At 43.5% G+C, this 144,179-nt stretch overlaps 5 protein-coding genes, 1 long non-coding RNA gene and 1 pseudogene across 10 annotated transcripts; 6 read left to right on the plus strand and 1 right to left on the minus strand.

Annotated features, from left to right (window-relative positions):
* The first annotated feature begins 1,823 nt into the window (after window positions 1-1,823).
* Window positions 1,824-5,438, plus strand: LOC110526792 (GDP-fucose transporter 1). Of its 3 annotated transcripts, none has more exons than XM_036981441.1 (3): window positions 1,824-2,067; window positions 2,548-3,056; window positions 3,339-5,438. In XM_036981441.1, exons 2-3 carry the CDS (start codon window positions 2,579-2,581, stop codon window positions 3,908-3,910), a joined length of 1,050 nt encoding a protein of 349 aa, XP_036837336.1. In that variant the 5' UTR covers window positions 1,824-2,067; window positions 2,548-2,578; the 3' UTR covers window positions 3,911-5,438. The 3 variants fall into 3 exon arrangements, with proteins under 3 accessions (XP_036837336.1, XP_036837335.1, XP_036837334.1); XM_036981440.1 differs by lacking the exon at window positions 1,824-2,067 and having other exon boundaries at window positions 2,079-3,056; window positions 3,339-3,936; window positions 4,145-5,438; XM_036981439.1 differs by lacking the exon at window positions 1,824-2,067 and having other exon boundaries at window positions 2,079-3,056.
* Window positions 5,439-14,464: 9,026 nt separating this feature from the next.
* Window positions 14,465-17,315, plus strand: LOC118965089. Of its 2 annotated transcripts, none has more exons than XR_005052423.1 (3): window positions 14,465-14,641; window positions 16,193-16,374; window positions 17,212-17,315. It is a non-coding gene; the product is annotated as an uncharacterized LOC118965089 (long non-coding RNA). The 2 variants fall into 2 exon arrangements; XR_005052424.1 differs by having other exon boundaries at window positions 14,631-14,766.
* Window positions 17,316-20,051: 2,736 nt separating this feature from the next.
* On the plus strand, window positions 20,052-29,907 carry LOC118965053 (annotated as a pseudogene).
* A 2,792-nt stretch (window positions 29,908-32,699) lies between these two features.
* LOC110513766 (inactive serine protease PAMR1) lies at window positions 32,700-51,237 on the plus strand. Its single transcript, XM_036981795.1, has 12 exons — window positions 32,700-33,251; window positions 37,529-37,708; window positions 38,668-38,793; window positions 43,428-43,542; window positions 43,785-44,002; window positions 44,223-44,330; window positions 44,866-45,066; window positions 45,350-45,577; window positions 46,018-46,084; window positions 47,582-47,844; window positions 48,436-48,752; window positions 50,355-51,237. Exons 1-12 carry the CDS (start codon window positions 33,032-33,034, stop codon window positions 50,925-50,927), a joined length of 2,616 nt encoding a protein of 871 aa, XP_036837690.1. The 5' UTR covers window positions 32,700-33,031; the 3' UTR covers window positions 50,928-51,237.
* Window positions 51,238-70,602: 19,365 nt separating this feature from the next.
* On the plus strand, window positions 70,603-87,996 carry LOC110527005 (excitatory amino acid transporter 2). Its single transcript, XM_036981442.1, has 9 exons — window positions 70,603-70,735; window positions 72,548-72,700; window positions 82,967-83,326; window positions 83,429-83,555; window positions 83,793-84,026; window positions 84,703-84,897; window positions 85,465-85,599; window positions 85,801-86,011; window positions 87,603-87,996. Exons 1-9 carry the CDS (start codon window positions 70,606-70,608, stop codon window positions 87,693-87,695), a joined length of 1,638 nt encoding a protein of 545 aa, XP_036837337.1. The 5' UTR covers window positions 70,603-70,605; the 3' UTR covers window positions 87,696-87,996.
* Window positions 87,997-95,294: 7,298 nt separating this feature from the next.
* On the minus strand, window positions 95,295-102,769 carry LOC110526793 (cell surface glycoprotein 1-like). The gene is made up of 5 exons (XM_036981443.1): window positions 102,545-102,769; window positions 97,885-99,333; window positions 96,048-96,110; window positions 95,789-95,867; window positions 95,295-95,678 (listed from the first exon to the last, which is right to left on the minus strand). The coding sequence occupies exons 1-5, from the start codon at window positions 102,630-102,632 to the stop codon at window positions 95,498-95,500; spliced, it is 1,860 nt and encodes a 619-aa protein (XP_036837338.1). The 5' UTR covers window positions 102,633-102,769; the 3' UTR covers window positions 95,295-95,497.
* Window positions 102,770-110,987: 8,218 nt separating this feature from the next.
* Window positions 110,988-119,058, plus strand: LOC118936341 (methylthioribulose-1-phosphate dehydratase). Of its 2 annotated transcripts, none has more exons than XM_036981444.1 (8): window positions 110,988-111,070; window positions 111,562-111,794; window positions 112,212-112,312; window positions 112,450-112,498; window positions 113,015-113,132; window positions 113,343-113,478; window positions 117,817-117,984; window positions 118,187-119,058. In XM_036981444.1, exons 2-8 carry the CDS (start codon window positions 111,729-111,731, stop codon window positions 118,302-118,304), a joined length of 756 nt encoding a protein of 251 aa, XP_036837339.1. In that variant the 5' UTR covers window positions 110,988-111,070; window positions 111,562-111,728; the 3' UTR covers window positions 118,305-119,058. The 2 variants fall into 2 exon arrangements, with proteins under 2 accessions (XP_036837339.1, XP_036837340.1); XM_036981445.1 differs by lacking the exon at window positions 110,988-111,070 and adding an exon at window positions 111,078-111,476.
* The last annotated feature ends 25,121 nt before the right edge of the window (window positions 119,059-144,179 follow it).

The raw sequence follows: 144,179 nt of genomic DNA on the forward strand, positions 1-144,179 counted from the left end.
CATAGAGTCTGTTTGTGTGTGAGATATCACCTATTCTAACTGCCATTGGTATTAGAACAGTGACTATGTGTGTATGTGTTCACAGAAACATGCATGGAGCCAGGACATGGAGACTTGCACGATGATGTGATGTTGTCCAGACTGACAGATGGGCTTGATACTGATGTCAAATCTTTAATTGTATTTGTTATTATTAAACGTAATGGTATCAGTCAATATGGGGAGGGGGAAACACTGTGTATTCTGCACCAGGACCAGAGACTTCCTGTTTAATACAGGAAACCACACAGGAAGGTATGACCTCTCTGACATGTTTACCAAGGTAGCCTCATTACCACCTGACAAAATGCAGATAGACACAGTATCTGTATCAGACGGGAAAGACGATGAAAGATGAAAGGCACACATTGTTCTATTGGCAGAACACTTCTTCTATGGTATTATGTAAAGAGTTGTTTATTCCTCATGGACCTGTTACTACATTTAAAAGTTGTCAAAACACTTAGTTTAGAACATCAAAAAATATATATCAGAAATTGTATTCTTCTCATATTACTCTGCTACTGACCGATTGAAAGCTTCCTCCAGCATCTCACCATATGTTAGTTTAGTTAGCGACTTCCTTAAAACTACACGCAGATATATTAAAATGGTCTCCGCTAGTTCATCTGATAATGGACCTCTTCGCCAGATAGCGAAAATCACATATTTCACATGCTAAATAATGGTTATGTAATAATTTATGTGATACTTTACTGTACATAAAGCAATACCTAGCGACTTCATCAAGATGTTCAGATCTCTTGGCATAGCGGCTAAGGTGTTGAGTTGACAGTTGCAGTAGCCTGGTTTGAGGCTCTGTACCCCTGAATTCTCTACATCGGTCTCAGAAGTAGGATGGCGCCCACGAGTTGATCGGGATACTTGAGAGACTTGGTATAGAGAAGCGAGTGGACACGCTCGTTCTCCCGAAGGAAGGGGGTAGGGTAAGGACTTTCTAGTCCTAGGTAGTTGTTGTGGAATTGTTCGATTACATGTTAGATATTGCTTCACAGTCGGAACTAGCAGCACAAGCATTTCGCTACACTCGCATTAACATGTACTAACCATGTGTATGTGACCAATTCAATTTGATTTGATTAAACCTCTTAGAGGTTTGGATCTCCTGACGGAGGGCTGGGGCTACACCCCATTGTGTTATAATTAGGATTAAACAGTTTTATTAACACCATTATTTAATATCAACGGGTAATATTTCATTAGGCTTTTTTAAAACTGGAAATATTGTGGTTTTAGCGTTTCCGTCAAGCAAGCACCAACATATTTTTTTATAACTGTAATGGGCAATCATTTGATAAATTATTTTCCTGTATTTGATTTACTGTAGATATGGATTGATACCATATTTAGTAATGAAGTAGTTTTTTACTTGTTAGTCTGTAATAATCTGTTGTAACTAATTACTGATGTTCTACCTTATCACGTCTCCCAGGGTTGAATGTTATGGTTAAAGTTGATACCAGACTGGATTCGAGGACACGCTGATAATGTATCCGTGAGTCTGTGACACTGTGTGATTCCGTAGCAGGTGATGTTGTGACTTCAAGCTCCCTTACAAGCCTCTCGGGCTGGTGTTTACAGAACATTCGGTGCTATTGTGAAGAGGCATAGACATTTTCTCTGGTTCTGTTCTGGAGGCGTCTCCCTGAATTGTTGCATTAGATCGACTTTATCTGTTAACCTGGAATTCCCGTAACAATAGCCTGCTGGGCTTATGTGTGTTGATGAAGTGAATGACCATAGGGCGAGGCATGAATGACACAGAGAATTGGGTGAGTGAGCTCCCCATACCTGGACTAGGCTGTAGTATAGAGACACAGGTGTCTCTGTCACACTGGTGGAAAATCAGGAAAAGCAAGAAAGGGGTGTTTCAACCCGGACCTGTGGGAGGAGTAAACTAGACGAGAAATATTGTATGATTCGTTTACTTCCTCGTTCCTCGTGCTATAGTGGCAAAAGTCACGTCTCCAGCTGGTGAACATTTTAAAGATATTGACGGCAACTAAGGTAAGGCATTATTGAGATGGGAATCGTAATATTGTAGAGACAAATATAGAGAAATCAGTAACTCATCATTATTTAAAAGGTGTCTGAACGTGATCTAGGAATGTGGGCCTATTGATATTGATGGGCTGCTACATGTGTCCTAGGAGTGTCATGTGGCATAAACATATCCGGTCATTCTGATAGTATTGTTCAGTCGATATTAGGCTACACTCTGTCTGACTGAACTCACATGTGCATATTGCGTTCGGGCTTCAAGTTGAATTGTTTCTCATTGCAGGATTAATGTAGCACTGTCTCTTTAAAAAAAAAAATGTACCTCATATTGTCCAGGAAGTTGTCACGTAATCGGAGGACGGCGTTCATTGTTTGTATCCGATAGGTCGAAGGTAATAGGTATACTGTTACTTTGTAGCAGAGTGTTGCAATTATCTTACTTTAACCTATTCTATATCCTTCCTCCATGATTTCAATCATGAACAGGGTGCATTTGAAACGCTCGAACATCTTGAGAATGGCTCTAGCAGGCTCGGACTCCATGGAAGAAGGAAAAGGCGAGACGTTTCTACTTAAAGCCATCAAAATAGGTGGTGTGGTCGTACTTTATTGGTTCATTTCAATAACCATGGTGTTCTTAAATAACTACTTGCTAGACAGTAAAGATTTGGACGCGCCGCTATTTGTGACATTTTACCAGTGCCTCGTGACTGTCGGACTGTGCTATGGCATGCACTTGCTATCCCACTTATGTCCGGGTGTCATCGACTTCCCCTCCGTCAAGTTTGACCTAAAGGTATGCCGGGAGGTTCTACCCCTGTCCATCGTGTTCATTGGAATGATAACCTTCAACAACTTGTGCCTGAAGCATGTAGGGGTGGCCTTCTACACTGTCGGCAGATCACTCAGCACAGTCTTCAACGTTCTACTCTCCTACGTGATCCTCAAGCAGACCACGTCCTTCTACGCCATCCTGTGTTGTGGAATTATTCTAGGTAGGTGGTAATAATAACTAACCTATATCTGGCCTAATTCAAGTACTTTGACTTTCTAGAAAGTTCTCATGTCTAAGGCATATACCCAAGCCAGGCTGGTTAGACAACGTCCTTCCTCCCAGGTAACCTATAATAAGTAACCTCACGCTTCTCTATAATTGCACCACAGGTTAATACATTACTACATGGGCCACACCTGTATTGGCCATATATTGAACATAAGGTCAATTGCTGCTAAAGGACCATGTTAATGCTTCTTTCTTTGTCTGTCCCTCCCATCAGGTGGATTCTGGTTGGGTGTGGACCAGGAAGGTGTGGCGGGCTCCCTGTCGTGGACGGGTGTGTTTTTCGGTGTGCTGGCCAGTGCCTGCGTCTCCCTCAACGCCATCTTCACCAAGCGGGTCATGCCGGCGGTAGACGGAAACATCTGGAAGCTCTCCTTCTACAACAACATCAACGCCTGCGTCCTCTTCCTCCCACTCATCCTCGTCTTCGGTGAGGTCGGCCACCTCGTTCATTTCAGCCGCCTGGGTGACCCTACGTTCTGGGGCATGATGACGCTGGGCGGCGTGTTCGGTTTCGCCATCGGCTACGTGACGGGCCTCCAAATCAAGTTCACGAGCCCGCTGACGCACAACGTGTCGGGGACGGCCAAGGCCTGCGCTCAGACGGTCATCGCTGTGGTCTATAACCAGTCCAGTAAAAGTTTCCTGTGGTGGACTAGTAACCTGATGGTCCTTGGTGGGTCTTCTGCCTACACCTGGGTCAAAGGCATGGAGATGAAGAAGGTCCATATTCCCCAGGAGGAGTCCAAAGTGAAACTGCTAGGGGAGAAGAGTGATGCCGGGGTATAGTGGGACTAGGATGACCTTCTGCCATGGTGGTGACCCGGGGGTATAGCGGGATGAGGATGACCTTCTGCCGTGGTGGTGGTGGCGACCCGGGGGTATAGCGGGATGAGGATGACCTTCTGCCATGGTGGTGGTGGTGACCCGGGGGTATAGCGGGATAAGGATGACCTTCTGCCATGGTGGTGGTGGTGACCCGGGGGTATAGCGGGATGAGGATGACCTTCTGCCATGGTGGTGGTGGTGGTGACGGTGACCCGCTGGTGACAGAAGACAATGTAAACACTAAGGCCTAACCACGGAGTTGTTTCTACAGCGATGTTCTGTTGGAACAGTTGGGCTGTGTGCTGTCAATATAAATGAATGTTACTATAGTAACACAAACAGAGGTGTAGGAAGGCTACGGGGTAATTTTGTTACTCAGTGGGACCTTATTGTTTTATCATTTCCTTAAAGGTCATTTTGTCCAATTCTGTTAATTATTCAGTGTGTGGGGGGGGGGGGGGTCATGAATTATAACCTAAATCATTACTGTCTCTTCTTTCAGAACATTATTCATATGTCTGTAGGATAGTATCTAAATCAAGTGACTTTCCTGTTAGTCTGTATGTGTCATCAGTAATGTGACGCAAAACTGCAATATGACAGTTTTCTGGCAAGTGGGGCTCTTATGTTGGGAATACAGTTTGCATATGGAGGGTGGAGACCGATTGTAAGGCTACAATAGCTCACCTTAGTTAATAAGTGATTAAGCCAGTGCTGGTTTTATGGACCGCTTTACGTTATATCTTTGAAGCAGTGACACTGTAGGTGATAAAAGTGAAAACCGTCAAAGAGATGGTTGATTCTCTCTGGCTTCAGTAGGGGCACTACATTTTGAATAATTGACGACAAAGGATGTAATCTGAACTGTTTATGTCCTGAGATGGAGATTTTCTATGGCTGTTTATTTTGTGTGTTTTGTCTTCAAAGTAACGGATTATAGAAGGAATGTTAAAGATCATGTCTGTGTTGATGTATTGTCTGTGTCATAAAACTTCAATCATGAAGGAAGACTGTTGGGTAACCGGCCAGGTGGCCTGCGGGAGCATCATCATTATGATGTCATAACTCAGTGCTGGGTTGAGATCCTGCACTCTAAAACACCCTCCTTTCCTAAAGTCCTCTCTGCTTGTCCTCTTCTGTCGTGTCATCATTTCAGACCAATGAGAATAAGGAAATGGGACACGAGAAAAGGAATTTACATAGAAAGACTCAAGGCTGGTGATCTGAGAGATCCTAAAATGTGGGTCTCTCAGATTTCAGGTTTTGCTTCGGCGTCCACTTGATACAAAGTCTGTTTTTCTTCTACATATTTTTTGCTCAGGGTTTGTAGTGCGTTGGAAGATACCGTACATGGGATTTCAAAGCTGGTTAGCCTACGGGTATTCTCCAGATTACGTTTTTAAGAAAAGATACAGATTTATTTTATAAAATATATAGTTATTCAGTGAATGTGACTTATGTGTACTTCAGAAAAATAAATGGACATTCTGTTAATCATAACGTGTTACTCGCCTCTTGTAAATGTGTTATTTTATCTGTATTCATGATCAAGCATAAATCTTCCTTTTTTTAAATTATTTTTTTTACACAGAACAATACTTCACTTGCTTAGGCCTGAGCAGAAACCTTAGCATAAATCACCTCTTCTAGGGGTTTGGTCAACTGAGAAGAGCTGAGGTAGTTAATGGTGTCAGACCTACGCAGTTAAACCGATTGGAATCGGTTAGTGAAGACTTGGTCCAGAAGCTACTAAACACAAAGCTAACACTAGATGGCACCAGTGTGAAGGAATGAGTACCTCTGTCAGTCCCTCACACTGGTATGGTCAGAGGGTGCCATCTGGCTGTAGTTAGTTGCCTAAGCAGCATTAGTCCCTCACACTAGTAGTGTCCAAGTACCAGCTGGCTGAAGTTGCTTTCTCACGGTCATCCCAACACCCAAGGTTATTTTGGAATGTTGATGGTGGTAGACCTGTCTCTCAATCCCAACACCCAAGGTTATTTTGGAATGTTGATGGTGGTGTGTCTGTCTCTCAATCCCAACACCCAAGGTTATTTTGGAATGTTGATGGTGGTGTGTCTGTCTCTCAATCCCAACACCCAAGGTTATTTTGGAATGTTGATGGTGGTGTGTCTGTCTCTCAATCCCAACACCCAAGGTTATTTTGGAATGTTGATGGTGGTAGACCTGTCTCTCAATCCCAACACCCAAGGTTATTTTGGAATGTTGATGGTGGTGTGCCTGTCTCTCAATCCCAACACCCAAGGTTGTTTTGGAATGTTGATGGTGGTGTGCCTGTCTCTCAATCCCAACACCCAAGGTTATTTTGGAATGTTGATGGTGGTAGACCTGTCTCTCAATCCCAACACCCAAGGTTATTTTGGAATGTTGATGGTGGTAGACCTGTCTCTCAATCCCAACACCCAAGGTTATTTTGGAATGTTGATGGTGGTGTGCCTGTCTCTCAATCCCAACACCCAAGGTTATTTTGGAATGTTGATGGTGGTGTGTCTGTCTCTCAATCCCAACACCCAAGGTTATTTTGGAATGTTGATGGTGGTGTGTCTGTCTCTCAATCCCAACACCCAAGGTTGTTTTGGAAAGTTGATGGTGGTGTGCCTGTCTCTCAATCCCAACACCCAAGGTTGTTTTGGAAAGTTGATGGTGGTGTGCCTGTCTCTCAATCCCAACACCCAAGGTTATTTTGGAATGTTGATGGTGGTAGACCTGTCTCTCAATCCCAACACCCAAGGTTATTTTGGAATGTTGATGGTGGTGTGCCTGTCTCTCAATCCCAACACCCAAGGTTGTTTTGGAAAGTTGATGGTGGTGTGCCTGTCTCTCAATCCCAACACCCAAGGTTATTTTGGAATGTTGATGGTGGTAGACCTGTCTCTCAATCCCAACACCCAAGGTTATTTTGGAATGTTGATGGTGGTGTGTCTGTCTCTCAATCCCAACACCCAAGGTTATTTTGGAATGTTGATGGTGGTGTGTCTGTCTCTCAATCCCAACACCCAAGGTTATTTTGGAATGTTGATGGTGGTAGACCTGTCTCTCAATCCCAACACCCAAGGTTATTTTGGAATGTTGATGGTGGTGTGTCTGTCTCTCAATCCCAACACCCAAGGTTATTTTGGAATGTTGATGGTGGTAGACCTGTCTCTCAATCCCAACACCCAAGGTTATTTTGGAATGTTGATGGTGGTGTGTCTGTCTCTCAATCCCAACACCCAAGGTTATTTTGGAATGTTGATGGTGGTGTGTCTGTCTCTCAATCCCAACACCCAAGGTTATTTTGGAATGTTGATGGTGGTGTGTCTGTCTCTCAATCCCAACACCCAAGGTTATTTTGGAATGTTGATGGTGGTAGACCTGTCTCTCAATCCCAACACCCAAGGTTATTTTGGAATGTTGATGGTGGTGTGTCTGTCTCTCAATCCCAACACCCAAGGTTATTTTGGAATGTTGATGGTGGTAGACCTGTCTCTCAATCCCAACACCCAAGGTTATTTTGGAATGTTGATGGTGGTAGACCTGTCTCTCAATCCCAACACCCAAGGTTATTTTGGAATGTTGATGGTGGTAGACCTGTCTCTCAATCGCAACAGCTGTGGTTATTTTGGAATGTTGATGGTGGTAGACCTGTCTCTCAATCCCAACACCCAAGGTTATTTTGGAATGTTGATGGTGGTGTGTCTGTCTCTCAATCCCAACACCCAAGGTTATTTTGGAATGTTGATGGTGGTAGACCTGTCTCTCAATCCCAACACCCAAGGTTATTTTGGAATGTTGATGGTGGTAGACCTGTCTCTCAATCCCAACACCCAAGGTTATTTTGGAATGTTGATGGTGGTAGACCTGTCTCTCAATCCCAACACCCAAGGTTATTTTGGAATGTTGATGGTGGTGTGTCTGTCTCTCAATCCCAACACCCAAGGTTATTTTGGAATGTTGATGGTGGTGTGTCTGTCTCTCAATCCCAACACCCAAGGTTATTTTGGAATGTTGATGGTGGTAGACCTGTCTCTCAATCCCAACACCCAAGGTTATTTTGGAATGTTGATGGTGGTGTGTCTGTCTCTCAATCCCAACACCCAAGGTTATTTTGGAATGTTGATGGTGGTAGACCTGTCTCTCAATCCCAACACCCAAGGTTATTTTGGAATGTTGATGGTGGTGTGTCTGTCTCTCAATCCCAACACCCAAGGTTATTTTGGAATGTTGATGGTGGTGTGTCTGTCTCTCAATCCCAACACCCAAGGTTATTTTGGAATGTTGATGGTGGTGTGTCTGTCTCTCAATCCCAACACCCAAGGTTATTTTGGAATGTTGATGGTGGTAGACCTGTCTCTCAATCCCAACACCCAAGGTTATTTTGGAATGTTGATGGTGGTGTGTCTGTCTCTCAATCCCAACACCCAAGGTTATTTTGGAATGTTGATGGTGGTAGACCTGTCTCTCAATCCCAACACCCAAGGTTATTTTGGAATGTTGATGGTGGTAGACCTGTCTCTCAATCCCAACACCCAAGGTTATTTTGGAATGTTGATGGTGGTAGACCTGTCTCTCAATCGCAACAGCTGTGGTTATTTTGGAATGTTGATGGTGGTAGACCTGTCTCTCAATCCCAACACCCAAGGTTATTTTGGAATGTTGATGGTGGTGTGTCTGTCTCTCAATCCCAACACCCAAGGTTATTTTGGAATGTTGATGGTGGTAGACCTGTCTCTCAATCCCAACACCCAAGGTTATTTTGGAATGTTGATGGTGGTAGACCTGTCTCTCAATCCCAACACCCAAGGTTATTTTGGAATGTTGATGGTGGTAGACCTGTCTCTCAATCCCAACACCCAAGGTTATTTTGGAATGTTGATGGTGGTAGACCTGTCTCTCAATCCCAACACCCAAGGTTATTTTGGAATGTTGATGGTGGTAGACCTGTCTCTCAATCCCAACACCCAAGGTTATTTTGGAATGTTGATGGTGGTAGACCTGTCTCTCAATCCCAACACCCAAGGTTATTTTGGAATGTTGATGGTGGTGTGTCTGTCTCTCAATCCCAACACCCAAGGTTATTTTGGAATGTTGATGGTGGTAGACCTGTCTCTCAATCCCAACACCCAAGGTTATTTTGGAATGTTGATGGTGGTAGACCTGTCTCTCAATGCCAACACCCAAGGTTATTTTGGAATGTTGATGGTGGTAGACCTGTCTCTCAATCCCAACACCCAAGGTTATTTTGGAATGTTGATGGTGGTAGACCTGTCTCTCAATCCTAACAGCCGTGGTTATTTTGGAATGTTGATGGTGGTGAGTCTGTCTCTCAATCCTAACAGCCGTGGTTATTTTGGAATGTTTATGGTGGTGTGTCTGTGTCTCTCAATCCTAACAGCCATGGTTATTTTGGAATGTTTATGGTGGTGTGCCTATCTCTCAACATATAATGTTTACTTGTAGTATTATCTGCCCTTCTACCCTTCGTGTGTAAGCAGATAATAAATGACTCATGATAACAAAATGGACAGTGTGGACTGCACCCACGCAGAGGAGATGACATTCCAAAAACTCATTCTGTGAAAGATTGATGAATAGTTCCAATATATTGTGTAAAGGAGACAACCATGTACTCAATGCCTCCTATACTGTTCAGTAAAAGTTGAACACTAAAGCCTGCAGATATATTATAACTTCTTGTAAGCATGAGCCTTCAATGTGTTGTAGTAACATTTCAGTTGACCAATTCTTACAATGTGTTCTGCAACATAATGCATTATACCTGTGCAGTATAGGGCTCTGAATAAAAACATATGGAAATATAGCCAGCAGGTAAATTATGGGCTTAAAATACAACAGTTAAGTTCAATATATATATTTATATTGAACAGCTTGCAACAATTTTATTCATGTCCATCTTTTGGGCTACAATTGTATGGAGAGCTTTTACCCCCAAGCCATAAGACTCCTGAACAGCTAATCAAATGGCAACCCAGATGATTTGCATTGTCCACCACCACCCCCTCTTTTACGCTGTTGCTACTCTCGAATTCTATTATCTATGCATAGTCACTTTAATGATGGGGCTCCTGAGTGGCGCAGCGGTCTAAGGCACTGCATCTCAGTGCTAGAGGTGTCACTACAGACAACCTGGTTCAAATCTAGGCTGTATCACAACCCAGCCTGTGATTGGGAGTCCCATAGGGTGGTGGGTAATTGGCCCAGCGTCATCCAGTTTTGGCTCGAGGCCATCATTGTACATAAGAATTTGTTATTAACTGACTTGCCAAGTTAAATAAAGGTTACATTTTTAAAAAACAATGAAATGATTTTACTATTGAATCATTAGGTCTATATCAGAGTCAGCTTAACTCTTTATTATGGAGATAATCCATAATGTAATTTATCCTCAGCAGTAATTGGCTTTACCCCTCGTTGGTAATTGGCTTTACCCCTCGTTGGTAATTGGTTTTACCCCTCGTTGGTAATTGGTTTTATCCCTCGTTGTTAATTGGTTTTACTCCTTGTTGGTAATTGGTTTTACCCATCGTTGGTAATTGGTTTTACCCCTCGTTGAGTCATTGTTCCAGATTTGTGCGACATGGTAAATAATTTACATAAAACAATGATGCGTTTGCTCCCTTATATAAAGATCCGGTGGCGGGTGATACACACGGCACAAAACAGGCTGAGAGACTATTTATGCTCGATCTGAAAATGTGGTCGGAGTCACCATATGGATGGTGTGATCAATTGCGGAGCCTCTGGAAGCATGCAGAGGCCAAATTGAGCTTCATACACACATTCATGTGCCTCTCAAATGTTTTACCTACAGTAGGCGCTGCATGGCCAATAGATGTCTGCCGTGCAGCGGTGATATGGCCTCTGCAGAAGTCAGGCCATTTATACTTCTTGCGCTTCTCTGAGCAGAGCTGTTGTGAAGGAAGTTGTCAAAGAAGTGAGTTTGTGTTTATACAGGAACTCCCACACCCACCTGCCCTCAACCAATCATGACAATGCGGAGCTAAACAGGAGCCCTCCGGCACCCAATGAAGACATCGGATTGACCATGCAGCATCTATAAATTGGCTTTAGTGCACTGCAGGCTTGAGTAGGAGTCAGTGAAAGCTAATTTTCTCTCACTGTGATAGAATGTATCTCTTGAATGTGATATGAAACATCTAAACAAATGTACCGTAGTTATAGAGAATGTGTGAGAGTAGTTTTGAAAACACCCCACGGAAGTGACGGGGTGGAGACAACGATGTATATAAACCCTGGATTGCTGATGCTATGTATTGGCCATTGAGAGGTTTTGACGCCGCCTGTCGGTCATATTGTCACTCCCCAGCAAGCACAGTCCTCCATAGGAATGGATGGAATTATACAGTATTTCACTTAAATGTTTCAAGGACAAAATGACATGTATTTAAGGTTTTTGTTTTAGTAGTGGGGACAGTAACATAAGTTATTAACAACAAACCAATACAGGAAGTACATGTGGGAACACAATTATATATAAATAATATACAAATGACAATTGGGCTAGGGGGTACAATATCACATTACACAAGGACCTTAAGGGACATACATACACTTAGAATTCTAACCGCTTTTTTTGTTAGTAGAGTATTAGAGTATTGTAGTAGAGTATTCCTTCCTCCCTCGCCCCTTTTGAAATTTTAATTCTTTCATTTTTTTATTCATAATGCAAAAATCAACTTACATTGCTACATCCAACATGTCTAACAAAACAAAACACAGGTATTAACAGGAAAATACTCAAACATACAAAAAATATCAATCAAATAATACAAAAAATAAACAATTTTAGTGCAATTGTATTCACTCTGAAAATATATTAATATAATGATTCAGGAAGATGTTATTCTTGTGGTTATTCACTGGGGTTAATGTTTTAATAAGATAATTCAATTCAATTCAATGAGAAAAATTGGACTAGTAACCTGATTGTCAATGAGACGGGTCTTTATCGGGCTTCGGAATCAGTGAAATAAGGCCCTGTTTCATAGTGGAGACCGTTTCCCCATTTTTAATGCGATCTTGGAACATATTGAAAATCAGGTCTTCTAGTAACTCCCAAAACGGTCTATAGAATTCAACTGACAGGCCATCAGGGCCAGGTGATTTCCTTTTTTCATTGAATTCAGAGCCTCTCTAATTTCTTCTTTCCTAAATATATTCAAGTGCATATATAAACCATTGGGTGGAGACGTAAATCTAATGGTGGTGACTACACGTGTTGAACAACCAATGAACCAACGACATCCTGCTAATTCTAATACTACTGCACATGCCGTTTAGACTTGATTTGGCAGGGCTGACAAGCCTTGCAAGAAGATAGCCAGGCAATAACTGTTACTCGCCTTGTTGTCATCGTTTTTTGAACAGTTACTGTTAGTTAGTTAACTAACACGACATCAACACACAGTTCTAATAGGCAATGACACAGCTAACTCGTTGGCTTAAATTCCTACAGAAAATCTATCTCAAACTAAAACATCTGTCTGTCAATGTGAACATGTGATCTCACGTTTGATGTTGGAAACATGCTGGCACATAAGAACACTATCTTAGTATCTTTCCACCAAAGTGTTAATGATATTCAGCTTACATAAAATGTTTGTTAATTTGTCAAATATAATGCAATAGCGACAGATACAACATGAGATTGAATCACAAACCTTGTCAAACATGGCTGCCTGGAACGTTATCTGGCCCCCCACTAAGCTTTGAAGGACCCACTTGACTTCCACTTCACTTGCCAGTGATCCTGTAGCTAACTGCATAATTTTCTATTCAGCGTGGCTAACGTTACATTGTAGCATGGCAAGGGTATGTTGTTTCCAAGCTAAATTGACTTACCTTACCTAATTAATGTTTAGGGGGTATATCACCTTTAATATTGCATATTTTTTATTTTACCTTTATTTAACTAGGCAAGTCAGTTAAGAACAAATTCTTATTTACAATGACAGCCTAGGAACAGTGGGTTAAATGCCTTGTTCAGGGGCAGAATGACAGATTTTTAGCTCAGGATTTGATCTTGCAACCTTTCTGTTACTAGTCCAACGCTCTAACCACTAGGCTACCTGCCGATAACATTCCATCAATGTAATTGTCTGCATAATTTTCAATCCCAATAATTTTTCTGTAAAGATATACAGTACCAGTCAAACGTTTGGACACACCTACTCATTCAAGGATTTTTCTTTATTTTTACTATTTTCCACATTGTAGAATGATAGTAGCCATGCTGGTTAAGTGTGCCATGAATTCTAAATAAATCTGACGATGTCACCAGCAAAGCACCATCACACTTCCTCCTCCATGCTTCACGGTAGGAACCACACATGCAGAGATAGATCACCTGCTCTGTGACAGAGGTTGGAACCAAAAATCTCAAATTTGGACAAGGACAGATTTCCACCGGTCTAATGTCCATTGCTCATGTCTCTTGGCCCAAGCAAGTCTTCTTATTATTGGTGTCCTTTAGTAGTGGTTTATTTGAAGCATTTCGAAACTACGAAATAGTTGGAATCATGTAGTAACCAAAACAGTGTGAAACAAATCTAAATATATTTGAGATTCTTCAAAGTAGCCACCATTTTCCTTGAGAGCTTTGCACACTCTTGGCATTATCTGCCAGTGTTTTCTGGACAGAAGTAATAAAGTGTTGTATCTGCAAAAATTCACTTCACCTCCGTCAGACTGGTCTTCCCTGGCTGCCTGACTCTGCTGAGATCCCTGTCACCATCTGATCCTCCTAAAACGAGTCATGACAAAGAATTACCTTGGTGTGCATTTATACATTATATTATCCCAGAATAGAATCACTGGTGCAATAATTGAAATTACTGTTATTCCAAGATCCCTGACTGTAGCTTTAAGCTTAACCTGCTGTCCTGTACCTACTGTAAGTCTACCCATCAATTCAAGATGGAACTATGAATTATTCACTGAATATACTGCAAAATTCACTGAGCTCTTCCCTGGCTGTTTGACCCTGCTGGGACCCCTGTCATCATCTGATCCTGCCAAAACATGATGAGCACTAGAAGGCTCAATTCCTGCGGGATGTCTGCGGTCGCGACAGAGATCATTGCGGTACTGTCAGCATTTTTCATGCTGCAGGCGGGAGCGGGCTGTCAGACAGACGATTTTGGGATGAAAATATTTTTCTTGTCCCACAGATTATTTTGAAAGGGTCCTCTCTGCTTTGTATGCGTTAGCCTACATATTGTATTAAAATCACAGTATTCGCATTTTTCACTCAGAATTCGCTGCTTCAACTTCAGTAACCTACCTCTCCAAGTTTGGCATAAGAGTTCAAGTGCGCCTTTTCATTTTCAATACGTATGGATTACCCATTTATTTGCCTGTAAATCGTCCTCCTAACGGGTAGGCTGTATCCTATAGGACTCTGCAAAACGTAACAGGTGTCGCTGTCCTCGTTCTCGCTGCCTCCAGTTCAGTAGCCATACCTGCCAGATCAGGTGCACATGTGGGCTCAATTAAATAGAGTAGGCTGGACGGAGAAGCACTGGACAGTTATCTTTACAAGAAAATGTACTTCCTAAATAGGCCTATGATTAGGTTATAGTTTACTACATTACCTAGAAATAGCCCTAAATATTGATCACCCATATTTCTCCGTCTTCCCACTGTTAAAAGGTAGGCTATAAAAATAGCTCAACAGAAAGTGCAAGTATCTGCGTCTCTGCTCTCTTCAATCTACATCTAGTATATTGGCTGTAATAGCCCAGTAATACAATGTAAGGGCCATGTGAGAATCTCTGGTAAGTTAACCTATTTCTTAAGTTATTTTGGCGCATTTTGATATGACCTATATAGGGTGCAAAATTGCTGGGACCGTGACTGGCAAGTGAACTGCGTCACATACGCTTAAAATAACATTATGGGACTGCGGTTTGGTTTGGGACCAGTTCTAGCGGTAGCGGCTGGGAGTTGGACAGAGAACCAGCGGGATTCTTCACTCAGACCTCTACTGTGCACCATGACAGTGAAGCCTGTAACGTCAGAAGCTGTTTTATTACTGTGTCCGTGTGGGAATAGTAGGGAATTAGCTAGGGAAACTGACAGATCAATACGTTACTTTGACATACTGACTAATACAACTCACATTGCACTGAAAATATCAACGTCAGAATATCAATCTTCAATCGATTGGCCGATGGTTTCATCGTTTGATTCAGATCTAGTTTGATTGAGGCAAAAAAATAATAGATCATTTAAGCCAACTTTTGGCCAGCTCTCTCTGAATAAACACTAGTTTAGGTTATTTTCTGTTTAAGTTAAACAGCAGTTACCATGTCAGCTATATCACACAACTAAAGTAGACAGTTTCTATTCATTTTAAAACTCGGTGAAAGAGCACAACGCGTACACTGCACTATGCTCGTCTCTACGGTGCTGTCCCAGCTGTCCTTCACACAGCCTGTCAGCCGCTCTGTGGAGTCCAGTCTCTCCAAACAGCCCACCCGACCACTCAGAGACGTCAGCATGGTCCTAAAGCACTCTGTTGGCCTTAATTGGTTCACATTCCAATTATAAAACTGTGCTGGGGGGGTGAAAGTTGTGCCCTTGGGAAATATCCATTCTCTCCAAGCCAGTAATGGTTAATGATTTGAGCACTGTAGTTGATTAGACTAAATTATATTGTGAGATTCCCTACTTGTTCATAAGAATGAAGTCATTACTAGAACGGCTGTGAACTAGAACGGCTGTGAACTATCAGGCCTGTATGATTATCCATTATCATTAAAGCAAGTTAAACGAGAACCGGTACTACTTTTCATTTACATTTTTCACACCAAATACAAACATAGGAACAAGAATTTACAGACACACCCAAACAACGACTACATCTCTGCTCACGCCCCCGTCCCTAGTGCCCCCGTCCCTAGTGCCCCCGTCCCTAGAGCCCCCGTCCCTAGTGCCCCCGTCCCTAGTGCCCCCGTCCCTAGAGCCCCCGTCCCTAGAGCCCCCGTCCCTAGTGCCCCCGTCCCTAGAGCCCCCGTCCCTAGAGCCCCCGTCCCTAGAGCCCCCGTCCCTAGTGCCCCCGTCCCTAGAGCCCCCGTCCCTAGAGCCCCCGTCCCTAGAGCCCCCGTCCCTAGTGCCCCCGTCCCTAGTGCCTGCGTTATTGTTTGCCACATGGCCTTAAATTGTACCGGTTTGTTTTCTCGGTCGTCCACGCATGTCAAGATGAGAAGAGACCCAACTGGCTGGATGATTATCTCACTACACTCCCACATGTCAAGATGAGAAGAGACCCAACTGGCTGGATGATTATCTCACTACACTCCCACATGTCAAGATGAGAAGAGACCCAACTGGCTGGATGATAATCTCACTACACTCCCACATGTCTTGAAATATGCAGACAGGTGGATGAAACATCACTTTACATTGTAATAATTCTGACAGACAATGTTGTAGCTCCGCCCATAATTCTTGGACTATAGCATTCCCAGAACGCATGGATTATTGAATCACTGTTAGTTTTAAGGCATGACACTGCCTTTGTTTATACTGGATGAAGCGTACATTTTTGTTACATTTTGTTTAACTAGTTATGCTTCAACTTTCCCTCCATCTTGTGCCAACATCAGTTGTTTTTAAATCTTGGTTCCAATAGTTTATATTTTTTTCTAAGAGATAGTCAGTTGGATCTGCTCTCTGTAAGGCTTACCTATTATATGAACATCCTATTCTGACTCAAATAAGATTTCCCCAAGCTTGCTCTGATCGAATCAACATTTCGTGATATGTAAGTTGCATGTATTTGAAACTACCTGTATTGGTCAGTCCAAAATTACTTTTGAATTCCCTCATGGAAATACATGCATTTCCTGTTACCAAGTTATGTTTTCTATGCCTTTAGTTTTCCATGTGGACCAACCAAGAGTTGTTCCATATGGTTGTGTTTTTAGGAAGTGATACTGGTTCATGTAGAATATGTTTCCTTCTCTTCTATATTATTATAGTGTTCTTAACTAAGAAGTTGATCACGTTCACAGCTTTATCCTTTGAAAATAGACACGAGTTAGCAGAGTTAGCCCATGTCATGTTAGGTCATTCTTCTACATGTTGCTTAACATTCTAACTGGTACAGAAGAACATAACATAAACATGTCCGTTGGTAAGGAGGAAACAAACTCTCGTACTGATAAGAACTACACTTCTGTTAAGGTCACATCTGTCACCTGATCCTTCTCATGCAGATTTCTACTGGAAGCTTTGGAGGACCTCGACACAAGCCTGCGGACACTAAATTCGAGGCTATTCGTAGTACGAGGCCAGCACACAGATGTCTTTCCAATACTTTTTAAGGTGAGGAAAGGTCAAATGAATGACCAAATCAGCTAGGATGACACATGTGGTATGTGTAGATAGGCTGAAAAGCACTCAGACAGACACATACACAGATCTCCACATCGCCCGTTTGTCTCATTCGCAGCGCTGCACTTGCTCGCTGAGCTATAGCCTCTCTAACTGCTTTGGCAATGAGTTCACACACCACTTCAATATGTCAGATTGCTTATGATACCCAGATGCAATGGTATTAAACTCTAAATGAAAGGCGGCGCAGGCTGCCTGCTGTAAGTCATGTACACTTTCTAGCCCTCACTGTGCACCTAGGCAACGCCATTAGTGTTCATATGATACACAACCATGTCAGTCCAAATGAGTTGAATTACAAGGCAGTTGTGTTTGTGCATGTCTTCTGTGAACCGCTACCTGGTAACACCCAGACAGACACCACTGTTGCAGTAGTCCGGATCGGGGTTCTGACTCAATAGTTAATGGATAAATGTTGGTGATGCTCCTCCTAGTCTAGGTGGGGATTTTTCAGCATTTTATTCAGACGCATATTTGCATAAAATATTCCGGTACGATCATTGACCTGTTTTTGAAAGGGCATGAATTATGCAAGAGCAGTAACTGGGTGCCTCGGTCGTGTACAGAGCACACACACACACACACACACACACACACACACACACACACACACACACTACACTTCATTACAGTTGTGTGCGGGTACATCAAAGCTGGGACTGAGAGACTGTTTAACAGCTTATAGCTCCAGGCCATCAAACTCTTAAAACAGTCACCACTAGTCTTAGTTACTGTTCTAGCAAACCTGATGGCCGAATGTTAAAGAACGTCTAGAAGCTCGAGAGCACCCATACCTGCTGATCTATAAGTGATGTCTCCGTAATCTAGCATGGGTAGGATGGTCATCCGAATCAGGGTTAGTTTGGCAGCTGGGGTGAAAGGGGAGTGAATTCGATAGAGGGACAAAAGTATATATTTAACTTTAGCCTGCAGCATTGATATGTGCTGAGAGAAGGACAGTGCACCGTCAAGCCATACGCTGAAAGTACTTGTATGAGGTGACTACCTGCTCTAAACCCTCAGAGGTAGTAATAACACCTGTGGGAAGAGGGGCATTCTTCTTACCACACCACATGACCTTTGTTTTGGAGGTGTTCAGAACAAGGTTAAGGGAAGAGAAAGCTTGTTGGACACTAAGAAAGCTTTGTTGTAGAGCACTTAGCACAACATCTGGGGAGGGGCCAGCTGAGTATAAGACTGTATCATCTGCATATAAATGGATGAGAGAGCTTCCTACTGCCTGAGCTATGTTGTTGATGTAAATTGAGAAGAGCGTGGGGCCTAGGATTGAGGCTTGGGGTACTCCCTTGATGACAGACAGTGGCTGAGACAGCCGATTTTCTGACTTTATACACTGCACTCTTTGAGAGAGGTAGTTAGAAGGTAGTTAGAAAACCAGGCCAAAGACCCATCAGAGACACCAATTCTCCTTAGCCTGCCCACAAGAATGGAATCAAAAGCTTTGGCCAAGTCAATAAAAATAGCAGTACAATATTGCTTAGTATAAAGGGCAATGTTGACATCATTGAGGACCTTTAAGTTTGCAGTGACACATCCATAACCTGAGTCGAAACCAGATTGCATACCTGAGAGAATACCATAGACATCAAGAAAGCCAGTCAGTTGATTATTGACAAGTTTTTCCAACACTTTTGTTGAACAGGGCATAATAGAAATAGGCCTATAACAGTTAGGATCAGCTTGATCTCCCCCTTTAAATAAAGGACGAACTGTGGCTGCCTTCCAAGCAATGGGAACCTCCCCAGAAAGGAGAGATAGGCTTGGTGATGATAGGGGCAGCAACCCTAAAGAAGAAAGGGTCTAAACCATCTGACCCAGATGTTTTTTTGGGGTCAAGTTTAAGGAGCTCCTTTAGCACCTCGGACTCAGTGACTGCCTGCAGGGGGAAAGTTTGTAGCGGGGCAGGGGAAAAAGAGGGAAAAGCATCGGTGATAGTCGCATTAGAAGGTGTGGGAGATGAGGAAATGTTATACGGGCAAGGAGGCATGGCTGAGTCAAATAGGAATCCTGACTTAATGAAGTGGTGATTAAAGAGCTCAGCCATGTGCTTCTTGTCAGTAACAACCACATCATCAACATTAAGGGACATGGGCAGCTGTGATGAGGAGGGTTTATTCTCCAGGTCTTTAACCATTTTCCAGAACTTCTTGGGGTTGGACCCACAGAGAGAGAACTGCTCCTTAAAGTAACTAACTTTGGCCTTCTGGATAGCTTGAATGCACTAATTTCTAGTTTGCCTGAACGAGAGCCAGTCAGCCTGAGTATGTGTGTGCCGAGCCTTTTGCAAAATGCAATTCTTGAGGTGGAGTAACTCTGCAAGATCACGGTCGAACCAGAAGCTGAAACCTGTTTTTAACTCATTTTCTTCATGGGGGCGTGTCTGTTATCAGTACCACTGAAAATATCAAAAAAGAAGGTCCAAGCGTCTTCAACAAAGGGTATCCGGCTGATTCTATACCAGTTGACGGAGGCCAGTTCATGAAGGAAGGCTTGCTCATTAGTTTTTTAGCAAGCGTCTATGACAAATCAGGACAGGTCTTTTCACTGAGCAGCCATTACGAACACAGGCTGTAAAACAGTGATCACAAAGGTCATTACAGAAAACACCTGATCTAAGACCACTCTCTACCCCACCACCAAAATGACCCCCGCTTTCCCCTTCCAGGAGTGGAATGTCACCTGGCTGACCTTCGAGTACGACTCAGAGCCAGCCCTATGGGACGGAGCGCGACGCCACCATCCTGAAGATGGCACAGGAGTTTGGTGTGGAGACCCACGTCAGAAATTCCCACACACTCTACAAACTGGCCAGGTCAGAGTTAATTTTATCTCCTCATGACACCACTTAGCACCGCACCACCAGCTTAGTGGCAAAGCTCTGGTTTGAAGTTCCCAATTAGACACAGATCTAGGATCAGCTTACCATCCCCACAACTTAACTGTAACCATTTGGAGGGGAATGCTAGACTGACCTCAGATCAGTGTTTAGGAGCAACTTAATCCACCCGTGCTGTCTGAGGGGCTGCTCTCATTTGATATTAGTTGACTGTTTGTCTGTAGTGGAGCTTTGCACACCTGTATTGGTGGGGCTGGTGATGAGAGGAGATTCAGGCTGATAGTGTGTCTGGTGATGAGGGGAGATTCAGGCTGATAGTGGGTCTGGTGATGAGGGGAGATTCAGGCTGATAGTGGGTCTGGTGGAGAGAAGGAAGTGCGAGGGAGAGAAGGAAGTGCGAGGAGGAAGAGTACTATAGGAAATAGTGATGGGGAAGAAATCGATAGTTACAGTGCATTGGGAAAGCATTCAGACCCCTTGACTTTTTCCACATTTTGTTGTGTTACAGTCTTATTCTAAAATAGATCACATCTTTTTTTCCCTCATCAATCTACAGACAATACCCCATAATGACAAAGCAAAAACAGGTTTTAGAAACGGAAATATCACATTTACATAAGTATTCAGACCCTTTACTCAGTACTTTGTTGAAGCACCTTTGGCAGTGATTACAGCATCGAGTCTTCTTGGGTATGATACTACAAGCTTGGCAGACCTGTATTCTGGGAGTTTCTCCCATTCTTCTCTGCAGATCCTCTCAATCTCTGTCAGATTGGATGGGGAGCGTTCCTGCACAGCTATTTTCAGGTCTCTCGAGATGTTAGATAGGCTTCAAGTCCGGGCTCTGACTTGGCCACTCAAGGACATTCAGAGACTTGTCCCAAAGCCACTCCTGGGTTGTCTTGGATGTGTGCTTAGGGTAGTTGTCCTGTTGGAAGGTGAACCTTCGCCCCAGTCTGAGGTTCTGAGCAGTCTAGAGCAGGTTTTCGTTAAGGAGCTCTCTGTACTTTTCTCCATTCATCTTTGCCTCGATCCTGACTCGTCTCCCCAAAGCATGGTGCTACCACCACCATGCTTCACTGTAGGGATGGTGCCAAGTTTCCTCCAGACGTTATGATTCAGGCCAAATAGTTCAATCTTGGTTTCATCAGACCAGAGAATCTTGTTTCTCATGGTCTGAGAGTCTTTAGGTACCTTTTGGCAAACTCCAAGTGGGCCGTCATGTGCCTTTGATTGGTGCAGTGCTGCATAGATGGTTGTCCTTCTGGAAGGTTTCCTATCTCCACAGAGGAACTCTAGAGCTCTGTCAGAGTGACCATCGGGTTCTTGGTCACCTCCCTGACGAAGGCCCTTCTCCTCCAATTGCTCAGTAGGGCCGGGCGGCCAGCTCTAGGAAGAGTCTTCGTTCCAAATTTCTTCCATTTAAGAATAATGGAGGCTACTGTGTTCTTGCTGACCTTCAATGCTGCAGACATGTTTTGGTAGCCTTTCTCAGATCTGTGCCTCGACACAATCCTGTCTTGGAGCTCTACGGATAATTCCTTCGACCTCATGGTGTGGTTTTTGCTCTGACATGCACTGTCAACTGTATGACCTTGTATAGACAGGTATGTGCCTTTCCAAATCATGTCCAATCAATTGAATTTTCCACAGGTGAACTCCAATCAAGTTGTAGAAACATCTCCAAGGATGATCAATGGAAACAGAATGCACCTGGCTCAATTTCGAGTCTCATTGCAAAGGGTCTGAATACTTATGTCAATAAGGTATTTCTGTATTTACAATTTAATTACATTATTTTTTTTTACTATTTTCTACATTGTAGAATAATAGTGAAGAAATCAAAACTATGAAATAACACATATGGAATCATGTAGTAACCATTTTTGTTTTAAACAAATCCAAATATATTGTAGATTTCCGATTCTTCAAAGTAGCCACCCTTGCATGGCTGAGAGAAAGCCAAGTGTGTGCAAAGCTGTCATCAAGGCTACTTTGAAGAATCTCAAATATAAAATATATTTGGATTTGTATAAAAAAATAAAATAAAAAAATGTGTTACTACATGATTCCATATGTGTTATTTCATAGTTGTGATATCTCCACTATTATTCTGCAATGTAGAAAACAATAAAGAAAAACCCTGGAATGAGTAGCTGTCCAAACTGTTGACTGGAGCGGAATATATTAAAACAATGTTTTCTTTGCTACTGTAGGTAGCAGTAGCTAGCGTTGGTCAGCGGTACATTAGCTAGCGTTGGTCAGCGGTACCTGTGCCAAAACTCTGGTGTTTATAATCCTACCGCTTGTTTCCCATCTTAATTGGTAAGCCAGTTTTGTTTCATCGTGCTCTCTCTCGTCTCTCTGCAGCAGACATACAGTGAGCAACATGTTTGGAACATCAAATCTTAGTATTCGAATCGTAATACATATAGAATCGTGAGAATAGCAATACATATCATAACAGCACTTAAATATCGTGATAGTATCGTGATAATATCGTGAGATCCCTTGGCAATTCCCAGTCCTAATGGGAAAGGCTAGGTTAGATGAGAGAAGATGTAGGGAGAGGGGAAGTTGTACTTCTCTTGTTGACGTGAAGGGAGACCCTGCCCACTGCAACAACGACGACAACAAAGTCAACCCTCGCGTGACGTCTTTTCTCTTCCCCTGTTGATCCAGAACAAGGGCACACACACACTGTCAATTACACAGTCTCATACCCAGCCTGATAATCTCCCCTTACTGGTTGTGAGAGAGGATGACACACTACACAACATGTGCTGAGAGGAGCTCTGCAGCAGTCAGCCATGGTGGACAGCATGTGCTGAGGGGAGCTCTGCAGCAGTCAGCCATGGTGGACAGCATGTGCTGAGGGGAGCTCTGCAGCAGTCAGCCATGGTGACAGCATGTGCTGAGGGGAGCTCTGCAGCAGTCAGCCATGGTGGACAGCGTGTGCTGAGGGGAGCTCTGCAGCAGTCAGCCATGGTGGACAACATGTGCTGAGGGGAGCTCTGCAGCAGTCAGCCATGGTGGACAGCGTGTGCTGAGGGGAGCTCTGCAGCAGTCAGCCATGGTGACAGCATGTGCTGAGGGGAGCTCTGCAGCAGTCAGCCATGGTGGACAGCATGTGCTGAGGGGAGCTCTGCAGCAGTCAGCCATGGTGGACAGCATGTGCTGAGGGGAGCTCTGCAGCAGTCAGCCATGGTGGACAGCATGTGCTGAGGGGAGCTCTGCAGCAGTCAGCCATGGTGACAGCATGTGCTGAGGGGAGCTCTGCAGCAGTCAGCCATGGTGGACAGCATGTGCTGAGGGGAGCTCTGCAGCAGTCAGCCATGGTGGACAACATGTGCTGAGGGGAGCTCTGCAGCAGTCAGCCATGGTGGACAGCATGTGCCTGCCTAGCGCCAGACAAGGCGTCTCTGTCCTGTTAGAGTGATGCCCGGTGTTCCTGCTCTATCTGTCTACAGCATAATATATTTCAGTCTGTTTTTCTTACTGCAGTAGGACTTCTGAAAAAGATTGGTTTAGTCTGAGCTATTCTCTGATCTGTATATCTGATGACTTCCATTGCTCTCCCTTTCTCATTCTCTGCATTTGAGTCTTTCGCTCTCTCTCTCTTCAGATCCAGCATAAATTGGCTCTTAAGAACTCCAAAGCTTCTCATTTATAGACTGTGTTTAATATAATGGAGAAGGGATGGGTAGAGCCAGTCTGCATTACTGATACTGTTGTATAAGGGCTGAGGCAGTAAAGGTTGACCCTCCCTCCTCCATTATATTAAACACAGTCTATAACCGTTATAAAGGACAAGGTTTGGAGTTCTTAAGAGCCAATTTATGCTCGATCTGAAAATGTGGTCAGAGGCGCCGTACTATGGATCGTTTGACGCAATGGTGGAGCCTCCGGAGGCATGAAAAGGCCCAATCTAGTTCCATACCACATGCCGTACACCTCCCAAATGTTGTAACAATGTAGAGAGCTCCTGTATAGCTCCGCATTGACATGATTGGTTGACGGTAGGCGAGGGTGGCAGGTCCTGTTTTAACACAAACTCACTTCCTTGACAACATCCTTCACGACAGCTCTGCGCTGCTCAGCAATGCCCAAGAAGTATGAATGCCCTGACTTCTGCAGAGGCCATATCACAGTAAATGCTGCACAGCCATTGAAGACTGTCGTTTTTCAAAAGTGTTTTTTCCTGTTGGCGTCCCAGAACATCAGTCATTCATCACGTATCTTGCAGAAAACCTACAAGCCATCTGAGTCCCCCCAAAACACCTACAATAGTTTACCAGGATTACATTTCCTTGGTAAGCTTTTTCGATGTCCCAGGCACAGCTATTAGTAATCTGAATGTCCTGAATTATGTTGACTTGTAAATGCTGCTACTGTAGCCGTGCCGCTGGGCTAATTAAAAAACTGTGACCTTCAGTGATGCAGACTTGGGTATTAACTGTGATTACACACTGGCACAGCACATGCTGCATCTGTTGTACTGAGGTAAACAACAAATTGGTTCAAAACGTTTCCCTCTCCTGTGTGTGTGTGTGTGTCTGTGTGCACGCTTGATTCCCTTCCCCAAACTTCCTGTCCTCAGAACAGGACTGTCTGTTTACAAAAGGTTCCCTCTGTGTTTCATTATAACCCTTGGCTGCCATTGTGGCTCTGTGAAGGAATGGAGACGTTTCCAGGGGCTGAGATGCCAGATGCCAGGAAATACTCTTAAAATGACTGTTTATCTACTGTACCAGTCAAAAGTATGGGCACACCTACTCATTCCAGGGTTTTCCTTTATTTTTTACTATTTTCTACATTGTAGAATAATTGTGTAGACATCCAAGCTATGAAATAACACATGGAATCATGTAGTAACCAGAAAAGTGTTAAACAAATCAACATTTATTTTTGATTTGAGATTCTTCCAAGTAACCACCCTTTGCCTTGATGACAGCTTTGCACACTCTTGGAATCCTGTCAACCAGCTCAACGAGGGCTTTGCTTTGAAAAAGTTATATCAGCAGTTCAGAGCAATGAAGCAGTACCCCCCATTAATATTCATTATAGCACACTCTTAATAATATATTTTGGTTTGTTTAACACTTTCTTTGGGTACAATGTAGAAAATAGTAAAAATAAAGAATGCCCGAATGAGTAGGTGTCCAGACCTTTGACTGGTACTGTACATTTTGGGGAAGACTGGAACAGACTCTGGTCTGTCCCCCTCCTTACAGGAACATACTCTGGTCTGTCCCCCTCCTTACAGGAACAGACTCTGGTCTGTCCCCCTCCTTACAGGAACAGTCTCTGGTCTGTCCCCCTCCTTACAGGAACAGACTCTGGTCTGTCCCCCTCCTTACAGGAACAGACTCTGGTCTGTCCCCTTCCTTACAGGAACAGACTCTGGTCTGTCCCCCTCCTTACAGGAACAGACTCTGGTCTGTCCCCCTCCTTATGAATCCAGGATGTGGCCTTTTGTTAAAAAATCTTAGAGGCAAAAACGGATCGGAAAAAAATCTAATTCAGACGAGGGCTTTGCTTTGAAAAAGTTATATCAGCAGTTCAGAGCAATGAAGCAGTACCTCCCATTAATATTCATTATAGCACACTGTAGTAAAACTTCTGCAACGAAAAGTTCAGGTAGTCCCTCCCTGTTTCAGTCCATTTTCTTCCATTTGGTACAGTAACTAATGAATACAACCTGGTTAGTGAACACCTGTGGTTTCTCTGTTCTAGGATCACTGAGATGAACAACGACATGCCCCCGCTGACCTTCAAGTGCTTTCAGGCCATCGTCCACCGGCTGGAGCTGCCCAAGAAGCCCCTCCCCACTGTTACCCGACAACAGATGGACTGCTGCCAGACAGGTATCGCGGCCAATCATGATGAGCGTTACGGAGTGCCCTCCCTCGATGAACTAGGTGAGGGACGTGTGTGTGTGTGTGTGTGTGTGTGTGTGTGTGTGTGTGTGTGTGTGTGTGTGTGTGTGTGTGTGTGTGTGTGTGTGTGTGTGTTTTGGTATCTCTCATCATCGTCTGCTAGTGATGATAAATCGGTTTGATTTTTAATGGAATTTGACAACAACAAAAAATTATCGGGCAGGTTTTAAGACTCACTGCTTTGGTCCTGCTGCGTGGAGGGGCGGGGAGACTGAGGCACTGGAGAGACTGAACAATCATATGGACAAAAAGGTGAGTCACCTGATCTGGGTGTATCCAGGCCTGGCATAGTGACCAGTCGGCCAAGGCTCCCTGGCCACCTCGATCACAAACACTGAAGATAAAGTTGGTGTGGATGCTTCTTCATGTATTTTTCCTTATTATCAACCTACAGTATGTTTTTGTAGACACACATAGAGACAAGGTAGAAACCTTCTCCTGGAGAGGTGTGTTTTCTGCTCTTGGTCCAATCTAACACCTGATTCTACTAATCAGCTTCTCATGGTGACCTTGATGATGATGATGATGATGATTAGCTGTGTGTTAGAGCAGGGCTGCAGCAAAGACCTGCACAACCAAAGACTCCCAGAGGAGGGTTAGTTTTCACCACCTAACCAGACCCTCATCTGAGAGTCTATCTCTCTCTATCTGCTCATTACTGGGGTATCTTCAGTAGGAACCAAACAGAACCAAACGGGGAGGGACCTACCTGAATTTGTCCAATACAAACTAGTTCTCATTTTCTATTATTTTTTTTGCCAAAAAAGAGGATTGGTGACCACTTTGTTATTGTTTCAGTTAAGTACTCTAACTGTAATAATGTTGTATCTCTATTTGTTACATGTGTTGAAGAGGGGTTTGTTTGTCTGTGTGTCTGTGTCTGTGTGTGTGTCTGTGTGTGAGCTTTTTTGTGTTTGAGCATTGGTTTAGTCCTAGGTGACTTGGTCATATCTAGATGGGGTACAGCTTTTGTCAAATTGACGTCAAAAGTTTAAATGTTTTGCATTTTAGCTAACCCTTACCCTTTTCCTAACCTTAACCTAATTCTCCTAACCTTAACCTAATTCTCCTAACCTTAACCTAATTCCCCTAACCTTAACCTAATTCTCCTAACCTTAACCTAATTCTCCTAACCTTAACCTAATTCTCCTAACCTTAACCTAATTCTCCTATCCTTAACCTAATTCCCCTAACCTTAACCTAATTCTCCTAACCTTAACCTAATTCTCCTAACCTTAACCTAATTCTCCTATCCTTAACCTAATTCCCCTAACCTTAACCTAATTCTCCTAACCGTAACCTAATTCCCCTAACCTTAACCTAATTCTCCTAACCTTAACCTAATTCTCCTTACCTGCTAGGAAGAGTCAATTTTGACAAAAGCTGTATCCCTTCTGGACAAGCAGGTGTCTGTTAAACCAGGAGCTGGTTTATTAGCGTTATATTTCTATATGTGATGTATTGCAGGTGTTTGAGGAGCTGCTCCTGGATGCAGACTGGAGTGTGAACGCAGGCAGCTGGATGTGGGCTCTCCTGCAGCTCCTTCTTCCAGCAGTTCTTCCACTGCTACTGTCCTGTAGACTTCGGCCGGAGGTCTGACCCCAGCGGAGACTACATTAGGTACACACAGAGCGCACACACAGGCTGTTCAATCCCCACAAGCCCCTCTACAGTAGTGTACTTGACAGATTCTCTCGTTGAACACCCGAGCAGAGCTGCCAGGACGTCAGTCAGATTCACCTGGTTGGGAAACTATTTGACGGCTAGATGTTTTTCTATCGGTCGACTGACAGATTGATATGAATTGCTCTGTGTTGCATTGCTCTCCCCTTGAGCTAGTTTATGGTTGTGTAACGTCATGCAATTACATGGCTGGTAGCGTAACAGTCAGCCTTATCCCTCATGCAACATCTAACATCAATGTGTGTGTGTGTCAAGACCCACTTCTCTGATTCAGCCATGTTTTATGTTATTACCAAGGATCTATTCTAAACATAACTCTGGCAGTAACATTATTTTATGTTATTACCAAGGATCTATTCTAAATGTAACTCTGGCAGTAACATTGTTTTATGTTATTACCAAGGATCTATTCTAAAAGTAACTCTGGCAGTAACATTGTTTTATGTTATTACCAAGGATCTATTCTAAAAGTAACTCATTTCATATCTGAACCCAGCCCACTAAACTGTAACTGACCTGCAGTCATTTCACATATGAACCCAGCCCACTAAACTGTAACTAACCTGCAGTCATTTCACATATGAACCCAGCCCACTAAACTGTAACTAACCTGCAGTCAATTTCATTTCTGAACCCAGGCCACTAAACTGTAACTAACCTGCAGTCATTTCATTTCTGAACCTAGGCCACTAAACTGTAACTGACCTGCAGTCATTTCATATCTGAACCCAGGCTACTAAACTGTAACTAACCTGCAGTCATTTCATATCTGAACCCAGGCCACTAAACTGTAACTGACCTGCAGTCATTTCATATCTGAACCCAGGCCACTAAACTGTAACTGACCTGGCTGAGTGTGTTGCATGCTACATCCTAGCCAGCTAACCCAGCGGAGAGCCTTGTGGGTAAAGTGTGTTGCATGGTGCATCCTAGCCAGCTAACCCAGCAGAGAGCCTGTGGGTAAAGTGTGATTTATTTAAACCGGACCTGACAGAATGCCCATTAGAACTTAATGTTACGATTCCAAGGGGGGTCATTTGATCTAGTGCTAAAGTGATTGCAGGTTGGTAGAAACCAGAGATTTACCAGATACTCTGTTGAAAAGTGATGCAGTTTAGAAAATGGGAGGCATAATAAGATTGGAGTGTTGACTGTGAATTGCATCAGGAAACCTGTTTTGTATTCAGCTACACATCTTTTTTTCCCCCAGACTGTTGATGCACCTGGACTCAACGCTGATTGGAGGGAGAGCCCTCCACACACAGCCCTGCGTCATTCCCCGTTTCTCCTCATCCGCGGGTTCATCGACTGTCAGTAGCCGCCATCAAAACCTGCAGAAACAACCCAGGCAGCGAAACAAACCTCAGTTGGTAGTTAGATCTGCAGTAATGGTAGAACGATGCCCACCACCAATACCATATGAACCTGTCAACAAGGCTTCAGTGCTATATAGGCTGTTGATCAAGCTGTTTCCCTCAGTACTGCTGACATTTTCCTGCTGTGTTTTATTTAGACAATCAGTAACCATTTTTATATTGATAAGTGTGATCAGTTCAGTCTCCAAGGTGTGTGTGTGTGTGTGTGTGTGTGTGTGTGCGTGTGCGTGTGTGTGTGTGTGTGTGTGTGTGTGTGTGTGTGTGTGTGTGTGGTTATATTCTGTACTGGTGTGGTTTGGGGCTAGGGGAAGCCTCACCCTGCAGCTGTGTATCTTTGACAAAGCATATGAAGGGAATCCTAATGGGTAATATGTGACACCCCTGTCGCGTGCCTCAGTTTGCACTTAGAGTATTTGACTCACTTCCTTGTTTGTCAAAATAACATCTCACAAAGTTATATTTTGGCGGTGAACTGTCACTTTCAGTCTGCATAAAGCACTTTATTACGTGTTCCATCACCACTACTTGTTGAAAACAGACTTGTTGGTGTGAGTATCTGTGGCAGGGTGTGGGTATCTGTGGCAGGGTGTGAGTATCTGTGGCAGGGTGTGAGTATCTGTGGCAGGGTGTGAGTATCTGTGGCAGGGTGTGGGTATCTGTGGCAGGGTGTGAGTATCTGTGGCAGGGTGTGAGTATCTGTGGCAGGGTGTGAGTATCTGTGGCAGGGTGTGGGTATCTGTGGCAGGGTGTGGGTATCTGTGGCAGGGTGTGAGTATCTGTGGCAGGGTGTGAGTATCTGTGGCAGGGTGTGAGTATCTGTGGCAGGGTGTGAGTATCTGTGGCAGGGTGTGGGTATCTGTGGCAGGGTGTGGGTATCTGTGGCAGGGTGTGAGTATCTGTGGCAGGGTGTGAGTATCTGTGGCAGGGTGTGAGTATCTGTGGCAGGGTGTGAGTATCTGTGGCAGGGTGTGGGTATCTGTGGCAGGGTGTGAGTATCTGTGGCAGGGTGTGGGTATCTGTGGCAGGGTGTGGGTATCTGTGGCAGGGTGTGAGTATCTGTGGCAGGGTGTGAGTATCTGTGGCAGGGTGTGGGTATCTGTGGCAGGGTGTGAGTATCTGTGGCAGGGTGTGGGTATCTGTGGCAGGGTGTGGGTATCTGTGGCAGGGTGTGAGTATCTGTGGCAGGGTGTGAGTATCTGTGGCAGGGTGTGAGTATCTGTGGCAGGGTGTGAGTATCTGTGGCAGGGTGTGAGTATCTGTGGCAGGGTGTGAGTATCTGTGGCAGGGTGTGAGTATCTGTGGCAGGGTGTGAGTATCTGTGGCAGGGTGTGGGTATCTGTGGCAGGGTGCGAGTATCTGTGGCAGGGTGCGAGTATCTGTGGCAGGGTGTGAGTATCTGTGGCAGGGTGTGAGTATCTGTGGCAGGGTGTGAGTATCTGTGGCAGGGTGTGAGTATCTGTGGCAGGGTGTGAGTATCTGTGGCAGGGTGTGAGTATCTGTGGCAGGGTGTGAGTATCTGTGGCAGGGTGTGAGTATCTGTGGCAGGGTGTGAGTATCTGTGGCAGGGTGTGAGTATCTGTGGCAGGGTGTGAGTATCTGTGGCAGGGTGTGAGTATCTGTGGCAGGGTGTGAGTATCTGTGGCAGGGTGTGAGTATCTGTGGCAGGGTGTGAGTATCTGTGGCAGGGTGTGAGTATCTGTGGCAGGGTGTGAGTATCTGTGGCAGGGTGTGGGTATCTGTGGCAGGGTGTGGGTATCTGTGGCAGGGTGTGGGTATCTGTGGCAGGGTGTGGGTATCTGTGGCAGGGTGTGGGTATCTGTGGCAGGGTGTGAGTATCTGTGGCAGGGTGTGAGTATCTGTGGCAGGGTGTGGGTATCTGTGGCAGGGTGTGAGTATCTGTGGCAGGGTGTGAGTATCTGTGGCAGGGTGTGAGTATCTGTGCTGACTCAGCACAGAGTTTTTTGTTCACCATGAAGCAGTGTGAACCAGTAACAAACACCTTTTTAACACTATCGTACCGACCCAAACTGCTGGCTCTGAGCACATTGTCCTTTTCAGCATGGTGCCATCAAATATGGTGTGTTCATGACCAGGCCAGCTCAGTACAGCTTGGTTGGTCTCGGCCCAGTTCGGGTCAGTAGTGTGAAAAGCCTGTAACAGTGCTGTTGTTCCCAGTCCCATATAGAGGTAATCTGCTATTGTGCCTGCAGTATAAATGAAGGAAAGGGTCAAATATAAACCATATTAATTCATCTGTGTTTTACTAACTACGCAGTTAAATTGATCTACAAGTTCTATCAATGAGTTCTGATGTGAAATGATTTGTTTATTGATCTGTCAAATAGCACAAGGGATTGTGCCGAGTATAGCAATTAATTGTTGAATCATATCAATGGATCTTCACAGAGACACGTATAGAGTTTATTATATATATGTTCTATAAAAAACTACCTTTAGATATGTCTCTGGTTCCATCATTGCTTCAACGCTAAAGAGTCACTGTGTTCGAGACATGAGTCAAAACTAATGTCATGAGTCTGTTTCAGCAGTCTGTGCTGGACCCGTCAATGTGTTGTCGTCCGATGTAACCTCAAGTCACTCTGTCATATATTTACCTTTCTTCTCCTACCCCTCATGGCTAGTCATTTTATCTTTCTTTTTTTTAATGGATGTACTCTAAATCAATTTGTGCTTTGACTTAAATTTGTAAAAGTGTAAAATGTGTTTTTCCTAATTAGATGCTGTTTCTATACGTAACCACCAGGTGTCTCTTGTCTTCTGAAAGGGAATGTTAAGCCATTACCATATTGCTTAAAGGGATGGTCCACTCAAAATAAAATATACGTGATTTTTCCATTTACCTCGGCTGTAGTCGATTCCCGAAGACTGTTTTTGGATAAGGCATTTGAAAAGTCTGTATTCCTCAGATGTACACAAGGGTGGAAGAGTTACTGGCTAGGGTTTGTAATTTATAGTACATCAAGTATAGGGGGGGTTTCTTTGGTTTCTTTTCAACCTTCACTGGAACTAGGAGGCAAAATGTCCATTAAACCTAATGGTTCTGGTCCCTATGGTCAGTTAAAATCTTAACTCCCAGTCCCATCTGGATGCAATGCCTGGAAAAAGAGTTTCTCTTGTTACATGGGAACTGTATTCAAGCCAGGTAATGAAAAACAAACAGTGATTTGCAATGAGCTGTGCAGTGCCTGTCCGCCCCATCGCCTGGGGCCCTTTTGTAGAGAATACACTGTCATCCTGTATAGAAGCTTTGCCCAGGTTCGCTCCTATAGACAACTATGAACAGGAACAGGAATGACATTATTTCTGCTTATCACTGTTTGTTGGCATGGCCTCCCCGCAGATCTCGCAGGCCAGAGCCAGTACAATGACGTCCTGATTCAGGCTTCCCTGAATTCCCCTGCCATACACAGACGGAAAACATCTTTCCCTGGAGTATCATCAACTCGCCATCTCTGTTCTCTCCATTAAAAGTGACAGTGTTTTTCCCTGCAACACTCTCGACATGCCAATATGCAGCCACTCCCCTTTTCCTTTGGACTTCCAGAACTCCACATGGCACGTCTGTAAAAACAGAAGCTGGAGAGTTCAGATGCATGGTGAGTATGCATGGAGCTTGTCCGTCATCACAGAGAGAGAGAGAGTGCAGAATGCCAGTGCCACTCCTGGTGAAAAGAAAGGGTTAAATCTCTCTTTTAGTGTGGTGAGTGTGTGTTCTCAACAGCTGCTTTGCATCTAGAGCCCAGAGAAAGAGAGGATAGTGGGATTGATGTGGAGCGTTCTGAACAGGAACACTTTAGATTCCGGACTCCTGTCACTCCTCAGTGACATCATGTGTGTTCTGGTTCCTAGCTCTATGGTCCTTGTGTGCCAGAGGGTGCAGCCCACTAGGAGAACGACAATGCCCCCGCATCTGCAACCCAGACACCTCCTGCCTCTTCTTCTCCATGTCATTCTACTCTGCCTTCATGCAACTGCCTGGCCCCACGGTAAGAGCTAGAGCGATGATTTCATCATATACTGATGATAACACATTTAATTCAGATGTATGACTCTACGAAGCCTGCTGTAACTTGTATTAGCCTCCCTATTCTGAACTGTTCACACAACTTCCATTGTTAGAGTTTTTCTTTTGCACTTGCTGAGTAATTTATTTCCTCTCTGAGTCATATGGGCATACCTAGTCATGTCTGAGTTAACTTCTATAGTCACATACCTAGTCATGTCTGAGTTAACTTCTCTAGTCACTGACCTAGTCAAGTCTGAGTTAACTTCTCTAGTCACTGACCTAGTCAAGTCTGAGTTAACTTCTCTAGTCACTGACCTAGTCAAGTCTGAGTTAACTTCTATTGTCACATACCTAGTCATGTCTGGGTTATAACTTCTCTAGTCACTGACCTAGTCAAGTCTGAGTTAACTTCTCTAGTCACTGACCTAGTCAAGTCTGAGTTAACTTCTATTGTCACATACCTAGTCATGTCTGGGTTATAACTTCTCTAGTCACTGACCTAGTCAAGTCTGAGTTATAACTTCTCTAGTCACATACCTAGTCATGTCTGAGTTGTAACTTCTCTAGTCACATACCTAGTCAAGTCTGGGTTATAACTTCTATAGTCACATACCTAGTCATGTCTGAGTTTTAACTTCTCTAGTCACATACCTAGTCAAGTCTGGGTTATAACTTCTCTAGTCACATACCTAGTCAAGTCTGAGTTCTAACTTCTCTAGTCACATACCTAGTCAAGTCTGGGTTATAACTTCTATAGTCACATACCTAGTCATGTCTGAGTTTTAACTTCTATAGTCACATACCTAGTCATGTCTGAGTTTTAACTTCTCTAGTCACTGACCTAGTCATGTCTGGGTTATAACTTCTCTAGTCACTGACCTAGTCAAGTCTGGATTCTAAGTTTCCTGCTGTTAAAAAGCTGGGGATATTGTCTATGTATTGCCACACTCATTTTGACCAGACTGTAATGAGAATATGTATGACTGTAGGACTCTATTAAACCCCCTAGAAATCGAATTAGCATAACAAAATAATCCCTGTAAAAAGACGTCAGTTTAAACTAGAGATATCTGTTCGCCTAGATACATTTCAATCCGCCAATGTTGCACTTCCGAATCTGCGGTGAAAGGTGAAACGTGAAAGGTGAAGGGTGACAGAGCTAGATATTTGTCAGACCATGAGACATCTCGAAAATTGGTCTTCTCACAAAATTGTCTGTAGCATCCGAAGAGTTTGACCCCTCTATGGAAAGATGAGACTAACGAACACGGTGGTGTTCTCCGTTTTGCTCTACAACCCCCACAAAACGTATTAGAACTCGTCTGAAGTCGATACAGACGATCTGCCGACTTCTGTCTGTAGCATCCGAAGAGTTTGACCTGACCCCTCTATGGAAAGATGAGACTCTAACGAACACGGTGGTGTTCTCCGTTTTGCTCTACAACCCCCACAAAACGTATTAGAACTCGTCTGAAGTCGGTACAGACGATCTGCCGACTTCTGTCTGTAGCATCCGAAGAGTTTGACCTGACCCCTCTATGGAAAGATGAGACTAACGAACACGGTGGTGTTCTCTGTTTTGCTCTACAACCCCCACAAAACGTATTAGAACTCGTCTGAAGTCGGTACAGACGATCTGCCGACTTCTGTCTGTAGCATCCGAAGAGTTTGACCTGACCCCTCTATGGAAAGATGAGACTAACGAACACGGTGGTGTTCTCCGTTTTGCTCTACAACCCCCACAAAACGTATTAGAACTCGTCTGAAGTCGGTGCAGACAATCTGCCGACTTCTGTCTGTAGCGTCCGAAGAGTTTGACCTGACCCCTCTATGGAAAGATGAGACTAACGAACACGGTGGTGTTCTCCGTTTTGCTCTACAACCCCCACAAAACGTATTAGAACTCGTCTGAAGTCGGTACAGACGATCTGCCGACTTCTGTCTGTAGCGTCCGAAGAGTTTGACCTGACCCCTCTATGGAAAGATGAGGCTCTAACGAACACGGTGGTGTTCTCCGTTTTGCTCTACAACCCCCACAAAACGTATCAGAACTCGTCTGAAGTCGGTACAGACGATCTGCCGACTTCTGTCTGTAGCATCCGAAGAGTTTGACCCCTCTATGGAAAGATGAGACTAACGAACACGGTGGTGTTCTCCGTTTTGCTCTACAACCCCCACAAAACGTATCAGAACTCGTCTGAAGTCGGTACAGACGATCTGCCGACTTCTGTCTGTAGCGTCCCAACAGTTTGGGCTACACACTAATAGGATGTGAGACTCTCATGAACACGTACATGTGGTTGTTATGCTCTAGGACGCCCACAGGCCTCACAAGACGTGCCTGAAGGTCCCCCGGTAACAGTTGAAAAATGAATGGAAGTATATATGGAGACTTAATGCTGAAACAACAACAAATGTTTCTCTCAGATATAGGACAGACACTTCAGAACAAACTTCCTTTATATTTTTTTGGGGGGGGGTGGACCATCTGTTGTTCCATGTAGTGAATCTGTTATTCGATGTGTTTGTATGAGCAGTTTGGCCAAATACATTTTTTCATCAACTGTTTGTTTTTATATTGTATTTTATAGTTCAAGGAGTCTTAAAATGTCATATCAAATAGGTAACTGACCCTTGGTGTGACCTTCTTAAAACAATTCCATATAGATAGTAGAACCCCAGATTAGACAGGGTTTAGTCCCTAGAGGGTTAAAGACATGTCTTTGGAACCATCACGAGACAGGGTCAGATTGGGTTTGGGGGGTTTCTTGCTATTGTAATGACCCCTGGGGGAGCACGATGTGAACTGTGAAACATGAATTTACGATTCAAGCACATTAGCCTTGTTCCAATAGGATTAACCCACTCAGCAGAGTTAGTCACCAGAGAACTGTAGAATCACAGCATAGAATCACGTAGAACTTGCCACAAGGCACCTGGAAGTTGATGAGAGGTATCTAACCAATTATAGTCTCACAGAGGATTGCTACCCTATACCCTCCTCCAGTGTACACATGCTATACTTAAGCAATAAGGCCCGAGGAGTTGTTATATCTTGGCCAATATACCACACCTAAAGTCTGTTCTTACGACACAGCCCTTAGCAGTGATACATTGGCTATATACCACAAACCCCTCATATTGCCATTATAAACTGTTTACCAACATAAATACGACTGCAAATTAGTTTAGCATCATACCCGTGGCATATTGTCTGTTATACACACTGCTAGAAGGCTGTTTCAGCATCCAGGACCCAAACTACTAATGTAGCTATGGCTGCGTTTACACAGAGAGCACAATTCTGATATTTTGTCCAAATCATTGGCAAAAGAGCTGATCTGATTGGTCAAAAGACCAATTAGTGAAAAATATATATTATAATTGGTCTGCCAGGTTAAACGCAGCGTTATAGAGCCCTAGTCAAACGAATATGATAACCAGATCTCTGAGATAGCAGAAGTAAGCTTCATACAAATGACTTTATCCCCCAAAAAAACATTCTTCCAGTACAGAGAGGAAACATTAAAATATATGTACAGACGAGGTGTCCTTGTTTTGTGTTGCTTTCAAACTGTAGCTAAATATTATTTTGGCAAGTACATGTCATGAATGCAGACATGCATTCATGTAGACTATAGAGCATGTTATTTTACAGAAGCAGTAATCATAGACAAATGAATGCCATGCCTCGTGACATGTTTTTTTTATTTAACTTGGCAAGTCAGTTAATAACAAATTCTTATTTTCAATGACGGCCTACCGGGGAACAGTGGGGTAACTGCCTTGTTCAGGGGCAGAACGACAGATTTTTACCTTGTCAGCTCGGGGATTCGATCTTGCAACCTTTCGGTTACAAGTCCAACACTCTAACCACTAGGATACCTTGACTCACAACATGCCAGTCTCTTTATGTGAAACTCACTTGATACGACATAGCTTGTTGTTTTGAGTTTAGTCTGGGTATCATGTGTTGTGCAGGTATGTGTTAATACATGTGTGAATTGGAAATGTGTTTATTTTTGTATATCCCAACTCTCCCTGAGACACCCTCAGGGGTCACGACCAGGGTCAGCCATTGTCAACAGTGACCCTGGAGCAATTAGGGTTCAGTGCCTTGCTCAAGGGCACATTCTTCAACTTGCTGGGCTCGGGGATTCGATCTAGCAACCTTTCGGTTATTGACCCAATGCTCTAACCGTTAGGTTACTTGCCACGCTAAAATGTGCTTTATGAAATACATTTGATTGATTTTAGATTCCAGAGGTGTGGTGGATGACAAGTGTCCCAGCTCAGAGTGGAACCACATGTGTAGGGACTGTTGTGAGTACCAGCTGATCCAGTGTAGATGTCCTTCCCAGGGGGCACGGGTGGGCTACTCCGTCCCCTGCTGCCGCAACCAACTGGACCAGTGTGACCCCTGCATCATCCACCCTGGTAAACAACCTATCAGACCTCTACCAAAGATACTGGTAACTAACCCCCAAAATATCTCATCGTTGTCATTTCCAGTGGGAGCAAATTAAGCATATTGGGCAGAACAGGCATGGAGGTGGGCAGAACAGGCATGGAGGTGGGCAGAACAGGCATGGAGGTGGGCAGAACAGGCATGGAGGTGGGCAGAACAGGCATGGAGGTGGGCAGAACAGGCATGGAGGTGGGCAGAACAGGCATGGAGGTGGGCAGAACAGGCATGGAGGTGGGCAGAACAGGCATGGAGGTGGGCAGAACAGGCATGGAGGTGGGCAGAACCAAGCACGACCTAGCGAGATCCTGTTGTCATGTTTTAGCATATATTTGCATATTTCTGCTAGGTAACACCTTCTTTGTGAAGTGTTCATGTGCAATAATTAAATTCGCCGTTGCCTTCCTTGTAAACAAAACCATTTTTGGGAACTTTGGTAAAGGGTCAAGTATACAAAACTTAGTCCACTCTGTTCATAACAGATTGTAATTTGGGAAGAGAACTGTATTGACACCAAGTTTAATTTAACTCAATTTTCTCCCACGTTCCGCCCCTGGACTTCCTCCCATCACCAAATTTGGTGGTGAGAAGAAGCTCTAAACGGACACTTCAGATTTCTACATCCTGTGAGACATCTGTCTCCTTCTATTTAATCTGTGCCCTATACTGCTTCCCTCTTACTCCCTTCCAGCTTTCTTACCCAATACAACTGTTTGTACACTGACTTTTGTCTTCTTATTCTTCACATGTTGATAACGCTTTAACGTTAAGATGTAATTACAAGGATTCACTTTTTCTTACAGATTTATAAACGTTTAAATTAACCAAAACATTGAACGTGATAAAACATTGGTTGAAATTGCATGTCATTTAGCTGCTTGCAGAACACTGACCTGATCTCCTGGCTCCCCTGTTTCTCCTCTTCCCTCAGGCTGCAGTCTGTTTGAGAACTGTAAAACCTGTCACAATGGGACGTGGGAGGCCAAGGATGATTTCTTCATCCGAGGGAGATTCTGTACGGACTGTCGTCAGGGCTGGGCAGGTGGAGACTGCAAGAGTGAGTCAGCTGTTTCAGGGGTAGAGCATTTTCTAAATTACAGTCCTTGGGAGTTTTTCACTTGTTTCATTGGCAGTGTTGGGGAGTAGTGAACTACATTGAAATGTTGGTAACATTTCAGTAGTTAATTACTTTTTAGCCATTTAACGTTAGTGGTGTATCTAACTACTGGAACGACACACTACTTTTTAGCCATATAGTGGTGTAGCTAACTACTGGAACTACACACTACTTTTTAGCTATATAGTGGTGTAGCTAACTACTGGGACTACACACTACTATTTAGCTATATAGTGGTGTCTCTAACTACTGGGACTACACACTACTATTTAGCTATATAGTGGTGTCTCTAACTACTGGGACTACACACTACTTTTTTTGCTAAAAGACAAATGTGTGAAGTAGGCAATCATTTCCTTACTTTTTTGGCATCCTACCTGTCAAATTCATCTGATCTGTCTAATTCATCAGACCTGTCTAATTCATCTGACCTGTCTAATTCATCAGACCTGTCTAATCCATCAGACCTGTCTAATTCATCTGACCTGTCTAATTCATCAGACCTGTCTAATTCATCAGACCTGTCTAATCCATCAGACCTGTCTAATTCATCAGACCTGTCTAATCCATCAGACCTGTCTAATTCATCAGACCTGTCTAATCATTCAGACCTGTCTAATTCATCAGACCTGTCTAATTCATCAGACCTGTCTAAACCATCAGACCTGTCTAATTCATCAGACCTGTTTAATTCATCAGACCTGTCTAATCCATCAGACCTGTCTAATCCATCAGACCTGTCTAATCCATCAGACCTGTCTAATCCATCGGACCTGTCGAAACCATCAGACCTGTCTAATTCATCAGACCTGTTTAATTCATCAGACCTGTCTAATCCATCAGACCTGTCTAATCCATCAGACCTGTCTAATTCATCAGACCTGTCTAATCCATCAGACCTGTCTAATTCATCAGACCTGTCTAATCCATCAGACCTGTCTAATTCATCAGACCTGTCTAATCCATCAGACCTGTCTAATTCATCAGACCTGTCTAATTCATCAGACCTGTCTAATCCATCAGACCTGTCTAATCCATCAGACCTGTCTAAACCATCAGACCTGTCTAATCCATCAGACCTGTCTAATCCATCAGACCTGTCTAATTCATCAGACCTGTCTAATCCATCAGACCTGTTTAATTCATCAGACCTGTTTATTTCATCAGACCTGTCTAATCCATCAGACCTGTCTAATCCATCAGACCTGTCTAATCCATCAGACCTGTTTAATTCATCAGACCTGTCTAATCCATCAGACCTGTCTAATCCATCAGACCTGTCTAATTCATCAGACCTGTCTAATCCATCAGACCTGTCTAATCCATCAGACCTGTTTAATTCATCAGACCTGTTTAATTCATCAGACCTGTCTAATCCATCAGACCTGTCTAATCCATCAGACCTGTCTAATCCATCAGACCTGTCTAATTCATCAGACCTGTCTAATCCATCAAACCTGTCTAATCCATCAGACCTGCGTAGTTCATCAGACCTGTCTAATCCATCAGACCTGTCTAATCCATCAGACCTGTCTAATTCATCAGACCTGTCTAATCCATCAGACCTGTCTAATCCATCAGACCTGCGTAGTTCATCAGACCTGTCTAATCCATCAGACCTGTCTAATCCATCAGACCTGTCTAAACCATCAGACCTGTCTAAACCATCAGACCTGTCTAATTCATCAGACCTGTCTAATCCATCCGACCTGTCTAATCCACCAGACCTGTCTAAACCATCAGACCTGTCTAATCCATCAGACCTGTCTAATTCATCAGACCTGTCTAATCCATCAGACCTGTCTAATTCATCAGACCTGTCTAATCCATCAGACCTGTCTAATTCATCAGACCTGTCTAATCCATCAGACCTGTCTAATCCATCAGACCTGTCTAATTCATCAGACCTGTCTAATCCACCAGACCTGTCTAATCCATCAGACCTGTCTAATTCATCAGACCTGTCTAATCCATCAGACCGGTCTAATCCATCAGACCTGTCTAATTCATCAGACCTGTCTAATTCATCAGACCTGTCTAATTCATCAGACCGGTCTAATTCATCAGACCTGTCTAATTCATCCGACCGGTCTAATCCATCAGACCGGTCTAATTCATCAGACCTGTCTAATCCACCAGACCTGTCTAATTCATAAGACCTGTCTAATCCATCAGACCTGTCTAATTCATCAGACCGGTCTAATCCATCAGACCTGTCTAATCCATCAGACCTGTCTAATCCATCAGACCTGTCTAATTCATCAGACCTGTCTAATTCATCAGACCGGTCTAATCCATCAGACCTGTCTAATCCATCAGACCTGTCTAATTCATCAGACCTGTCTAATTCATCAGACCTGTCTAATCCATCAGACCTGTCTAATCCATCAGACCTGTCTAATTCATCAGACCGGTCTAATTCATCAGACCTGTCTAATTCATCAGACCTGTCTAATCCATCAGACCGGTCTAATCCATCAGACCGGTCTAATCCATCAGACCTGTCTAATCCATCAGACCTGTCTAATCCATCAGACCTGTCTAATTCATCAGACCTGTCTAATCCATCAGACCTGTCTAATTCATCAGACCTGTCTAATCCATCAGACCTGTCTAATTCATCAGACCTGTCTAATTCATCAGACCTGTCTAATCCATCAGACCTGTCTAATTCATCAGACCTGTCTAATTCATCAGACCTGTCTAATCCATCAGACCTGTCTAATCCATCAGACCTGTCTAAACCATCAGACCTGTCTAATTCATCAGACCTGTCTAATCCATCAGACCTGTTTAATTCATCAGACCTGTTTAATTCATCAGACCTGTCTAATCCATCAGACCTGTCTAATCCATCAGACCTGTCTAATCCATCAGACCTGTCTAATTCATCAGACCTGTCTAATCCATCAGACCTGTCTAATCCATCAGACCTGCGTAGTTCATCAGACCTGTCTAATCCATCAGACCTGTCTAATCCATCAGACCTGTCTAATTCATCAGACCTGTCTAATCCATCAGACCTGTCTAATCCATCAGACCTGCGTAGTTCATCAGACCTGTCTAATCCATCAGACCTGTCTAATCCATCAGACCTGTCTAATCCATCAGACCTGTCTAATCCATCCGACCCGCGTAGTTCATCAGACCTGTCTAATCCATCAGACCTGTCTAATCCATCAGACCTGTCTAATTCATCAGACCTGTCTAATCCACCAGACCTGTCTAATCCATCAGACCTGTCTAATTCATCAGACCTGTCTAATCCATCAGACCGGTCTAATCCATCAGACCTGTCTAATTCATCAGACCTGTCTAATTCATCAGACCTGTCTAATTCATCAGACCGGTCTAATTCATCAGACCTGTCTAATTCATCCGACCGGTCTAATCCATCAGACCGGTCTAATTCATGAGACCTGTCTAATCCACCAGACCTGTCTAATTCATAAGACCTGTCTAATCCATCAGACCTGTCTAATTCATCAGACCGGTCTAATCCATCAGACCTGTCTAATCCATCAGACCTGTCTAATCCATCAGACCTGTCTAATTCATCAGACCTGTCTAATTCATCAGACCGGTCTAATCCATCAGACCTGTCTAATCCATCAGACCTGTCTAATTCATCAGACCTGTCTAATTCATCAGACCTGTCTAATTCATCAGACCTGTCTAATCCATCAGACCTGTCTAATCCATCAGACCTGTCTAATTCATCAGACCGGTCTAATTCATCAGACCTGTCTAATTCATCAGACCTGTCTAATCCATCAGACCGGTCTAATCCATCAGACCGGTCTAATCCATCAGACCTGTCTAATCCATCAGACCTGTCTAATCCATCAGACCTGTCTAATTCATCAGACCTGTCTAATCCATCAGACCTGTCTAATTCATCAGACCTGTCTAATCCATCAGACCTGTCTAATCCATCAGACCTGTCTAATCCATCAGACCTGTCTAATCCATCAGACCTGTCTAATTCATCAGACCTGTCTAATCCATCAGACCTGTCTAATTCATCAGACCTGTCTAATCCATCAGACCTGTCTAATCCATCAGACCTGTCTAATTCATCAGACCTGTCTAATCCATCAGACCTGTCTAATCCATCAGACCTGTCTAATCCATCAGACCTGTCTAATCCATCAGACCTGTCTAGTTCATCAGACCTGTCTAATTCATCAGACCTGTCTAGTTCATCAGACCTGTCTAATTCTCACTTGAAACATAGTTTGTATGTTTAATAGGCTAAACTAAACACTATGTTAACTTCTGACTCTAGTGTGATCTGTTCTTGCAATTTGTATTCTATGACATTTTATATTTATATATGAAATCAAATCAAAAGTAACTTCAGTTAAGAAAGCTGTGTTTATAACTTCAGTGTAGCTCAACTTCTGCCGATGTGATGTAATTGGTAGCTTGGTAAACTATATTTTCAGAGGAGCTTCCCCCAACACTGTTCATTACACATCGACTTGAATGACTTGCTACAAACATCTATGTTCTAATCTCTAGTTATTTTCTATTGCATTATGGGAGCTCAGAGTATGTGTTCTTGTCCCTAGCATGTGGAGGGGTGATTCGTAGAGCCCAGGGCCACATAATGCTGGAGAGTTACCCCATCAATGCGCACTGTGAGTGGAGGGTGCAGGTAGAGAAAGGGGAGAACGTGGAGCTCAGGTGGGTCCCTGAATTGATTATACTGTACTATACTGTCAAATTCATTGAATCTCTCATTGGCTTTCATGAAGTTGAATGGTATTCTATGAGGAAGTTGTCTGTCACAATCCAGTCGCAGCTTTCATGGATCCATACTGATTTTTTTTTTTTTTAAGGGTAGTAAGATGTATATGTGATTAATATCTTACCCTACTTAACAGCCAAACATGATGATAACAAAGACCTTGTTTGGTTCCGCCCAGGTTCTCCATGCTTAGTCTAGAGCCTGACCACAACTGTCACTATGACTACGTGGAGCTGCGAGATGGTGACAGCCTGAGCTCCCCCGTCATTGGCCGGTTTTGTGGGAATGAGCTGCCTCCACCAATCAGAACCTCTGGAAGCAGGCTGCACGTCCTGTTTGTCTCAGATGGCTACAACAACTTTGATGGCTTCTTTGCCGCTTTTCAGCAGAGCTCAGGTAGCTACAGGCAGGTTTTATTGCCATTATGAACAAGACTTTAGCATAGATGTTGCATGTCCTTATATGGTTACATTTTGGTCAAGATGATTTTAATTATTTCAATCTATCAGCCAGGCAGGTCTGTCAGTCAGCCTGTCTGTTGCTCAGCCTATTATTCATTATTCATGAATCATTTGTCTAATTGTCTGTTTGTTTTGTATTTGCGGCTCCCTTGCAGCGTGCAGCCCCTCCCCTTGTCAGCACCATGGAACCTGTTTGCTGAACCCAGTACAGTCTTTTCACTGTGCATGTCTGCCAGGCTACACAGGTCAACTGTGTGAGAATGGTTAGTGATCCGTCTGGTAGCCATAACCTCATTTCCTCCCCAAACAAAGTGAGTTATTCATTATCATTCAGGTATTATAAAACCTAGCTCTCCTGCTTCCTGGGAGGAAAACCTTTTACTGCAGTGGGCTAAATCAGGGTCACACAGAGTGTTTCTTGGTAGTCTTAAACAAATCTACATTGAAACAGAAGTATTCACCTCACACACATGGTTATGGGCTTAGAAAAAAGAAGACAATGTCAGATATGGAGTTGAAATGTCTTCAATATTGTGTTTGCATTACAATATTACACTTTATATGCACAGGAGACTGACATATAACAAAACGGTTTGACATAGAAACACTCGATTTTCATCAGTTACATTTTTTGTAAATCTTTTATTTAAAATAGAACATTCCACCCATGAGGCCAAAAGGGGGCGCTATTGGTCACTGACTGCAGGAAAAGGTTACGGGTCATTTCAGGAGTCCAGACCAAACTGGGGATGGTTGATATAATATTTATACACAGACAACACTCTCTCTGTCTTCCAGTTGCTAGGAGTCAGGTGTGTGTGTTGCCAGCGAGGCCCGTGAACGGGGAGCTCCTCTCTGTGTACGGCCTGGAGGATGAGCTCCTGGCTGTTCAGTACCTGTGCCACCCACCCTACACACTGACTGGCAGCCCCCAGAGGACCTGCCTGCCCAACGCCACCTGGAGTGGCACGGTGCCCATCTGTGGGAAGGTAGATAAAGGTAAAGTTAAAGATCATGTAAATGAATGGATCGACTTTATTGATCCCCTCCACAGACAGGAATGTTGCAGACCTGAGTACTGATGGAACAGCTGCATTGCATTAGATGATGCCTCACGTGTCAATAAAATAAACTACACAAGGAAAACGAGACGAGATTACACAAGGAAAACGAGAAGAGAGTACACAAGGAATGAACATACACACCATAGTCATGGTAGACCATTGAATGACCAGCCCATTTCTCAAAACATGACTCTCCTCCATCTCTTTGTGTCTCTCAGAGCCCATTCGAACCAGTCAGAGGGGTGCAGACCCAGTCAGAAGGCTCGGGGTGTGTCCTCCTCCAGCCAGGCTGCACCATGGCTACCTCCAGCTGGTCAGGGGCTCTGGAGGAGGTCCTGACACAGTGGACTACTTCTGTAACCCCTCCTACATCCTGAGTGGAGGCTCCCGGAGCACCTGTCTCCCGGATGGCTCGTGGAGTGGCCGGCAACCACTGTGTGTGAGAGGTATACTGACAGCAAACAGCCATTTAGATAAAACACTTGCACATGTTTATCCACATTTATAAACTGACTTGTTCCAGCCCTGAATGCTGATTGTCTGAAAGCCGTGGTATATCAGACAGTGTACCACGGTTATAACAAAACATACATTTTTACTGCTCTAATTACGTTGGTAACCAGTTTATAATAGCAATAAGGCACCTCTGGGGTTTGTAATATATATATATAGCCAATATATCACGGCTAAGGGCTGTGTCCAGGCACTCTTTGTTGCGTTGTGCATAAGAACAGCCCTTAAGCGTGGTATATTGGCGATATATCACACCCCCTTGGGCCTTATTGCTTAAATAACATCAGACTGTATAGTGCTTTAGTGCTGCTGTTTAGGTTACTGGACAATACTGTTGATTACGTGGTTAAGGGCTCTTCCTCTGTGTCCACAGCCTGTCGAGAGCCTAAGGTATCTGAGCTGGTGAGACACAAAGTTGTGAAGCCAAAGGCCCCATCCAGGTATGACCCGTACATCCAGGTATGACCCGTACACCCAGGTATGACCCGTACACCCAGGTATGACCCGTACACCCAGGTATGAGCCGTACACCCAGGTATGACCCGTACATCCAGGTATGACCCGTACATCCAGGTATGACCCGTACATCCAGGTATGAGCCGTACATCCAGGTATGAGCCGTACACCCAGGTGTGACCCGTACACCCAGGTACGACCCGTACATCCAGGTATGACCTGTACACCCAGGTATGACCCATACACCCAGGTATGACCTGTGCACTCAGGTATGACCCCGTACATCCAGGTATGACCCCGTACATCCAGGTATGACCCGTACATCCAGGTATGACCTGTACATCCAGGTATAACCCGTACATCCAGGTATGACCCGTACATCCAGGTATGACCCGTACATCCAGGTATGAACCGTACATCCAGGTATGAACCGTGCACCCAGGTATGACCTGTGCACCCAGGTATGACCCGTACACCCAGGTATGACCCGTACACCCAGGTATGGCCCATACATCTAGGTATGACCTGTACATCCAGGTATGACCCGTACATCCAGGTATGACCCCGTACATCCAGGTATGAGCCGTACACCCAGGTATGACCCCTACATCCAGGTATGACCCCTACATCTAGGTATGACCCCTACACCCAGGTATGACCCATACACCCAGGTATGACCCGTACACCCAGGTATGACCCGTACACCCAGGTATGACCCGTACACCCAGGTATGACCCATACACCCAGGTATGACCCGTACACCCAGGTATGACCCGTACACCCAGGTATGACCCGTACATCAAGGTATAACCCGTACATCAAGGTATAACCCATACATCCAGGTATGACCCGTACATCCAGGTATGACCCGTACACCCAGGTATGGCCCTTACATCCAGGTATGACCCGTACACCTAGGTATGACCCGTACATCCAGGTATGACCCGTACATCTAGGTATGACCCGTAAACCCAGGTATGACCCGTACACCCAGGTATGACCCGTACACCCAGGTATGACCCGTACATCCAGGTATGAGCCGTACATCCAAGTATGAGCCGTACTAACACTACCATACGTCTCATTCTGACTGTTTGTATGTCAATCTGTACAAAGCCGGCACCTTGACTGAATTTATACACTTCTAGTTTTTGAGTGGATTAGGTTTTATTTTACAGCAGTGGTTTCAAACTCATTCCGCAGAGGGCCAAATGTCTACAGGTTTTTGTTTTTTTCCTTTCAATTAAGATCTAGACATCTTGGTGAGGGAAGATCCTTATTAATTAGTGACCTTAATTCATCAATCAAGTACAAGGGTGGAGCGAAAACCCACAGACACTCTGCCCTCCTTGGAATGAGTTTGACACGTGTTTTACAGACAATAACTTCCCAGTAAACATTTATTCTACATCTCTTTTAAACATGCCCAATGTTAAGCTTTTCTCCTTGTACACAGACACCTTCTCTGTCCCCTACTACAGGAAAAGTCCAGTCCACAGGCTTCACACCTCATCCAGGCATACGGTCTATGACAGTCACCCCCCTGGCATGGACCCACCCTCCTCAGGGAACCTCCCCAGCACCCAAGACCCTGTCCTGAGGGAAATCCCCCGTGGTTTCCACCAGCTGTACACTAGCATAGAGTATGAGTGTGCCTCCTCTCTCTACCAACACTACGGTAGCCCCCGGCGCACCTGTCTGAAGACTGGCAGGTGGAGCGGGCATCATGTCTCCTGCTCGCCAGGTGAGGGCAGCGCCGACTTAAAGAACAGATGCAAAGAAAGGGAGATGTACTCAAACTTAGTCAGCCAATGTCTTGAGGGAATGAAAATATTTGGTTTTACAAATATGGTCCCACTTTATTTGACCTTTATTTAACTAGGCAAGTCAGTTAAGAACAAATTCTTATTTACAATGACGGCCTAGGAACAGTGGGTTAACTGCCTGTTCAGGGGCAGAACGACAGCAACCCCCACCTTGTCAGCTCGGGGATATGAACTTGTAACCTTTCGGTTACTAGCCCAACACTCTAACCACCCCAATACAATTCAGTACACATTAATGAAACATTTTAAATCACTGTTCAAGTGTCCCTAATGCATTTACGTCGGTTTGCAGATGCTCCGGTTAAGTGCTTTGCTCAAGGGCACATTTGACAGATTTTTTACCTAGTTGGCTCGGGGATTCGAACCAGCGACCTTTCGGTTACTGACCAAACACTCTTAACCGCTAGGCTACCTGCCTCCATAGGTGTACATGGTGTTAGAAACATAGTCAGAAACAACCTATTTCCTCTCCCATCTCTGACACCTACTCCTCTCTCTTTCTGTAACAGTGTGTGGTCAACTCCCAGCAGCCTTCAGCCCTCAGAACCTCACTAAGATTGGATGGCCCTGGCATGCAGCCATCTATCTCCGCTCCCACATCATCCGCAGAGCTGGCTCTGGCCTACAGACGGCACCAGAGGAGGCCTCTTCTCCCTGGCAGCTGGCGTGCAGTGGAGCACTAGTCACCCAGCTCAGTGTGCTGGTGGCAGCTCACTGCCTGGTGGTGGCAGGAGTGGGCAAGCCGCAGTGGGTAGATCCAGCCAACATTAAAGTGGTGATGGGAATACACAGCCCGGGCCAGATGAGGACACTGAAACAACTGCAGGTGGGTGTGAGTGATGCTAAGCTAGAGGGATGCTCTATCTACACAGGGGGGTAAAAGTCTCTCTTGAAGTCTGTGAATACAGTTGTGAAGCCGTTATAATACGGTCTTGACAACGTCTACAAGGTCCAATCTGAAGTTGAAACAATAACAAAGCAGACACACCACCACTGTTTTTGGTAAAAAGCTGTGGAATGTGGCTGGAGAAATGTCACCACTCTCAAATTCTTAGACAGAGCTACGGATTGCAAGGACTGACCATCCATAATGATATAGAACATTATATTGTAGCCGTATTTTGAGGCTATACAGGGTTTGTTTACATTTACGTTGTTTACAAACGTTGGAGCAAAATAAACTTATATGTTGAGTTCAGACGGGGTACGACAATTGAACTACGTTATATTCTAAAATAATGTATATAAGAATGGGTACCAATGGGTATTTATCATGAATTAATAAGTGGATGAAGGAACTGTAGATTGCTCCTTTAATGCCTACCAAAACATGCCAAGGTGATTTATGAGTGGCCCATTTTAAAGGTGCAGTCTAATTGTCTTGATTTCCATATCACATCAGATTATTCCTCTAAATCTTGTTGTGGTATAACTGTAAAAAAACATTAAAAGATCCTGTGTCCTCCACATAATAATTTCCAACAAATTATAATATTTGGATATCATCAGTAAATAAATTCAAATCCCCGAGCTGACAAGGTACAAATCTGTCGTTCTGCCCCTTGAACAGGCAGTTAACCCCACTGTTCCTAGGCCATCATTGAAAATAAGAATTTGTTCTTAACTGACTTGCCTAGTTAAATAAAGGTAAAATTAAAATTAAATACATATGATATTACATATCATATGTAATATTTGGATGTCATCAGATTTCACTGAAACACATTTCTGTCAGCATTGTAAAATCATTAGGTAAATGGAGCCTCAAGTAGGCCCATAAGGTGCTAAAATGTGGGGCAATACAGTCACTTCAAATCCTGAACTGAGAAACACCTACAGGTGTAGGATCTTAATTTGAGCCAGTTTGCAACAGCAGGAAAATAATCTTGCAGCACCAGGAAATGTGAATTATTATATGGATTAGAGTTAATGGACATGTTTGTTGGGGTTGATACATTTTGCATAAGGCTAATCAAGTCTGTCATTTCAAAGTGTAAATTACAAACTTCAGAAGCCTTTCTAAACCTCAAATACACTACAGGTTTTACATTTCCAGCACTGTTCTTCTGCAACAGGATGATCAAATTAAGATCCTACATCTGTATGACACACTGGTATAAATCATATATTGTCATGTCAATGGGAGATGTAGGAAACTAAGGTTGGGGGTTTGTCCTAAACAATTAGACCTCCTTGCGTTATGCACAAACACTTCCCTCCGGAGAACAGATTGTAAGACTATTGTTGCCAACCTCACCGACCAAATCTCAATGCACATGGCAAGTCAGTAAGCTGTGCTTAGGTCCGGCCAAGTTGCATGCTGGGACACTTATGTGTTTAGACTGAGCCAAGCAAGCTGCCACTGCTCTAACTCTCCGCACGGCATTCATTTTAGTCCATCTGTCTCATGTCTCCTCTGATCCAACAGGTTTCCTCTGTCCTGGTCCATCCCAGCTTTGATCCTGTGACACTGGACTCGGACCTGGCCGTTCTGAAGCTACGGGACAAGGCCAAGATCAGTGAGCGTGTGCTGCCCGTGTGTCTCCCCAAAATGCAAGGCGGGGAGGTGACCGCCACACAGGGCTATGCCACAGGCTGGCTCCTTGCATCTGACTCAAGGTCCAGTTCCAAACACAGCCTAGACGCCGAGACAGCCCAGACTGGAGTAGTCGAGCTGGGGGATGTCGTTCAGTGCGAGAGGCAGTTTGCTCAGAGTGGGGCCCCTGTCACCATCACTGACAATATGCTGTGTGCAATGCGCCACCCTCTCAATCCCACCAAGCCTTGTCCCACTGTCAGTGCAGGCATTACAATCATACCATCTCCTGCCTCTAAGCCATCATCGGGTCCTTCGGGGGGACAGGGGGATGATAGTGTTGTCTGGGAGCTTCTGGCATTAGAAAGTTTTGGTTATGAGAAATGGAACTGTGGCCCAGGGCTTTACACAGTCCATACCCGGATAAACAACTTCAAAGACTGGATACAGAAAAACATGAAGTAGATCTCTGATTTGACTCAGCCACTCTGTCGCCATCATTGACAGCCTGTGTTATTTTTCTAACAACTCACTTACTCACTGTTGCCAGTTCCCTGAAACAGATAACAGGGCTAAGTGCTTGGCAGTGTATTCGGCTGAGCCAATTGGAAACTTCCTAAGACGAGATGTGGGGAGGACAGTCATCCCTGGCACTATTTACTATGATGTATATTTACCTCTAATTACTATTATGTACACTGAACAAAAATATAAACGCAACACGTAAAGTGTTGGTTCCATGTTTCATGAGCTGAAATAAAAGATCCCAGAAAATGCTCCAAAAAGCTTATTTCTCTCAAATGTTGTCCACAAATGTGTTTACATCTCTGTTAGTGAGCATTTCTCCTTTGCCAAGATAATCCATCCACCTGACAGGTGTGGCATATCAAGAAGCTGATTAAACAGCATGATCATTACACAGGTGCACCTTGTGTTGGGGACAATAAAAGGTCAAAATATACCGTGACGAGATCCTGAGGCCCATTGTCGTGCCATTCATCCGCCGCCATCACCTCATGTTTCAGCATGATAATGCACAGCCCCATGTCACAAGGATCTGTACACAATTCCTGCAATCTGAAAATGTCCCATTTCTTCCATAAAATCACCATATAATAACCATAACATAACCATATAATAACCATATCATAACCATATCTTAACCATATCATAACCATAAAATTACCATATCCTAACCATATAACCAGAAAATCACCATACAATAATATCATAACCATAAAATTACCATATCCTAACCATATAACCAGAACATCACCATAAAATAATATCATAACCATAAAATAACCATATAATAACCATAAAATAACCATATCATAACCATATAATAACCATAACATAACCATATAATAACCATAACATAACCATATCATAACCATATCATATCATAACCATATCATAATCATATCATATCATAACCATATCATAATCATATCATAACCAATATCATAACCATATCATATCATAACCATATCATATCATAACCATATCATAATCATATCATATCATAACCATATCATAATCATATCATATCATAACCATATCATAATCATATCATATCATAACCATATCATAATCATATCATATCATAACCATATCATAACCATATCATATCATAACCATATCATAATCATATCATATCATAACCATATCATATCATATCATAACCATATCATAATTATATCATATCATAACCATATCATATCATATCATATCATAACCATATCATAACCATATCATATCATAACCATATCATAATCATATCATATCATAACCATATCATATCATATCATATCATAACCATATCATATCATATCATATCATAACCATATCATAACCATATCATAACCATATCATAATCATATCATATCATAACCATATCATAACCATATCATATCATAACCATATCATAATCATATCATATCATAACCATATCATAACCATATCATATCATAACCATATCATAATCATATCATATCATAACCATATCATATCATATCATATCATAACCATATCATATCATATCATAACCATATCATAATCATATCATATCATAACCATATCATAACCATATCATATCATAACCATATCATAATCATATCATATCATAACCATATCATATCATATCATATCATAACCATATCATATCATATCATAACCATATCATAACCATATCATAACCATATCATATCATAACCATATCATAACCATATCATAACCATATCATAACCATATCATATCATAACCATATCATATCATATCATATCATAACCATATCATATCATATCATATCATAATCATATCATAACCATATCATAACCATATCATAACCATATCATATCATATCATATCATATCATAACCATATCATAATCATATCATATCATAACCATATCATAACCATATCATATCATATCATAACCATATCATAACCATATCATAACCATATCATATCATAATCGTATCATTATCATATCATAATCATATCAGCATCATATCAGCATCATATCATAATCATATCATAATCATATCATAATCATATCAGCATCATATCAGCATCATATCATAACCATATCATAATCATATCATAACCATATCAGCATCATAATCATATCATAATCATATCATAATCATATCATAATCATATCAGCATCATAATCATATCATAACCATATCATAATCATATCAGCATCATAATCATAACCATATCATAACCATATCATAATCATATCAGCATCATAATCATAACCATATCATAACCATATCATAATCATATCATAGTCATATCATAATCATATCAGCATCATAATCATAACCATATCATAACCATATCATAGTCATATCATAATCATATCAGCATCATAATCATAACCATATCATAACCATATCATAGTCATATCATAATCATATCAGCATCATAATCATAACCATATCATAACCATATCATAATCATATCATAATCATATCAGCATCATAATCATAACCATATCATAACCATATCATAATCATATCAGCATCATAATCATAACCATATCATAACCATATCATAATCATATCATATCATATCATAACCATATCATAATCATATCAGCATCATAATCATAACCATATCATAACCATATCATAATCATATCATAGTCATATCATAATCATATCAGCATCATAATCATAACCATATCATAACCATATCATAATCATATCATAATCATATCAGCATCATAATCATAACCATATCATAACCATATCATAATCATATCAGCATCATAATCATAACCATATCATAACCATATCATAACCATATCATAATCATATCATAGTCATATCATAATCATATCAGCATCATAATCATAACCATATCATAACCATATCATAACCATATCATAATCATATCAGCATCATAATCATAACCATATCATAACCATATCATAATCATATCAGCATCATAATCATAACCATATCATAACCATATCATAATCATATCATAGTCATATCATAATCATATCATAGCCTTGTTTCATCCGGGGTTAATAAATACAAGCTTTTTGTACATTTTGGATCATTTAAATAATAGAATAATAAATACTTTTTTGTTAAACGTATGTGTGTATGTATAGTTGTATGCATGTACTGTACTGTTCTGTTGTGTATGTCCGTATGTCACTCCCTATGTACAGTAGAGTAGGTCTACGCACTATACTATGCTGTGCTGTGCTGTACTGTACTGTACTGTACTGTACTGTACTGTACTATACTAGGCTGTATGTACTGTGTACATTAAAATGACTGTGAAGGTGATTGTGTGTTGTGTGTACCTGCGTGTCTGTGTTGGCGTGTGTGAGCCTCACTGTAGACAGTCAAACATGTGCTGTCAGTCATTGAGAATCACTTAGAGGATTTGTCGTCCTTATCCTCTGTTTGTCAGACAGACAGACACCTCAGCTTTCCCCCAGCTCCTCAGAACAAGACGACACCCTTAGAGCCAATGGAATTACACAATGGCAGATTCTCAGTTGGATTTCCTTGACTCCTCGCGTCCTCTCTCCTCGCCTCCTTCTCAAGAACCGTTGGAGGAGAAGGTCAGAGGCGTTTTGAGAAGGAGGCGAAGAGAGAGGACGCGAGGAGTCAAGGAATAGCAATTGAGATTCTTCCCATGCATGCTACCATAGCAACAGTCACTACCACGGTTAGTGTGGAACCCAAATGATGGTTGGCCATAAAATGGAATGTATTTGAGAAGTGGTTGGAATGGCATACTGAAGCTTCTGTTACTGTTCTCTAAATCAATGACTCGCATCGTAACTGTACAACATCGTGTTCAAGTGGAGAAGGCAGTTACACTAATGAACAATTGTGATTGAATTGTGATACTAAAGAAGACACCATACCAGTTTAGTGGCCTCGCGGTTAAGTAACGCTCTCGTTATAATGACAACTAAGTGTATCTTTAACAGAGAATAATGGGATGTCGGGTGATCGAATCTAGACGTTCACTTGGAAGATCCAGGTTGTCATGACACTGTAAATGTGATGGGGATGGAAGCCTGGTTATCCATTGCTTCTTAGCTTGGAGTACAACCTCCCTCCCCCCCATTCTATCACACATACACACCTGCATACTAACACCTGAAGGGTTTGTCTGTGTGTTTGTCTGAGCAGGATAGAGGGAGGTGCAAGGCTTTCCTGAACTAACAGAATAGTAAGAGTAGAAACTGTGGGGAAAGACCTGATGCTGCACTTGAATGAAACTATTCACTTGCTTCATTGAACACAGATTTGAGAGGATTTCAATTTCAGAGAATTCATGGCCAATGTCTGAGTGAAAGTTTCAATACCTGGAACAGTATCTACAAAGCATCTCACAAAAGGTCCTTGGAATCCTGTTAAACCCTTTTTAAGACTATAAAACTCCCAACTCAGAGTAGGTTTTAGGATTATGTTAAAATAGATAGTGTTACATCAAGGTCTAGATTATTTATAGATACTGTTGCATGAAGGTCTAGATTATTTATAGATACTGCTGCATGTAGGTCTAGATTATTTATAGATACTGTTGCATGTAGGTCTAGATTATTTATAGATACTGTTTCATGTAGGTCTAGATTATTTATAGATACTGTTGCATGTAGGTCTAGATTATTTATAGATACTGTTTCATGTAGGTCTAGATTATTTATAGATACTGTTTCATGTAGGTCTAGATTATTTATAGATACTGTTGCATGTAGGTCTAGATTATTTATAGATACTGTTACATCAAGGTCTAGATTATTTATAGATACTGTTTCATGTAGGTCTAGATTATTTATAGATACTGTTGCATGTAGGTCTAGATTATTTATAGATACTGTTACATGTAGTTCTAGATTATTTATAGATAATGTTGCATGTAGTTCTAGATTATTTATAGATACTGTTACATGTAGGTCTAGATTATTGATAGATACTGTTACATGTAGGTCTAGATTATTTATAGATACTGTTGCATGTAGGTCCAGATTATTGATAGATTCTGTTACATGTAGGTCTAGATTATTTATAGATACTGTTGCATGAAGGTCTAGATTATTTATAGATTATTTATAGATACTGTTGCATGTAGGTCCAGGTCATTTATAGATACTGTTGCATGTCGGTCTAGATTATTGATAGATTATTTATAGATACTGTTGCATGTAGGTCCAGATCATTTATAGATACTGTTGCATGTCGGTCTAGATTATTGATAGATTATTTATAGATACTGTTGCATGTAGGTCTAGATTATTTATAGATACTGTTGCATGTAGGTCTAGATTATTTATAGATACTGTTTAATGTAGGTCCAGATAATTTATGTGTTGATCATATAGAAATATCAAAACATTATTTTAACAACTCCAGAGCAGTTGCATGTGGGGCAGGAACCACTGACTTGCTGCATTTTTCTATCATCAAGACACTTGCTGGTAACTCTTAAGTGATTCGGACAGCTCATGAGGTGTACTAAATAGCTGTTGACTAGGTGGGACTCTTATGACTAAAGAGGCTTCATGCATAGCTTTTATTTGTACCACTACTACTACAACTACCACCACCGCTACAAATACTACCACCACCACCACCACTACTACTACCACTACCACTACTACCACTACTACTATTACTACCACTACAACTACCACCACCACCACTACCAGTACTACTACCACTACTACTAATACTACAACTACCACCCCAACTACTACTACCACTGCCAATACCACTACTACCACTGCCAATACTACCATTACCACTACAACTACCACCACCACTACTACTAATACTACCACTACTACTACAACTACCACCACCGCTACAAATACTACCACCACCACCACCACTACTACTACCACTACCACTACTACCACTACTACTAATACTACCACTACCACTACCACCACCACCACTACCAGTACTACTACCACTACTACTAATACTACTACTACCACTGCCAATACCACTACTACCACTGCCAATACTACCATTACCACTACAACTACCACCACCACTACTACTACCACTACCACTACTACCACTACTACTAATACTACCACTACCACTACCACCACCACCACTACCAGTACTACTACCACTACTACTAATACTACTACTACCACTGCCAATACCACTACTACCACTGCCAATACTACCATTACCACTACAACTACCACCACCACTACTACTAATACTACCACTACTGCTACTACCAACACCACAACTACTAATACTACCACCACCACTACTGCTACCACCACCACTACCACCACCACCACTACCAGTACTACTACCATTACTACTACCACCACTACTTCTACTAATACTACTTCTACTACTACTACTAGTAATACTACTTCTATTAGTACTACTACTACTACTACTACCACCATTACTACCACCATTACTACTACTACTAGTAGTAATACTATTTCTACTACTACTACAACTACTACAATTACTACTTCTACTACTACCACCTCTACTAATACTAATACTACTTCTTCTACTAATACTACTTCTACCACTACCACCACCACCACTACTACTACTACTACTACTACTACTACTAGTAATATTATTTATACTACTACTACAATTACTACTTCTAATACTACTACTACCACTACCACTACTATTACTACTACTTCTTCTACTAATACTACTACTACTACTTCTACTAATACTACTTCTACCACTACTACCACTACTACTACTACCACTACTACTACTACTAATAATAATAATAATACTTCTAATACTACCACCACTACTACTACTGCTGCTAATACTACTTCTACCACTACTACTACTACCACTACTACTACTAATAATAATAATAATACTTCTAATACTACCACCACTACTACTACTACTGCTGCTAATACTACTTCTACCACTACTACGACTGCCACCACTACTACTACTACTACTAATACTACTTCTACCACTACTACTACTACTACTACTACTACTAATACTACTTCTACCACTACTACTACTACTATTAACAATAATAATAATAATAATAATACTTCTACCACTACTACTACTACTACTACTACTAATACTACTACTACCACTACTACTACTACTAATAATAATAATACTTCTACTACTACCACCACTACCAGTACTACTACCACTACTCCTAATACTACCACCACTACTACTACTACCACTGCTACAAATACTACCACTACCACTACTACTAATAATAATAATAATAATAATAATACTTCTACTACTACCACCACTACCAGTACTACTACCACTACTACTACTACCACTACTCCTAATACTACCACCACTACTACTACTACCACTGCTACAAATACTACCACTACCACTACTACTACCACCACTACTACTACTACCACTACTACTACTAAGAATAATAATACTTATACTACTACTACTACTAATAATAATACTTATACTACTACTACCACTACTACTACTACTAATAATAATACTTATACTACTACTACCACTACTACTACTACTAATAATAATACTTATACTACTACTACCACTACTACTACTACTAATAATAATACTTATACTACTACTACCACTACTCCTAATACTACCACCACCACTACTACTACCACTGCTACAAATACTACCACTACCACTACTACTACCACCATCACTACCACTAATACTTCAACAAGCAGGGTTTGTCCTTGTCAGTCCCTGGATGGGAGACCAGACCACCAGACCATGCTGCTGGAAGTGGTGTTGGAGGGCTAGTAGGAGGCACTCTTTCCTCTGGTCTAAAAATATCCCAATTTCCCAGGGCAGTGATTGGGGACATTGCCCTGTGTAGGGTGCCGTCTTTCGGATGGGACGTTAAACGGGTGTCCTGACTCTGTGGTCATTAAATACCCCACGGCACTTATCGTAAGAGTAGGGGTGTTAACCCCGGTGTCCTGGCTAAATTCCCAATCTGGCCCTCAAACCATCACGGTCACCTAATAATCCCCAGTTTACAATTGGCTCATTCATCCCCCTCCTCTCCCCTGTAACTATTCCCCAGGTTGTTGCTGCAAATGAGAACGTGTTCTCAGTCAACTTACCTAGTAAAATAACAGATAAATAAAAAATATTACTACTTCTACTACTATTGGTAATACTACTAATAACAATAGTAATAATAATACTACAACCACTACTACTACTACTATTTCTACTACTACTACTAGTAATACTACTTCCACTACTACTACTAAAACTACTACTACTACCACCAGCGCTACTACTACTTCTACCACTACTACTAATACTTCCACCACTACTATTGCTACTACTACTACTATCACTACTAATACTACTACTTCTACTACTACTACTACTTCTACTAATACTTCTTCTACCACTACTACTACTACTACCACTACTACTACTAATAATAATAATACTAATACTTATGCTACTACTACCACTAGTACTACTAATAGTAATAATAATAAAAGTTATACTACTACTTCCAATACTACTACTACTACTTCTAATACTACTTCTACCACTACTACCACTACTACTACTACTACTACCACTACCACCACTACTACTACTACTAATACTAATACAACAACTACTACTACTACTACTACTACTACTACTACTACTACTACTACAGCTGTGACTTATGATAATGATAATAGTAGCTAAAAGTAGTAATAACAATAATAACATACAATTGTGATCATTGCAACTCATTTGTTTGTCATTGCCGTTACATAACTATTGATGGATATGTGTTTTATTGGTGCATTGATGTAGAAGGAGTGAAGTGGGTGGTGGGTTGAGCAGGTTGGGAGGAAGGGGCTCTGGTTTAGGGAACACTTTAGTGTGGCTCCTACAGTAGAGGAGACATTAGTGCAGAAGAACATGGATACAATTAAGATGATTCATCAATTCATTTTGAAATTACTGTGAGACAAGGTTTTGCTCTTGAAGTAGTTTTATTCTTGAAACAAAAAAACAACATTTTGAAAACTAGTTCAAATACTGATTACCAACCACACTTCACACTAAGCCTCACACCAAAGTAGCTAACTAGTGGAGCAATCTATTAGGCTAGTAGCTACTATAGTTTCCCTGTAACAGAGGCTAGTTAGTACAGATGCAGGATCTTAACTTGAGCCAGTGTGTTACAGCAGGAAAATAATCCTGCAGCCACAGGAAATGTAAATTATTATGATGATTATAATGAATGGGCATTTATGTAGGCATTGAGGCATTTTTTGTCTGGGTAAATCAAGACTGACATTTCTAAGTGGAAATTACAAACTTCAGAAGCCTTTTTAAACCTTAGCTTCGCAGCTTGCTCAGACTAGCTCCAATGCCAACCAGCGGTAGCATATGCTAGTGGTGATGCTAACGTACAGTTTCCAACTCAAAATGTATTGGTCACATACACGTGTTTAGCAGATGTTATTGTGGGTTTGGCGAAATGCTTGTGCTTGTTTCCTGTGGTTTCCCATGGTATGGCTGTGATTGCTCAGAAATGCACACTCATCTTTTTAGTCTGTTTCAATTAACCAGATGTTCAAAGATGATGAAACAATAATTCAGTAGGCCATTTGCCTTATTCAGCTGGTGTCCAAATTATTCAGGAAGTCTCACATGAGTTGTAAATGAGTTCAAGTTGGGAAGGAGCCCCAATAGCGACAGACATAAACATACATTTTTACATTATGCCTGCACACCTTGCTGAAGCAGAGATATGGGAAGATTTATGTGATTATAATTATTTTTAGTTATTTTGATGAATCATAATTGTGTGGATGAATGTCTAGTCTCTCTAGACAGATGGGTGGTTTGTAATGAAGAGAGGCTGAATCTGCTGTTTATCCACTTGCGCCCCTAGAAGTAGCAAATAAAGTTAACCTGCTAGCTCAAACATGAGATTTGGTTCAGGGTTCCAAGATTACATTGAAATTAGTACAATTATTTTATTACGATGGAACAGCAAAGACAACTTGTTGTGTAAAGATTGCTGAACTGATATGTCCAACTAATTGCTATGTTATTTTCAACTCTGCTAAGATATCAATGGTAGGGAAAATATGATGCAGGGAATTACCTTAACACCTGGATGCAGGAACCCGGCACAGATTAACATTCAGGAAAAGGAGTTGCAAAGATTGTGGTTTCAATTTGAGCCAATTCACCACCATAAGGTGTCCAGGACACCGTGTGTATGAAATGATCAATGTACACGATATTAGAGAAACAGATGCATGCTGGGAATTGTATGGTATTGTTTTACTAGCATGGTATTGACATGATTTAATTATTGGATTGTAAGATTGCCTATTCTTCGTGAGTTTTAAGAAAAGAGAAGAATAGATAGATATATTCTTAGGAAGTGGTAAATTAACTCATATCATGGTATATCTGTTGTGTCATGAGTGTGTACATTTGCGCATGTGTGTATGTCCCTGTGTGTGTAGGTGTGGTAGATTAGGAGAGCTCAGGACAGATGAGTTATTTATAGACACCATGTCCTCTCATCATGGTTCGTGTGGTCAGATGGAGCTGCGTGAGGAATGTGTACCTAAGGGGGTGGAGTCCCGCGTTGGGATGCATGAGCTACAAACAGACGCGTTGCCATCTTCTCCCTCCCTTCATGTGGACTAACCTACTGAACACAAACTGGTTGAATCAACGTAATTCCAACAATAACAATTGAGGTGATGATGTTGAATCAATGTGGAAAACTGATCAGATTTCATCAATGTAAAGAGATGTTGGAATGTTAGCCTTTTTTTTCAACACAACTTTTAAGCAAAATCCAAATGACATGGTAAAATGTTTTGGGGAATTCACGTTGAATTCACGTAATGTGACAATTCAATCAAATGTAAATCAAAACTAGACGTCGAAGTGACGTCTGTGCCCAGTGGGAACACGGCTCAGAGATGGTTAACTCCATACCAATGAAGATCAGAGATCACTTATTGCAACAAACCAGACCACCACCAAGGAAAATGTAACACACACAGGAAGTAGTCATACGTAGCTGAATTCTAGAGACGATTTGTAATAATATGCACTAAAGTACAGCTGTAGGATTTTAATTGGATCACCCTGTTGCATGAGAACTTTCCTGTAATGCAGGTAAAGTTAAACTTCTAGTGTATTTGAGGCTTAAAACATTTGTAATTTGCACTTAAAAATCTCTGACTTGATTCTCACTTGTGAATCATGTGAGAATATAAAAATACTAAAAAATATATAAAAATGTCCATTAATTACAATCCACATTTCCTTTTGCTGCAGGATTATTTTCAAATTAACATGCCACATCTGTATTTTATCTTTATTTAACTAGGCAAGTCAGTTAAGAACAAATTCTTATTTTCAATGACGGCCTAGGAACAGTGGGTTAACTGCCTGTTCAGGGGCAGAATGACAGATTTTTACCTTGTCAGCTCAGGGGTTTGAACTTGCAACCTTCCAATGCTCTAACCACTAGGCTACCCTGCCAGAATCAAACAACAGTTGGACAGATCGCAGGGTAGCCTAGTGGTTAGAGCGTTGGACTTAACTGACTTGCCTAGTTAAATAAAGGTAAAATAAAAATAAAAATATCCTTCTTAGACTCATCAAGTCTGAAGCAATTACCAAAACACAAAAAAATTATCACTAAAAACAGAGATTACCCAATAATAAATATTAGATACTGTTAAAACATTCAAAAGGAGAAAGGCACCAGGAATGGATGGCTTTCCAATTCTACATGTTGGGACAAAGTAGCCCCACTACACAAATGACAACACACATGTCACTCAATTCAGAACTTCCTGGTTCCATGTATCAAACAGTAATTTCAGTTATATTAAAACCAGGAAAATCTGGAGAGTCCCCTGCTGATTACCCATACATGTAATAAATTGTGACTATAAAATAACAACAACACTTATAAGCAATAGAATGGCAAAAGTCTTATCAGACGTGATACATGTCCATCAAACAGGGCTTATTAAAAATAGACACTTAGATTAATCAATAATGGCTGTTGATGCCGAAATGCTTTCAACCATCTTGAATGGCTTTTCCTATTGAAAACTTTGGAAGCCCTAAACTTTTGAGCTGAAATAATACATTTAATAAAACCATTTTATAAATGTCCTAAAGCAAAAGTATACACACATAATACATTATCTGATTGTTTTAGAAAGGGGCACAAAACAGGGATGTCCCATCTCACCCTCCTGTCAGCACAGGCAATTGAACCACTTGAAGAAAGATTTAGACAGGACACAAATGTAACAGGTATCAATCAGTATTGGTAAACATGAATATAAACTAAACTTATTTGTAGATTATCTACTTATATACCTGACCAATATTGAACACTCAATGCCCCCTTAGCTAAAAAATATTTTCAGAATACTGTAAAATCTCAGGATATCAAATTAAAGTGGGGAAAATGAAATTATACGAAAAAGAATAGCTCACAATCTACAGCAATCATTTTAAGTGGACTACCAAAAATATTAAATATCTAGGATGCTTAACTCATAAGAGCCCTGTCTAAGCGGGGGGGGGGGGGGGGGGGGGGGGGTTCTACTAATCTACATTAAATTGTTTAAGGAGGTCACACCAAGGATAATTTTGCTATTTGATTTTGAATTTTAAGACGCTTTGAAGCATAAAAAAACAAAAAACAAAAATGATTAGCCCATACAAACACATTGAATAACAGATTCACTACATGGAACAACAGATAGTCCCAAAAAATCTTAAGGAAGTTTGTTCTAAAGTGTCTGTCCTATATCTGAGAGATATAAGAAAGATCAGGAAACATAAACATATTTTTTTTATGGGTACTTAACGCATTATTTTTGGCACTAAACACTCTCCGTATATACCTCCATTCATTTTTCAACTGGTCCCGGGGGACCTTCAGACAAGTCTTGTGAGGCCTGTGGGTGTCCTAGAGCAAGATAACCGATGTTTTTCCACATGTTTTTCTACCTGTTGTTACGTCACAGCCTTATTCTAAAATGCATTCCATTTTTTTTTTATCTACACACATTACCTCATAATGACAAAGCAAAAACAGGTTTTTAGAAAATGTTGCGAATGTATTAAAAAGAAAAAACAGAAATAACTTATTTACATAAGTATAAGACTTTGCTCTAAGACTTGAAATTGAGTTCAGGTGCATCCTGTTTCCATTCATCATCCTTGAGATGTTTCTGCAACTTGATTGGAGTCCACCTTTGGTAAATTCAATTGATTGGACATGATTTGGAAAGGCACACACCTGTCTATATAAGGACCTACAGTTGATAGTGCATGTCAGAGCAAAAAACAAGCCATGAGGTCGAAGGAATTGTCCGTAGAGCTCAGAGACAGGATTGTGTCGAGGCACAGACCTGGGGAAGGGTACCAAAACATTTCTGCACAATTGAAGGTTCCCAAGACCACAGTGGCCTCCATCATTCTTAAATGGAAGAAGTTTGGAACCACCAAGACTCTTCCTAGAGCTGGACGCCCAGCCAAGCTGAGCAATCAGAGGAGAAGGGCTTTGGTCAGGGATGTGACCAAGAACCCGATGGGACAACCATCTCTGCAGCACTCTACCAATAAGGCCTTTATGGTAGAGTGGCCAGACGGAAGCCATTCCTCAGTAAAAGGCACATGACGGCCCGCTTGGAGTTTGCCAAAAGGCACCTAAAGGACCCTCATACCATGAGAATCAAGATTTTCTGGTCGGATGAAACCAAAATTAAACTCTTTGGCCAGATTGCCAAGCTTCATGTCTGGAGGAAACCTGGCACCATCCCTACAGTGAACCATGATGGTGGCAGCATGCTGTGGGGATGTTTTTCAGTGGCAGGAACTGGGAGACTAGTCAGGATCAAGGGAAAAATGAACTGAGAAAAGTGCAGAGAGATCCTTGATAAAAACCTGCTCAGGACCCCAGAATAGGGCGAAGGTTAATCTTTCAATAGGACAACGACCCTAAGCACACAGCCAAGACAACCCAGAAGTGGCTTTGGGACAAAATCAATTCTAATAACCTGTTTTCGCTTTGTCATTATGGGGTATTGTGTGTAGATTATTCAATCCATTTTAGAATAAGGATGTAATGTAACAAAATGTGGAAAATGTGAAGGGGTCTGAATACTTTTCTAAATGCACCGTACATGTTTGTGAGTGTCTCACCTCATATTATTGTGTAGCCTAAACTGTTTGGACGCTACAGACAATTTTGTGAGAAGACCGATTTTCAGGACGTCTCATAGTCTGACAAACATTGATCTGTCACCTTTCACCGGGGGTGAGGACATTGGCCTTGGTTTAACAAGGACTGATTCTATATGGAACCTTTTTCATCCTTCTCTAAGAAAAGGTTCTAAAAGGCTTCTTTTTATGGAGAAAATGTTCTACCTGGAATGAGGGTTCTTCTAAACTGCAAGGACAAGCAGAGGAACCCTTTATTGTTCTGGATCCTTTTTACTAAAAGTGTGAGTTTGATTTTATTTTATTGGGATCTCTTTTAGTCCCCATTTGGACTAATCTTCCAAGAGTCCTTAACATTAAAATACAATTTATAATACAAACACACTTTCCCATATAACACACTATTACAAACATACATAATACACTAGCATAATGACCCAATAAATACTCAATCTAAAAAAATATTGATTCTTCATCTACTATAGTCCCACAGCATTTCTATATACTATATTTAAATTGTTTTTAAATAATGTTTAAACTTATATATTGAAAGGTTTCTAGTTTGCTCAGTTCATTTATTGCATTTCTTTATTGCTCTAAATCAAAATGTTCTTTTGCCCATTCTTTTTTCTGTCTGGATAACGCATAGATGGTGGACAATCTATTCCTAGTATTTACTGAATGTCTGTCTCTTAACCAATCTATCCCTAGTATTTACGGAATGTCTGTCTCTTACCAACTGAATACCATTGTGAATAGAAGTTGGCCGTTTTAAATGATGTATATTATAAAATAAGATAAGCATGTTTTTTTTTCAATTATCTTGTCGATTGATGACCAACCAAGAACACTGCGCATGACTGCAACAGAAGAACCATATCTCCGCCTTAAAACAATCCTTGCTGCTTTATTCTGTGCATTCTGCAGCCTTCTAACTTCACTAGATGATGCATTTCCCCAGACCACCGAACAATAGTTCACTTGACTCTCAACCAATGCCTGTGTTATTTGCTGAAGGATTTTCCCTGGTAAATATTTAGCTATCCTTCTGATTATGCATGCTGTTTTAATATTTTTTTTATATAGATTAGTTATTTGAGACGACCATGATAAGCAGTTGTCTAGCTGCACTCCCAGTAGTTTGGTTTCTGCCACTTCTTCAATTTGTACTCCACCCATACTTAATTGTATCCCATTCTGTTTTGGCCTTTTCCTAGTTGAACAGACCAAAGTAACTTTGGTTTTCTTGGTGCTTAAAGCAAGTTTGTTTTGGCAAACCCATTTCCTGATAATCTCCAAATCTCCTTGCAAAGCTAGCTGTACCTGTTGAACCGATTGTCTTGCTGCATAAATTGTAGTATCATCTGCAAATATAGTAGCTTGAGTTTCAACCACAGCATAGGGAAGGTTGTTGGTGTATATTAAGCAGAGAAGTGGCCCAAGGCAGCTGCCCTGCGGTATTCCACAGTTTAACACATTAGGGGAAGAAAATTAACCATTGATATAGGTAGACTGTTTCCTGTCAGTTAGATATGACTGTACCCAATTCAATGCTACCTCCTTAAAACCATAATGCATTAATTTTGTCAGAATAATTTCATGATCCACTAAATCAAATTCTGCACTGAAATCTAAAAATAGTACACCTACAAACCTGCCATTATCCATAGCATTGAGCCACTGGTCAGTCATGTCAACCAATGCAGTGGTGAGTTGAAGGAGCACATCTTGTCTGATTCATTACTACTCCAACTTCCCTCTCCTCTTTGTTTACATCTGGGTTGGCTATACAACGCACATGTCTCTTCAATGCAACAGCCAAGTGTTCCTTTTCTTGAGCACTTGGCTTGCAGGCCTGCTTTGATTGTTTGAGAATCTCGTGCGTCTTTATCCCGCCTCACATCCGAGGGAAAAGCATTACAGCGCATGCTTTAAGGACGGATTAGACAGGTAGAGAAGGAGAAAGAGGAGGGCACCAAGGATTTCACTCGCTGCTTACAATTAAGCTGAACGTGGAGCCCACAGTCCAGCCTGCAGGTTGGTCACTTCAGGTCTACACACATGCTTGGATGAGTCGACTTCAGTGACTGCGGATACCATTCTTAGTCTTCCATGGGCATTGCTGATTAATTCATTGTATTTCGATTGGATGCTGAGAAGGTGCTGCTGGCTTTCTTCTTGAGATCTACTCCCGCATAGCCTCCAGATTTCTACATTCCCTTATTTAAGGGGCAAGGGGGGACCTTCATACGTTTGTGGATCTTCACTGAATCTCCAAGATGGATAGACCGTGAATTTCCCTTCCTTTCTTTGACTCTATCCTTGCAGCCCATGGCTGACTGAGTAGTGACTCTTTAGTACGCCACCTTCCATTCCAAATTCCAGATAACAACTACAGGTAAGCTAAATGTAAAGGGTTTTAATTGAATATGAAAGGTTTGAAACATTTTCTTGAAGCGCTCCAGAATGTTTCTCTTCAAACCTTCGACGTTCTACTGTTACCGTGCTGTATTTATTTTAGAGGCAGTTGCTGTCATGGATTTTTGAAGGCCTGATTGAAAGTTTGCATCTCACAGTATTATGCAACAGTATTGTTGAGTAGAATTTCCTCATCACAGTATTACGCTACAGTATTGTTGAGTAGAATTTCCTCATCACAGTATTATGCAACAGTATTGTTGAGTAGAATTTCTTCATCACAGTATTATGCTGCAGTATTGTTGTTGTCCCCTGACGCAAAAAGGGAAAATGCTCCGGCGTCTGTGACTTGTCTGATCATTCTTCATGTATTGTCATTTGACCTTTGGTAATCAGAGGTCATCCCTTTCTGGTGAGAGAGCTGAGACACTCTCCCATTTGACCTCATCTGCACCAACCCAGCCAGGTGGCCTTGAGAACCATCCAGCTCAATGAGATGTACCCTATCTAATGAGACACATAATGACATTAGCAAATCGTATGTGCCCTGGATCCTGATTCAAGTGCTTTACAATTGCTACAGTCAGGCTTCAGTTGACTGTAGCGATATATTGTTTAGGCTTTGAACATAAAAGCTTTTGGTACTGATGCACCATAGAGCAGATAGGCTGTATGGATGACTCTTGGTGAGGGGACCATTTCTTGCCAAAGAGCTGTGTGAATAATTGTGTTTTTTAAATATGTGATTTCAGTTGTATGTATTGTGAATCTGTATTTCTGAATCTGTGAATCAAACAGTAATCCCTTGCTCAAGACGGTCTAATCGCAGCTTGGCACACCTTGACAGTTCCTGGGTCACCCCTGAGAGGTTATGTAACTAAACCACTGGTGTGCTTGACAGGCTAATTTTGTCGGCCTTAACAGGCTTATGTCCGGGCACTGTGTTTCAGACAGCCTCTGATTGATTTGGCAGTCACAACCTATTAACTGCCTCGCCGTCACGTCTTTGGTTCTGTGGATGTAAACAGTATGCAATACAAGCAGTTACTCCGGTTACAAATTCACTCAATATGGTTTTAGAAACAGGGAATCTCGCCAAACCTCCATTTTCCTCTCAATCCGAGAGATATTTTGCCAGTGAGTACAGGGCTGTTCATTTTTAGGACAGTGTAACAGTGTAGCAGGGGGACCCAGTAGAGAGCTCCATCTCAGGAAATGGACGGTATTGACAGTGAGTGTAAATATGAAACAATACGGGACACGGTGACAACACACGGATGTTCCAGAATGGCGGGGGGGACAAAGTTACGCAACAGCACACAAGGTTATACACCCCAAGAGATGTGATTTAAATGATGCTAGGAGTACGGACTGTCGGGGACCTTTAAGTTGAAGAGCTTTTAATAAGCCAGACCACAACAAAGCTGGGAGACTTGTTGCTGTGGTGACGTGATGAGGCGATTAGGTAGAGAGATGGAGGGAGGAGTGTGAGATGGGGGCATGACCTGAAAGTGAAGACTTCCATCTCAGAGGAATAAGATTACGAAGAAGCTCCATTCACTGGAAAATCACTGCATCCTCAGACTGGCCCAGATCAGAGGGCAGAGATAACAGACGTTAAGTTTAAGTCAGTTGCTGTCGACAGACACTGGACACACACATACTGTACTAACACACAAGTCATGGTGGGCTCCTGAGTGTTGCAATGGTCTAAGGCACTGCATCTCAGAGCAAGAGGCGTCACTACAGTCCCTGGTTCAAATCCAGGCTGCATCATATCCGGCCGTGAACCCTTTCACCAATACGAGGTGGAGTCCCATAGGGCGGCGCCCAATTAGCCCTGCATCGTCTGAGTTTGGCCGGGGTAGGCCGTCATTGTAAATAAGAAATTCTTCTTAACTGACTTGCCTAGTTAAGTGAAACCAAGATATCAGGTAGCAAGCCCCAAGGTACACTCTTAGAAAAGAAGGTGTCACACCTTGAATTGTCCCAATAGGTGAACCCTCTAAAAATAACTCTTTGTTTCAAGTGGAGCCTTTTCACTAATACGAGGGGCTACGTCAGTAGTATTCAAAGTCGGGGAAATGGGGTCACCGGGGAAATGGGGTCACCCTCCCAAAATAATACAACAAATAAGAGTACAGATAATTGTTTTTGACAATATACAAATGATTTGGAAAAATATAATTAGAATGATTTACATACTCACATCTCCCATGTCTCTCTCTCTACCCAGTCGTTCAGTCTCCTCTCCCTCATACATCTACTCACATCTCCCATGTCTCTCTCTCTACCCAGTCGTTCAGTCTCATCTCCCTCATACATCTACTCACATCTCCCATGTCTCTCTCTCTACCCAGTCGTTCAGTCTCCTCTCCCTCATACATCTACTCACATCTCCCATGTCTCTCTCTCTACCCAATCGTTCAGTCTCCTCTCCCTCATACATCTACTCACATCTCCCATGTCTCTCTCTCTACCCAGTCGTTCAGTCTCCTCTCCCTCATACATCTACTCACATCTCCCATGTCTCTCTCTCTACCCAGTCGTTCAGTCTCCTCTCCCTCATACATCTACTCACATCTCCCATGTCTCTCTCTCTACCCAGTCGTTCAGTCTCCTCTCCCTCATACATCTACTCACATCTCCCATGTCTCTCTCTCTACCCAGTCGTTCAGTCTCCTCTCCCTCATACATCTACTCACATCTCCCATGTCTCTCTCTCTACCCACTTGTTCAGTCTCCTCTCCCTCATACATCTTTGTGATAGTATGAATACATTATCATTCTGTTTGCCATCAGTTCCCGAGCCATTATTACAGATGGACAAGAAGCCACATCAAACTCTTATGGTGTCCTGCATCAGTGACCTTTTCACTGGAGCAAATATGGTAATACCTGTTGACACAGCTAGGCATTATGGGTCAAGGAGGAGTAAATGAATAAACCTCCTATCTATCTCTCTCTCTCTCTCTAGCGCCAACACAATGCAGAGGCAAGTGGAGGTCAGAATGCATGAAAGCCATTTGGAGCCCATCGTGGAGCCTCCTCAGCCTATGTGTTGGGGAATATGCAGCAAAATCATGAATAACTTGGTCCTTTTCCTCACCATCCTTGGTAAGTTAGTCTGTCCTATAGATGTTACTGTCTTAGTAAGTTAGCCTGTCATATAGATGTTACTGTCTTGGTAAGTTAGCCTGTTGTTTAGATGTGTCTGCTTGTTACTGACTTTGTAAGTTAGCCTGTTGTATAGATGATACTGTCTTGGTAAGTTAGCCTGTCGTATAGTTGTTACTGTCTTGGTAAGTTAGCCTGTTGTTTAGATGTGTCTGCTTGTTACTGACTTTGTAAGTTAGCCTGTTGTATAGATGATACTGTCTTGGTAAGTTAGCCTGTCGTATAGATGTTACTGTCTTGGTAAGTTAGCCTGTTGTTTAGATGTGTCTGCTTGTTACTGACTTTGTAAGTTAGCCTGTTGTATAGATGATACTGTCTTGGTAAGTTTGCTTGTTGTTTAAATGTGTCATATAGATGTTACTGTCTTGGTAAGTTAGCCTGTTGTTTAGAGGTGACTGGTTGTTACTGTCTTGGTAAGTTAGCCTGTCATATAGATGTTACTGTATTGGTAAGTTAGCCTGTCGTATAGATGTTACTGTCTTGGTAAGTTAGCCTGTCCTATAGATGTTACTGTCTTGGTTAGTTAGCCTGTTGTATAGATGTCACTGTCTTGGTAAGTTAGCCTGTTGTATAGATGTTACTGTCTTGGTAAGTTAGCCTGTTGTATAGATGTTACTGTCTTGGTAAGTTAGCCTGTTGTATAGATGTTACTGTCTTGGTAAGTTAGCCTGTTGTATAGATGTTACTGTCTTGGTAAGTTAGCCTGTTGTATAGATGTTACTGTCTTGATAAGTTAGCCGGTTGTTTAGATGTGTCTGGTTGTTACTGTCTTGGTAAGTTAGCCTGTTGTTTAGATGTGTCTGGTTGTTACTGTCTTGGTAAGTTAGCCTGTTGTTTAGATGTGTCTGGTTGTTACTGTCTTGATAAGTTAGCCTGTTGTTTAGATGTGTCTGGTTGTTACTGTCTTGGTAAGTTAGCCTGTTGTTTAGATGTGTCTGGTTGTTACTGTCTTGGTAAGTTAGCCTGTTGTTTAGATGTGTCTGGTTGTTACTGTCTTGGTAAGTTAGCCTGTTGTTTAGATGTGTCTGGTTGTTACTGTCTTGTTAAGTTAACCTGTTTTTTAGATGTGTCTGGTTGTTACTGTCTTGTTAAGTTAACCTGTTTTTTAGATGTGCCTGGTTGTTACTGTCTTGTTAAGTTAACCTGTTTTTTAGATGTGTCTGGTTGTTACTGTCTTGTTAAGTTAGCCGGTTGTTTAGATGTGTCTGGTTGTTACTGTCTTGGTAAGTTAGCCTGTTGTTTAGATGTGTATACTTTCAGTCAGTAGTTTTGAAACTAATGCTAATGAGCCAAAATGGGTTCCTGAAAATTGTGCGCAATTGTGTTCTACGTCATCTATTTTGTCTGTTAAGTTACAAAAAGCAAGTTTTATTTGTATTTTTGTTTTTTGCAACTCATATTTTCTGTTACAAATTCAAATTCGTACAATATGTTACAAATTAGTAAGTTCTTAAGATCCCGGATTGTATCTTTAACAATGAAAAGTGCGGGGTTTGATATAATTTAGTTTTGATATAATTTAGTTTTTCTGCACTTTAGTCACCTCCCATCCCTCACAGTGCATAAGGTTGCCTAAAACTTGTGGGTGAAAGTGTAGCGAGAGCCGAGGTAGAGCTTGTTGTGTTCAGGGTATAAACACTAGCTGATGTGTATGAATACAAACAGCCCGGTGTGTGTGGTTCTAAATCATGCAACAGAAAACCAATGAGAGGTCCAGTTGATATGACTGTGTGTTCTCTCTCTGTGTTCTAGGTGTGATCACAGGCTCTGTTTCTGGAATACTACTGCGTCCCATGTCTCCGCTCCCCCCTGATGTAGTCATGATCATCTCGTTCCCAGGAGACATCCTGATGAGGATGCTGAAGATGCTCATCCTGCCCCTGATCATCTCCAGTCTCATCACAGGTGGGGGACCAGAACCCTGCCATCATATGTATTTATCATGGATCCCCATTAGTTCCTGCCTAGGCAGCAGCTACTCTTCCTGGGGTTTATTATAGATCCCCATTAGTTCCTGCTAAGGCAGCATCTACTCTTCCTGGTGTTTATTATGGTTCTCCATTAGTTCCTGCCAAGGCAGCAGCTACTCTTCCTGGTGTTTATTATGGATCCCCATTAGTTCCTGCCAAGGCAGCAGATACTCTTCCTGGTGTTTATTATTGATCCCCATTAGTTCCTGCCAAGGAAGCAGCTACTTGTCCTGGGGTTTATTATGGATCCCCATTAGTTCCTGCCAAGGCAGCAGCTACTCTTCCTGGGGTTTATTACAGATCCCCATTAGTTCCTGCCAAGGCAGCAGCTACTTGTCCTGGGGTTTATTATAGATCCCCATTAGTTCCTGCCAAGGCAGCAGCTACTCTTCCTGGGGGTTTATTATGGACCCCCATTAGTTCCTGCCAAGGCAGCAGCTACTCTTCCTGGGGGTTATTATGGACCCCCATTAGTTCCTGCCAAGGCAGCAGCTACCCTTCCTGGGGGTTTATTATGGATCCTCATTAGTTCCTGCCAAGGCAGCAGCTACTCTTCCTGGTGTTTATTATGGATCCCTATAAGTTCCTGCCAAGGCAGCAGATACTCTTCCTGGTGTTTATTATGGATCCCCATTAGTTCCTGCCAAGGCAGCAGCTACTCTTCCTGGTGTTTGTTATGGATCCCCATTAGTTCCTGCCAAGGCAGCAGCTACTCTTCCTGGTGTTTATTATGGATCCCCATTAGTTCCTGCCAAGGCAGCAGATACTCTTCCTGGTGTTTATTATTGATCCCCATTAGTTCCTGCCAAGGAAGCAGCTAATTGTCCTGAGGTTTATTATGGATCCCCATTAGTTCCTGCCAAGGCAGCAGCTACTCTTCCTGGTGTTTATTATGGATCCCCATTAGTTCCTGCCAAGGCAGCAGATACTCTTCCTGGTGTTTATTATTGATCCCCATTAGTTCCTGCCAAGGAAGCAGCTACTTGTCCTGGGGTTTATTATGGATCCCCATTAGTTCCTGCCAAGGCAGCAGCTACTTGTCCTGGGGTTTATTATAGATCCCCATTAGTTCCTGCCAAGGCAGCAGCTACTCTTCCTGGGGGTTTATTATGGACCCCCATTAGTTCCTGCCAAGGCAGCAGCTACTCATCCTGGGGGTTATTATGGACCCCCATTAGTTCCTGCCAAGGCAGCAGCTACCCTTCCTGGGGGTTTATTATGGATCCTCATTAGTTCCTGCCAAGGCAGCAGCTACTCTTCCTGGTGTTTATTATGGATCCCTATAAGTTTCTGCCAAGGCAGCAGATACTCTTCCTGGTGTTTATTATGGATCCCCATTAGTTCCTGCCAAGGCAGCAGCTACTCTTCCTGGTGTTTGTTATGGATCCCCATTAGTTCCTGCCAAGGCAGCAGCTACTCTTCCTGGTGTTTATTATGGATCCCCATTAGTTCCTGCCAAGGCAGCAGCTACTCTTCCTGGGGGTTATTATGGATCCCCATTAGTTCCTGCCAAGGCAGCAGCTACTCTTCCTGGGGTTTATTATAGATTCCCATTAGTTCCTGCCAAGGCAGCAGCTACTTGTCCTGGGGTTTATTATGGATCCCCATTAGTTCCTGCCAAGGCAGCAGCTACTCTTCCTGGGGGTTTATTATGGACCCCCGTTAGTTCCTGCCAAGGCAGCAGCTACTCTTCCTGGGGGTTTATCATGGATCCTCGTTAGTTCCTGCCAAGGCAGCAGCTACTATTCCTGGTGTTTATTATGGATCCCCATTAGTTCCTGCCAAGGCAGCAGATACTCTTCCTGGTGTTTATTATGGATCCCCATTAGTTCCTGCCAAGGCAGCAGCTACTCTTCCTGGTGTTTGTTATGGATCCCCATTAGTTCCTGCCAGGGCAGCAGCTACTCTTCCTGGTGTTTATTATGGATCCCCATTAGTTCCTGCCAAGGCAGCACCTACTCTTCCTGGGGGTTATTATGGATCCCCATTAGTTCCTGCCAAGGCAGCAGCTACTCTTCCTGGGGTTTATTATGGATCCCCATTAGTTCCTGCCAAGGCAGCAGCTACTCTTCCTGGGGTTTATTATGGATCCCCATTAGTTCCTGCCAAGGCAGCAGCTACTCGTCCTGGGGGTTATTATGGATCCCCATTAGTTCCTGCCAAGGCAGCAGCTACTTTTCCGGGGGTTTATTATAGATTCCCATTAGTTCCTGCCAAGGCAGCAGCTACTTGTCCTGGGGTTTATTATGGATCCCCATTAGTTCCTGCCAAGGCAGCAGCTACTCTTCCTGGGGGTTTATTATGGACCCCCGTTAGTTCCTGCCAAGGCAGCAGCTACTCTTCCTGGGGGTTTATCATGGATCCTCGTTAGTTCCTGGCAGGGCAGCAGCTACTCTTCCTGGTGTTTATTATGGATCCCCGTTAGTTCCTGCCAAGGCAGCAGCTACTCTTCCTGGTGTTTATTATGGATCCCCATTAGTTCCTGCCAAGGCAGCAGCTACTCTTCCTGGTGTTTGTTATGGATCCCCATTAGTTCCTGCCAGGGCAGCAGCTACTCTTCCTGGTGTTTATTATGGATCCCCATTAGTTCCTGCCAAGGCAGCACCTACTCTTCCTGGGGGTTATTATGGATCCCCATTAGTTCCTGCCAAGGCAGCAGCTACTCTTCCTGGGGTTTATTATAGATTCCCATTAGTTCCTGCCAAGGCAGCAGCTACTTGTCCTGGGGTTTATTATGGATCCCCATTAGTTCCTGCCAAGGCAGCAGCTACTCTTCCTGGGGGTTTATTATGGACCCCCGTTAGTTCCTGCCAAGGCAGCAGCTACTCTTCCTGGGGGTTTATTATGGATCCTCATTAGTTCCTGCCAAGGCAGCAGCTACTGTTCCTGGGGGGTTTATTATGGATCCCCATTAGTTCCTGCCAAGGCAGCAGCTACTCTTCCTTGTGTTTATTATGAATCCCCATTAGTTCCTGCCAAGGCAGCAGCTACTCTTCCTGGGGGTTTATTATGGACCCCCATTAGTTCCTGCCAAGGCAGCAGCTACTTTTCCTGGTGTTTATTATGGATCCCCATTAGTTCCTGCCAAGACAGCAGCTACTCTTCCTAGTGTTTATTATAGATCCCCATTAGTTCCTGCCAAGGCAGCAGCTACTCTTCCTGGTGTTTATTATGGATCCCCATTACTTACTTCAAAGGCAGCAGCTACTCTTCCTGGTGTTTATTATGGATCCCCATTTGTTCCTGCCAAGGCAGCAGATACTTTTCATGGTGTTTATTATGGATCCCCATTAGTTCCTGCCAAGGCAGCAGGTACTCTTCCTGGTGTTTATTATGGATAACCATTAGTTCCTGCCAAGGCAGCAGCTACTCTTCCTTGGGATTACTATGAATCCCCATTAGTTCCTGCCAAGGCAGCAGCTACTCTTCCTGGGGGTTTATCATGGACCCCCATTAGTTCCTGCCAAGGCAGCAGCTACTTTTCCTGGTGTTTATTATGGATCCCCATTAGTTCCTGCCAAGACAGCAGCTACTCTTCCTAGTGTTTATTATAGATCCCCATTAGTTCCTGCCAAGGCAGCTGCTACTCTTCCCGGTGTTTATTATGGATCCCCATTACTTACTTCCAAGGCAGCAGCTACTATTCCTGGTGTTTATTATGGATCCCCATTTGTTCCTGCCAAGGCAGCAGCTACTCTTCATGGTGTTTATTATGGATCCCCATTAGTTCCTGCCAAGGCAGCAGGTACTCTTCCTGGTGTTTATTATGGATAACCATTAGTTCCTGCCAAGGCAGCAGCTACTCTTCCTTGGGTTTATTATGGATCCCCATTAGTTCCTGCCAAGGCAGCAGCTACTCTTCCTGGGGGTTTATTATGAACCCCCATTAGTTCCTGCCAAGGCAGCAGCTACTTTTCCTGGTGTTTATTATGGATCCCCATTAGTTCCTGCCAAGACAGCAGCTACTCTTCCTAGTGTTTATTATAGATCCCCATTAGTTCCTGCCAAGGCAGCAGCTACTCTTCCCGGTGTTTATTATGGATCCCCATTACTTACTTCCAAGGCAGCAGCTACTCTTCCTGGTGTTTATTATGGATCCCCATTACTTACTGCCAAGGCAGCAGCTACTCTTCCTGAGGTTTATCATGGATCCCCATTAGTTCCTGCCAAGGCAGCAGCTACTCTTCCTGGTGTTTATTATGGATCCCCATTAGTTCCTGCCAAGGCAGCAGCTACTCTTCCTGGTGTTCATTATGGATCCCCATTACTTACTGCCAAGGCAGCAGGTACTCTTCCTGGTGTTTATTATGGATAACCATTAGTTCCTGCCAAGGCAGCAGCTACTCTTCCTCGGGTTTACTATGAATCCCCATTAGTTCCTGCCAAGGCAGCAGCTACTCTTCCTGGGGGTTTATTATGGACCCCCATTAGTTCCTGCCAAGGCAGCAGCTACTTTTCCTGGTGTTTATTATGGATCCCCATTAGTTCCTGCCAAGACAGCAGCTACTCTTCCTAGTGTTTATTATAGATCCCCATTAGTTCCTGCCAAGGCAGCAGCTACTCTTCCCGGTGTTTATTATGGATCCCCATTACTTACTTCCAAGGCAGCAGCTACTCTTCCTGGTGTTTATTATGGATCCCCATTTGTTCCTGCCAAGGCAGCAGCTACTCTTCATGGTGTTTATTATGGATCCCCATTAGTTCCTGCCAAGGCAGCAGGTACTCTTCCTGGTGTTTATTATGGATAACCATTAGTTCCTGCCAAGGCAGCAGCTACTCTTCCTTGGGTTTATTATGAATCCCCATTAGTTCCTGCCAAGGCAGCAGCTACTCTTCCTGGGGGTTTATTATGGACCCCCATTAGTTCCTGCCAAGGCAGCAGCTACTTTTCCTGGTGTTTATTATGGATCCCCATTAGTTCCTGCCAAGACAGCAGCTACTCTTCCTAGTGTTTATTATAGATCCCCATTAGTTCCTGCCAAGGCAGCAGCTACTCTTCCCGGTGTTTATTATGGATCCCCATTAGTTCCTGTCAAGGCAGCATCTACTCTTCCTGGTGTTTATTATGGATCCCCATTTCTTACTGCCAAGGCAGCAGCTACTCTTCCTGAGGTTTATCATGGATCCCCATTAGTTCCTGCCAAGGCAGCAGCTACTCTTCCTGGTGTTTATTATTGATCCCCATTAGTTCCTGCCAAGGCAGCAGCTACTCTTCCTGGTGTTCATTATGGATCCCCATTACTTACTGCCAAGGCAGCAGCTACTCTTCCTGGTGTTTATTATGGATCCCCATTTGTTCCTGCCAAGGCAGCAGCTACTCTTCATGGTGTTTATTATGGATCCCCATTAGTTCCTGCCAAGGCAGCAGCTACTCTTCATGGTGTTTATTATGGATCCCCATTAGTTCCTGCCAAGGCAGCAGCTACTCTTCCTAGTGTTTATTATGGATCCCCATTAGTTCCTGCCAAGGCAGCAGGTACTCTTCCTGGTGTTTATTATGGATCCCCATTAGTTCCTGCCAAGGCAGCAGCTACTCTTCCTGGGGGTTATTATGGATCCCCATTAGTTCCTGCCAAGGCAGCAGCTACTCTTCCTGGGGTTTATTATAGATTCCCATTAGTTCCTGCCAAGGCAGCAGCTACTTGTCCTGGGGTTTATTATGGATCCCCATTAGTTCCTGCCAAGGCAGCAGCTACTCTTCCTGGGGGTTTATTATGGACCCCCGTTAGTTCCTGCCAAGGCAGCAGCTACTCTTCCTGGGGGTTTATCATGGATCCTCGTTAGTTCCTGCCAAGGCAGCAGCTACTATTCCTGGTGTTTATTATGGATCCCCATTAGTTCCTGCCAAGGCAGCAGATACTCTTCCTGGTGTTTATTATGGATCCCCATTAGTTCCTGCCAAGGCAGCAGCTACTCTTCCTGGTGTTTGTTATGGATCCCCATTAGTTCCTGCCAGGGCAGCAGCTACTCTTCCTGGTGTTTATTATGGATCCCCATTAGTTCCTGCCAAGGCAGCACCTACTCTTCCTGGGGGTTATTATGGATCCCCATTAGTTCCTGCCAAGGCAGCAGCTACTCCTCCTGGGGTTTATTATGGATCCCCATTAGTTCCTGCCAAGGCAGCAGCTACTCTTCCTGGGGTTTATTATGGATCCCCATTAGTTCCTGCCAAGGCAGCAGCTACTCGTCCTGGGGGTTATTATGGATCCCCATTAGTTCCTGCCAAGGCAGCAGCTACTTTTCCGGGGGTTTATTATAGATTCCCATTAGTTCCTGCCAAGGCAGCAGCTACTTGTCCTGGGGTTTATTATGGATCCCCATTAGTTCCTGCCAAGGCAGCAGCTACTCTTCCTGGGGGTTTATTATGGACCCCCGTTAGTTCCTGCCAAGGCAGCAGCTACTCTTCCTGGGGGTTTATCATGGATCCTCGTTAGTTCCTGCCAGGGCAGCAGCTACTCTTCCTGGTGTTTATTATGGATCCCCGTTAGTTCCTGCCAAGGCAGCAGCTACTCTTCCTGGTGTTTATTATGGATCCCCATTAGTTCCTGCCAAGGCAGCAGCTACTCTTCCTGGTGTTTGTTATGGATCCCCATTAGTTCCTGCCAGGGCAGCAGCTACTCTTCCTGGTGTTTATTATGGATCCCCATTAGTTCCTGCCAAGGCAGCACCTACTCTTCCTGGGGGTTATTATGGATCCCCATTAGTTCCTGCCAAGGCAGCAGCTACTCTTCCTGGGGTTTATTATAGATTCCCATTAGTTCCTGCCAAGGCAGCAGCTACTTGTCCTGGGGTTTATTATGGATCCCCATTAGTTCCTGCCAAGGCAGCAGCTACTCTTCCTGGGGGTTTATTATGGACCCCCGTTAGTTCCTGCCAAGGCAGCAGCTACTCTTCCTGGGGGTTTATTATGGATCCTCATTAGTTCCTGCCAAGGCAGCAGCTACTGTTCCTGGGGGGTTTATTATGGATCCCCATTAGTTCCTGCCAAGGCAGCAGCTACTCTTCCTTGTGTTTATTATGAATCCCCATTAGTTCCTGCCAAGGCAGCAGCTACTCTTCCTGGGGGTTTATTATGGACCCCCATTAGTTCCTGCCAAGGCAGCAGCTACTTTTCCTGGTGTTTATTATGGATCCCCATTAGTTCCTGCCAAGACAGCAGCTACTCTTCCTAGTGTTTATTATAGATCCCCATTAGTTCCTGCCAAGGCAGCAGCTACTCTTCCTGGTGTTTATTATGGATCCCCATTACTTACTTCAAAGGCAGCAGCTACTCTTCCTGGTGTTTATTATGGATCCCCATTTGTTCCTGCCAAGGCAGCAGATACTTTTCATTGTGTTTATTATGGATCCCCATTAGTTCCTGCCAAGGCAGCAGGTACTCTTCCTGGTGTTTATTATGGATAACCATTAGTTCCTGCCAAGGCAGCAGCTACTCTTCCTTGGGATTACTATGAATCCCCATTAGTTCCTGCCAAGGCAGCAGCTACTCTTCCTGGGGGTTTATCATGGACCCCCATTAGTTCCTGCCAAGGCAGCAGCTACTTTTCCTGGTGTTTATTATGGATCCCCATTAGTTCCTGCCAAGACAGCAGCTACTCTTCCTAGTGTTTATTATAGATCCCCATTAGTTCCTGCCAAGGCAGCTGCTACTCTTCCCGGTGTTTATTATGGATCCCCATTACTTACTTCCAAGGCAGCAGCTACTATTCCTGGTGTTTATTATGGATCCCCATTTGTTCCTGCCAAGGCAGCAGCTACTCTTCATGGTGTTTATTATGGATCCCCATTAGTTCCTGCCAAGGCAGCAGGTACTCTTCCTGGTGTTTATTATGGATAACCATTAGTTCCTGCCAAGGCAGCAGCTACTCTTCCTTGGGTTTATTATGGATCCCCATTAGTTCCTGCCAAGGCAGCAGCTACTCTTCCTGGGGGTTTATTATGGACCCCCATTAGTTCCTGCCAAGGCAGCAGCTACTTTTCCTGGTGTTTATTATGGATCCCCATTAGTTCCTGCCAAGACAGCAGCTACTCTTCCTAGTGTTTATTATAGATCCCCATTAGTTCCTGCCAAGGCAGCAGCTACTCTTCCCGGTGTTTATTATGGATCCCCATTACTTACTTCCAAGGCAGCAGCTACTCTTCCTGGTGTTTATTATGGATCCCCATTACTTACTGCCAAGGCAGCAGCTACTCTTCCTGAGGTTTATCATGGATCCCCATTAGTTCCTGCCAAGGCAGCAGCTACTCTTCCTGGTGTTTATTATGGATCCCCATTAGTTCCTGCCAAGGCAGCAGCTACTCTTCCTGGTGTTCATTATGGATCCCCATTACTTACTGCCAAGGCAGCAGGTACTCTTCCTGGTGTTTATTATGGATAACCATTAGTTCCTGCCAAGGCAGCAGCTACTCTTCCTCGGGTTTACTATGAATCCCCATTAGTTCCTGCCAAGGCAGCAGCTACTCTTCCTGGGGGTTTATTATGGACCCCCATTAGTTCCTGCCAAGGCAGCAGCTACTTTTCCTGGTGTTTATTATGGATCCCCATGAGTTCCTGCCAAGACAGCAGCTACTCTTCCTAGTGTTTATTATAGATCCCCATTAGTTCCTGCCAAGGCAGCAGCTACTCTTCCCGGTGTTTATTATGGATCCCCATTACTTACTTCCAAGGCAGCAGCTACTCTTCCTGGTGTTTATTATGGATCCCCATTTGTTCCTGCCAAGGCAGCAGCTACTCTTCATGGTGTTTATTATGGATCCCCATTAGTTCCTGCCAAGGCAGCAGGTACTCTTCCTGGTGTTTATTATGGATAACCATTAGTTCCTGCCAAGGCAGCAGCTACTCTTCCTTGGGTTTATTATGAATCCCCATTAGTTCCTGCCAAGGCAGCAGCTACTTTTCCTGGTGTTTATTATGGATCCCCATTAGTTCCTGCCAAGACAGCAGCTACTCTTCCTAGTGTTTATTATAGATCCCCATTAGTTCCTGCCAAGGCAGCAGCTACTCTTCCCGGTGTTTATTATGGATCCCCATTAGTTCCTGTCAAGGCAGCAGCTACTCTTCCTGGTGTTTATTATGGATCCCCATTTCTTACTGCCAAGGCAGCAGCTACTCTTCCTGAGGTTTATCATGGATCCCCATTAGTTCCTGCCAAGGCAGCAGCTACTCTTCCTGGTGTTTATTATTGATCCCCATTAGTTCCTGCCAAGGCAGCAGCTACTCTTCCTGGTGTTCATTATGGATCCCCATTACTTACTGCCAAGGCAGCAGCTACTCTTCCTGGTGTTTATTATGGATCCCCATTTGTTCCTGCCAAGGCAGCAGCTACTCTTCATGGTGTTTATTATGGATCCCCATTAGTTCCTGCCAAGGCAGCAGCTACTCTTCATGGTGTTTATTATGGATCCCCATTAGTTCCTGCCAAGGCAGCAGCTACTCTTCCTAGTGTTTATTATGGATCCCCATTAGTTCCTGCCAAGGCAGCAGGTACTCTTCCTGGTGTTTATTATGGATCCCCATTAGTTTCTGCCAAGGCAGGAGCTACTCTTCCTAGTGTTTATTATGGATCCCCATTAGTTCCTGCCAAGGCAGGAGCTACTCTTCCTAGTGTTTATTATGGATCCCCATTAGTTCCTGCCAAGGCAGCAGCTACTCTTCCTGGTGTTTATTATGGATAACCATTAGTTCCTGCCAAGGCAGCAGCTACTCTTTCTTGGGTCCAAACACATTTAGGCACTTACATCACACATACAAATAAAGATAAACAGTACATCATATAACATTATTACACCACTACATATCTACAATACAAAATGTATAATACCACCATACAACAATATGACAATGTACTACAGTATACGTGTGTGTAGAGTGCGTTTGCTAGCGTGTGTCTGTAGTAGCACTAGAGGCATTGTACGTTAGAGTGTTATTATAGCATTTATCCACAGGAGGTTGGTGGCACCGTAATCAGGGAGGACAGGCTCGTGGTAATGACTGGAGTGGAATCAGTGGAATGGTATCAAACACATCAAACACCTGTTTGGTGCCGTTCCATTTCCTCTGTTCCATGACATTATTATGAGCTTTCCTCCCCTCAGCAGCCGCCACTGCATTTATCACTAGAGTATCTGGAATGCATATCTTCTGTAGTTTACGTAACCGGTTGTTGAACTGCGGGCCTCTCTCACCTCTCTCCCACTCCAGGACTGGCAGGGTTGGATGCCAAGTCCAGTGGCCGCCTGGGCACCCGAGCCATGGTGTACTACATGTCCACCACAGTCATCGCTGCCGCTCTGGGTGTCATTCTAGTGCTGCTCATCCACCCAGGTAACCCCAAGCTGAAGTCCAACCTCGGGCCTGGCAAGAAGAACGACGACGTCTCCAGTCTGGACGCCTTCTTCGATCTAATTCGAAACCTTTTCCCAGAAAACCTGGTTCAGGCCTGCTTCCAGCAGATCCAGACAGTCACCACAAAAGTCCCCGTACCTACCAACAGGACCAGGGGTCCACCACAGTTTACCATCAAAAGGGGTCTTCAGTACAAAAGTGGGATGAATGTGCTAGGTTGGTACACTTATAGAAAACATGCTCTTAACTGGAATGAATGATTGTCTTAGCAGTCCAAATAATTGATTTGACACTTTTTGCCTCCTTTTGAAACTGTAGGTTTGATCGGTTTCTTTGTGGCTTTCGGGATAATCATGGGGAAGATGGGAGAAAAGGCCAAGCTCATGCTGGAGTTTTTTAACGTTCTCAACGAGATCGTCATGAGGATTGTTGGCATGATTATGTGGTAAGTCTTATCCTCTCTAGAGTTATATACCTCCACCCCCCCCCCCCTCCTCTAAAATAACAGACATTCTAGCAAGTCCACTCTAGTCACTGTAGCCAAAGGAGAAAAGTGTTATTTATTACAGGAAATTAGCCCCCAATGTACATGTTTGCCCCAATATTCCCAATTAGATACCACTATTGACCTTTCATTAGTTTTACCAAACTGCAAAACTAATCTCACCAAGGTCTCTCCCAGGTATTCCCCTTTCGGTATCGCCTGTCTCATCTGTGGGAAGATCATCTCAATCGATGATCTGGAAATGGTTGCCAGGCAACTGGGAATGTACATGGTGACCGTGATCGTGGGCCTTGTCATCCACGGTGCCATATTTCTACCGCTAATATACTTAGTCATCGTGAAGAAAAACCCCTATGTCTTCTTCATGGGAATCTTCCAGGCCTGGGTCACCGCTATTGGGACAGCATCTAGGTACAAGACCCAAACACATTCTCTAACCTATTCACTTCTTCTCTGTCACCCTCCCTTTTCCCTCTGTCATACTTATTATTGCCTTTCCCAGAACCCATTCTAGAACCCATTCTAGAACCCATTCTAGAACCCATTCTGCTTCTTTACGATAAGACAGACAAAACAAGATGCCTTGACCTTGCTTGTTTTGTCTCCACTCTACAGATAAACTAAAAACAAGAGTAATGTTATTCGTGGTGCACACAGCGCAAAGTTGCTTTCAAAGACTAAAAACCTTAGCTTAGGTTAGGATAAATAGTTCATTTATATTAAGGGCTCTGCATTACCCAACCTATTGGATAGATTGTATGACAGAGTAGGTTTTGAGCCACAGCCGAAGCTCACACTGAGATGATAACAGCAACAGAGATGTGGTTCATGCCCTAGAGGGGTGTCCACATTTCACGGGTCATCTGATACCTTCATGCATGACACCAGATTTGTAGAGCTTAGCTACCACAATGTAGTTAGACTCTTGTCGACTAATCTTACTGCTTAAAGTAAGACCCTTTAAAAGTCACCCTTTGAGGGAACATAATGCTCAATGCATAATATAGATATTATGTAAATTCAGTGTTTAATACAATTCCAAGTCTTGTGATATGTATTAAGTACAAGTTCTGTACCCGTCTCTCAGTGCTGGTACCCTGCCAGTCACATTCCGCTGTCTGGAGGAGAACTTGGGCATCGATAAGCGAGTGACGCGATTCGTGCTCCCCGTGGGCGCCACTATCAACATGGACGGCACTGCGCTTTACGAGGCCGTGGCAGCCATCTTCATCGCCCAGATGAATAACATCGACCTCGACTACGGCCAGATCGTCACTGTCAGGTAGGACACTTCTAATCCTACATGACTAGGGCCCTGTGTTTCGGACTATCATGTCACATGACCTAGGATTTCATCTTTATTTTAAGCCTGTTCCAGACATTAGATTTACACCAAAAATAAAAGCAATTATCTGAGCATGGTGCTGGAGGATGGTGATGGAGGATGGTGCTGGAGGATGGTGCTGGAGGACGGTGCTGGAGGACGGTGCTGGAGCACAGTGCTGGAGAATGGTGCTGGAGGATGGTGCTGGAGAATGGTGCTGGAGGACGGTGCTGGAACATGGTGCTGGAGGATGGTGCTGGCCCATCTGACATAATAAGAAAAGGGACCGTTTGTTGAAAACCCTTTAAATAAAGGTTAAAATTCAGGTCATGTGACATGATTGTTCAAAACAAGGTGCCCTATATATGATCTATTGACCTTGACAAAAATTTTTTATTCATGTACCTACAATATAAGGTTGAAATTAATGTATGTGTAATTGACTGAGATCTCTCATCCTGACTGTAGCCTGACAGCAACCTTGGCCAGTGTGTAATTAACTGAGATCTCTCATCCTGACTGTAGCCTGACAGCAACCTTGGCCAGTGTGGGAGCGGCCAGTATCCCCAGTGCTGGATTGGTGACCATGCTACTGATCCTAACAGCCGTTGGGTTACCCACCCAAGACATCAGTCTGTTGGTGGCTGTTGACTGGCTGCTGTGAGTACTCAATCTTGCACTTGTACCTGCATTCACACGTACAGAGAATGTTTCGACACACACACAATATCTTCTTGTTACCTCAGGATAAACCTCTGGTCTTCCTCAAAATATTGTCCTCAGCTTTGTTCCCCCGAGAGATTACCTTCTGCACTTGTCTGTCTCTGTGTCTGCCTCCCCACCCTAAAAAAAAAAATACAGGGATCGGTTCCGAACCTCCGTCAACGTGGTTGGGGACTCCTACGGGGCCGGTATCGTTTACCACCTGTCCAAAGATGAGCTCGATGCGTTTGACGCCGCGCAAAAAGTTGATGAATTTGAGTTGACAAAATCCCAATCCTTCTTCGAGAACAACACCAACCAGTGTGTTTACGCTGCAGCCCACAGCACAATCATGATAGATGATTGCAAGGTACATTTCATCTTTAAGGATATAGAGACGTGCATGTAGACTTCCCCCCCTAATTGCTGCCTTTCCTTCTCTTGTCATTTGGTATGTCGACATACATTCATGTCACCTTATACAGTTCTTTTGGAGAAAACAATATCACAAGGTGGAGAAACTAAATAAATATGCTCTTATATTTATTTACTCACTCACTAAACTATATGGAAAAGCAGTTTTTTGTGATACCTGTGTACTTTTGCTCGACAGTTTACTATCATTCTGACGGTATGTTTTTGACACCATTTTTATTTTGAAAACATTTTTCCTCACTTTACTTTTCTTCCTGTGTCTTGTATTAATCTGTGACATGAGTGGGATTCTTCTTCTTAATTGGACATGTATTTGTGGCAGCCCTGCTTACATGATTCGATTCAGTTTTAGGGCGCATTTTTAAATCAACATTGTATGGCTAGTGGTACACATGAAGACTGCTATTTCATCATGTTTATCCAAACAGTGGCAGACATATTATGGACCTGTCAAAAATCCTTCTTTCTACTGTAGCTGACCAAAAACTCAAAGAAAAGTCCATGCTCTTATTTTCAGAGCATTTTACTGATCCATTTGTCATGGATCATTGTTCCATTGCTTTGCTTGCATGGGACAATTACTAATCCCTGTTTTATACTGTAATTTAGTTGTTTTCTTATAATCCATTTATTCAACATTATTGTCCCGGTAATTCTGTTGGGCAGAGAATCCATAAAATACATGGCCAAGATAGAAAACAAAACTGACTCATCAATGTTTTACATTCTCCTGTCAGTGAGAAAACACATTTCAATCTATCTTCTGTATCTGCTGTCGCTTCAGTATTCAGAGAGGATTCAATCTATCTTCTGTATCTACTGTCGCCTCAGTATTCAGAGGATTCAATCTATCTTCTGTATCTGCTGTCGCTTCAGTATTCAGAGAGGATTCAATCTATATTCTGTATCTGCTGTCGCTTCAGTATTCAGAGAGGATTCAATCTATATTCTGTATCTGCTGTCGCTTCAGTATTCAGAGAGGATTCAATCTATCTTCTGTATCTGCTGTCGCTTCAGTATTCAGAGAGGATTCAATCTATCTTCTGTATCTGCTGTCGCTTCAGTATTCAGAGAGGATTCAATCTATCTTCTGTATCTGCTGTCGCTTCAGTATTCAGAGAGGATTCAATCCATCTTCTGTATCTGCTGTCGCTTCAGTATTCAGAGAGGATTCATTCTATCTTTCTGTATCTGCTGTCGCTTCAGTATTCATAGAGGATTCAATCTATCTTCTGTATCTGCTGTCGCTTCAGTATTCAGAGAGGATTCAATCTGTCTTCTGTATCTGCTGTCGCTTCAGTACTCAGAGAATATTCTTTCTTTTCTTTTCTTTCTATTGGGACCAAATTTGCGGGAATCCCAGTAAATTCAACCAATTCAACCAAAATTCAACCGACCAACCAAATTCAACCAAAAGGATGGCCTGCAAGTATTACCCCCTTGGTTTCTCTGCTCAAACCCTTTGACAGCTTCAATATGACTGTGCCTTGGTCTTACAGTTAGATGTCCCTGGTAATTGCTTGCAGGTATCCATGGGCAATGGAAACGGCCACCCCAACGGCCACCCCAACACTGCAGATTTCTCTCTTGTTGAGGAGGAACCATGGAAACGAGAGTAAAGCAGCACCCTGCTCCGACCTCATCCTGACTTCCACAAGCTTCCCTTCCTGACCAAAATAAAGAACGTAACCACACTTAGCCCTGTAATCACAAGCTTTGGTGCATCAGTCTTACTTCCTGTGGTCTGACTATGGTCAGTTCATTGACTATGGGATGAAGCTCCCCTCCCACAAAGACAACGTAGGTACGCATCCACTTGTACCTATCTTAAACAATTAGATTAGGACTTCCAAATGACCTTGCTTAAGCTGTGCTGGTGATTTTTAAGGCATTGTTTAGTATAATGGACCCATTCAGGTGGTTGTATTCTGAACCTTACTCGACAGTGCATGTTCTCTGATATGCGCAATGCCGCACTTTTGTTGCTGCTCAACCTTTTGGGGAAAAAGCAATCATTCTGTCTGTTTTATGTATAAAAAATGTAGGGGTTTTGTTAGCGCCAGAGGCAGTTCAGAGAATGTGTGCTTATGGGATGTGGCCTTGCCAGTTGTATACAAGGACCAGTTGAGGAGTGTTATGATGAGAAGCCCCTCCATGGAGAACCCTCCTGTCAGTCACTACTATTCCTATTCCTGACCCTGCACAACCTTATAACAATATGTTCCAGAAACGCTTGATGTTCCAGGGGTTGCTAGATATTCAGTGGTGGTCGATTCACTTTTCTTTGGTTTCCAGAGTGGCTTTGACGCTTTCTAAAACCTGCTGCCTTCTAATAGCACTCAGAATAAAACAACTTAAAGAGCCTTGGTAATGCACATTTTCTTACAAATATTAAAAATTGCAAAAACGTCGAGGCAAACACTGAACTATCTCAAAAAGCCCTTGACTTTACTACTGCCTCTTGTTGCAGTCAACCAATAGCAGCAAACAGGTTGTGAAATCGTTAACGAAACAACATCCCGCAGCAAAGGGAAGCAGAATGTTGACCATGTGGCTCCCCCTGGTGACAGAATAAAAACAAGTGTTGGGTGTGTTGAAGGAGCTACAATACCTTTGACTTAGAGGATTAAACTCTGGCATCGGCACACATGATCAGCCTCTAAGCACTGGAGCTTACCTCTGGACTTAACATCACTAAATGCCTCCAAATGCGGCTGCTGCGTATTTATAGACAGCCAACGACGCAAGGTGCATATGGACAGCATTAACAAGACATGTGCAGAGGCAGGAAGAGAATTGAATGTGTTCCCTCCCCTGGCTGTAAGAGGACAAACACACCAACAATCAATATATTCTATATGTTTTTGTGTGTCTGTATATAACGTATACGTGCATTCGAGTGTGTGTGAATGTGTGTGTCAAAGAAAGAGTGAAAAAGAGAGAGAGAACAAAAGACAGAGTAATATATGGTAGGTAGAGGGAGTAAGAGATGGTAGAGAAATGGTAGAGGGAGAGTAGGAGATGGTAGAGAAATGGTAGAGGGAGAGTAGGAGATGGTAGAGGGAATATAGGCTTGAAAGACGGTCAGCCCTGAAAGTCAGTGCTTTGTGTGTTTGTATTTCTATGCTAAACGACAACCTTGCCTTGTCAACCACAATCTGTTCAGTCAGTCAGCGTGAGGATTACGACAATGTTAATTACAGTCAAATAATCCATATCAACAGAAAATTTGCCCTTCAATTTGGATTTGAAAAGTTCAGCTCCATCTCCAGCATGCTCATTTGTGACTCTGAAAGAAAGGAAGGCAGGTCCTCCCTTTATAAAGTTCTGTTTCAGACACTTCCTCTAATGTATGTCGTATCAACATGATAAATACAAAGACCGAAAAAGTAGCTTGCAATTACAGATAGGACTATTTGGAGCCAGGTGTGTGTGTGTCCAGCACTGCACTGTACAAACCTCTGTACCTGGACCAGTAAGGTTATATAACAACAAGACCATAACCTTGCAGTGGATGCTGGGTAGAATCTCAATAGGGAACTGATCTTTACAGCAGTACTGGGTCTCAGAAACACTCTGGACGGAACCTGTTGAAGAGCAACGTTATCTTACATCTCCATGTTCAAAGTGCCTCCTTGCACTTTGTGGATATAACATATACTAGATCCAGGTAGATATTTAGGTGAAACGTTTTGTAGTGAATCCTAAACAAATATGATCTCCCAGAGGGTTCTGCTCAGGGTTTCTATAACGATAGGAAAACCATATGCAAATGTAGAACTACGTTGTTTGTCCTTTTACTTTGGGTAGTAGTCTACTAGTCTCACAGCGATATTAACTTTCCAATGTTAGGTTCTTATTTTTCAGAGTAAATAACCCACGGACACTAGAGAAGCTTTAACCAAGTTGAATTCTTCCCAAAGGTTCTGTACAGCTGTAATCAGACAACCCAACATTTGTCCCATCCAGATATTTATATCCCACTTAAGACACTCCCTCTCTCCAATCCTTACAGTATATGCCCAACAGGAAGAAGGTAACCAGATAAGAAACCCTGATTACTGACCTCACCTCTCATTTGCTGACCTCAACCCCTCCTTCACCTAATCCACAGATGTCCATCTGTCTTCCCTATATCAACACTTTGCCCTCCTCTCCTCCATCAAACACATTCCACAGAGAACCCTTAACGTTCTCCTCTCCTCCATCAAACACATTCCACAGAGAACCCTTAACGTTCTCCTCTCCTCCATCAAACACATTCCACAGAGAACCCTTAACGTTCTCCTCTCCTCCATCAAACACATTCCACAGAGAACCCTTAACGTTCTCCTCTCCTCCATCAAACACATTCCACAGAGAACCCTTAACATTCTCCTCTCTTCCATCAAACACATTCCACAGAGAACCCTTAACGTTCTCCTCTCCTCCATCAAACACATTCCACAGAGAACCCTTAACATTCTCCTTTGATTCTATGCTTCTTCTCTATCATTTATTTAATGTCTCAATGTTCAAAATGTCGAATCCAACACCAATATACATATGGAATTGTTTGGTATTTTTCAGGGAGACAGATGTAGTTAATACTCTTAATGCAGACACAGAATGATCCAGAAAATGGGACTGGAAAGAGAGGAAAAATAAGAGAAAGAAGTGCTGTATTTTTCACCCATATGGACTGGGTGGTGTTATTTTATTGTTTGTTTTACAGTATCGTTGTTACTTTTGTTCTTAGGTTGACAAGATAAGAGGGAAAAGTCCAATTAAAGGTGTAGCTTTCTCAGAGTGCAATCAAGACGACAGGGGCAGGCATCAACAGAGCTTTGGTGCTGGCAGCTACTGTATGTATGTACGTTAGCTGAATATCAGGTTCAGGCAACATTTTTTCAGGCAACCTATGCACCTATGCTAAATGCTCTTGAGTCTTGTCCAGACATGGCTGAACACTGTTAAACATCAGTGTTTCATACATTCACTTTAAATGTTTTCTTTCTCAGTTTGGCTTTTTCCTCTTTTTATTTTTCTATGAATACCAGTTGAAATGCACATGTAGACCCTCTTCTTCTGTCTATTTTCTATCCTGGATTTTCATTCAATGCACATATGTGTCCAAGAACGTGTTGGAACATTCTTCCTCATTGTTGTGTAATCTGTCTGATGTTGACTGTGTGAATGTGTGTGATTCTAGAATCTGTCTGATGTTGACTGTGTGAATGTGTGGGATTCTAGAATCTGTCTGATGTTGACTGTGTGAATGTGTGTGATTCTAGAATCTGTCTGATGTTGACTGTGTGAATGTGTGTGATTATAGAATCTGTCTGATGTTGACTGTGTGAATGTGGGATTCTAGAATCTGTCTGATGTTGACTGTGTGAATGTGGGATTCTAGAATCTGTCTGATGTTGACTGTGTGAATGTGTGGTTCTAGAATCTGTCTGATGTTGACTGTGTGAATGTGGGATTCTAGAATCTGTCTGATGTTGACTGTGTGAATGTGTGATTCTAGAATCTGTCTGATGTTGACTGTGTGAATGTGTGTGATTCTAGAATCTGTCTGATGTTGACTGTGTGAATGTGTGTGATTCTAGAATCTGTCTGATGTTGACTGTGTGAATGTGGGATTCTAGAATCTGTCTGATGTTGACTGTGTGAATGTGGGATTCTAGAATCTGTCTGATGTTGACTGTGTGAATGTGTGGTTCTTGAATCTGTCTGATGTTGACTGTGTGAATGTGGGATTCTAGAATCTGTCTGATGTTGACTGTGTGAATGTGTGATTCTAGAATCTGTCTGATGTTGACTGTGTGAATGTGTGTGATTCTAGAATCTGTCTGATGTTGACTGTGTGAATGTGTGCGATTCTAGAATCTGTCTGATGTTGACTGTGTGAATGTGTGGGATTCTAGAATCTGTCTGATGTTGACTGTGTGAATGTGTGGTTCTAGAATCTGTCTGATGTTGACTTTGTGAATGTGGGATTCTTGAATCTGTCTGATGTTGACTGTGTGAATGTGTGGGATTCTAGAATCTGTCTGATGTTGACTGTGTGAATGTGCGGTTCTAGAATCTGTCTGATGTTGACTGTGTGAATGTGTGGTTCTAGAATCTGTCTGATGTTGACTGTGTGAATGTGCGGTTCTAGAATCTGTCTGATGTTGACTGTGTGAATGTGTGATTCTAGAATCTGTCTGATGTTGACTGTGAATGTGTGGTTCTAAAATCTGTCTAATGTTGAATGTGTGTGAGTGAACTAAAGAAAGTATGAATTTAATTTGTCTAAAATGTAAAAAATATAATTTTCTCTGTCAGACAAATGGACTAAAAGTGTGGTAAAGTGTTTTACTACTTCTTGTGTACATATAATTATGGAAACCAATAAATGTTGAAATGAAAAACTGATTGTTTCTTTCATGACGTATGGTCCCAGAGTAAAAAAGCATGGTAGTAGTTGTTGTATTTAAACCCCAGGAGTTGTAGTTAGTTCATAGTTTAAAATGATCTGCAGTACACTTTATATGAACAGACGTGGAAATAGAAGGGAGAAACTACATTTGGGAACCATTTAGTGTAGCTGACTAATTAAGTGTTGTAATGGTTTAAAATGCTTCCATTATACTGCAGCAGTAGCTATGCCCTGAGCATCATACAGCTGTCTAACACTAGAAGAACTCTGAGTGTTTAAAACGCTTCCATTATACTGCAGCAGTAGCTATGCACTGATCATCATACAGCTGTCTAACACTAGAAGAACTCTGAGTGTTTAAAACGCTTCCATTATACTGCAGCAGTAGCTATGCACTGAGCATCATACAGCTGTCTAACACTAGAAGAACTCTGAGTGTTTAAAATGCTTCCATTATACTGCAGCAGTAGCTATGCACTGAGCATCACACAGCTGTCTAACACTAGAAGAACTCTGAGTGTTTAAAATGCTTCCATTATACTGCAGCAGTAGCTATGCACTGAGCATCATACAGCTGTCTAACACTAGAAGAACTCTGAGTGTTTAAAATGCTTCCATTATACTGCAGCAGTAGCTATGCACTGATCATCATACAGCTGTCTAACACTAGAAGAACTCTGAGTGTTTAAAATGCTTCCATTATACTGCAGCAGTAGCTATGCACTGAGCATCATACAGCTGTCTAACACTAGAAGAACTCTGAGTGTTTAAAATGCTTCCATTATACTGCAGCAGTAGCTATGCACTGAGCATCATACAGCTGTCTAACACTAGAAGAACTCTGAGTGTTTAAAATGCTTCCATTATACTGCAGCAGTAGCTATGCACTGAGCATCATACAGCTGTCTAACACTAGAAGAACTCTGAGTGTTTAAAATGCTTCCATTATACTGCAGCAGTAGCTATGCACTGAGCATCATACAGCTGTCTAACACTAGAAGAACTCTGAGTGTTTAAAATGCATCCATTATACTGCAGCAGTAGCTATGCACTGAGCATCATACAGCTGTCTAACACTAGAAGAACTCTGAGTGTTTAAAACGCTTCCATTATACTGCAGCAGTAGCTATGCACTGAGCATCATACAGCTGTCTAACACTAGAAGAACTCTGAGTGTTTAAAATGCTTCCATTATACTGCAGCAGTAGCTATGCACTGAGCATCATACAGCTGTCTAACACTAGAAGAACTCTGAGTGTTTAAAATGCTTCCATTATACTGCAGCAGTAGCTATGCACTGAGCATCATACAGCTGTCTAACACTAGAAGAACTCTGAGTGTTTAAAATGCTTCCATTATACTGCAGCAGTAGCTATGCACTGAGCATCATACAGCTGTCTAACACTAGAAGAACTCTGAGTGTTTAAAATGCTTCCATTATACTGCAGCAGTAGCTATGCACTGAGCATCACACAGCTGTCTAACACTAGAAGAACTCTGAGTGTTTAAAATGCTTCCATTATACTGCAGCAGTAGCTATGCACTGAGCATCATACAGCTGTCTAACACTAGAAGAACTCTGAGTGTTTAAAATGCTTCCATTATACTGCAGCTGTCTAACACTAGAAGAACTCTGAGTGTTTAAAACAAATACATATGAAGTATAAAGTATATTATACTTACTATAACTCACATACCGGCATTCATCTGAACAATACGTAATGCCACAGTCAGCAGGATTTTACCCCCAGGGGAAATGTAGTGAAAAGCAGGGCTCTAAGTAGGTTGGTATTAAGTCTTTCTACTATACTTGACTTATTCTGGCTGTGTAGCACTTATGTGAGTCCCTGAGTGTGTCACTATGAAACATCTAGAAAGACAATCTTTTATATTCTGTATGGATTCTGTATTTTCTTTTACAGGATGATCAAAAACATGTACACAAATAAGATTTGTTGATAAAAAATAGTGCAATATCAAAACAAAAATAACACCACCAACAACAACAACAACAACAACAACAATAACAATAACAACAACAACCACAACAACACTGGTCGGTGAGTGAGAATTAGAAATTCAGTATGACCTTGTTTTCTTTTTTTCTATCAATGGTTCTGACAGTGTTTGTAACTTTGATAATATACATAATGTCAACAGAGATATAGCAACGTGTTTATCCATGGCCCATCGGAACAGGTGTTAATCAATATGACTTATCTGGGCTGCCAAAGGTCAAAGGGACAGTTCAAACTCACACGCCACAGACGTGTCCCACATACATTCTAGAATGTCTCCATTCATAGTCATAGAATCAGGAATCACTAGCTACAGATGTAGGGTCTTAATTTGATCACCCGGTTGTTGCAGCAAATTTCCTGCAAGGTAGGAAATGCAAACTTGTAGTTATTCAAAGTTTAAAAGAGTTCTAAAGTTTGTAATTTCCACTTAAAAATGTCAGACTTGATTTGCCGTAAGTACAAAAATGCATTATCAACCCCTACAAAAATGTCCATTAATTATAATCCACACAATCATTCACATTTCCAGTTGCTGCAGGATTCTTTCCCTGCTGTGAGAAATGTTTCCATGACATAGACTGACCAGGTGAATCCAGGTGAAAGCCATGATCCCTTATTGATGTCACTTGTTAAATTCACTTCAATCAGTGTAGAAGAAGGGGAGGAGACTGGATTGTGCTTTGAGACAATTGAGACATGGATTGTGTATGTGAGCCATTCAGAGGGTGAATGGGCAAGACAAAATATTTAAGTGCCTTTGAACAGCGTAGGTGCCAGGTGCACCCGTTTGTGTCAAGAACTACAACGCTGCTGGGTTTTTCACACTCAACAGTTTCCTGTGTGTGTCAAGAATGGGGGGGAGTCCACCCATTATGCCACCCATTATGCCACCCATTATGCCACCATTGACTAGAATGGGGAGACCCGTTCCATTCTATTTCTCAGGTGTTCGTTGTTCTTATTTTGTCCCCGTTCTGCATCTCCTTGGCCCGTCTCAGTCCAGCGGCTCTTTCTCTGGGAGGTCCTCCAGAAGTATAACAGTGTACTCTCCAGCGTGGGTGTTTTCCCTCGGCCTCTCTTTAGACAGAAACCTCTCCATTTCCCGCTCCGCCTTCTCATCTCCTGAGCTCGCGTTGGCGACCTTCTTCTCAGATGCCTGGGCCGGTGCATTCCACCTGCAAGATGATTTAACATGGTTTAATTCCATGGTTTGTAACTAAGTGACAACATGTTTCAATCTCATGAACATATTTTCCTGGATGGGGTTGAAAGAGGTGGATTTTACCTGTCTCTGGTACCTATGGCGACACAGATTACGACCAAGACTGCCACGCCCGCGACGAAGGCAACGATGATCAACCAACCTGGAGGAGGAGGAGAAGAAGACGAAGCAGACAGTGAGGGGAAGTGACCGTGTCTACTGGGTCCTCTAGTACGTTCACAAAACATTGTCTTCAAATTTAAACTGCACAAAGGAGCAGAACGTTCCCTGATGTATCAGTAGAATATCTTGTTAGCTGGGCGTGTATGATTCAGGAACTGACCCGATGTATATGAATCATGTTGTCTGGATGGGGTTGGTTTTACAGCAGCTGCATCATGAAGAACTGTGGAAATAGAGAAAGATTAACTACAATTCACACTCAAAGAGATGTGTTCAATAGTGTGTTCAACAGATACAATGGACATGCCCTATCCCACTCTGCTAACAGATACAATGGACATGTCCTATCCCACTCTGCTAACAGATACAATGGACATGTCCTATCCCACTCTGCTAACAGATACAATGGACATGTCCTATCCCACTCTGCTAACAGATACAATGGACATGTCCTATCCCACTCTGCTAACAGATACAATGGACATGTCCTATCCCACTCTGCTAACAGATACAATGGACATGTCCTATCCCACTCTGCTAACAGATACAATGGACATGTCCTATCCCACTCTGCTAACAGATACAATGGACATGTCCTAGCCCACTCTGCTAACAGATACAATGGACATGTCCTATCCCACTCTGCTAACAGATACAATGGACATGTCCTAGCCCACTCTGCTAACAGATACAATGGACATGTCCTATCCCACTCTGCTAACAGATACAATGGACATGTCCTATCCCACTCTGCTAACAGATACAATGGACATGCCCTATCCCACTCTGCTAACAGATACAATGGACATGTCCTAGCCCACTCTGCTAACAGATACAATGGACATGTCCTATCCCACTCTGCTAACAGATACAATGGACATGTCCTAGCCCACTCTGCTAACAGATACAATGGACATGTCCTATCCCACTCTGCTAACAGATACAATGGACATGTCCTAGCCCACTCTGCTAACAGATACAATGGACATGTCCTAGCCCACTCTGCTAACAGATACAATGGACATGTCCTATCCCACTCTGCTAACAGATACAACAGACATGCCCTAGCCCACTCTGCTAACAGATACAACAGACATGTCCTAGCCCACTCTGCTAACAGATACAATGGACATGTCCTATCCCACTCTGCTAACAGATACAATGGACATGTCCTATCCCACTCTGCTAACAGATACAATGGACATGTCCTAGCCCACTCTGCTAACAGATACAATGGACATGTCCTAGCCCACTCTGCTAACAGATACAACAGACATGCCCTATCCCACTCTGCTAACAGATACAACAGACATGCCCTAGCCCACTCTGCTAACAGATACAACAGACATGTCCTAGCCCACTCTGCTAACAGATACAATGGACATGCCCTATCCCACTCTGCTAACAGATACAATGGACATGTCCTATCCCACTCTGCTAACAGATACAATGGACATGTCCTAGCCCACTCTGCTAACAGATACAATGGACATGCCCTAGCCCACTCTGCTAACAGATACAATGGACATGCCCTAGCCCACTCTGCTAACAGATACAATGGACATGTCCTAGCCCACTCTGCTAACAGATACAATGGACATGCCCTATCCCACTCTGCTAACAGATACAATGGACAAGTCCTATCCCACTCTGCTAACAGTTACAATGGACATGTCCTATCCCACTCTGCTAACAGATACAATGGACATGTCCTATCCCACTCTGCTAACAGATACAATGGACATGTCCTATCCCACTCTGCTAACAGATACAATGGACATGCCCTAGCCCACTCTGCTAACAGATACAATGGGATGTATTCAGACTGGACAACCCAATACCTTTGTGCAAGCCTTCCATTGACATCAATGAATGATTTACACAGAAGTATGAGTAAAGTACAAGGATCTCAATGCTGAATGCCACCCATTATGAACACAAGAGCTTTGAAGGGACAGAATATTAATATCACTTCTCCTGGATAAGCAGTACTGTACCTGTAGAGGAATCCACTGCCGGTTCCTCCCTTGGTAGAGCAAGCCTATTGCTGCCTTGAATTCTTGTCTTTGTTTCAATGAATGGCTTATCAACTAGGGAGTTGTATGTTTGGTCCTCCTCTCCAGCAGGGGCTGCTACTGTGGTGCTACTCTGAGGCAGGAATCCCGACCCTGACCCTTCGATGTCTGAATTCATCCTGACTGTTGTAGGTGCAGCAGAACTGGTGGTTGGGGTGAAGGCCAGCTCTGTATTCATCTCTGCAGCCCCGCCTTCCTCCAAGCCTGTCATACTGGTTAGGTTAGAACTAGGTGTATGGCTGGTGCCCGAACTTTGGCTAGGTCTGGAGGTGGTACTAAAGCTTGGATCAAGGCTAAGAGGTAACAGGTCTTCTTCTTCAAACTCTGAGATGGGACTATGGCTGGGACTGGGATCCGGTACACGACTAGGGCTGGCGACAAAGTTTGGTCTGAATTTATCGTCCTCCAACTCCTCTAGCTCTGTTGTGGTGCTAGCATCATGAGTTGGATAAGGACTGGTGCTGGGGTTAGCGTCATGAGTTGGATAAGGACTGGGGCTGGGGTTAGCGTCAAGGATTGCGTTAACATCTTCCAAATCCATCTGAAAATCAGCTGTGGGGACAAACTCTACTGTGGGGACAACCTCTGCTGTGGGGACAAACTCTGCTGTGGGGACAAACTCTGCTGTGGGGACAAACTCTGCTGTGGGGACAAACTCTACTGTGGGGACAAACTCTACTGTGGGGACAAACTCTGCTGTGGGGACAAACTCTGCTGTGGGGACAAACTCTGCTGTGGGGACAAACTCTACTGTGGGGATAAACTCTGCTGTGGGGACAAACTCTACTGTGGGGACAACCTCTGCTGTGGGGACAAACTCTACTGTGGGGACAAACTCTGCTGTGGGGACAAACTCTACTGTGGGGACAAACTCTACTGTGGGGACAAACTCTGCTGTGGGGCTTTCAGTATCCAGGATAATTTCATCTTCCTCTGGTGAATCAGGTCTATCACTTGGACTGGAATCATAGTCGTACTTTTCATAATTGTCCTCTGTGTTGCTTTGACTGGGGCGAGGAGTTGGACTGGGGCGAGGACTTGGACTGGGGTGGAGGTTAAAGCTAGGTTTAAGGTTGGCGTCAAACAGCTCCCCTTCATCGTCTTGTCCTGAAGTGGGGTGTTTCATACTTCCCTCTGTAGTGCTGCCCTCTGTCTCATCTGTGCTGCCCTCCTCTGGGTCAAAGGTGGGCAGCTGGTCTTCCGGGTCAGATGTCACAGGGTCAGGGGTCACCAAATGATCAAGGTCCACTGTTTCGTCACTGCTGGATGTTCCATTGGTGGCATCCGGGGGACCCACTACAAGCTTCTTGAAGATCTTGAAAGTTTCTCCAAGAAAATCCCCAGCAGCCAGAGCGGGAGGTTCTGTCGGGGCTGTGACAAAGGGAAGAAAAGACCTCAGCTCAATGATTACCTACTAACATCATGTCCTGACCTTTACAGTAGAGGAAAATTACTGAGCTTTGATGTCTTTGCATGACAAAGGAAGGCCTGGGAGTATCGTGGCCTTTCAGGCTCCTCCCTGGAGTACCTGTGTGAACCTGTCGTGTTCTGACTCACCATACAGGAAACATGATTATTAACTGGGATGACTAATCGTCTGCCTTTGTGTTTGACAGAGGCAGTTTCATCAAATCATTTGGTTTTATTCAACCGCAAAATCAACACACCCAAGCCTTTAAATAAACAATGTCTTGGCTTGTCTCTTTTCCCTGTTCTGTTGCCATAATTAGTCAACAGTGCTACTTCAAAAGAGTTTAGGATAGGCTTTGAAGAGGTGCCCAAATGTTATGCCCCAACAGAGGCTTTCACGTGAATAAGATGTGCATATATCTTATTCCTGCAAGAGGGCGTGCTAGGGAGCTAACCAGGGATACACTCTTAGCAGTGAAGATGCCTGGAAGAACCTTTTGGGTTGTCGCACCGGCAGGACCTTTCCAGCTCAACAAGGTTATTGGAACCCCACCGGAACCTTTTTTGTGATGGGAGGGGTTCCATTTTGAACCTTTTTAATAATATATTGTAGAGGTGGCAGCCTATGAGGAGACTAGAGGTGTGGATTATTGGAAGTGTGGCTTTCAGATCATTTTTTGGGGGGCACCCGTTAGAGTAAATGTAATTCCTATTCACCATGTTCAGCTTGTACACTGCAAATTTCAACGTTTCTTCAATATTTATGCATATGGCATATTCTAATATAATATGAACAATATAAACATTGCTGATTAAATATAGTAATAAAGTAGTAACTATTCCAACTTTGCAATTTTCATAGGCTCTTGACTGAGGAAGTCATTCACCTCTGTAAGCTTCCTTGAACAACAGAACAGATGAACAGGAAGGACATTTACTCAAACCGGTGACCCAACAAGATATATCTTAAAGCCACACCCCTAATAAGCCACGCCTCCACTCCAGGGTTCCTCCTGGAACCTGTTGCTACATTGAAACGTTAAAGGTTCCACCAAGAACCCCTCAAATAAACAAAGGTGCACATATGAGCCATTGACTAGCAATGGTTCCTTGAGAAACTCAGGGGATCCTTGAGGATCTCCTGGGTTCCTCAAGTCACCACTAATTCTAAGTGTGTACTGTGGCGAGAGGGGCTACTAGGGAGCTGACCAGGGATACTGTTGCCCAATCCCAAACTTATCTCTGACCCCTTTCCTTAGGTATTTGTTGAATCCTCCAAAGCAGCTTAACTGTTTCATGGAATGTTGAGTGTCATTAAATACTGTTTTCAAACAAAAGGAGAAGTAACTGCTCTTATCTTTGACATTGTTCTTAAAATTTGACACCAAATACATTATCCTTTACGTCAAGCAATCTCAGGCCTCCATTTCTAACACACTTGTGAACAGTTTTACCTGTATGAGGTTTCTCCCTGTCCAATAACAGTTTCACCTGTATGAGGTTTCTCCCTGTCCAATAACAGTGTTACCTGTACGAGGTTTCTCCCTGTCCAATAACAGTTTCACCTGTATGAGGTTTCTCCCTGTCCAATAACAGTTTCACCTGTATGAGGTTTCTCCCTGTTCAATAACAGTGTTACCTGTATGCGGTTTCTCCCTGTCCAATAACAGTGTTACCTGTATGAGGTTTCTCCCTGTCCAATAACAGTGTTACCTGTATGAGGTTTCTCCCTGTCCAATAACAGTGTTACCTGTATGAGGTTTCTCCCTGTCCAATAACAGTGTTACCTGTATGAGGTTTCTCCCTTCTCACCCAAGCTTGTATGAAACTCACCAAAGCACTTTGGATATGCACATTAATGCACCTGTTGGAACAGCTCAGCAATTGCTACAAAGACTGCTGTGTGTCTGTCTACGTGGGGAGGGGGAAGGGGGAGGGAAGGGGGACTTAGGCACTAAACATGTAAAGAATAGGTCCCCCAGATTTCACTGAGCTAGAGTACAGGTAGGTTTGAAACACAATGAGGCTCTCCGGTGAAGTAGAAAAGTGCAGACTCATCAGACGAGGATAGGATTACTTGAATTCCATAAGCCTGTGTTCAGATACAACAGGAGGTCTTAGACAGTGACCCATTTTACTTGGCTGCACAATCAATGGCCAGCTGGGGATGTTTTAAAAACCCTGATTAATACACAACCAATGGCCAGCTGGGGATGTGTTAATAACCCTGATTAATACACAACCAATGGCCAGCTGGGGATGTGTTAATAACCCAGATTAATACACAACCAATGGCCAGCTGGGGATGCCTTAATAACTCAGATTAATACACAACCAATGGCCAGCTGGGGATGTGTTAATAACCCTGATTAATACACAACCAATGGCCAGCTGGGGATGTGTTAATAACCCAGATTAATACACAACCAATGGCCAGCTGGGGATGCCTTAATAACTCAGATTAATACACTACCAATGGCCAGCTGGGGATGCCTTAATAACCCAGATTAATACACAACCAATGGCCAGCTGGGGATGCCTTAATAACCCTGATTATTGTCTCCTCAAGTCCAGTTATACAAAATACAGTCAGGTCCATAATTATTGACATCGTTGATAAAGACAAGCAAGAAAGACTGTATAAAATAAATAATATAAATACTGAGCTATATGCTCCCAAAAGTTTTTAAATTATTTTGTTTTATACTAACACAATGACTCAAAGAAATATATTTTGTTCAAGAAAGTTAAAAAAAGAGATATACTGTACTGAAGCAAATTGGACTGTACTGTACCATGCTGAATAAAACTCCATTGAACTGTACTGTACTGTTCTGAATTAAACTCCATTGTACTGTACCATGCTGTCCAAACTTGTGGAACATAGATGTCTTTTCAGTGTCTGGAAAATAAGGCTTCTAGGTGTCTTTTCAACATAATTTAGCTTACTGGGTATGTTGTTACAATGGGGATGGTTATCAGACTGTGACAAGCAACCCCAACAACCCCCAATAATATCTGATCTTGTTTAATGTGAACACAATTTCTCATGCATTTTTACTTTTGGATGGCCCTGGGAATTGAGCCCACAACCCTGGCTTTGCAAGCACCATACACTACCAACTGAGCCAAAGAGCAGGGTTTCCTGGGACAGTAATAAATTGTTACTCACCAGGAACAGGGTCGGACTGAACAGGTGCCAGAAGTCCGAAAATAACCCCAAGCAGTAGAGTCCACATCCTGAGATCAGAGATAGGCATCGAGGGAGAGATGAGAGAATGTGTACTGCTGTGCTCTGTGGTTCAGTTCCCAAGAAGGCTGGCTTGTTTTCCTAGGAGTGTCTGTGGGATGACTGAACTGGTTTGAAGGGTGTAGCTCAACTTTTTTTATACTGAGATGCGAGTCACAATCAGTGCATCATCGATAGCTAGTGACAGTCGATTGGTTGGCGGAGGTGGGCTAGAACACAGAACACACCCTCTCTTTCAAAAACTCTCCCTCTCTGGCTTTCTCCCTCTATCTCTTTCTTACACACACACACACACACACACACACACACACACACACACACTCTCTCTCTCTCTCTCTCTCTCTCTAACTATCCATATCCCTCTATCTCACATTACCAATAGGTCACTTTTTTATTTTTTCATCCAACCATATTAATCATGACCAAATATTTAGGAACAGATTGTCATTTCATGGAGTCTGTGAAGGATGAAACCACATGGAAAAAGTGGTAAGCAAGTTAGATTTTTTTTTTTTTTTATGATTTTCACCAAGTCAAATGAATGTATTAATAGGTTTCATGATGCTCGTATCTAAACCAAAGTAGATAGTTTTAAGATTGTTTTACAGATCTTCATTTGATCACTCTGTTTCAGGAGAACTTTCCTGCAATGAAAGGACATTTAAAAAGTGGAGTGTATTTGAGGTTTAAAAAGGCTTCTGAAGTTTGTCATTTAAACTTTTACATTTCAGACTTGATTTCCCCTTATAAAAAATGTATCAACAGCTGCAAAAATGTCCATTAATTATAATCACTTTTTCTGTTGCTGCAAGATTATTTTCCTGCTCAAATATGAGGTCCTAAACCTAGCAGGAAAGTGCATCCTTGTAGCTGTGTGGATTAACATAGTCTATATGTTTGCCTCGGGGTAAGTTGAGCCAATAGCCACCACTACCCATACAAATGATGATTCTATTTTGTTGATTACATTTGGTCAGTTTTATGCATAGTGTTTTTGCGATATGTCATGCATATGAACTCACGATAGTGCATTTTTGTATTATAACAGAGCAGACATCATCGTGTCTCGTGTATACAAATGTAAAACAAGCAGTGGTCTGGTTCCCCTTGACGTTGTTGAGAGAGGAAGTGAGAGAATGGTAGAAGTCCTTTGGAACAGCTGCAAAGCTAGAGTAGCAGAGGAACACAAGTCCATATCTGATGACATGGAGTCTCACAGATCAGTCTCATGGGCTTAGTAGCCTCAAACACAGAGAACTTGTCTAGGAATTGGCGCATCAAAACAACATCCCTGTCCCAGACAACTGGTCAACAAATGGAAGGGTAAGTGAAATTGAACAGAGAGAATCTATATCTGAATGTATGCATACATTTAAGATATACAATATACCACAACTCCATTCCATGAATGAAACTTTGACCTACCAGCACCATCACCCCCAATGTCACAGGACACATTACTCTTACCCCAAGGTAGCTCAACTTACTCTGTCCCTATGCTCAACCTACCCCATACCCGCTGTTATGCCAATAGACCAAGCTATGTTTTCAAAACTGTTATGTTTACATAAATGATGATTATTTCCAGGGATACACAACATCCTAGACTATATGTACTGTAGATATCTTTGTTAGAAAGAATGTAATATTTCACTTGACGTAGTGATGCTGAATGTACAACATGGCTCAACATGCCCCATTCTTCTCTATAGTCATTGAGCTGCAGTACCTGATGGGAATAGAGGGTCTTTGGTGGCCATCAGGAAGTCAGGATGACTCAGTAGAGGGTATTTGGTGGCCCAGTCAGGACCAACAGGAAGTCAGGATAACTCAGTAGAGGGTATTTGGTGGCCCAGTCAGGACCAACAGGAAGTCAGGATAACTCAGTAGAGGGTATTTGGTGGCCCAGTCAGGACCAACAGGAAGTCAGGATGACTCAGCACAGCACCTACGTAGAGAGGTGTGTTTCTCTGATGACTTAACATGTGTGGGCTGGGTAGTAGACACCTGTCCCGTCTCGTCCACCACACACCCCTCTGGCTTAAAGTAGAATTGTCATCACTTCCTGGTCTGGGTACTAAGGCCTTTGAAGCTCTAGAGAGCCTGAGAGAAAATAAAAGGCCTGCTCCTGCACGCACACACACACCTCCCATGTATAATGTGTTGCTTCCGTCTCTCTCCTTCCCCCAAACCTGGGCTTCAACCAGGGACTCTCTGAACACATTGACAAAAGCATTGTTACCTATCTCTCTCCACAAAAGCCATGGGAAAACAACTATTTCAATGTCTCAGAGCAAGTGACGTCAATGATTGCACCGCTAACTAGCTAGCCATTTCACACCGGTTACACATGCATGCATACTGAAGACACACACCACACACACACACACGCACACACACACACACACACACACACACACACACACACTGACAGACCTACATGTAAGCATGCACACACACACACACACACATGCATGCCTGTGAGTACACACAGACATGGGGATGGTGGGATGCATGACATTTACATATGTACACAGACAGACACAATTGACCTAGTTTTCCAGTAGAACAAACCATGTTTGACTACAATACATGTTTTTATTGCTTTTTCAGCGAAAGAGATGTCTGTAACATGGAAGGATGATGGGGAAAGAGATGTATGTAACATGGAAGGATGATAGGGAAAGAGATGTCCATAACATGGAAGGATGATAGCGAAAGAGATGTCCATAACATGAAAGGAGGATGGTGAAAGAGATGTCCGTAACATGGAAGGATGATGGGGAAAGAGATGTCCATACCATGGAAGGAGGATGGGGAAAGAGATGTCCATAACATGGAAGGAGGATGGGGAAAGAGATGTCCGTAACATGGAAGGATGATGGGGAAAGAGATGTCCATACCATGGAAGGAGGATGGGGAAAGAGATGTCCATAACATGGAAGGAGGATGGTGAAAGAGATGTCTGTAACATGGAAGGATGATAGGGAAAGAGATGTCCGTAACATGGAAGGATGATGGGGAAAGAGATGTCCATAACATGGAAGGAGGATGGGGAAAGAGATGTCTGTAACATGGAAGGATGATAGGGAAAGAGATGTCCGTAACATGGAAGGATGATGGGGAAAGAGATGTCTGTAACATGGAAGGATGGTGGGGAAAGAGATGTCCATAACATGGAAGGATGATAGGGAAAGAGATGTCTGTAACATGGAAGGAGGATGGTGAAAGAGATGTCTGTACCATGGAAGGAGGATGTGGAAAGAGATGTCTGTAACATGGAAGGAGGATGGTGAAAGAGATGTCTGTAACATGGAAGGAGGATGTGGAAATGATCGTTAATCCTGTGGGGAATTTCCAAACATGCTTCATATTGACTGAAGTTTCCTGTATGCGGTTACTCGTGGCTACACTGTGCGTCTGTGTGTGTCCGTGCCAGATGACAAGTGAAACACTTCCACCACAGTGAGCAATACTAAAGGCTGCTGGGTCGGGACCATGTAGAGCAGCACTAATAGAGAGATACAAGTGGTAGTGGATAAGGTTTAGCCACCACAGGTCTGTCTGCCAAGAACTAATCAGATGTCTTCAGAACAGGTTTATTGCAGATATCGGGTTCAACACGCCACACTCCTAAAAGTTATTCAATGGAAAGATACAAGAAAATAATAAGCATAAGTAGGGGCTTCCAGACAACGTACGGGGCAAAGCCAAATACACACAGCTAGTAGAACACACTGACAGGACAAAGGCCCAGTGACTGGTGAGCATATATACAACATGACTGCCATGTAATTAAGGTCTGCACATGTGCACAAGACCACGACCAACGTGGGATAGCAACTGCACCACAAGCAAAGGCACAGGCAAATTTAGGCTACATACATACATCATAAGGCTACACACAGTACATGGTCGCACGAGGCTACATACATACATCATAAGACTACACACAGTACATGGTCGCACGAGGCTACATACATACATCATAAGACTACACACAGTACATGGTAGCACGAGGCTACATACATACATCATAAGGCTACACACAGTACATGGTCGCACGAGGCTACATACATACATCCTAAGGCTACACACAGTACATGGTCGCACGAGGCTACATACATACATCATAAGGCTACACACAGTACATGGTCGCACGAGGCTACATACATACATCCTAAGGCTACACACAGTACATGGTCGCACGAGGCTACCTACATACATCATAAGGCTACACACAGTACATGGTAGCACGAGGCTACATACATACATCCTAAGGCTACACACAGTACATGGTCGCACGAGGCTACATACATACATCATAAGGCTACACACAGTACATGGTCGCACGAGGCTACATACATACATCCTAAGGCTACACACAGTACATGGTCGCACGAGGCTACATACATACATCATAAGGCTACACACAGTACATGGTCGCACGAGGCTACATACATACATCCTAAGGCTACACACAGTACATGGTAGCACGAGGCTACATACATACATCATAAGACTACACACAGTACATGGTAGCACGAGGCTACATACATACATCATAAGGCTACACACAGTACATGGTAGCACGAGGCTACATACATACATCATAAGGCTACACACAGTACATGGTAGCACGAGGCTACATACATACATCATAAGGCTACACACAGTACATGGTAGCACGAGGCTACATACATACATCATAAGGCTACACACAGTACATGGTAGCACGAGGCTACATACATACATCATAAGGCTGCACACAGTACATGGTCGCACGAGGCTACATACATACATCCTAAGGCTACACACAGTACATGGTCGCACGAGGCTACATACATACATCATAAGGCTACACACAGTACATGGTCGCACGAGGCTACATACATACATCCTAAGGCTACACACAGTACATGGTCGCACGAGGCTACATACATACATCATAAGGCTACACACAGTACATGGTAGCACGAGGCTACATACATACATCCTAAGGCTACACACAGTACATGGTCGCACGAGGCTACATACATACATCATAAGGCTACACACAGTACATGGTCGCACGAGGCTACATACATACATCCTAAGGCTACACACAGTACATGGTCGCACGAGGCTACATACATACATCATAAGGCTACACACAGTACATGGTCGCACGAGGCTACATACATACATCCTAAGGCTACACACAGTACATGGTAGCACGAGGCTACATACATACATCATAAGACTACACACAGTACATGGTAGCACGAGGCTACATACATACATCATAAGGCTACACACAGTACATGGTAGCACGAGGCTACATACATACATCATAAGGCTACACACAGTACATGGTAGCACGAGGCTACATACATACATCATAAGGCTACACACAGTACATGGTAGCACGAGGCTACATACATACATCATAAGGCTACACACAGTACATGGTAGCACGAGGCTACATACATACATCATAAGGCTACACACAGTACATGGTAGCACGAGGCTACATAAAGACTGTAAATGTACATAAACACAGCTATACGCATCAACAGACAACATAAACAGAATATATTTCCCTTGAAACAGTACATGTGAGCTTCATCACCAAGCCGAACGAGATAGCGTTAGTGGCTCATATTCTGGCTTAGCTGGCTAGTAGTAACATGACACACATGACAGGAAAACACCTGATGAACATGGTGAATATGAACTTGATCGCCTTAGCAACATCTTGATAACAAACATGGTCATCTCCCATCTATTTCTGATGTCCATCCAGTTTGATTTCTATTTGCCATATATAGTTTAACTGTGCTGTTTCACAGAAATTCTGAACCTATGTACTTTTTACGGACACAGTGTATTTAAAATGAGTTATCTTGTTGTTATTAGTCCCACCCTTCAGCTCCATTCAACCCCTCCCATCTAACTTTAACACCATCCAGTGTTGATTTCTATTTGCCATATATATTGTTCAACTGTGCTGTGATGTTTCACAAAAGTTCTGAACTTTTCTATTCTCATAGTTTATACAGATTGTACATTAAAGATAAACATTGTTGCTAAAATAATTATTGAATCCATTCTCTTCTGACCGCGATCTCACTCTGAAGACAGGAGCGAGGTTCAGTGAGGTGCACAGGGAATGGTGGACTGTGATTGGCTGATCCAAGTGGGGTCTTGTAGCATGGAAGGATGATAGGGAATGAGAACTAATGAGAACAAGTACAACGAACTACAAGATTAGGGTTGATGTAAATATTACATAAGAGCTGGCCATTTTAACACCTAGTAAATATCACCATAGTAACACCATACTATCACCATAGTATCACCATAGTATCACCGTAGTGTCATCATAATATCACCATAGTGTCACAATAATATCATCATAGTATCACCATACTATCACAATAGTATCACCATAGTATCACCATAGTATCACCATAGTATCACCATAGTAACACCATAGTAACACCATACTATCACCATAGTATCACCATACTATCACAATAGTATCACCATAGTATCACCATACTATCACCATAGTATCACCATAGTATCACCATAGTATCACCATAGTATCACCATAGTAACACCATACTATCACCATAGTAACACCATACTATCACCATAGTATCACCATAGTATCACCGTAGTGTCATCATAATATCACCATAGTATCACCATAGTATCACCATAGTATCACCATAGTATCACCATACTATCACCATAGTATCACCATAGTATCACCATAGTAACACCATAGTATCACCATAGTAACACCATAGTAACACCATACTATCACCATAGTATCACCATACTATCACAATAGTATCACCATAGTATCACCATACTATCACCATAGTATCACCATAGTATCACCATAGTATCACCATAGTAGCACCATAGTATCACCATAGTATCACCATAGTAACACCATACTATCACCATAGTAACACCATACTATCACCATAGTATCACCATAGTATCACCATAGTATCACCATAGTATCACCATACTATCACCATAGTATCACCATAGTATCACCATAGTAACACCATAGTATCACCATAGTATCACCATAGTATCACCATACTATCACCATAGTAACACCATAGTATACATTAAGACTGTGTCTAAATCAGTCTTATCTGTTCCTTGTCAGTAAACTCAGCTTTGGTGAACGTGCCTGTTACCATGTCTTTAAATATCCACTCCCTAAGTGAAGGCCTAAGCCTTCAGCATGCAACGATCCAATGCCTGTCACATGTCCCCGGCACTTCTGTCAACACAAGGCATTTTATCCTGTCTGACGAGAACCTAGAAATCCCTATTGGCCTGGACTTACCCCTCCACTTTTCACCCCAGCCATCTATAGGCTACCTCCCCATGATATCCTACACACTGCCAGTCCAATAAACACTAAGTAAAAGGCAGGCTTGTGGAAAATGTTTCTTGATAACAAACATGGTCATCTGTCAATTATAAAACAATGTATCTAATAACGACTTTGGTGAAGTAAAGCTGCCCCAGGGAAACATCCCTCCCCCTGGGATGGATAGGCCAACAACAAGGCTGTAAACCAACAATATATTAAAGGCCTAATTGTCATGTTTCAGTTTGCAGGACTAGATGTTTGTTATGAAGAGTTCATGTCACAGCCACACTATCCTTTCAAATGCTGATAGATACCGTAATACAACACTGCAGCCCGCCTGGTTTTCAACCATCCAAAGTTCTCTCATGTCACTCTGCTCCTCCACACACTCCACTGGCTTCCAGTCGAAGCTCACATCCACTACAAGACCATGGTACTTATCTACGCAACAGCACTAGGAACTGCCACTTCAGGCTATGCTCAAGCCCTACACCTTAACCCAAGCACTCCGTTCTGCCAGCTCGGGTCTCTTGAATGCACTAACTGTAAGTCGCTCTGGATAAGAGCATCTGCTAAATTACTCAAATATAATAATATAATAATATAATGTACTAGTAAGCATCTACACTGTAATTAGACTGCAGCCTGCAAGCACCATGATGTAAATTGGTGACTCTAGTTGGGAAGGGAGGGACCACTTTTCATGACTAGACAAGAAAAAGGTACCTGTCCTTACCATACATTTGGTTTAATTTATTTGAGCTCTGCTACCACCTGGTGCTTGTTAGGCATACTTGTGCAACACCCTCTCCAGGTTGAAGTTACCCTGATATAGGATATACTTCTTCAAACCAAAATATGAACAAATAATAAAACACGTTTGATTTTGAATTGCTAAGAATTGTTTCATCTTATTTTTCGCCGATTATCAAAGACCTCTGCGATTATTCCGATAATTGTCTTCAGGCACAATACAAGGCCACGTGCAAGAGATTTGGAGGTCCTTACTATATCCTGTCGCACTAATGACGACCCCTCTGCTGTCAAACAAACACACAAAGGTATTTAAAACGCGATAAAACTGAATTGTTCCATTTAAACATGTGGCGAAATATTGTATTTAAACGATATGTTGTTTTAGATTTCGTTGAGGAGGAATAACATCGCATGTTAAAGTAGCACCAGTTAGTTAGTGAGCTAACGTTATCTAGTTTGCTTTTTGGCCAGCCTGTTACAGTTGCGTTCTAGTGTATTGGCACCCTTGTACGTCTATTTTAAATAATTCAATACGTCTTCAAATATAAATTAAAATAAAAACGTGTTCACACGTGTACTGTGGTAAGTTGCAGGTATTTTTACAAGGTAAAAACAGCCATTCAAATCGTGTTGAAAAGAGAACAGGATATTCTGCTTCATTATAACGTTACCACTGTGAACATGGCCAAGGGGAAAGAACTATCTGAGGATGTAAGGAATTTGATTATAACCAAACATGGACTTAAGCAAGGTTACAAGTCCATCTCCCGAGACCTTGGCATTGCTGTTTCCACAGTTCGTAATGTTATCAGGAAGCATGCTGTCCATGGAGTTGTAGTCAACCTCCCAGGACGTGGTCGCAAGAAGAATCTGGTTCCACCGGGTGAAAAAGAGAGAACTTGCAAGAAGAATCTGGTTCCACCGGTTGAAAAAGCAGTTCGTTCTGCACCTATCCAAAATAAAATGACATCTGTTTGTGATGCCACCATTGAAGACAAGGAAAATGGTTCCGAGTCGACGGAGTCTCAGGTATGTGCTTTAGAACGACTAACCGTTGTAGGTTATCTAGCTAGGCTGGCTAACACATTTAAAACAAGTCTTGCAATCTGAAATTGCAAACAAGTAACGAGCTAGATTCACACCTTAACTTGTAGGCTAGACAGTGAGTAGAGCAAGAATCTAAGGACAATAGAAGCGATGAGGGAAGTCGGAGGAAGATATTTTGGGGAGTCCAAAGCCAGAGAGAAACAACAGGGGGGGACTTTAACAGGGAGAGAGAGAGAGAGAGAACACACAGCTCCAGTTTAAGACCCAGAAAGAGTGAGGAGAGGTAAATGGATGTGGCCACATCTCACAACATTCATAATTTGCACAAGCACCTGAAGGTAAATGATGAGCCATTATGGTGTCTGGGTAATGTAGTGTTTCCCCATCACCTTGTTTCAGGACAAGGAACATCCACGGCTTCTCATCCCAGAGTTATGTCGTCTTTTCTACCAACTCGGCTGGGTTACTGGGACAGGAGGAGGGCTAAGTTTGAGACGTGGGTAAGTGCTCTGACTTTAATATTGTTGAATCATTTTTTTAAAATTCAAAACCTCATACGTGGAGAGAGAGAGAGAGAGAATAAATATATATGCATGCTAGCTAATGAACATTCATCTCCCCATTTTGTTGTATCTAGAGATCAGATCTACATTGCCCCGTCTGGAGTGCAGAAGGAGAGACTACAGGTGAGCAGGGCTGGTGTTTTGCCTTCATATCATCATAGAGACTACAGGTGAGCAGGGCTGGTGTTTTGCCTTCATATCATCATAGAGACTACAGGTGAGCAGGGCTGGTGTTTTGCCTTCATATCATCATAGAGACTACAGGTGAGCAGGGCTGGTGTTTTGCCTTCATATCATCAGAGAGACTACAGGTGAGCAGGGCTGGTGTTTTGCCTTCATATCATCATAGAGACTACAGGTGAGCAGCCTTCATATCATCATAGAGACTACAGGTGAGCAGGGCTGGTGTTTTACCTTCATATCATCATAGAGACTACAGGTGAGCAGGGCTGGTGTTTTGCCTTCATATCATCATAGAGACTACAGGTGAGCAGGGCTGGTGTTTTGCCTTCATATCATCATAGAGACTACAGGTGTGCAGGGCTGGTGTTTTGCCTTCATATCATCAGAGCCAACTTGGACTACTTAGTTTGACAGTTTCTGGAGATATGTTTTTTGTGTGTGTGTTGCACCCTGTAGCCAGATGACATGTTTGTCTGTGATGTGGAGGAGAGAGACATCAGCTCCCCACCCCCCTGGAAGAACCTGAAGAAGAGCCAGTGCACCCCTCTGTTCATGAATGCCTTCACTATGAGAGGTGAGCTCTCTGTTCATGAATCATACACTATGAGAGGTGACTTCTCTCTGTCCATGATTGATACACTGAGAGGTGAGCTCTCTCTGTTAATGAATGATACACTATGAGGGGTGAGCTCTCTCTGTTAATGAGTGATAGTCTATGAGGGGTGAGCTGTACACAGACCCACGAATAGGCCAACATGCTAACTGTCTCCCTCCTGTTCCTCAGCGGCGCAGGCCGTCATCCACACCCACTCCAAGGCTGCCGTCATGGCAACTCTGTTTTATCCTGGCAAGGAGTTCCGCATAACTCACCAGGAGATGATAAAGGGAATCCGCAAGGGCACCTCCAAAACCAACTACAGGTGGGCACATGGCTAGGACACCTCCAGAACCAACTACAGGTGGGCACATGGCTAGGACACCTCCAAAACCAACTACAGGTAGGCACATGGCTAGGACACCTCCAGCACCAACTACAGGTAGGCACATGGCTAGGGCACCTCCAGAACCAACTACAGGTAGGCACATGGCTAGGACACCTCCAGCACCAACTACAGGTAGGCACATGGCTAGGGCACCTCCAGAACCAACTACAGGTAGGCACATGGCTAGGACACCTCCAGCACCAACTACAGGTAGGCACATGGCTAGGGCACCTCCAGAACCAACTACAGGTAGGCACATGGCTAGGACACCTCCAGCACCAACTACAGGTAGGCACATGGCTAGGGCACCTCCAGAACCAACTACAGGTAGGCACATGGCTAGGACACATCCAGCACCAACTACGGGTGGGCACATGGCAGGGACACCTCCAGAACCAACTACAGGTAGGCACATGGCTAGGACACCTCCAGAACCAACTACAGGTAGGCACATGGCTAGGACACCTCCAGCACCAACTACAGGTGGGCACATGGCTAGGACACCTACAGCACCAACTACAGGTAGGCACATGGCTAGGACACCTCCAGAACCAACTACAGGTAGGCACATGGCTAGGACACCTCCAGAACCAACTACAGGTGGGCACATGGCTAGGACACCTACAGCACCAACTACAGGTAGGCACATGGCTAGGACACCTCCAGCACCAACTACAGGTGGGCACATGGATAGGACACCTCCAGCACCAGGTAGGCACATGGCTAGGACTCCTCCAGCACCAACTACGGGTGGGCACGTGGCTAGGACACATCCAGCACCAACTACGGGTGGGCACATGGCAGGGACACCTCCAGCACCAACTAGGGGAGGGCATGTGTAAGGGACACCTCCAGCACCAACTACGGGTCGGCACATGGCTAGGACACCTCCAGCACCAACTATGGGTCGGCACATGGCAGGGACACCTCCAGCACCAACTAGGGGAGGGCATGTGTAAGGGACACCTCCAGCACCAACTACGGGTCGGCACGTGGCTAGGACACCTCCAGCACCAACTACGGGTCGGCACGTGGCTAGGATACCTCCAGCACCAACTAGGGGAGGGCATGTGTAAGGGACACCTCCAGCACCAACTACGGGTCGGCACATGGCTAGGACACCTCCAGCACCAACTACGGGTCGGCACGTGGCTAGGACACCTCCGGCACCAACTACGGGTCGGCACGTGGCTAGGACACCTCCGGCACCAACTACGGGTCGGCACGTGGCTAGGACACCTCCGGCACCAACTACGGGTCGGCACGTGGCTAGGACACCTCCAGCACCAACTACGGGTCGGCACGTGGCTAAGACACCTCCAGCACCAACTACTGGTCGGCACGTGGCTAGGACACCTCCGGCACCAACTACGGGTGGGCACGTGGAGAGGACACCTCCGGCACCAACTACTGGTGGGCACGTGGAGATGACACATCCGGCACCAACTACAGGTAGGCACATGGCTAGGATACCTCCAGCACCAACTACAGGTAGGCACATGGCTAGGACACCTCCAGCGCCAGGTAGGCACATGGCTAGGACACCTCCAGCACCAACTACGGGTGGGCACATGGCTAGGACACATCCAGCACCAACTACGGGTGGGCACGTGGAGATGACACATCCGGCACCAACTGCGGGTAGGCACATGGCTAGGACACCTCCAGCACCAACTACGGGTGGGCACATGGCTAGGACACCTCCAGCACCAACTACGGGTGGGCACATGGCTAGGACACCTCCAGCACCAACTACGGGTAGGCACATGGCTAGGACACCTCCAGCACCAACTACGGGTGGGCACATGGCTAGGACACCTCCAGCACCAACTACGGGTCGGTACGTGGTGAGGACACCTCCAGCACCAACTACAGGTGGGCAGGTTGTGAGGACACCTACCTCCAGCACCAACTACAGGTGGGCACGTGGCTAGGACACCTCCAGCACCAACTACGGGTGGGCAGGTTGCGAGGACACCTACCTCCAGCACCAACTACGGGCGGGCAGGTTGCGAGGACACCTACCTCCAGCACCAACTACGGGCGGGCAGGTTGTGAGGACACCTACCTCCAGCACCAACTACAGGTGGGCACATGGCTAGGACACCTACAGCACCAACTACAGGTAGGCACATGGCTAGGACACCTCCAGAACCAACTACAGGTAGGCACATGGCTAGGACACCTCCAGAACCAACTACAGGTGGGCACATGGCTAGGACACCTACAGCACCAACTACAGGTAGGCACATGGCTAGGACACCTCCAGCACCAACTACAGGTGGGCACATGGATAGGACACCTCCAGCACCAGGTAGGCACATGGCTAGGACTCCTCCAGCACCAACTACGGGTGGGCACGTGGCTAGGACACATCCAGCACCAACTACGGGTGGGCACATGGCAGGGACACCTCCAGCACCAACTAGGGGAGGGCATGTGTAAGGGACACCTCCAGCACCAACTACGGGTCGGCACATGGCTAGGACACCTCCAGCACCAACTATGGGTCGGCACATGGCAGGGACACCTCCAGCACCAACTAGGGGAGGGCATGTGTAAGGGACACCTCCAGCACCAACTACGGGTCGGCACGTGGCTAGGACACCTCCAGCACCAACTACGGGTCGGCACGTGGCTAGGATACCTCCAGCACCAACTAGGGGAGGGCATGTGTAAGGGACACCTCCAGCACCAACTACGGGTCGGCACATGGCTAGGACACCTCCAGCACCAACTACGGGTCGGCACGTGGCTAGGACACCTCCGGCACCAACTACGGGTCGGCACGTGGCTAGGACACCTCCGGCACCAACTACGGGTCGGCACGTGGCTAGGACACCTCCGGCACCAACTACGGGTCGGCACGTGGCTAGGACACCTCCAGCACCAACTACGGGTCGGCACGTGGCTAAGACACCTCCAGCACCAACTACTGGTCGGCACGTGGCTAGGACACCTCCGGCACCAACTACGGGTGGGCACGTGGAGAGGACACCTCCGGCACCAACTACTGGTGGGCACGTGGAGATGACACATCCGGCACCAACTACAGGTAGGCACATGGCTAGGATACCTCCAGCACCAACTACAGGTAGGCACATGGCTAGGACACCTCCAGCGCCAGGTAGGCACATGGCTAGGACACCTCCAGCACCAACTACGGGTGGGCACATGGCTAGGACACATCCAGCACCAACTACGGGTGGGCACGTGGAGATGACACATCCGGCACCAACTGCGGGTAGGCACATGGCTAGGACACCTCCAGCACCAACTACGGGTGGGCACATGGCTAGGACACCTCCAGCACCAACTACGGGTGGGCACATGGCTAGGACACCTCCAGCACCAACTACGGGTAGGCACATGGCTAGGACACCTCCAGCACCAACTACGGGTGGGCACATGGCTAGGACACCTCCAGCACCAACTACGGGTCGGTACGTGGTGAGGACACCTCCAGCACCAACTACAGGTGGGCAGGTTGTGAGGACACCTACCTCCAGCACCAACTACAGGTGGGCACGTGGCTAGGACACCTCCAGCACCAACTACGGGTGGGCAGGTTGCGAGGACACCTACCTCCAGCACCAACTACGGGCGGGCAGGTTGCGAGGACACCTACCTCCAGCACCAACTACGGGCGGGCAGGTTGTGAGGACACCTACCTCCAGCACCAACTACAGGTGGGCACGTGGCTAGGACACCTCCAGGCAGGCAGGTTGCGAGGACACCTCCAGCACCAACTACGAGCTGGGCCCTGGCGAGGGCACCTCCAGCGCCAACGACGGCCGTATAAGTGCTCAATGGGAAAGGGGATTTCCTAGTCAGTTGTCCAACTGAATGTATTCAACTGAAATATGTCTTCCACATTTAACCCAACCCCTCTGAATCAGATGTGCGGGGGGCTGCCTTAATCAACATCCACATCTTCAGTGCCCAGGGAACAGTGGGTTAACTGCCTTGTTCAGGGGCAGAACGACAGATTTTTACCTTGTCAGCTCAGGGATTCGATCCAGCAATCTTACGGTTACTGGCCCAACACTCTAATCACTAAGCTACCTGCCAATGTGCTACAGTGTGAATGTCTGCACTGAAACAGTCCAGCCCTGGCAGTTTATGGAAATGAATGTGGGAATCCAGATGTTACCTTGTAACTCCTGTCAATTCTGGCACATTTTCATCCAGGGGAAGCTGACACTTGATTTTAGATAGTGGCCTTATTGACTATGCATTCTGCTCACACACTGACGTTGACATGTGTGTCTGTAGATATGATGAAACCCTGGTGGTCCCCATCATTGAGAACACCCCGGAGGAGCGGGACCTGAAGGAGCGCATGGCGCTGGCCATGGAGCAGTACCCAGACTCCTGTGCGGTCCTCGTCCGGCGCCACGGCGTCTACGTGTGGGGGGAGTCCTGGGAGAAAGCCAAGACCATGTGAGTTAATGAATAATTATGAAGTGTAACAATGTTTTATAGAAGTGTATAACTAATAATTATAAATAGTCTAAAAGTAAAAGTTTGTAGAAGTATTACTGTGAATGTGTCATTTAGACTGAATGTATCACTGTTTTAAATGCATCATTGGTGCTTTCTAGAGGTTTGTGTGGTAGTGGGTTATCCACGTGTCTTGTTCCAGGTGTGAATGTTATGACTACCTATTTGACATCGCCGTCCAAATGAAGCAGAGTGGAATGGATCCTTCAGCACCACCCGTTGAAGAGAACCATTACTACGATGTCCAACCATCCCAATAAATGGAGGCAAACAATCAGGGCCTAAAATGAACGCCTGCCAAATGTGGATTTTTTTTTTCCCCCAGCCATGTCGCCGGGTGGTCAGGACTTCACAGTGCAAGTATTTCACTCGCATTTGTGAATATAAAAAGTCAAGTTTGATCACATTTACAGTGACATATATGCTGCACTAGCTGTTTTCAAAATATTTCTGCCGTTTTTGTTTCATAGCTGGTAATATATAGCCTATTCCACCTCGCTCTGCAACACAGCCTGGCTGGGGGACTGTGCGCACGTGAAGAGCTGAGTGAAAGATTACATTTTTAGAAGCGCTGTGCACAGGCATAAAAGTTGGTCTAATTTACTTGAAAAGAAAGTCTACTGAAGTGAAACCCTGTCCTTGTATTTTTTTGGCTATTTACATTGTTTTGTTCACAAACTAGGTTGTTTTTCTGTGTTTGAGTTTCAACTGCTTGGGAAGAGAAGGCCACGCTTCTACTAGTCAATCTCACAGGCAGAAACAATACTGATTTGCGTTGCCATGGTAACCTCCCTCCCTTAAAGGTGGGACATTTTTGTCTGATATTTTGGTTAAAAATTTAATTAATATACCAATTTTACTTCTTACTAGTAATACACTTGTTTTAGAAACATTACAAAGCATGCTCATCTGTTGGTTTTGTTGTAATTTTTGTGGAAAATATTCTGGCTGGTAAAAAAAATCTGAGTGGCTGGTAGATTTAAAATAAAAATAAAAAATATTCCTGCCACAGTGGCTTTTGTACCAGAAACTACATTTTATGACCTGCAAACAATCATTAGAAATGTCTAGAGTATATTAAAATACATATCTACAGTAATAGTAGAATGATGTTATACAATATTTTACCCCCAAAACCTCTTATTGGTCCTTAAAAGACAGACTGGCTGTTGTCAAATTGACAGGGCCTGAGCCACACACTAACCCATTGTGCTACAGCCGCAGACTTTATTTGACGAGATTTGCTGGCCTCACAAATATGACGTGTAGCTCCTTTTTAAAAATTCCTTGTGGGATAAGTTAATCTCTTTTTAAAGATGATGCTTTCCACAATAACGCCAGTTGTATTGGCCTCTCGTATTGACATGTGCAGTTGTAGAGCAACATGAGGAGCCTGTCTCATGTTGAAATGGGTGTCAAAGAAACATTTGAGCTGTTAAAGGTGACTGTGGTCTTACTCTGACCAGACAGTCTGTATCACTACCATCTGAACTATTAGAAGATGGTTAAGTGTCTATTCTCTCTCTTGAGCATTCAATGTAATCTGAAAGAATTAGACATATAGGTGGGGGGGGGGGGTTGGTGTGTCATATCACGCAAACGCCTGTCTGCACTTAGAATTCAAATTTAGCGGGAGTCAACTAGGGTTATTGTCTTGCATACTGCAAATCAAACAGCCTGACAGATGTGGATTGTTCACATGCAAACAGACCTTTCACATAATATAGCAAAACATGAATCATGTCTGATCAATAAGGATGTTAAAGTGTGCAAATCTTTTTTTTATTTTTTTTTATATGAAATTGAAATGTGTGCTGGGATTGGTTAATACTTGCTCTGAGACACAGATAGTTGCATAGAAGATAGTTTGTGCGGGAGTCTTCCAATTCAGCCCTCTGTCTTCCTGGATTTGTCTTCCTTCCTTTATCCAATGGGTTCTACCAGTCCAGTGCATGGTCGCTGTCCACGTTCATGTTGTGCAGAACCTCCAATTCCAGGATTTTGGTTCTGCCGTGGTCCATGGTGCTGAATCTCAGATCACTGCTGTGTCCTTGTTTGTCTAGATCTAGCATTCTGTATGTTTTATTAAGTACTGGGATTTTATTAAGAGCGATTTACTGAGGGTAACCAACCTCTGCTTGACTGTTCAGCATAGCAGGTAAATGTTAGTTTCACCCGAATTAGAAGTGTTGATACCCTCTCCCTGATTTTTGTTGGGGAAAAATCATGTATTTGTCTTAGACAGTGCCTTCAGAAAGTATTCATACCCTAGAAGTAGAAGGCAAGGTGATCCAATCTCACTTCTGCTGTTTTTGTCTAGGGAGACCCTGGCCCAGGCAATTCGACAATCCAAAAATTACACCAATATCTCAAATCTACGGATCATAGCATATCATTATACGCCGACGATATCTTTATCTAGACAGTGTATCCTAATTCCTCCCAAGAGCTTTGAAGATCATAGACAAATTCAGCTCCATCTCAACTAAATAAATCTAACCAAATCTGCCCTACTGCCTCTGTCAACCCTGAGGGAAGACTCCATCTCTACCAATTGAATCCCAGTTGAAATCCATAATGTGGTTTAAAAGTGTGTATTTTTAATTGAAACGTTATTTAACTAGGCAAGTCAATTAAGAACAAATTCTTATTTACAATGACGGCCAAACCCGGACCACGCTGTGCGCCGCCCTATGGGACTCTCAATCATGGCTGGGTGTGATACAGCATGGAATCGAACCAGGAACTCTAGTGATGCCTCTTGCACTGAGATGCATTGCCTTAGACAGCTGCGCCACTCAGGAGCCATATATATATATATAAGAGCAAGGTAAGTGAGCCCGGTTAAAAATGAACAAACATACAAAGAGGGGAAGAGCGAGGACTATCCGTATCAAACTTTAAATTGTATTTCCAGACACAAGCATTTCACCCCATCATAAATTGGTTTAGACATGATTATTCTGCACCCTGGCTGAGTATAGTGAGAAATATGGTGTCTCCTATTGCCCTGGAAGAGGTGGTCTCCACTGATATATCCCTTAACCAATGTAATATGGAGTCTCCTATTGCCCTGGAAGAACATTGTTACTGGGAATCAAAATGTCATGCCATGTGATCTGGCGGGTGGCCTTTTGCACCCCCCTCCCCAATGGTCCAAATGTGGAATCCGTACCCCTTGCCGAAATCATGGACAGTAATGGTTTGAGAACATTCCAGGATTTAAAAGACATACTGTACACATTACCAGGCAAATTGTTTATTTTTTCTATATTTACAACGTAGGTCAGCAATGCTGGCCTAGAGTCCCTTGGGAAATACAATTTGCAAACCATCCAATGATGTGATTTATAAATAAATGATCTGGGCTCCCAAAGAAAAGATCTCCCTTTTGGAAAGCTCTTATTCTGAGCTAGCCATTAAAGTATGGTACACAGATCTTATTGAATCTGAACAACCATTTAACTGGAACAGAATATGTAAAAATATGATCTTGGCATCCCATAATCCGAACCATCAATGTATACACTTATACAGACTGTATTTGACACCAAAAAAACGTTTTTTTGATGAAATTGGCCAGAACTTTCAACTATTCACTGTGTCCCCTAAATCAGGTAGACACATTCCTCCATATGATGTGGGACAGCCCTGCAGTTAAATGCTTTTGGGGCAAAGTGATTCAATTAATTTTCATGTACATGAATGTAAATATTCCAATGCTTTGCATCTGTTACTTAACGATAATAGCTCCTTGAATCAATTAATCAGAGACGATTACTGCTGACTCTTAGATGGCAATCACCTGACTCCCAATTCGCCAAGGGCTACAGTTACTATTAGCAGTTACTACATTTATAATTAGCGACAGCAGGAATACATGGTGCAAATCAGGGAACAATTGAGACCTGGACAAATATACTTGACTCTGTAAAGAATCATCTCAGATCCAGACCAACGCATAGAAATAAACCATTCATAAAAGCCCAACAAGCCTACAAACAATATATGTAGTACCATCAGAGTATTCACACCCCTTGACTTAATCCACATTTTATTGTTACAGCCTGAATTCAGAATGGATTAAATATATCTACACAAAATACTCCATAACGACAAAGTGAAAACATGTTTTTAGAAATCTTAGTACATTTACAGTATGTAAATTAAATCTGTGTTTCATTTTCAATAAGTATTCACACCCCTGAGTCAATACTTTGTAGAAGCACCTTTGGTGGCTATTACAGCTATGAGTCATCTTGGGTTTGTCTGGATCAGCTTTGAGTCATCTTGTGTTTGTCTGTATCAGCTTTGAGTTGTCTTAGGGATGTCTGGATCTGCTTTTGGTCGTCTTGGGGATGTCTGGATCAGCTTTGCACATCTGGATTTGGGTATTTTCTCCCATTCTTCCTTGCAGATTTGTTCAATCTCTGTTATGTTAGATGGGGATTGGCCTTGAAGAGCAATCTTCAAGTTTTTCCACAGATTTTCCATGGGGATTCAAGTCTGGGCTTTGGCTGGGCCACTAAAGGACTTTCACATTCTTGTTCTGAATCCATTCTAGCATTGCTTTGACTGTATGCTTGGGGTCGTTATCCTGTTGGAATGTGAATCTTGTTCTCATCAATGTTTTGCTTGTATGTGGTTCCATTCATTGTCCCCTCTATCCTTACCAGACTCTGTGTCCCTGCAGCTGGAAAGCATCCTCATAGCATGATGCTGCCACCACCATACTTCATGGTAGGGATGGGTTGATGAGCTGTGCCTGATTTTCTCCAGACACAGCGTTTTGCATTCAGGCCAAAGAGTTCATTTTTTTAGTTTTTGCTCTGAATCTTTCACATGTTTTTTTGTAAACTCCAGGCGTGCTGTCATGTGCCTTTTCTCTGGAGTGGCTTCCATCTGGCCACTCTCTGGGTAGTTCCATATTTTGTTTCCATTTACCAATGATGGAGACCACTGTGCTCTTGGAAACTTTCAACACTCTAGAAGTGTTTTCTAAATCATGTCCAAACAATTGAATTGGCCACAGGTGGACTCCAATCAAGTTGTAGTGACATCTCAAGGATAATCAAAGGAAATTGGGTGCACCTGAGCTCAATTTGGAGTGGCATATTTTCCACGTTTTGTTGTTACAGCCTGAATTCTACACACAATACCCCATAATGACAAAGTGAAAACATGTTTTCAGATATTTTAGCAAATATATTGAAAATGAAATACAGAAATATCTCATTTACATAAGTATTCACACCCCTGAGACAATACACCTTTGGCGCTCTAAGAGCGTTGCACACCTGGATTGTACAATATTTGCAAGTTGGTTGTTCATCATTGCTAGTCAGCCATTTTCAAGTCTTGACATAGATTTTCAAGCTGATTTAAGTCATAACTGTAACTCAGCCACTCAGGAATATTCAATGTGGTCTTGGAAAGCAACTCCAGTGTATATTTGGCCTTGTGTTTTAGGTTATTGTCCTGCTGAAAGGTGAATTTGTCTCCCAGTGTCTGTTGAAAGCAGACTGAACCAGGTTTACTTTAAGGATTTTGCCAGTGTTTAGCTCCATTCTGTTTCTTTTTATCATTAAAAAAACCCCTCCTTGTCCTTGCATACCCATAACATGATGCAGCCACCACTATGATTGAAAATATGAAGAGAGGCGCTCAGTGATGTGTTGGATTTGCTCCAAACATAATGCTTTGTATTCAGGACAAAATTCCTTTGCCAATTGTTTTGTCAGCTTTACTTTTAGTGACTTATTGGAAACCAGAAGCATGTTTTGGAAAATTTTTATATCTTCCTTCATTTCACACTGTCATTTAGGTTAATATAGTGGAGTAACTACAATGTTATTGATTCATCCTCAGTGTTCTCCTACCACAGCCATTCAACTCTGTAACTGTTTTAAAGTCACCATTGGCATCTTTGTGAAATCCCTGAGCGTTTTCCTTCCTCTCCGGTAATTGAGTTAGGAAGTACGCCTGTATCTTTGTAGTGACTGGGTGTATTGATAGACCATCCAAAGTGTAATTAATAACTTCACCATGCTCAAAGGGATTTTCAATGTCTGTTTTTTTGTTGTTGTTGTTGACCAATCTACCAATAGGTGATCTTCTTTGCTAGGCATTGGAAAACCTCCCTGGTCTTTGTGGTTAAATCTGTGTTTGAAATTCACTGAGCGACCTTATAGATAATTGCATGTGAGGGGTACAGAGATGAGGTAGTTATTTTAAAATCTGGTTAAGTGTGCCTTGAATTCTAATAAATCCCTGACAGTGTCACCAGCAAAGCACCCCAACACCATGATGTCCTGATTCACGCAGTCTCCTCTGAACAGTTGATGTGGAGATGTATCTGTTACTTGAACTCTGTGAAGCATTTATTTAGGCTACAATCTGAGGCGCTGTTAACTCTAATGAACATATCCTCTGCAGCAGAGGTAACTCTGGGTCTTCCTTTCCTGTGGTGGTCCTAATGAGAGCCACTTTCATCATAGCGATTGATGGTTTTTGCGAGTGCACTTGAAGAAACTTTCAAAGTTCTTGAAATGTTCCATTGACTGACCTTGATATCTTAAAGTCGATGATGGACTGTTGTTTCTCTTTGTTTATTTGAGCTGTTCTTGCCATAATATGGACTTGGTCTTTTTCCAAACAGGGCTACCTTCTGTATACCAACCGTACTTTGTCACAACACAACTGATTGGCTCAAACGCATTAATTGAAATGCATTCCAGGTGACTCACCTCATGAAGGTGGTTGAGAGAATGCCAAAAGTGTGCAAAGCTGTCATCAAGGCAAAGGGTGACTACTTTGAAGAATCTCAAATAAAATATATTTTGATTTGTTTAACACTTTTTTGGTTACTACATGATTCCATGTGTTATTTCATAGTTTCGATGTCTCCACTATCATTCTACAATGTATAAAATAGTATAAATAAATAAAAATACTTGAATGGGTAGGTGTGTCCACACTTTTGACTGGTGCTGGATATCAGACCAGGTTTTGTTCTACAGTAAGTAGGGATATAGAATGTGTCTAAATTGACAATGAGATAAAGTACAGCCTTGATATTCTTCTGAGGATATGCTTCTGCCAGCCTGGAATCATTATTTATTTAGACTAGAGAGAATCTGGTTTCTCCTCTGCATTAGACTTTCAACACTAGCCTGATATGTTTTAGAAGTTAGTTTTAGTTTGCTCCACAGAACGTGTAGATCAGGACTGTTTTGATCTACGCTAACTGATCTCCTACCAGATCTCCCAGGTGATAAATGAAACATTACACACGCGCCCAACACACAGGGCTGACTGTCAGTCAACCTCACAGCCAGTCGTCTCCTGAGGACACTCCCCTGTGTAGTGGCAAAATGGAAATCCCAGCGCTCCTGCCAGCGCTGCTTCCTTTCATTTCCATCATGGAATTCCACCCTGGCTAGCGTGTGCCACGCCGCCTCCAGTAACATCAGACAGACGGTGGATCCCACCTCTGTGGGCGCCGCCACTCTCCTGCTCTCATCCCTGTTCATCATCATCACACCAGCGGGGAGTTCTTACAAGATGCTTCTCCATGAGCCCTACTGACTTCCCTCGTCTTGTCTGCTGTGTGTGCTGAAAATATACCACTGCATTCAGAAGACCCCCCCCTGTGTTGCTTAGCTAATGCTGTTAGAAATACAGATTGTGACGGGCACGTCACTGTTTGATAATTGTGAAGAAATTCCTGTTTTGACAATGTATTACACAAATGGATTTGATAGCAATCCTTTAGTCAGATTTTTTTATTTTTTTAAATGTCTATACAGTATGTCCATGTCCACTGCAAGAGCTACTCCGTCTTGAAAGACCATAAACAGAGTTTGAGTGAAACAGTATATTTTTTAGAATATGGAAAAGGCTGAATTGTTTGTCTGTCTTGGGCTCTTTGAACATGTGTGTTACAGGAGCTGAATACATTGTGGATCACCTACAGGAGGGGGTAACCTCAGTTCAGTGCTTTGTGGATCACCTACAGGAGGGGGTAACCTCAGTTCAGTGCTTTGTGGATCACCTACAGGAGGGGTTAACCTCAGTTCAGTGCTTTGTGGGTCACCTACAGGAGGGGGTAACCTCAGTTCAGTGCTTTGTGGATCACCTACAGGAGGGGGTAACCTCAGTTCAGTGCTTTGTGGATCACCTACAGGAGGGGGTAACCTCAGTTCAGTGCTTTGTGGATCACCTACAGGAGGGGGTAACCTCAGTTCAGTGCTTTGTGGGTCACCTACAGGAGGGGGTAACCTCAGTTCAGTGCTTTGTGGATCACCTACAGGAGGGGGTAACCTCAGTTCAGTGCTTTGTGGGTCACCTACAGGAGGGGGTAACCTCAGTTCAGTGCTTTGTGGGTCACCTACAGGAGGGGGTAACCTCAGTTCAGTGCTTTGTGGGTCACCTACAGGAGGGGGTAACCTCAGTTCAGTGCTTTGTGGGTCACCTACAGGAGGGGGTAACCTCAGTTCAGTGCTTTGTGGGTCACCTACAGGAGGGGGTAACCTCAGTTCAGTGCTTTGTGGATCACCTACAGGAGGGGTTAACCTCAGTTCAGTGCTTTGTGGATCACCTACAGGAGGGGTTAACCTCAGTTCAGTGCTTTGTGGATCACCTACAGGAGGGGTTAACCTCAGTTCAGTGCTTTGTGGATCACCTACAGGAGGGGATAACCTCAACTTTTGTGCTTTGCAAGAGTTGTGTTCAAAGAACTGAACTTAACTAATTGGGTTTGACTTTCATTTGTCATTCGTGTGCATTTTCTTCCTGCTTAGGGTCCTGAGCTATACAGCCAACCAAATATTATCTCACTGTGCAATTATCAGCAGCACACATAAAACACACATCAGACAGTTTGAAGTCTGTGATGGAACTAAACCAAACCAAATATTAATCACACTTGGCAAAATTAGCAAGCACAGGAATAATATGAATAAGTAATGATTTTAGGATAATGGTTTTGCTGACAAACATACAACAAATACGTTTTCTTTGGCAATCATGTTTCTCTCAGATCTAGGAGCACAGGGAAGCCGTTAGCAGTCACTGTGAAGCATGTTTCCTTCAGACCTAGGAGCACAGGGAAGCAGTTAGCAGTCACTGTGAAGCATGTTTCCTTCAGACCTAGGAGCACAGGGAAGCAGTTAGCAGTCACTGTGAAGCATGTTTCCTTCAGACCTAGGAGCACAGGGAAGCAGTTAGCAGTCACTGTGAAGCATGTTTCCTTCAGACCTAGGAGCACAGGGAAGCAGTTAGCAGTCACTGTGAAGCATGTTTCCTTCAGACCTAGGAGCACAGGGAAGCCGTTAGCAGTCACTGTGAAGCATGTTTCCTTCAGACCTAGGAGCACAGGGAAGCCTTTATTTGTGATATAAGATACTTCTACAGAAAAGTACTTTCTCTGCCAGCTTTTCCCCAGTGTCATCAGCCTCCATCCTCCTCATAGACAAAAGAGAAAGGCTGGATAAATGCACTGACCAAATTAATATGCAGAGTAATCAGTATAGCCTCTAGCGGGGTGCATACTGCCATATCAACCAAGGAAATCAGGCCTTCTCTTGATGAGCTGTCTGCATAGACCAGGGGTGTCAAACAAATTTTCTCCACAGGAGCGCAATCGTTCTTCCCCGAGGTCCGGTGGACCGCATTTAAAATGTTATATTTCCTCGCTGTCAAAAACATAAAATAAAAATGTATTCTCCCTGACTGTCTAGCTTTCGTTTCTATGACTGTTAGCAAGCTGGACAGAGTGAAGAGGCTATAAATATAGGTATATTATGATTTCTACAACATTGTTCCGCAGGCTGGATTGAATGAGCCTTGAGTTTGACACCTGGCATAGACTATCCCTTGGCTAATGATGAGCAGACTGCATAGACTATCCCTTGGCTAATGATGAGCAGATTGCATAGACTATCCCTTGGCTAATGATGAGCAGACTGCATAGACTATCCCTTGGCTAATGATGAGCAGATTGCACAGACTATCCCTTGGCTAATGATGAGCAGACTGCATAGACTATCCCTTGGATAATGATGAGCAGATTGCATAGACTATCCCTTGGCTAATGATGAGCAGACTGCATAGACTATCCCTCGGCTAATGATGAGCAGATTGCATAGACTATCCCTTGGCTAATGATGAGCAGACTGCATAGACTATCCCTTGGCTAATGATGAGCAGCTTGCACAGACTATCCCTTGGCTAATGATGAGCAGATTGCATAGACTATCCCTTGGCTAATGATGAGCAGACTGCATAGACTATCCCTTGGCTAATGATGAGCAGACTGCATAGACTATCCCTTGGATAATGATGGGCAGATTGCATAGACTATCCCTTGGCTAATGATGAGCAGACTGCATAGACTATCCCTTGGCTAATGATGAGCAGACTGCATAGACTATCCCTTGGCTAATGATGAGCAGACTGCATAGACTATCCCTTGGCTAATGATGGGCAGATTGCATAGACTATCCCTTGGATAATGATGAGCAGACTGCATAGACTATCCCTTGGCTAATGATGAGCAGACTGCATAGACTATCCCTTGGATAATGATGAGCAGACTGCATAGACTATCTCTTGGCTAATTATGAGCAGTCTGCATAGACTATCCCTTGGCTAAGGATGAACAGACTAAATAGACATCAGAGTCTCTGCCCATATCGTCTGGTTGCTTCCGGCGATGTACCAATGCTCCAGCTGTTGCCTAGTTTACGTTGCTCCAAGGTCTGGGATATCTGAGACTACTCCCCAGAGTAGACTACTGCCCAGAGGAGACTACTCCCCAGAGTAGACTACTGCCCAGAGGAGACAATCAATCAATAAAATGTATATATAAAGCCCTTTTTAAATCAGCCGATGTCACAAAGTGCTGTACAAAAACACAGCCTGAAAGCCCAAACAGCAAGCAGTGCAGATGTAGAAGCACGGTGGCTAGGAAAAACTCCCTAGAAAGGCGGGAACATAGGAAGAAACCTAGAGAGGAACCAGGCTCTGAGGGGTGGCCAGTCCTCTTCTGACGGTGCCGGGTGGAGACTATAATAGAACATGGCCAAGATGTTCAAACGTTCATAGATGACCAGCAGGGTCAGATAATAATAATCACAGTGGTTGTAGAGGGTGAAACAGGTCAGCACCTCGGGAGTAAATGTCAGTTGTCTTTTCATAGCCGATCATTCAGAGTTAGAGACAGCAGGTGCGGTAGAGAGCGATTCAAAAACAGCAGGTCTGGGACAGGTAGCACGTCCAATGAACAGGTCAGGGTTCCATAGCCGCAGGCAGAACAGTTGAAACTGGGCAGCAGCACGACCAAGTGGACTGGGGACAGCAAGGAGTCATCAGGACAGGTAGTCCTGAGGCATGGTCCTAGGGCTTAGGTCCTCCGAGAGAAAGAGAGAGAGAAAGAGAGATAAAGAGAGAGAGAGAATTAGAGGGAGCATACCTAAATTCACGTAGGACACAGGATTAGACAGGATAAATACTGCATATATAATAGACTACCCCTAGCCCCTCGACAAAAACTATTGCAGCATAAAAACTAGAGGCTGAGACAGGAGGGGTCGGGAGACACTATCCCCGACGATATCCCCAGACAGGGCCAAACAGGAAGGATAAAACCCCATCCACTTTGCCAAAGCACAGCCCCCACACCACCAGAGAGATATCTTCAACCACCAACCTACTACCCTGAGACAAGGCCGAGTATTGCCCACGAAGATCTCACCCACGGCACAAACCCGAGGGGGGCTCCAACCCGGACCGGAAGATCACGTCTGTGACTCAACCCACTCAAGTGACGCACCCTTCCTACTGCACAGAGGGAACCTTGGGTTGCTTCAGGAAAGACTGCTGTGTTGTCCTTCCTATGCAGCATGGATGCTGTCTGTTGATTTGTCTCTTAGTGTGTCTCTAGTCTGCCATAGCCTAATATAGTCTGTCATAGTCTGCCATAGTCTGATATAGTCTGATATAGTATGTCATAGTCTGATATAGTCTGCCATAGTCTAATATAGTCTGTCATAGCCTGCCATAGTCTTATATAGTCTGTCATAGTCTAATATAGTCTGCCATAGTCTGCCATAGTCTGATATAGTCTGTCATAGTCTAATATAGTCTGCCATAGTCTGATATAGTCTGTCATAGTCTGATATATTCTAATATAGTCTGTCATAGTCTAATATAGTCTGCCATAGTCTGATATAGTCTGATATAGTCTGATATAGTATGTCATAGTCTAATATAGTCTGTCATAGTCTGCCATAGTCTGATATAGTCTGATATAGTATGTCATAGTCTAATATAGTCTGTCATAGTCTGCCATAGTCTGATATAGTCTGATATAGTATGTCATAGTCTAATATAGTCTGTCATAGTCTGCCATAGTCTGATATAGTCTGATATAGTATGTCATAGTCTGATATAGTCTGCCATAGTCTAATATAGTCTGTCATAGTCTAATATAGTCTGCCATAGTCTGCCATAGTCTGATATAGTCTGTCATAGTCTGATATATTCTAATATAGTCTGTCATAGTCTAATATAGTCTGCCATAGTCTGATATAGTCTGATATAGTCTAATATAGTCTGTCATAGTCTAATATAGTCTGTCATAGTCTGCCATAGTCTGATATAGTCTGTCATAGTCTGATATAGTCTAATATAGTCTGTCATAGTCTCCCATAGTCTAATATAGTCTGTCATAGTCTGCCATAGTCTGATATGGTCTAATATAGTCTCTCATAGTCTAATATAGTCTGTCATAGTCTGCCATAGTCTGATATAGTCTAATATAGTCTGTCATAGTCTAATATAGTCTGTCATAGTCTAATATAGTCTGTCATAGTCTGATATAGTCTGCCATAGTCTAATATAGTCTGTCATAGTCTGCCATAGTCTAATATAGTCTGTCATATTCTGCCATAGTCTAATATAGTCTGTCAAAGTTTGATATAGTCTGATATAGTCTGCCATAGTCTAATATAGTCTGTCATAGTTTTAATATAGTCTGATATAGTCTGCCATAGTCTAATATAGTCTGTCATATTCTGATATAGTCTGATATATTATGTCATAGTCTGATATAGTCTGTCATAGTCTGATATAGGTCTGTCATAGTCTGATATAGTCTGTCATAGTCTGTCACAGTCTGATATAGTCTGTCACAGTCTGATATAGTCTGATATAGTCTGATATAGTCTGATATAGTCTGATATAGTCTGTCATAGTCTGATATAGTCTGTCATAGTCTGATATAGTCTGTCACAGTCTGATATAGTCTGTCACAGTCTGATATAGTCTGATATAGTCTGTCATAGTCTGATATAGTCTGTCATAGTCTGACATAGTCTGTCGTAGTTTGATATAGTCTGTCAGTCTGATATAGTCTGTTATAGTCTTTCATAATCTTTCATAGTCTGATATAGTCTGATATAGTCTGTCATAGTCTGATATAGTCTGATATAGTCTGGCATAGTCTGTCATAGTCTGTCATAGTATGGTATAGTCTGGTACAGCCTCTCATAGTTTGGCATAGTCTGTATAGTCATGCATAGTCTGCCATAGTCGGATATAGTCTGTCATAGTCTGGCATAATCTGGAATAGTCTGGCATAGTTTTGGCATAGTTTTGTCATAGTCTTGGCATAGTCTTGTCATAGTCTTGTCATAGTCTTGGAATAGTCTTTCATAGTCTGGCATAGTCTTGGCATAGTCTGTCATAGTCTTTCGTAGTCTTGGCATTGTCTTATCATAGTCTTGGCATAGTCTTTCATAGTCTTTCATAGTCTGGCATAGTCTTGGCATAGTCTTTCATAGTCTTTCAAAGTCTGGCATAGTCTTGGCAAAGTCTTGTCATAGTCTGGCATAGTCTTGTCATAGTCTGGCATAATCTTGTCATAGTCTTTTATAGCCTTGGCATAGTCTGGCATAGTCTGTCATAGTCTTTCATAGTCTGCCATAGTCTGATATAGTCTGTCACAGTCTGATATAGTCTGATATAGTTTGTCATAGTCTGATATAGTCTGTCATAGTCTGATATAGTCTGATATAGTCTGATATAGTCTGTCATAGTCTGATATAGTCTGGTACAGCCTCTCATAGTTATCATAGTCTGTCATAGTCATGCATAGTCTGCCATAGTCTGGTATAGCCTGTCAAAGTCTGGCATAGTCTGTCATAGTCTGGCATAGTCTGTCATAGTCATGCATAGTCTGCCATAGTCTGGTATAGTCTGTCATCGTCTGTCATAATCTGGAATAGTCTGGCATAGTTTTGTCATAGTTTTGTCATAGTCTTGGCATAGTCTTGTCTTAGTCTTTCATAGTCTGTCTTAGTCTTTCATAGTCTTGTCATAGTCTTCTCTTAGTCTTTCATAGTCTTTTCATAGTCTTGTCTTAGTCTTGTCATAGTCTTGTCTTAGTCTTTCATAGTCTGTCATAGTCTTTCATAGTCTTGTCATAGTCTTGTCTTAGTCTTTCATAGTCTTTCATAGTCTGGCATAGTCTTGTCATAGTCTTATCACAGTATTGTCTTAGTCTTGTCATAGTCTTGTCACAGTCTTGTCTTAGTCTTGTCATAGTCTTGTCATAGTCTTTCATAGTCTTTCATAGTCTTTCATAGTCTTGTCATAGTCTTATCATAGTCTTGGCATAGTCTTGTCTTAGTCTTTCAGAGTCTGGCATAGTCTGGCATAGTCTGGCACAGTCTTGTCATAGTCTTGGCATTGTCTTGTCATAGTCTTGGCATAGTCTTTCATAGTCTGTTATAGTCTTATCATAGTCTTGGCATAGTCTTGTCTTAGTCTTAGTCTTGGCATTGTCTTGTCATAGTCTTGGCATAGTCTTTCATAGTCTGTTATAGTCTTATCATAGTCTTGGCATAGTCTGGCATAGTCTGGCACAGTCTTGTCATAGTCTTGGCATTGTCTTGTCATAGTCTTGGCATAGTCTTTCATAGTCTGTTATAGTCTGTTATAGTCTTGTCTTAGTCTTGTCATAGTCTTGTCATAGTCTTGTCTTAGTCTTTCATAGTCTTTCATAGTCTTGCCATAGTCTTGTCTTAGTCTTTCATAGTCTTGTCATAGTCTTGTCTTAGTCTTTCATAGTCTGTCATAGTCTTGTCTTAGTCTTGTCATAGTCTTGTCTTAGTCTTTCATAGTCTTGTCATAGTCTTGTCTTAGTCTTTCATAGTCTGTCATAGTCTTTCATAGTCTGTCATAGTCTTGTCATAGTCTTGTCTTAGTCTTTCATAGTCTGTCATAGTCTGGCATAGTCTTGTCTTAGTCTTGTCTTAGTCTTTCATAGTCTGTCATAGTCTTGTCATAGTCTTGTCATAGTCTTGTCATAGTCTTGGCATAGTCTTGTCTTAGTCTTTCAGAGTCTGGCATAGTCTGGCATAGTCTTTCATTGTCTTGTCATATAATGGCATGGTGTATCTACTGTATAGTGGGCTATGATGTACCGTCGTGGCCAAAAGTTTTGAGAATGACACAAATATTACATTTTCAAAGTCTACTGCCTCAGTTTGTAAGATGCCAATTTGCATATACTCCAGAATGTTATGAAGAGTAATCAGATTATCATAATTGCTAAGTCCCTCTTTGCCATGCAAATGAACCGAATCCCCCAAAAACATTTCCACTGCATTTCAGCCCTGCCACAAAATGACTAACTGACATCATGTCAGTGATTATCTCGTTAACACAGGTGTGAGTGTTGACGAGGACAAGGCTGGAGATCACTCTGTCATGCTGATTCAGTTTGAATAACAGACTGGAAGCTTCAAAAGGAGGGTGGTGCTTGGAATCATTGTTCTTCCTCTGTCAACCATGGTTACCTGCAAGGAAACACGTGCCCTCATCATTGCTTTGCACAAAAAGGGCTTCACAGGCAAGGATATTGCTGCCGGTAAGATTGCACCTAAATCAACCATTTATCGGATCATCAAGAACTTCAAGTAGAGCAGTTCAATTGTTGTGAAGAAGGCTTCATGGCGCCCAAGAAAGTCCAGCAAGCACCAGGACCGTCTCCTAAAGTTGATTCAGCTGCAGGATCGGGGCACCACCAGCACAGAGCTTGCTCAGGAATTTGCAGCAGGCAGGTGTGAGTGCATCTGCACGTACAGTGAGGCGAAGACTTTTGGAGGATGGCTTGGTGTCAAGAAGGGCAGCAAAGAAGCCACTTTTCTACAGGAAAAACATCAGGGACAGACTGATTTTCTGCAAAAGGTACAGGGATTGGTCTGCTGAGGACTGGGGTAAAGTAATTTTCACTGATAAATCCCCTTTACGATTGTTTGGGGCATCTGGAAAAAAGCTTCTCCAGAGAAGACAAGTTGAGCGCTACCATCAGTCCTGTGTCATGCCAACAGTAAAGCATCCTGAGACCATTCATGTGTGGGGTTGCTTCTCAGCCAAGGGAGTGGGCTCACTCACAATTTTGTCTAAGAACACAGCCATGAATAAGGAATGGTACCATCACATCCTCCGAGAGCAACTTCTCCCAACCATCCAGGAACAGTTTGGTGACGAACAATGCCTTTTCCAGCATGATGGAGCACCTTGCCAAAAGGCAAAAGTGATAACTAAGTGGCTCGGGGAACAAAACATCGATATTTTGGGTCCATGGCCAGGAAACTCCCCAGACCTTAATCCCATTGAGAACTTGTGGTCAATCCTCAAGAGGCGGGTGGACAAACAAAAACCCACAAATTCTGACTCCAAGCATTGATTATGCAAGAATGGGCTGCCATCAGTCAGGATGTGGCCCAGAAGTTAATTGACAGCATGCCAGGGCGGATTGCAGAGGTCTTGAAAAAGAATGGTCAACACTGCAAATATTGACTCTTTGCATCAACTTCATGTAATTGACACTTATGAAATGCTTGTAATTACACCTCAGTATTCCATAGTAACATCTGACCAAAATATCTAAATAAACTGAAGCAGCAAACTTTGTGGAAATTAATATTTGTGTCATTCTCAAAACTTTTGGCCACAACTGTATCTACTGTATAGTAGGGGAGGGTATATCTACTGTATAGTAGGGTATGGTGTATCTACTGTATAGTAGGGGAGGGTATATCTACTGTATAGTAGGGTATGGTGTGTCTACTGTGTAGTAGGGTATGCTGTATCTACTGTATAGAAGGGCATGATGTATCTAGTGTATAGTAGGGTATGGTGTATCTACTGTATAGTAGGGTAAGGTGTCTCTACTGTATAGAAGGGTATGGTGTATCTACTGTATAGAAGGGTATGGTGTATTTACTGTATAGAAGGGTATGGTGTATCTACTGTATAGTAGGGTACGGTGTATCTACTGTATAGTAGGGTATGGTGTATCTACTGTATAGTAGGGTACGGTGTATCTACTGTATAGTAGGGTACGGTGTATCTACTGTATAGTTGTCATGTATTGTCATGTTGTGTCTTGTTTCTGTCCTTTCCCTTCACCCTGTCTCCCTCTGCTGGTCGTTATTAGGTTACCTTTTCTCCCCCTCTTTCCCCCAGCTGTTCCTTGTCTCCTCCTAACTACCTCGTCACCCCTTTTCCCACCTGTTCCCTTTTTCCCTCTGATTAGTCCTCTATATCTCTCTCTGTTTTTGTTCCTGTCTTTGTCGGATTCTTGTTTGTGTTTTTCATGCCTGAACCAGACTATCGTCATGTTTGCTGCAACCTTGTCCTGTCCTGTCGGAATCTGCCGGTCCATCTGAGCCTACCTATGTTTTGTTATTAAAGAAGTTCTGTTTACGTTAATTCGCTTTTGGGTCCTCATTCACGCACCGTAACAGAAGAATCCGACCAAGAATGGACCCAGCGACTTCGGATCCTCTCCACTCAGCCGTCGAGATCCAGGGAGCGATGCTAGGCAGACACGAGCAGGAATTGTCTGCTGCTCGACATGCCGTTGAGACCCTGGCCACCCAAGTCTCCAACCTCACAGAACAGGTTCACCATCTCCGCCTCGATCCACCGGCCACTTCCAGGGCTTTCGAATCTCCGGAGCCCAGAATCAATAACCCGCCGTGTTACTCTGGGGAGCCCACTGAATGCCGCTCGTTCCTCACCCAGTGTGATATTGTGTTTTCTCTCCAGCCCAACACTTACTCCAGGAGCACTGCTCGTGTCGCCTACGTCATATCTCTCCTTACTGGACGGGCTCGTGAGTGGGGCACGGCAATCTGGGAGGCAAGGGCTGAGTGTACTAACCAGTATCAGGACTTTAAGGAGGAGATGATACGGGTTTTTGATCGATCTGTTTTTGGGGAGGAGGCTTCCAGGGCCCTGTCTTCCCTATGTCAAGGTAATCGATCCATAACAGACTACTCTATTGAGTTTCGCACTCTTGCTGCCTCCAGTGGCTGGAACGAGCCGGCTTTGCTCGCTCGTTTTCTGGAGGGTCTCCGCGCAGAGGTAAAGGATGAGATTCTCTCCCGGGAGGTTCCTTCCAGCGTGGATTCCTTGATTGAACTCGCTATTCGCATTGAGCGACGGGTTGATCTTCGTCACCGAGCTCGTGGAAAGGAGCTCGCGTTCTCCGTTGCCCCCCTCTCCGCATCACTACCATCTTCCTCTGCCGGCTCGGGTGCTGAGCCTATGCAGCTGGGAGGTATCCGCATCTCGACTAAGGAGAGGGAACGGAGAATCACCAACCGCCTCTGTCTCTATTGCGGTTCTGCTGGTCATTTTGTCACTTCATGTCCAGTAAAAGTCAGAGCTCATCAGTAAGCGGAGGGCTACTGGTGAGCGCTACTACTCCTGTCTCTCCTTCAAGATCCTGCACTACCTTGTCGGTCCATCTACGCTGGACCGGTTCGTCAGCTTCCTGCAGTGCCTTAATAGACTCTGGGGCGGAGGGCTGTTTTATGGACGAGACCTGGGCTCGGGAACATGACATTCCTCTCAGACAGTTAAGGGAGTCCACGGCCTTGTTCGCCCTGGATGGTAGTCCTCTCCCCAGGATTCAGCGTGAGACGCTACCTTTAACCCTCACTGTTTCTGGTAATCATAGCGAAACCATTTCTTTTTTAATTTTTCGTTCACCTTTTACACCTGTTGTTTTGGGCCATCCCTGGCTAGTTTGTCATAATCTTTCCATTAATTGGTCTAGTAATTCTATCCTCTCCTGGAACGTCTCTTGTCATGTGAAATGTTTAATGTCTGCTATCCCTCCTGTTTCCTCTGTCTCTTCTTCACAGGAGGAGCCTGGTGATTTGACAGGGGTGCCGGAGGAATATCACAATCTGCGCACGGTGTTCAGTCGGTCCAGGGCCACCTCTCTTCCCCCACACCGGTCGTATGATTGTAGTATTGATCTCCTTCCGGGAACCACTCCCCCCCGGGGTAGACTATACTCTCTGTCGGCTCCCGAACGTAAGGCTCTCGAAGATTATTTGTCTGTAGCTCTTGCCGCCGGTACCATAGTCCCCTCCTCCTCTCCCGCCGGAGCGGGGTTTTTTTTTGTTAAGAAGAAGGACGGGTCCCTGCGCCCCTGCATAGATTATCGAGGGCTGAATGACATAACAGTGAAGAATCGTTATCCGCTTCCTCTTATGTCTTCAGCCTTCGAGATCCTGCAGGGAGCCAGGTTTTTCACTAAGTTGGACCTTCGTAACGCTTACCATCTCGTGCGCATCAGGGAGGGGGACGAGTGGAAGACGGCGTTTAACACTCCGTTAGGGCACTTTGAATACCGGGTTCTTCCTTTCGGCCTCGCTAACGCTCCAGCTGTCTTTCAGGCATTAGTCAATGATGTCCTGAGAGACATGCTGAACATCTTTGTTTTCGTTTACCTTGACGATATCCTGATTTTTTCACCGTCACTCCAGATTCATGTTCAGCACGTTCGACGTGTCCTCCAGCGCCTTTTAGAGAATTGTCTTTTTGTGAAGGCTGAGAAGTGCTCTTTTCATGCCTCCTCCGTCACATTTCTCGGATCTGTTATTTCCGCTGAAGGCATTAAGATGGATCCCGCTAAGGTCCAAGCTGTCATTGATTGGCCCGTCCCTAAGTCACGCGTCGAGCTGCAGCGCTTTCTCGGCTTCGCGAACTTCTATCGTCGTTTCATCCGTAATTTCGGTCAGGTGGCAGCTCCTCTCACAGCCCTTACTTCTGTCAAGACGTGCTTTAAGTGGTCCGTTTCCGCCCAGGGAGCTTTTGATCTCCTCAAGAATCGTTTTACATCCGCACCTATCCTTGTTACACCTGACGTCACTAGACAGTTCGTTGTCGAGGTTGACGCGTCAGAGGTGGGCGTGGGAGCCATTCTTTCTCAGCGCTCCCTCTCTGACGACAAGGTCCACCCTTGCGCGTATTTTTCTCATCGCCTGTCGCCGTCGGAACGTAACTATGATGTGGGAAACCGCGAACTGCTCGCCATCCGCTTAGCCCTAGGCGAATGGCGACAGTGGTTGGAGGGGGCGACCGTTCCTTTTGTCGTTTGGACTGACCATAGGAACCTTGAGTACATCCGTTCTGCCAAACGACTTAATGCGCGTCAGGCGCGCTGGGCGCTGTTTTTCGCTCGTTTCGAGTTTGTGATTTCTTATCGTCCGGGCTCTAAGAACACCAAGCCTGATGCTTTATCTCGTCTCTTCAGTTCTTCAGTAGCCTCCACTGACCCCGAGGGGATTCTCCCTGAGGGGCGTGTTGTCGGGTTGACTGTCTGGGGAATTGAGAGGCAGGTAAAGCAAGCACTCACTCAAACTCCGTCGCCGCGCGCTTGTCCTAGGAACCTTCTTTTCGTTCCCGTTCCTACTCGTCTGGCCGTTCTTCAGTGGGCTCACTCTGCCAAGTTAGCCGGCCATCCTGGCGTTCGGGGTACGCTTGCTTCCATTCGCCAGCGTTTTTGGTGGCCCACCCGGGAGCATGACACGCGTCGCTTCGTGGCTGCTTGTTCGGTCTGCGCGCAGACTAAGTCCGGTAACTCCCCTCCTGCCGGCCGTCTCAGGCCGCTTCCCATTCCCTCTCGACCGTGGTCTCACATCGCCTTAGATTTTGTCACCGGACTGCCTTCGTCAGCGGGGAAGACTGTTATTCTTACGGTTGTCGACAGGTTCTCTAAGGCGGCTCATTTTATTCCCCTTGCTAAGCTTCCTTCTGCTAAAGAGACGGCACAAATCATCATCGAGAATGTTTTCAGAATTCATGGCCTTCCGTCAGACGTCGTTTCGGACAGAGGTCCGCAATTCACGTCTCAATTTTGGAGGGAGTTTTGCCGTTTGATTGGGGCTTCCGTCAGTCTCTCTTCCGGCTTTCACCCCCAGTCTAACGGTCAAGCAGAACGGGCCAATCAGACTATTGGTCGCATCTTACGCAGTCTTTCTTTTCGCAACCCTGCGTCTTGGTCAGAACAGCTCCCCTGGGCAGAATACGCCCACAACTCGCTTCCTTCGTCTGCGACCGGGCTATCTCCTTTTCAGAGTAGCCTCGGGTACCAGCCTCCGCTGTTCTCATCTCAGTTCGCCGAGTCCAGCGTCCCCTCCGCTCAGGCTTTTGTCCAACGTTGCGAGCGCACCTGGAAGAGGGTCAGGTCTGCACTTTGCCGTTATAGGGCGCAGACTGTGAGAGCTGCTAATAAGCGTAGAACTAAGAGTCCTAGATATTGTAGCGGTCAGAGAGTTTGGCTCTCCACTCAGAACCTTCCCCTTAAAACCGCTTCTCGCAAGTTGACCCCGCGGTTCATTGGTCCGTTCCGTATTTCTCGGATCATTAATCCTGTCGCAGTGCGACTTCTTCTTCCGCGATATCTTCGTCGCGTCCACCCGGTCTTCCATGTCTCCTGTGTCAAGCCCGTTCTTCGCGCCCCCGCTCGTCTTCCCCCCCCCCCCCATCCTTGTCGAGGGCGCACCCATCTACAGGGTCCGTAGGATTTTGGACATGCGTCCTCGGGGCCGTGGTCATCAGTACCTAGTAGATTGGGAGGGGTACGGTCCTGAGGAGAGGAGTTGGGTTCCCTCTCGGGACGTGCTGGACCGTGCGCTGATCGATGATTTCCTCCGTTGCCGCCAGGTTTCCTCCTCGAGTGCGCTAGGAGGCGCTCGGTGAGTGGGGGGGTACTGTCATGTATTGTCATGTTGTGTCTTGTTTCTGTCCTTTCCCTTCACCCTGTCTCCCTCTGCTGGTCGTTATTAGGTTACCTTTTCTCCCCCTCTTTCCCCCAGCTGTTCCTTGTTCCTTGTCTCCTCGTCACCCCTTTTCCCACCTGTTCCCTTTTTCCCTCTGATTAGTCCTCTATATCTCTCTCTGTTTTTGTTCCTGTCTTTGTCGGATTCTTGTTTGTGTTTTTCATGCCTGAACCAGACTATCGTCATGTTTGCTGCAACCTTGTCCTGTCCTGTCGGAATCTGCCGGTCCATCTGAGCCTACCTATGTTTTGTTATTAAAGAAGTTCTGTTTACGTTAATTCGCTTTTGGGTCCTCATTCACGCACCGTAACAATAGTAGGGTATGGTGTATCTACTGTATAGTAGGGTACGGTGTATCTACTGTATAGTAGGGTATGGTGTATCTACTGTATAGTAGGGTACGGTGTATCTACTGTATAGAAGGGTATGGTGTATCTACTGTATAGCAGGGTATGGTGTATCTACTGTATAGAAGGGTATGGTGTATCTACTGTATAGAAGGGTATGTGTATCTACTGTATAGTAGGGTATGGTATATCTACTGTATAGAAGGGTATGGTATATCTACTGTATAGAAGGGTATGGTATATCTACTGTATAGAAGGGTATGGTATAGCTACTGTATAGAAGGGTATGGTGTATCTACTGTATAGTAGGGTATGGTGTATCTACTGTATAGAAGGGTAAACTATTTTCCTCAGTCTTTTCCCTCTTTTCTCATTCCTCAGAGGCCCTTCTGACTGTCGTCTGGGATTTAGTTAGAAACAATGTTCATCTTGACACTCAATTGTGGTGTCATGCGCCTGGTGTTTTCTGGTGTCGCGTCCGACTGCATTATCCTGTGAACAGTGTGAGCATGCTAAACGTTAAAGGGGCACTCTGCAGTTGAAACAATAACAAAACGAAGAGGGATGTGCCTGGAGAAATATAACCACTTTCAAAATTCATAGACACAGCTATGGATGCAAGGACTGACCATCCATGATACCAACATCTTCATTTTAACCATGTTTTGAGGCAGTACAATGTTACTTTAAAATGAGTTTGTTTACAAACAATGGCGTTAAACAAGCTTATATTCTTGGTTCGGATGGGGTACGACAATTGAACTAAGCTCATGAGGCATCAATGAGGTATAATATCATCAATTTAAAAGTCAAAACATTGTATGCAGCAATCAACGATTTCCCCTTTATGGTTGAAAGTGAATCTGGATGCAACCAGATTCAGTCCTTCTGAGATTCTGTCTGCTGTGCAGCACCTCTAGTCAGACTCTTTTTACAACACCTCACCTCATTGCTTTTTCATGAGGGAGAAGTAGAAGACTCAGAGCCCCTAACCTCTACAAAGTGCTGTAGGAACACCCAGGTGGTACTGCATGGAGAGTGAACTGGAGACTTGGAGCAGCATAGTTTTCCTGGTCTATTGCCAAGGCTTGGCCCGATGGATGACACTGTTGGAGGACAAATTCACTTCTTACTGTGCTGTATGACAATAACTGTGCCAAAACACGTATCTTGTTCTGAAAACAGGACAGTTTCAAAGTACGCCTCAATGATTTGGTTTTGCAAGAAGAAACAAATGTGTTACTACATAAGTACTGCGGTGTGAGTTTGCTGGAGTTGTAACCTCCAGTCTAGGTACGACCAAAACCAATTAGCCTCTACATTGGGACCAAAACCAATTATCCTCCACATTAGGACCAAAACCAACTATCCTCCACATTAGGACCAAAACCAATTAGCCTCTACATTGGGACCAAAACCAATTATCCTCCACATTAGGACCAAAACCAACTATCCTCCACATTAGGACCAAAACCAATTAGCCTCTACATTGGGACCAAAACCAATTAGCCTCTACATTGGGACCAAAACCAATTAGCCTCTACATTGTGGCCAAAACCAATTTTCCCCTCTTGCTGAATGCCGTCCCTCCCTATGGTTTAAAAAATATATATATATTTAGTTACATAAATTGACAAATTCATCATCAACTAACAATTTGTTAATCAAATGTCACATATGTTGTCCAGCCACAAGAAATCAAGACAAGACTTTTATGACCTTTTATTTTTCAAAATACCACATAGATTATTTCCCAATCTCAAACCATTACCAGTCCCTTGATGACTGGCTTTATTACTAATTATGCATTAGATCAGTTGATTAGAAATGCAGGAAAGGTTAATTGGCTGTGCTTAATAAATCTAGCGTGAGACGCGTGGCATCCACAGAGCCTCAGTGGTGCCGCTCAGCCAGTGAATTATGGGTAAGTCATGTGGAAGGGTTTGTCATCCAGACCTCAGGGGAGAAGGAGCACTCATTGCTGTGTCATATTTTTGGGAAGTATTGATTATGAGGTAAATGTGTTTATGATTTTTAGGTTCAGTAAAAGCATCCTGACAGGCCAAATGGTGATATAAATTAATGTTTACGACGATCAGACACACACACACACACACACACACACACACACACACACACACACACACACACACACACACACACACACACACACACATACACACAGGCTCCTTTTCTCTCTCTCACACACACACACACACACACACACACACATACACACACACACACACACTTCAGGCTGACTGATGTATTAGTAAGTTATGTTATTTCTTCATAAGTCACTGTTCAGAGAGGTGTGATAGACCAAATACTGTAGTGTGGTACCTGTTGTAAGTCAAGCCGTGTGGTGTGTGGTGTGTAGTTGTACTTATTCTTCATTTGACAGATCTTAGACCAGTTCAAAATACAACATCTTCAATCTAAGACCAGTTAAAATACAAGATCTTCAATCTAAGACCAGTTCAAAATCCAAGATCTTCCATCTAAGACCACTTAAACATACAATAAATCATGACAAGAGCCACTGAGTTCTCTATACTACCCACATGACTTGCTTTTTGCAGGCACGTCTACTCCAGAGTTGTCTCACTCACTCAAATAAAGCACATTGTAACTTCCAGCTACAACGCCTGTTGCCATGGTGAACATGTGAAATGTTTAGTTGAGGCTTTTCGATGCCCAGAGTTTTCAATTATGAATGAGTGGAGGTAGATCCTACACTGGCGTGGATATTTCAGTGACTAATTGTTGATTGGGTGAATCCTACACTGGCGTGGATATTTCAGTGACTAATTGTTGATTGTGTGAATCCTACACTGGCGTGGATATTTCAGTGACTAATTGTTGATTGTGTGAATCCTGCACTGGCGTGGATATTTCAGTGACTAATTGTTGATTGTGTGAATCCTGCACTGGCGTGGATATTTCAGTGACTAAATGTTGATTGTGTGAATCCTACACTGGCGTGGATATTTCAGTGACTAATTGTTGATTGTGTGAATCCTGCACTGGCGTGGATATTTCAGTGACTAATTGTTGATTGTGTGAATCCTACACTGGCGTGGATATTTCAGTGACTAATTGTTGATTGTGTGAATCCTGCACTGGCGTGGATATTTCAGTGACTAATTGTTGATTGTGTGAATCCTACACTGGCGTGGATATTTCAGTGACTAAACGCAACAATAAAAACACATGGAACGAGGGGTTAATATGGTAATCAGGGGGAGCTGTAACCTATAACAAACCTTGTTCACTCTCCTCAGGACTTTAAATGGCCCCACAAACCGCGGACCCAGCTTCCGGCAGGGCAGGCGAAGGGGTAGGTTTCTGGTCGAAAGCCAGACCCGGTCCCCTGGTGCATACACCGGGGCCTCACTGCGGTGGCGGTCGGCGCCTTCTGCTGCCTGATGGCCCGTTGCAGGCGCACATGGGCAGCGTCCCATGTCTCCTTCGAGCGCTGAAACCCTTCATCTACCATGCCCGGCTGATAACCTAGTACACACTGAAACAGAGACAGGTTAGTGGAGTTTTGGGCCATCTCTGCCCAGGGGATGAAAGCCGCAACCACTCCCCCGGCCGGTCCTGATAATAGGATCGCAGAAACCTACCCACA

Source organism: Oncorhynchus mykiss, chromosome 6 (genome assembly GCF_013265735.2).
Source record: "Oncorhynchus mykiss isolate Arlee chromosome 6, USDA_OmykA_1.1, whole genome shotgun sequence".
NCBI classification, from domain to species: domain Eukaryota; kingdom Metazoa; phylum Chordata; class Actinopteri; order Salmoniformes; family Salmonidae; genus Oncorhynchus; species Oncorhynchus mykiss.

What these genes read in the sequence shown, in the direction of transcription:
- LOC110527005 (XM_036981442.1), top strand. Translation starts at nt 70,606, where the DNA reads ATGCAGAGGCAAGTGGAGGTCAGAATGCATGAAAGCCATTTGGAGCCC. An exon ending in CCTTTTCCTCACCATCCTTG is followed by an intron (nt 70,736 to 72,547) that starts GTAAGTTAGTCT and finishes TCTGTGTTCTAG; the next exon opens with GTGTGATCACAGGCTCTGTT. An exon ending in GCTATTGGGACAGCATCTAG is followed by an intron (nt 84,027 to 84,702) that starts GTACAAGACCCA and finishes CCCGTCTCTCAG; the next exon opens with TGCTGGTACCCTGCCAGTCA.
- LOC118936341 (XM_036981444.1), top strand. Translation starts at nt 111,729, where the DNA reads ATGACATCTGTTTGTGATGCCACCATTGAAGACAAGGAAAATGGTTCC. An exon ending in TGCAGAAGGAGAGACTACAG is followed by an intron (nt 112,499 to 113,014) that starts GTGAGCAGGGCT and finishes TGCACCCTGTAG; the next exon opens with CCAGATGACATGTTTGTCTG. An exon ending in GAATGCCTTCACTATGAGAG is followed by an intron (nt 113,133 to 113,342) that starts GTGAGCTCTCTG and finishes CCTGTTCCTCAG; the next exon opens with CGGCGCAGGCCGTCATCCAC.
- LOC110526792 (XM_036981439.1), top strand. Translation starts at nt 2,528, where the DNA reads ATGATTTCAATCATGAACAGGGTGCATTTGAAACGCTCGAACATCTTG. An exon ending in GTGTTGTGGAATTATTCTAG is followed by an intron (nt 3,057 to 3,338) that starts GTAGGTGGTAAT and finishes CCCTCCCATCAG; the next exon opens with GTGGATTCTGGTTGGGTGTG.
- LOC110513766 (XM_036981795.1), top strand. Translation starts at nt 33,032, where the DNA reads ATGTGGAGCGTTCTGAACAGGAACACTTTAGATTCCGGACTCCTGTCA. An exon ending in AGGTCAACTGTGTGAGAATG is followed by an intron (nt 44,331 to 44,865) that starts GTTAGTGATCCG and finishes TCTGTCTTCCAG; the next exon opens with TTGCTAGGAGTCAGGTGTGT. An exon ending in GGACACTGAAACAACTGCAG is followed by an intron (nt 48,753 to 50,354) that starts GTGGGTGTGAGT and finishes CTGATCCAACAG; the next exon opens with GTTTCCTCTGTCCTGGTCCA.
- LOC110526793 (XM_036981443.1), bottom strand. Translation starts at nt 102,632, where the DNA reads ATGCCTATCTCTGATCTCAGGATGTGGACTCTACTGCTTGGGGTTATT. An exon ending in TCAGTCCGACCCTGTTCCTG is followed by an intron (nt 99,334 to 102,544) that starts GTGAGTAACAAT and finishes CCTTTGTCACAG; the next exon opens with CCCCGACAGAACCTCCCGCT. An exon ending in GCCATAGGTACCAGAGACAG is followed by an intron (nt 95,679 to 95,788) that starts GTAAAATCCACC and finishes ATCATCTTGCAG; the next exon opens with GTGGAATGCACCGGCCCAGG.